The 106627-nt window shown below is 44.2% G+C and overlaps 3 protein-coding genes across 5 annotated transcripts; 1 reads left to right on the top strand and 2 right to left on the bottom strand.

Annotated features, from left to right (window-relative positions):
- Nucleotides 1–3077: 3077 nt before the first annotated feature.
- On the bottom strand, nt 3078–33465 carry LOC119460744 (N-acetyl-D-glucosamine kinase-like). Of its 3 annotated transcripts, none has more exons than XM_049666824.1 (10): nt 33307–33465; nt 32411–32594; nt 31270–31411; nt 30241–30351; nt 26302–26414; nt 19513–19600; nt 15173–15270; nt 10283–10361; nt 9292–9470; nt 3078–3440 (listed from the first exon to the last, which is right to left on the bottom strand). In XM_049666824.1, exons 1-9 carry the CDS (start codon nt 33330–33332, stop codon nt 9292–9294), a joined length of 1020 nt encoding a protein of 339 aa, XP_049522781.1. In that variant the 5' UTR covers nt 33333–33465; the 3' UTR covers nt 3078–3440. The 3 variants fall into 3 exon arrangements, with proteins under 3 accessions (XP_049522781.1, XP_037577750.1, XP_037577757.1); XM_037721822.2 differs by lacking the exon at nt 3078–3440 and adding an exon at nt 6012–6808 and having other exon boundaries at nt 9279–9470; nt 33307–33464; XM_037721829.2 differs by lacking the exons at nt 3078–3440; nt 33307–33465 and adding an exon at nt 32875–33083 and having other exon boundaries at nt 6012–9470.
- Nucleotides 33466–33613: 148 nt separating this feature from the next.
- Nucleotides 33614–54815, top strand: LOC119460709 (epsilon-sarcoglycan-like). The gene is made up of 10 exons (XM_037721775.2): nt 33614–34662; nt 34757–34849; nt 34948–35090; nt 35174–35246; nt 35433–35631; nt 38958–39138; nt 44990–45204; nt 45565–45579; nt 45649–45792; nt 48172–54815. The coding sequence occupies exons 1-10, from the start codon at nt 34605–34607 to the stop codon at nt 48242–48244; spliced, it is 1194 nt and encodes a 397-aa protein (XP_037577703.1). The 5' UTR covers nt 33614–34604; the 3' UTR covers nt 48245–54815.
- A 2838-nt stretch (nt 54816–57653) lies between these two features.
- Nucleotides 57654–90615, bottom strand: LOC119460697 (astakine). The gene is made up of 4 exons (XM_037721756.2): nt 90430–90615; nt 72287–72360; nt 69679–69760; nt 57654–58768 (listed from the first exon to the last, which is right to left on the bottom strand). Exons 2-4 carry the CDS (start codon nt 72329–72331, stop codon nt 58512–58514), a joined length of 384 nt encoding a protein of 127 aa, XP_037577684.1. The 5' UTR covers nt 72332–72360; nt 90430–90615; the 3' UTR covers nt 57654–58511.
- Nucleotides 90616–106627: the final 16012 nt, after the last annotated feature.

Raw genomic sequence — 106627 nt, 5'->3', positions numbered from 1 at the left:
TAAAACATTCCCTCCGACAGAAAATACTCATACTATCATGCCCTGCTATTCAATTCATTTCAAATGTTAAAGAGATGTTGGACATGAATCCAAAGGTCGTAAAATGCAACCGATAAAGAGCACCGATAAAGAGCACCATTAAAGTGGCATCCAGAAAGGGGAACCTCTTGAATGTCAGTGACTCTAAATGACTGCCTACACAAATGTTTCCACTGAAAACGTTTACATGTGCACAAGTACGACTGAAGTACATTACTTTTGTACTTGTGGCCTAGTTAGCATCAACTTGTATTAAAGTGATAACCAAGTTCAAGTTCTCTCTTTGAGCAGTTTGATTGCATGCAACTTCATTCCTCACACATTTGCATACCACAACTATAAGGCACCATAAGAACAGAGCACCATAGGCACAAGCTCAATGGACACTGTTTTGTTGTAAGCACTGCATCAGTGACACACATGACAGACATTTGTTATCTGTTATTGACTGAACAGGTTAGTGAAAAGCATCGATGGACGTCGTAGGCTGTATGTGTTCAATTCCATGATTAACCTCCCCATCTCAAACGATCCTCGACTCGAAGCTCTTCCTTCACTTCAAGTTGAGCACAGCGTCACCCTTTGACTGAAGACGCTGCACTTCTCAAGAGGTGGTGCTGCTATCTACATTGAAGGTATAGATGACGATTTCGTGGAGCTGCTGAGGGACACATATAGAGACAACTGAGTGCAAATTGTATGGGAAGGTTCGAAAATGTAATGAAGTGGTGGAAATTCACCAAGGACTGAAGCAAGGATGTCCTCTGTCTCCACTGTTGTTCACGCTTTATGTAAAGGGCATAGAAAGACGACTGGAAAACAGTGAATTAGGGTTTGATTTATCATGCATGTGTAATGGACAAATGGTGCAACAGAAGTTCCCCAGAGTGATGTATGTGGCCCACATAGTACTACTAGCGGACAATGCAAGAGATTTACAGACACTTGCAAATATGTGTGGCAATGCAACGACAAATCTAGGCCTTATGTTTAGCACAGAGAAATTGGTAATTATGGTATTTAATGAAGAGACAAGTAATTACGTGGTGTCAGTTCAACAGCAAGTCATACCCATAGTCAAGCAATATAAATACCTCAGTGTATACGTAAACGAAGAAATGACTTACTCAAGCACCCACCAAGATAATCTCAAAATAAAGCAGAAGTCGAATGTACCAATAATGAAACAGCACTTGGGGGCCACAATAAATATGAGGTGGTGCGTGGAATCTGGAAAGGAGTAATGGTGCCAGCGCTAACATTCGCAAATGCCATTCTGTGCTTAAAATCGAATATCTTGTCGGGGTTGGAAGTCAACCAAAGATCGGTAGGTCGGTTGGCATTGGGAGCCCACGGTAAAACCACAAATGAGGCAGTGCAGGATGACATGGGTCGGGCCTCGTTTGAAGTCGGAGAAGTGCGGAGCAAAATTAGTTTTGAAGAAAGACTTGGGAACATGGATCAAAATAAATGGGCGGCTAAAGTGCACAAGCATCTGTACCTGAAAAACGTGGACACACAATGGAGGAAGAGGTCAAAAAAGTTGGCTACCAAGTACAGGGTAATTTAAAGTGTAAATAGTCAACCAGGGAGTCATCAGAAAGAAAGTGAGAGAAACACAGACAGGTGAATTGGATGTAAAAAATGGAAACAAAAAAGACCATGGAAATTTACAAGATTGAGAAAAAAGAAATTAGAAGAGGAAATATGAATGATAACACGAAGGGAAGTGCCTTGCTATTTGAGGATTGAGCTGGTTGCCTAGGAACAAGAACACACCGGAGCAAATATTCGCTACAAGATGAGGCATTTTTATGCTGCAGGGAAAATCTGGAGACCACTCGGCACATCCTTATGGAATGCGAAGGGATTCACCCAGTGAGACCCCTAGATAACATACACCTTCCAGAGGTACTTGGATCTAAAGTGGACAAAAGCATCAACCGGTCAGCAGTCGAGATAAGTAAGAGACGTTTAGACTATAGGTGAAAAAAAAAAGCAGGGAAGAGACTGATACTACCGGATCCGTTACAGGCATAGGTAGTGGTGCAAGGTAGATAGGTTTTGAGGAAGAGAAAAAAGATTAGAGAGATGTACACAAAAACGCTAGAATGAAAAGCATGTATAGCATACCTGAGTAACTCAAGCAGGCTGGGTGACTATTTGTCACCGCCCCGTTTCAAATGGGATGCCAATAAATCATCAAGTCGAGCTGGAGTGTTGATTGGAGAAACATTCTAATACAGTCCTGAGTTGACATGAAATGCCAGCTTCAAAATAGAAAACACACAAACGTATAGGCCATTTGTTCAAAAACAAATATAAAAAGGGAACCAAGGAATTTAAATGGATATGTTGGGCAAGTTTGTTGATATTAACGATTTTGAAGCAGCACAGAAAAAACGACTAGGAAAGGAAACATGCACTTAGCCCTCATGTGTGCTTCCTTTCTCCATCAATTTTTTCTCTCTCTGTTTTCTTTTTTGTGCTGCCTTTATATCACATACCATCAAAAATGCTGCGTGCCTCAGCGCACAATTTTCTGCACTCGTAAACAAGAAGCAAGCAGCCTACTGTGATGTGATGAGCATAGATCTTATTATAAGAAAATAATCATGTAGGAAATTACCCATAACTTGACATTTTTGAGTGCATGTAGAAGTATCAAGCAAGCACACACAGTTTGGAGTATTTTGCAAGGTTTAAGGGCTGGAATAAGACAACTTTATTGTGCAATAAAATCAATTATTGCAAATTATCAGTGTCAACAACCAGCACCTCTAGTGGCTGTGGCCTCCATAAAAAAACAATTTCTTTTTTGTTCATTTTTAAGTGAAAACTAAGTGCACAGTCAATGAAATAGAAGTTGCCAGGAAAAAGGTTTCCTACATGTTGAGCTGCAGGTCAAACATTCAACAATTGAAGCACAAAATGGTGTTAGCTTTAAGGCCAACTTCCTCTTCCATTAATAGCACGTGCAGTTCTAAGCATGGAAGTCTGCAAAAAATCACCCAAAACTGGGGCCATATCTTCCCGTTAAAACTAATGCATGATTAAAATTTGCCAGCAGCTGCACATACAGCCTTCGTTTTCAGCTCATTAAAACAGAGCATCCCTAGAATACATGGAAATGTGTCAACATTGCAGTTTTTAAAGGATAGTTTAACGAAAGTACCGGTATAAATCTGTCCAAGTGATGGTTCAGTGATTTTGATCACTGCACATCGGATAACATTTAAATCAGTGCAAGTTTGCTAGCATGATAGCAGCTGTTACTTAGTTTGCCAACTGGCTAATTTAAGCCATGTTCATCGTGGAATTTAGAAAACAGAACACAAAATGCTAGTGAAACAGGCAAACCATACCAGATGTCCATAATTCTTGGGTGTGGTTTGAAAGGACTGAAAAAACAATAGAATGTGACCTGGTCACTATGAGCTGCTCACATGAAGGTGGCCATATATAATGTTCTAGCCTGGACAGTCAAATTTTGTGGCTTCTATCCAGCTCTACATCTTTTTCAGTCAACAGTATCAAATTTACACAAAAATTCCAGCTTGCAAATCTTCTTTTGCATTTCATCTGTGTCATTGAACATGTTTCATATATGATGGTTCTGACATAGTTGCCGAAAGGTGCCAAGCTAAAGGACCAAAGTCATGGCTTGTGATGTACGCAGCAGATTTAAAGGGCCACTGCCTACTACCAAAGTTTCAGCCAAATTTTGGGGGACTGCTGCTCTTTCGAAGGCAGTAACTGCAACCAAGCAAACGCTTTTATGCAGCTTCTAATTTGCGTCTCAATGCCTTCTAGCTTGCCTAAAGAGGAAGCTTTAGCTCAGGCCCAACTCCAATGCCGCCTATTCAAATACATGTAAAATGCAGAAACGTTTTTCTGAGATAACCACTTCGCCGATTGTAATTTGTTGCATGTGAAAGAGAAAGTTACATTCTAGCAACTGTTAATTGGAAGCAAAATTTCGATTGAGGGCCTTCATTTTTTAAAGGCAATTTTCAAAAATAGAAGCACGAAGTTTACAAATTTCTTCTTCTTTCTGTGGTTTTACATGCCAAAACCAGTTCTGATTATGAGGCATGCCATAATGGAGAGCTCCGGATGAATTTCGACCACCTGGGGTTCTTTAACGTGCACTACAACGCAAGCACACGGGTGTTCTTGCATTTCGCCTCCATCGAAATGCGGCCGCCGCGGCTGGGATTCGATCCCGCGACCTCATGCTCAGCAGCGCAACACCTTAGCTGACTGAGCCACCCCGGCGGGTGTTTACAAATTTGTAGCTCTGCATTAAGAACAGATATCGCAGTTCTGTGAACTGTATCCGTAGGAGCATCCAAAGCGGGCAAATTTGATATCTCAATTTATATCTTACGTGAATTTGGTACATTGTTCACAAGGGTATTGCAAAAGTCCTACTCGCATATTAGTTGTCTAATTGAAAGCCATATAATGCATCAATTTTGTCTGATTTACATGTACTATTAGATGCAATTTACAGAATTGTGATATCTTTTTTCATTCCCGAGTTACAGAGTTGTAAACTTCATAGTTTCGTTTTCTGAAAGTTTGCAATGTTCCACAATTTTTTATAAAATATTGACGACCTAAATAAAAATTTCGCTACCAACAGTCACTAGATTTTAGCGTTTTCTTTTAAGTGCAACGAAGTTCATCAAATTTGATGCAGTGGCTGCCGAGAAAAACAATTTCTCCTTTCCCACTTAATTAGATAGGTTACCCCGAGCTAAAGCTTTCTCTTAAGGCGGTGGTCCCACTCCGGCGGCACGAGCCCCCCGTTTTCAGTACATTTGGAGTAACCGTGGCGGCTCTTTTACTTAGGATATAAAGTTGTGGTATATACCATAAAAAGCTTAATTCTTGTAGATTCCAACTATATATAATATAAGGAAATTGATTAATGTGATTTGGAAATGAATGTTCAAGAACAAGCATGAGATACATGGCTTTGCGAACTGTGTCTCAGTTGTGACCATATTTAGAAGTAACTACCGCATTTACTACATTGCGGCTTGCTCTGTAGCTTTAGGACATATTTATCTAGTTCCTAGACGTAGCGAAATAATTTTGAATTTTTACTTTTTGGATATCTTGCTTTTGAAAATTGCCAAATATCGCAATCTTCTGTTGTACACAGCCCGGCAACTACATGCTCAAGGAAGCCACACTTTGGATAAAGTAGAGTTCAAGGAATTTCCATTTCGGACACAAAATTTCATTCATGTAACTTTATTAGTTTTAAAGCGGAGATTCGTAGCTTTATTACCTTCGCGAAAAAATGGGCAAAAATAAAACCAGAATTCTAAATATTGCTTATTTTCGGCCGCATTATTAGGAAAACTAATAAAGTTACATGAATGAAATTTTGCGTCCTAAATGTAAATTCTTTGAACTCTACTTTATCCAAAATGTAGCTTCCTTGAGCATGTAGTTGCCGGGCTGTTTAAAACAGAAGATTGCAATATTTGGCAATTTTCAAAAGCAAATTATCCAAAAAGTAAAAATTCAAAATTATTTTGCTACGCCTAGGAACTAGATAAATATGTCCTAAAGCTACAGAGCAAGCCGCAATGCAGTAGTAAGTGCGGTAGTTTTTTCTAAATATGGTCACAACTGAGACACAGTTCGCAAAACCCATGTATCTCATGCTTGTTCTTGAACGTTTATTTCTAAATCACAATAATCAATTTCCTTATATTATATATAGTTGGAATCTACAAGAATTGAGCTTCTTATGGTTTATACGACAACTTCATATCCTAAGTAGAAGAGCCGCCACGGTTGCTCCAAAAGTACCGAAAACGGGGGGCTCGTGCCGCCAGAGTGGGACCGCCACCTTAATGAACATCACAGTGCCAAAGTTATTTCAATGAACAACTGCAGCAAAAGTATCATTGAGACAAATGTCTCCTGTGAAGTCCATGAGAAACTGCAAGGAAGAACAACTGGCTTTAATCAGTACATATTGTTACAGGACTGTTATAATAAAAGCACTAACTATATGACAAAAATTCTAGGTCACCTCCTTTCCTTTATACACCCGAAATTTCCACTCTTAATATTGAGAGGTTTTCTCTTGAAGGAGCTAAATCTCCTCCAAACAATTTTGTTCATGCAGAGTGGAGCTAATCAATGTTTGTATTTTATTTAATACCCCCGACTACTTAGTAGTCACAACAAAGATTAACTAAGTGGTGGGGGGGGGGGTTAAGGTGACAGACATGCTTTGCAAAAATTTCAAGAAATGCATGATCATAAACAACTAGACATACTTGCCATGCTGACAGAGGTTAGTATTCCATGGTACAAAATGAATATGAGGGTGTGACAATAACACGTGTTGAACAAGTTGCATACAAGCAGGGTAAGAGTGACCAGTGCTTTTCATTGCCTTTGTACGAGATACAAAGTAAGAAAATCACCTGCAACATAACAGGCACTTTCAACAGTTTCATCAATATACAAAGCAGCATTCTTTTTGGGCATTACACATTTATTATGCCTCATTCACACTAGGCACTTTTAGGCATCAGATCAGGATCAAATTTCTCAATTGTGATTGGTTCTTTTGTGCAAGCTGTGGAAAGGAGAAGATTCTGATTGAGATATTTGATACCAGTGAGGCTCAATCGCAATCAAAAATGCCTCATGCGGGCGGGGTATTAATAAAAGGAAATATGGCCATTGCATGGATCACAACTATTTCAGTAGTGCCATTGGTCAGCTGAGTCAGCTGAATTCAGTGCTAAGGAAATTGCCTCAAAAAGTTATAAATTAGCTAGCGTACAATTACATTTATCATTTGCACGTGGCATTTCCCAACTAATATAAAGGAAGGCCTTTCACTTTTTCTGGATTTACATTAACAATGTATGTGAATGACATCATAAGCAAGTCAGCTCAGCTAAGATTGTTTGCAGACGCCTGCATTTTATTCAGGGAATTTGCTAGTCAACATTACCATATGTTATGCTAATCCTGGCCTTGATAAGATTTTTCTGTGGTGTTAGAAATCGATCATAAATCTTAATGTTAACATAACTGTTTTCATGAGAGTAACCAACCAGCAAAATAAGGTTAAATTCTATGTTACTTAATGTTTTAGTTCTGTACTGTGTGAACTGAATGAGACAATAATGTGTTGATGCGAATACTGTCCCTTCCACTGAGGCCATTTTTATGATTCATGATACAATGTGCAAGTGTGACCGAACAAGGACATGTATAGAAGTAGACACAAACACAGCGCTTGCACATTGCTTGCAGACGACTCGTCTGATCACACTTGCACACTAAATCATGAATCCAAAGCAACTAGCCCGGCAATGTGTTTTAGGCATTTTTAGGTTCTACAATAAACTGTAAAACACAACAAGTTTCTGCCATGTCCTAAATTCAATAAAATTCATTTCAGGTCAGGTGTCATATCTTAACAATTACTCTCCCAAAATGTCCACCAAGCCAAACGCAAAATGTGCAAGCTGTTCAAATGAACAAAGCGGCTGTTGCTGATGAATGAGTTCAACTAAAATTAGAGAACATTTTCTTGTATGTAAGGCAGAGTTCTGACATTATAAATCTCAGTGCAGCATAGTGCTGGGCTGCGATGTGTACTTTGTCTTCAGTGAATCCTCTGCACAGAAGCAAAGGCTGGATTGAAACCAGATGTACCAGACTACAACCGTCGAGTAATGGTTAACAAGTTTTCAGAGACATTGCTGTAGTCCTGCATGCTTTTCTTATATATATTTTTTTTCTCATTACGCAACACAGCAAATCCTACGAAGAAAAAGAGAAGACGCACTTCGAAGATAAAAAAGAAGGAAACTTTGCCTAAGCACATTGTAGGAAGGGGAGAAGGATCTCGTGGCTTTAATGTCCAAAAACATGCACCTTCCTTCCAAATCTGACAAAAGCTTTTCAAAAGGCTCAAGCAAAAATGCAAATCTAAGATCCAAGTCCGATGTTACGTCCACATGCTCTTTTTCTGGCACATTTAAAGTTTCAAAAACTAGTATTTTCCTAAATAGATATCTCATCCAGGTGTTTCGTTTGGCCTGCCTCTAGGGCCAGCACTCAGAGCAAAGTTTCAGTGCAGAGATACCTTTCAATGGACTGAAAAGCTTCACTCACCTGTGTGTTCTCAACAAACAAAAGGTAATGTGTCATGACTGTGTTGTTCCTCAAAACTTGTCTGCCCTTATGTTCATCAAGCATGTCAGAACACCTAAGGTTCTGCTTCCATGAGCTACTTTGTGATGAGGCAAAGAGTATTTAAAAAATGTTCAATCTGCTTCTGATGACCCCCTCCACTGAATCTGTGACCCTTCTTGGGGTCATTACTTATATATTGAGAAGCACAGGCTCACTGCATTCAAAAATGTGCTGATACATTAAGGTGTAGATTTTCTTATTATAGCCATGTATAAAAGCAGAGGAAACCATTGCTGCCTCAAGTGACCAAGGAGTGTATTGATGATCAGTGGTCAAACAAGGAATGTCACTGGAGCCAATGCTTCTACAAGCCCTTTCAACAATGTTGACTCCAGCGACATTCCTTGTTGGACCAGTGCTCATCACTTCGAGCCTCCATCTTCCTGTGAACTTCTGTCTTGCAAGGAGTATATTGTATCTCACATGCACTGTAGCATGCTCAAAGTAAATCAGAATTGGTAAACTTTCTTCTTCTTCTTCCTGGGGTTTTACGTGCCAAAACCAGTTCTGATTATGAGGCACGCCATAGTGAAGGGAACCGAATTAATTTTGACCACCTGAGGTTCCTTAACGTGCACTACAACGCAAGCACACGGGCAATTGGTAAACTTTGAACAGGCACTCTGTGGGCATAAAAAAGGTACAGACAGCACCACAATATGTAGATAATGAAAGATGAGCCTGTTACAGCACAGGCTTGATTTAACACTTAGTGAGGGTAGGCTCACAGAAAGAAAACAAAACTAGAATATTGACGTTCAAGATTTAAAGAAATAAAGAAAGCATAAGGCAAGGATATTCAAAAAATTATTGTTATCACTAAAAAAATGTCATTTGTTACTAAATACACATAATGGCACTGCTCACGGCAGCTTGGCTACCAAAAGCTGGTATGCTATGCCTTCTAATGTGTAGCTCATGCCTCTTCTAGGCTATACCCAAAGCTTGATTTTCTATCGCATGTTACTGTTATGCGCACAAAAAGATACATCGAGTCCAGACCTAGTTCTGCTTGCTGCCCTGTTTGAAATGGTATAGCCGTCTGGAATTTTCTTTGAAATTGATAGGCAGCTTGCAGTCAAGCAATGAAGCCCCATAGAGTGCGGCTCCCAGTGCAGCTGATACAGTTGGCTGGAGGAGAGTGAACTCAGAAACTTTGGGGCAGAGCACTTCTTCAAAACCTGGAAAAAGAAATATAAATTCACATCACGTTTCAGACATTAGCTGGCATCAGGCCTTGGTTAAACACTGCCACAACATCAATATTACAACTTAGGTTTTTCGCAGGTTCCCAGTGGGCACTAAAGAGAAAAACTTACTAATCAGTTTCGACTGACAAAGAATTCTTTCAAAACTTTATTTTTGTTAATTTCATGGTAATAGGTTAACCATTAAAAGAGAAAAATGAAGGTCAAAGTGTTTTTTATTTTATTTCGTGCCGATACCCCAACACCGGTACATCAGTGCGACATCACAAATTGTAAAATAGTTTTCATAACTGGGCCATTGTGGCTCATTAAAATTTCTTTAAACTTTGTAAGTTCAGTCTTTGGCTCTTCTAGAATACAATGCATTCAATCTTTACTGGTGCCGAGCAAACGCCATCAAAATCCATGACATCATGGCGAGCTGGTGTGGGTACTTCAAGCCACCAATATTTTTTTTTTTTTGTCTTATAAATCCTCCTTTCATGGTAATTGTGGCTTTAATGTATTGCAGAAGTGTAGTTTACTAATACAGACCACATAGTTTTTCTCTTTAGTGTCCCTTTAAACCTCAAAATGAGGAACTGTGATCAAATATAGTGTAATTGCAGCTACTAGGCTGCTCATCATCATAACTGCAGACTGATTCAATGGACACACGTTTAGTTTGCTGTCTTTCAAATTCTCTCAAGATTTAATGGCTTAGTTACTGCCATTGCAGAACTGCTAAATGTGAACCAACTGAGCATTAGTAAGTAAAAGCTAACTCTCGCTAGGTTACAGCTTACCTTTTTGCAAGAGGTCCCAGCTTTTGAAAATTGATCCCACACAGACTATGGGAAGGCCACCTTCACCTTCCAAAAGACTCTGCAAGGCAATGTTGCAAGATTAGGTTGAAACTTTTCCACATGCGCCCTCCCGAAAATCAAGTGATTTCCAAACAGCAGGACAAAGCAAAATGACACACCATTCCTCAGCTGTTCAATGGACATACACCTTGAGGGCAAGAAAAGTATTAAGGTAAGTAAGACAACTGCAGTTTTCTTTCTTTGCATATGTGCAGGATCTGGAGCACAGTGGCACTCCACCATGAATAAAACTGATATCACTCTTCTGGAAAAGTACACTGAAAGTTAGGGATAAAACAGAATGCACTGAAACAGCGTCTAGGAAACCTGTGTTGAAGCTGTTCCTGCCGACAGCCACACATGACACCACAATACACGACTTAGCGAGCTAAGAAAGTGGTTCTGGGTGATTGTGCAACGGCATGTGAATGCCTACATCTTGCTAAAGGTACCACTGCATCTTCCCTACATGACTAAACACAGCAACAGTTAAATGCAGAAGTTATGAGCAAGTGGGAGCACAACGACACTGAAGTGCAAGCATCAAGTGGAAAGGCTGGATGCAGTAAGCGCAGGTGAGCAATGAAACAAATCAATGTGTCTTGTCATTTATAATGTCAATTCGGAGCCTGTGAGACTGCTGCCAGTAGCTTCAATGAATGTGTCACAGCACTGTCTAGCCAGCACAAGATATTTGTAGTAGCTCAAGTGCACTACCTGCCCCACCTGGAGCTGCACTTGAGTTTTATTGCGATAGCAATTATATGGACATTCCAAGCGGATTTCTGCCGTCAGCATCGCCGTGAGGTTCCGTATAAAGTCCAAGGGCGATAAAATCATTGCTACGCGCCATATGCTGTATGTGCGAGTTAAAGAGCGCGAGGGACATGCGCTTTCACGGAGAGCAAACGCACGGCAGAGAGCAAACATGTTGTCTTCTGTCGTGCGAAAGGCCGTGGGGGGATGGAAGGGAGGGAGGGAGGGAGGGGAGGCGATGTTTCGCTACGGCACCAAACGCGTATCTTGCGACCTGGCAACTCAATATCCAATGCGAAAGGAGGAAAGCGGGAAGAAAGCGCGGGAGGGAGGGGGTGGGGCTTCTACTCTGCCAGCAACTGCGTACTTGTACTTTGCACAGCAGCGGGCTGTCGAGCGCACCGTATCTTGACAGCGATCCCCGCACAGCTCTTGGATTTGTATGTGCTGTGCTTTTGCCGCTCAGTTTCCATTGAAGCGATAGACCGCACGAACCTTCGCTCGCTGCTGCTGCCAGGCTTGCTCATGCCAGCGTTTTGACAGTGGTTGTGTGCGGTCATCGAGTGTGATCTATTCATGTTTGCTTGTGCGTGCTGACACCATGCTTGCTAATTCAGTTAGTAAGCAAATGTGTCCAACTTTATGCAGCCAATAAAGCTACTATCCTTACTCCGTATAAATCTCTACTAATTTGCTATCACATTGGATGCTTCGCCTTTCGGGCGAAACTGCGACTTTTTTAGTTTCAGCTCTGTGGCACTCCTTGAGGCTTCACTCAATCACTTTGTCTGCAAAGTGACTTTACTCTGCCACTTGCAGCTAGATGTAGCCTCCATGAACACCCTGATCTTTCCTCATCAGTATGATTTTCAACTGCTACTGCAGTGCAGTTGACATTCGACAAAAGCTGCTGAGACACACATACCAACCCCCCCCCCTAAAGAAAAAGGAAAGACCAAGTCTCATTGTGTTTTTCAATGGGAGACAAATGGGCCTAAGTGTGTTGCCAAAACCTTGTTGTGCCCGACTGGTTACAATTGAGATCATTGTGGGTCCAGTTAGTGCTAGGAGAGGTCAGATTGGGCATTACTGTGTGCCCTATTAGCGCTTACTTTCAGGCATAGAGTCAATAGATTAGATCCATGTTAGTCAATTGGTTACTCATTCAAATATAAATATACCAACCGATTTTAACAGGATGATAAATTCCAGGTGGTTTTAATGGGACAAGATATGCTAATTGGTATTAATTGGAAGTCACATGGATGAGCAATGCCATGAAATAAAAGACTTAATAAATATAATATCTTAATCAACATTCAAGTACTCAAATAAGAGATCTCTGTAGTTTGGCATGACCAAAGGGAGTGCAGCCAGTGTGGCATCCAACTTTACTTTGAGTTATAAGATCTGCTATGATGCTTTAGCCATTTATTTTGAAGCAGGCACCACATGGTTACCAATTTTTTACAGGGATATTAGCATGCGAGTGAGATCACATTTAGCAAAAAATGGTGGGTACATATATAAAATAAATTGCTGTTGTGTGTTTGTACACAACTATGCTTCTTGAATTAAGTACTGCTGCAAATAGGTTTGAGGTATTGTGAATTCAGGAAAACTATGGAGAGCCGAAGGCCAGACTGTAAGAGCAGAGCGCGACTACATAGTCCAGGGGCCACCTCGAAACCTCGCAACAAGGACAGCAGGTAAATGTCGCAGGTGTCAACCATGGCGGCACGAGCAGAAATGAGCAAGAGAGGTCAGGGATACGCCAAGATGCAGTTATAACCCATATGCACGAGAGGGAACGGTCAGGGACGAGCCAAGTCGCTGGTCAGCTCCCGCCCAGAGCAAGGACTTCCCGTGCATGGTCCCCGTCCTCCTTTTTGTACCCTTTTTTCGTGGGTTGCACCAACCTTGCGAGGGATGGAGGCAATACCCTTGTAGGAGGGGGTTGCGAGGCTCGCGTGTATCGCTCTGTCGTGTAGTAACAACTGCTTTTATTTACTGTCTCTTAAAGAACATAGGTGGAGCACGCTATGTTACAGTACCAAGCACTTGTGTTCTATGACCCAGTTAACATCTTGAACGTCGAGGGTTCATCTTTCTTTGGTCTGACTGGTTGGTACCAATAGGACCTAATGAAGTCAGTGAGGCCAATTGTGTTTGAAGAATGGTTTCCAATGATTTTTCTTTTTTGAGGGGAAGGAGGGAGTAACTCCACAGGCGTCATAAAGTACCACCATCCCAGTACCCAGATCTTTAGGGTACTCATGCGAAAACCTACACAACTGCCCATCTAACATTCGTAAATTAGCTTTCGAAGCATTTGTCCATCTACAACTTGAGTACGCAGCTCCAATCTGGTCACCCTATCGTAATAATTCATTTAACCTTTTAGAATGTGGGTAGAATAGTTATGCTTATTTCGTCTTTCGAAATTATCGCTCTTGCATAAAAGAAATAAAGTGTGCTCTTTTACTACCATGCTTAAGCCTTCATCATGACATCATGCTTCTGTGTTTGTTTCACAAATATGTTTATTGTGCCAGGCTTTCTACTTTACATCTCACTGTCCTGTTTTGCACATTACTCAGATTACATAATCACCTCAGCTTAATGCGCATGTATGGCACGACGGTCGCCTTCAATTCATCAGCACACCCATGTGCCATCAGCCTGTGAAATGACCTCCAGGCCTCCAAATCCGATAGTAAAAAAACGTTCGACCAATCTAACCACACATACCACACATCATAAAATGACACTTCTTTTTGTCGTTTTTTTTTTTCGTTGTATCAGTTTTCATTGACCATTTGCATTTTTCCATATGAAATGGCCATGAGCATTCTACCTTAAACTTTCTTGATCTGTCTTTTATTCACTTAGTTCTCTTACTAGTCGTATCTATTTGAAAGTTCATGCATTTAACATGTGCCTTCAAATAGCTCTTCTAATACATTTTAAACTGAGATGTGTGGATTTATGCCTTTTTGCTGATGTCTGTGTTGTTGATAGGCATTCATAATTACTTTAGTTTTTTCTTTATGTTTTCAATTATCATTGCACTGGTATCATTACCAGTGCATTACCCTCTCTTTTACACAATGCTTCAAATAGAGGCCTGTAAGGTATTTTGAATGAATGGATGAATGAATGAATAAATAAATAAATAAATAAATAAATAACCATTCTATATTTCCTCTGTGCTCAACTATAGTTCTCTTTGTTTCAATGTTTGAAAATATTAAATAGCTAAACATCTTCAAAAGCAAAACACTCATCAAGAGGTTAGTCCTCTTGAGTTTGTTTACCCTGCAGGAGATGTGATAAGCCAGAGTTGATAACTGCTCGGCCACAGAACCAACTCCCAGAAAGCTCAGATGGCACAGTGGCGACTGCACAGCCCACAGCAAAATGAGGGTCAGCAATTGTTGCATGAACACGGTGAGCGATTATGTTTTTCGTCAGCAGTATGATATTTTGCCATTTCCAATCCATAGCCAATGAAATAACTTTTCATCACCTGATGATTGTTCAATTATAGCATCACCCTGCTTATCCTTACAACCAATATAATTGAAGCAAGTGCCCTTGCTTCAATCTTTGAAATTAAGAAACCACCAATCTTCTAAAGATAAAACAAATGTGCTCTTCATGGTGTATATGTGTGTGTGTGTGTGCGTGCACGTGCAGGCACGCACATTGTATTCAACACAGATTAAAATCAGCACTGTGTGACAACAGTAACGAAGCATACTTAACGAAGAAATTGAAGCTTATCACAGCATTGTTACCTTTAGTTACATTATTACATTTAGTTAGTTACATTCAAAACAAGGCAGTGAAAAAGATGCAAATGTATATTCTCTGCAGACATGCTAAGGCTGTGTCTTTGACTGTGCTATATTTAAAAATCTTTAAAAACTAATGCCTTAGGAGTATACAGTTCAGCGTTCTTCAAGTTATTTAGACTGGACAGAAATACAGCAAAGTTATCACATAGGTTGCTTTTGTTCAAATTCCCAAATAAGACTATAGAGCACAGTAAACAAAAGATGAAGTTAATACCTTTTCTGCATGAGGCAAGACTGCTGCAACATGGTCTGCCAGGTCTTTTCCTGCCATTTGAAACAGGTGCTGGCTTAGCTTGTCTCCTTCCCTGGCCACTAATGCAAAAGGGAAATCATCAGGGGTGTGCGCAGCAGATATATTTACATTTACACCAAGACAGAACATCTCACGGCAGATACGGCAAAAAGACTCCAGTTTCACAAGTTTAGCACTGACCATGCCCAACCACCACCTTTTTATTGGACCAGGAGAGTGCACCATTAACATGCACCTCCAGTGAAAATCTGACTGTGCAGAAGCATGCTTCAGCAAATGCCTTGGAATGGGACAAGAAGGAACAACAATTTAAACAATCATATCATAACCGAACACTTCTGCATGCACATGCATGTGTATTGAACAAAGCTGTGACATTACTCAAACAAATCTTCACATCACAATGCATTGGGAAAACATTTAAGACTATTTTTAAAACTGTTTCATTGTGTAAATAGTCTCAAAGTTATATAAAAAACTAAAAGTGGCAGTGACTAACGGACGAATGCCACACTGAACAGGTTTGCTTCGCTGTAATAAAGGTGGTGGACAGTCAGTGAAACCAAGGATGGCCAGTGAAGTGTGATTACTTTCACAGTGTAGGTCAAGTGAAGAGAAATGAGTCAAAAAAAAAAAAAAGAAATTGGCAGACAGCACTCCATGCCAGACATGAAAGACCAGACATTGAAGGCCTGCTGGCTTTTGTTTCACAATATTTTATTGTGTATGCAAATCAGCTAAAAAGAAAAAAAAAAAACATCCCAGTTTACTTTTGCCATGGTTTCACTCAATGTTAACCTGTACAGCCCAACATTCTTCTATCAGCAAGTGAGTCAAAAATTTGGAAGACTCTTAAGCTTCGCCTTTCAGAGTGGAACGTGATAGCATTCCAAGATCCCTGGCTGCTTATCAGGCTTTTGTCTCGGATATTCAAATTACAATCCGACGCTATCACGTCTGTAGGTTGTGGTTAAGTCGTACATTACAATTTTTTTGACGGATTATACTTTGATAAATTCAATTTTTGTTCACTAACGCCTTCACGTGAAGGGCCTGAGCGGTCGGGGTGGTTCTGGATGAATATTTCCGCCAATGACGCCGGCGCTTACGCCGACACCGAATTTTCTGCGACATGGGGCCCTTAACGTTATAATGTATATTCCAAACTTTAACCACATTCAATGCGGTGCCTCTGTTTGTTCGTGGTGTGGCCAAAGTGAAGTCAGCCTGATAAGATGTTCCACATCCACCACCATGGTCAGCAGTAGCACTCTCAATGCCAAGTTCAATGTTCATATATGTAGATGCCCATGCATTAACATGCTCAAAGGAAGGGAAGCAACCACCACAGCTTATTCAATAGCACACTGCCTACAGGCGCTGGTGATAGGTGTGGCTCCTACCAGTAACCAGTGCTGTCTCTTTTTTTCTCCCTGAGCTAACAACAACAAAAACAACTTATTTCCCATTTGCTTCCTTTCCTTAGTGCTCAATTCAGCTCCTGGACCTTTTCAGAAAGCCACATGCGCCCCTAGCAGCAGCCCACTGAGGATCTCAGATGAATGCATGCCAGCTCTGCTATCGTGTGTTACTGTCATGTCTTTGCATGGAAGTTGTGACTGGTGCAAGCAACATCCAAGCGTTTCCTTGCTGTTTTACATCAGCAATTGCGGTGCAAGCTTGCTGAATTTTTCCCATATATACAAACATTTGCTCATTGCGCTTTAAAGCTAGAAAAATCATGTAAGTCAGCGCTTGTTTACATTGTTTGTTACTGGGAGCACCGTCGCCAAGGGTCTTACATGGGGATGTGCGTTTTTCTTTTAAAATTGTAGAACAAACATTTTGCACTTACCACAGCTCTATTCTAGCTCAAATTTTGCAGAAGGATCACATTTTTTTCACCTGGATCATTCAAAGTCACACTTGGCATTGTTACTTACCTAGTTTGTCAGGAAAGAACTGCGAATTTGTGTTAATCAGCACCTCTCAGATGCACCCTCGAGCAATATTTGCAAGCGAATCTCGAATACTCTTTTCTGCTGCACTACAGACGGAAGAAAAATCTAGACAAAACTGGTAAGTAATCGCAGAAAGCTTTCTATGTCTAAATAATGCCTAAAACACGCCGGCTGTCACTTCCATCGTCTGCAATAGGGCAGAACATAGCCTTTGAGATTCACTTCCAATAATTGCTGGAGGGTGCATCTGAGAGGTGCAGACGACAAATTTGCAAGTTTTTTTTTTCTTACAAACTAGGCAAGTAACAACATCCTGTGTTACAATGAACGATCCAGGCTATAAAATGTGATCTTTATGCAACATTTTAGCAAGAACAGAGCTGTGGTAAGCTCAATAACTTTTTTCTACGATTGTATCTGTTCCATAATGGCTGATCTGAGCTTCACCTCAATACAGATATGTATTGTTGTGAGATCATTTAGCATGCAAAGATAAAAATAATACCGGCCAATGAAGGCCTCAGGACCTGAGATTAGGATAAAGCGGATGGCACAGGATCTCAGGTGCGGTATGTGGATTGGGGTTAAGCGTGCCGGGGGATATTTGCGTACAAGATCAGCTGTCCTCAATTCTCACTTTGCCCAACAATACACCATGTACGCTTTATTATATCGCATAACGGTGACGCGGTGAAGCTATATAAGCCCCTTACTGCAATGTCTCCTTTGTTAAGCTCTTGTTGTTGCCTACCGCACATTTTTCCGGGTACACAGCACCTTTGCCACCACCTTTGTTCCTTTTCTGCAGCATGCTTAACGTAGTAAAATCGTAAAATGCTTGCTGAAGGTTCCACAGTATACACACTAGCAGCTCGCAACCGACAACCACGAAAGCTAAGTCAAAACTTCGAAAAAAAAAAAAATTTGCACGAAGCCTTCACATTTGTATTAATGGCAGCTGCCTGATGCACCCTCTCACCAAAAGACGCCACCAGGGGAAAGGGCAGCGCTGCATATTTCTGAAAAATGCCCATTCAGCTCAGTTCAACTATATTTCATTTAATTAGCCTCACTCCCTTCACTTCTACGTCTTCTATGAGGATGCATTAATATGTTCACACAGACAGGCTGCGCAGTAGTTCCAGTGAGCTGCAGAGAAAAATAACAGCTGCAGCCAGCTGCAAGAGCACAGACAAGACAGCATGACGGATTGTTCATCTTCAGTGCTTGTCCATGGCAAGGAGCTATCTGTGACAGCACACTTCACAGTGCATATCAAGAGTAAAATACAAGAACACAACAATATTGGTAAAATGAACAGACATCAGAAATGACGCAGGTCAGCTGGTAAAAGTAAAAACATTAGAAAATCTCAAACAAAATTTAGTGTGAAAATGAACACAGAAGGCTGGCCAGTTGCAAGTGTGCCATAGGCCAAATGGGCTAAGCCTGAATTTAATGTAGGCCTGAACACACTGACATTTTCTCTGCTAACATAAACTCTGCACAAAAGTGATATTAGCTGAAAAAATTGACTCGCCATCCCGACCCTGCGAAAGTGGGCGTCCAGCGAAGCTGTTGACAACCACCACAACTGCTGAGGGGGGTATGCAATGCTTTATTGCTTTAGAGTAATGGGAGTAAGGGTAATTTTGACAGCACGCCGCCGCCGGTCGTACTGCCATTTCTTTTTCCCTTTGCCGCTCTGTGTTCACGCTGCTCCTTGGGAGTCCTAACTATGCATTGCCTACCCATAGCAGTGCTGCAACAACAATGAAATAAGTTGCTAGGCTGGTTATTTTATATACGAAAGGCTAGTGACGTCACTCCCCACGTTGCAAGCTGCCGTCGCCGCGGCAGCCTGCGCAAAAGTAATCTTTACCGGGAAACGTATGCGGGGAGCGCTACTCATCAGGAGCACCTTCTCATCAATTATCTGGTTCGGATGCTTGTTTTGTGCTTGTTCTTTATTGAAATGAATGCTGTTCTGTATGTTGTATGCGCGATTCCAAAGAATGTATGCACTTTTCACTTCACTTTGCTGAGTGCTTGGAGCCTGCTTCACTTCTCCCGCGGGTCGGCTCAGTATTGTACTACCTCTGGGATCGGCCCACATTTTTGCGCACAGACATGGACACAAAACAAGCTGGCCAACTAGACGCTAATAACTTCGCTGTAAAAACACTGCAGCACATAGCTCAGACCACATACTCTTCTTCAGCCACGTGTTATTTCTGCTTGTAGCAGGATCTGCTACATAAAGGTTGCTTGGCTGTGATTTACTTTGTGTTGATCAACAAATATATAAACAAAAGCTTAAAAGGATTGAGAATTGCTCACAATTTGCCACCTTCACACACATTGCCGCAATGAATTGCTTCTTGAAGTTGGTATAACAGAAAGGCAGAAGCTCCAGCATTTCCTTAACCTGTTGTAAAAAAAATATTTTTGATCACTAAATGCTCAAGCAGAGATTTTAGAAAATATGCTTAATATGCATAAACCAGAAGCAAAAATGAAACAATGCAAGAATTTTGCATGCTCTGTGTGAAAAAACTACAAGCATTGCTAATCATATTTAGGTTCAATCAATCGATCACATTTATTTTCCTTCTGAGAAAAGAGAGGCTGGGACTAAAAGCCGTGCTTAGGCTTGACTGAGGTCCCAACTCCCTGTTACATGGCAACATTGCAGCGTGGATATAATGCATACACTTTACAATGACCGTGTAGTACTGTATAAGAAAATTGTCAGAACAACTAATATTCATACTAAAAAAGTCATTCAAATGAAAAATGTGAAATATTAAAATGTTCACAGTGGTACAAACCTTTCAAAGCAGTTACAGTTTGCTCTGATAGAATGACTTGATTACAAAGTTACAGTTACGAAGAGGGTAAGTTTTATTTGGACAGATAATTTAATTGCATGGGTACAGGGTAACACAAGGAATATTTATTATAATACACCCAGGGAATAGGGACCTTCCTCGGCTCTTTATTGACCCTTTTCGCGGCGATCCCGAGGGTGCTGCCATGTTTGATCATGTGGTGATGCGTCCATTGCTTGCCTCAACTGCCTCCGTTGCGTCCGTGTTTACAATGAATGTGTATGATGCCCAATGCGGCTTAGTAAACCTCTGTTTCAAGAGATATCATAGACGGTGACTGGGTGAACGACACGAAGCTTTGGCCACAGCTTGAGAGAACATGCAAAAGCGCTTTCGAAGCTGATTAAGCTGTCCAAACAGCGTGAGCAGCGTATATGGTGCTTGTTCTAAAAGCGGGGCTAAATATGTATTCGAAGCTATCCAAAGTTTCCGCTCATGAATTGAATCAGGATTAGTGTGTTTGCTCTTCGTTTTTTATTAGGCAAATATTTTGAAGCAGCGGCTTGTCACGTTTCTGACTCAGTAAGGTTCCTCGGTGTGGTCACTATCTGATTATTTTCTGCCTAATCGCCCGCAGGTGCGCTCAGTTCCGATAGATTTGTTCTTGCTGCGCACAAGGCTTGAAACGTGGCTGTTCTGTACATTGTAATGCCTTGTAGCAAATATGTATTATCGCTTGTAGCTCGCTTACTCTTGTGGACCGTGACAAACCATTCAACTTCGACCATTCGGGCGCTACCGGTGTAGTCCGTCCCTTATTGTGCATATATAGTGTGCGCCCATTCACTTATTCTTGACATGTTGGCAATAGAGTGGGTGTAAGTTTCCCTGCCAGTTGGGGTAGATGTGTGTAGATACTGAGCACGAAACTTACTATATGACAGGAAGCTGAAACCCTTTATTTGAAGGTTAGCGATACAACGCTGGCGGATGAGCAAATTTTTGTATCCTCGAGGAAAGCCGTACATCTCGAAGTGCCGGTAACATGTACGAACAGTTGCAGCAGTGATCCGCGAACTTGACCACACAGATTAACTCCATTCTTTAATATGCCAGTCACTACTTTTGCAGCGAACTACTGCACACGTCTTCAATTCACATGATTCAATCCAGCATGATTGGAGCACAGTGCGTTAGCGAAAACTCAGTTGCATTTCCGACAGCTGATCGCACAGAATCAAGGTAGAAGCGGTAATGGTTTCATATTCGTGTGCTGTCGCTGAGGCCACGTGCGGTGCGCCGCCGAAAGTGCCATCTCGTTTCTCCAGAACGAACTGCTCCGCGAAAAGGGTCAATACCTAGTCACCCTTGTGCCCATATTTTCTGGCAGATCCGCCAAAAAAATAAGAATATTATTGTTGTATAGTAGTAGATTTGTAACACAAAATAAACTGGTAGTTGTACAAAGAAAATACTGGACCAATATCATACTCGGTAAAACGTTTTAAGTGTACGAAAGATTTGCTATAAAGCGGACGGCCTTCTTTTGAAGTAAGCGCAACTCACCGTATTTTCCGGTCTATAAGTCACATTTTTGTACAAGACGCAATCCCCTCAAAATGGCAGTTTTTCCGGAAAAATACATATATAAGTTGCACAGGTGTATAAGACGCACCTGTTCGTTTGGTAAGGGATTTAAAAAAAATTAGTGACATTTCACTTCGTGAATACGGGTCACACGCAAGCGTATGGGTGCCATATATTTCCTATATAACTGTGATAGCAATGATACGGACACTCCAGGTGCATTTCTGCCGTCATGGTTGCCGCGATGTTCTGTATAAAGTCGAAGGGCAATAACATCGTCCCCGCGCCCTGTATGTTGTATGTGCGAGTGAAAGCATGCGAGGGTGCACTGAATCGCACACAAGGGAGGAAAGCGGTAAGGCAGCACGGGAGGGAGGGGGGGCTTCGGCCGCTTGTACTCTGGTAGCAACTGCGTAGTTCACATCTTGAAAGCGATCTGCAGATGCGAGTTCTGGGTGGGTTGACTGGAGGTCAGCCTGCCGCTGCTTGCGTTGCTGCTCCATCCTTCTCGCATGGCGCTCGGGAACTCGATAGCGCCCGCAGAACCCCTAGCAATTAAGTCAACCCAGCGGGCTTCGCATAGCCATAACATCGAAATAGATTTTTATGGCAGTTTTTCAAAGAAAAAAGAAATGTACGTAAGTCGCACCGTTCTACAAGACGCACCGACGAAAAATTCAGAAAAAAATGTGTCTTATACACCGGAAAATACGATACTGAGATTTGTGATGCCTGTAGTGCACCACACAATGCTACAATACTGAAGGAGCAAGTACACTAGTGAATTGTACAGGATAACTTTGACAATGAGAGGGAGAATGTGACTTAGGCTCACAATTATACCGACAGAAAAAAGAAATTTTCCTTTAAAATAAATGCTCAGAAAATACCTATTATATTGAGTGTCTTCACAGAATTTACAAGCTCTATAGCTTCAGACCCTATATTTTTCCCTTCCAGCACATAAAAAACTGCTTTAGTTTTGCTCGAATTTACTGTTAAACAGTTACCCTTCAGCCTATCAATCTATATTTTGGTAATGTTAAGGTGTGGATCCGAAGTCAGAAAACTTAATTGGGACCTCCTGTACAAACTATGTGTTAGAATGTTAACATTGTAACCTAAATGCTGCAGCAGCAATATGAAGGGGTAAAAATGAGTAAATAAACTATTAGCTGATGACTGTAATAGTAAAACAACATGAATTAGAAGCAAATACGACATCAAACTTAAGACATCCAACAGACATTAATATGCTCAAGAGGAAATGCACTACAATACAGGAAACAAAAACAAATGCTTTGAAATTTTCCACACAAATGTGACATACAAGATGTCTTAAGTTTGATGTCGTATTTGCTTCTAATCCATGTTGTTTTACTATTACAGTCATCAGCTAATAGTTTATTTACTCTTTTTTACCCCTTCATATTGCTGCTGCAGAATTTAGGTTGCAGTGTTAACATTCTAACACATAGTTTGTACAGGAGGTCCCAATCAACTTTTTATTTTATTAGTACCCAAGTGTTTCTGCATAGGTCAGTGGCTACAATAAAAGCGATACTGGCCTTTTCTCAAGTTGTGCAGGGACCTAATAGACAGAAACAATGAATAAGGCACACATATGAAAGTGCAGCTAGCAACTGAACTTTAGTACGATTCACATGTTAATATAAGTGCATTCATTGCTAAGCCACTTAATGACATAATTATATGAAATAAAGTGAAATGCAATAGAGTTCCGCTGCTAGTGCCACTCCTGTTAATGTGGTTATCTGTTCCTTAGGCATTTGTGTGCACCCTTTAGTCATTCCTGCACAGTATGAATTGCCAACTTGCCCAAGAAACAGTACACTTTACTCAAGATTTCTATATAGATCTGCTAAGCAGTATGAACCAGTAAATGAACAACACACCGCTCAGCCACTTGAAAAATAACAAGGCTAATTCTTGACACTAATTGCTCGAAGGGCAAATAGTTAGTGGATTTAGAAAGTTTAGTGCTGCAGCACATTATCCACTGGCCAGTCATTGATTTACTGACAATGTCGGGAATGGTTCAGTTTTGTTGGCACAGATTGCAAGTGTTTGTCAAACACATAAGTAGTCGGAGAGGAATCCACTTATGAGGTGCTACCCAAAAGTTCCGGGAATTCAGTCGTAAAAAACATGTGTCCACCAAAACGCCTAATCAGCACAGTCTCCTTCAAAGTAGACCCCTTGAGCATGTATACACCGATCCGAGCGTTTCTGCCGCTATTACATGCATTCTTGGAACTCTCCAGGCAACAGTGTGTTCAGGACTGCCTGCGATTCCGACTGCATCTCTTCAACAGTGTGAAACTGACGTCCTTTCAGCTTCAACTTCAACTTTGGGAACAAGAAAAAGTCACAAGGGGCAAGGTCAGGTGAATAGGATGGGTGCGGAAGTACTGTGATTTGTTAGGAAGTCAAGAACTGTCGAACGAGTGATGTGTGAGCGGGTGTGTTGTCGTGATAAAGACACCAGTTGTTGTTCTTCCACTTCTCCGGACATTTGCGACGAATGCTCTCTCTTAAGCGCCTCAAAACGTCACAGTAAAGCTCGCTATACACGGTTTGTCCAGGAGGTACGAAATTTCATGTAGGTAAAAAAAAAACTATAAGCATGGACTTCACATTGCCACGAACTTGACGTGCCTTTGTTGACAGCGGGGAATTTGGCGACTTCAATTGTGACGACTGCTGTTTGGTTTCAGGATCGTAGCCATAAACCCATGCCTCATCCCCGGTTATTACACTGGAGAGGAATGTAGCATTGTCTCCGATTTGTTGCTTCAGTTCCATACAGACAGAAACACGATGCAGTTTCTGTTCGTCGCTGAGCAGTCCTGGCACGAATTCTGCAGAAATGCGCCTCATGTTCAAAACATGCGAAAAAATTCTCCGAACTGTGCTGTACGATTGTCCTACAATGCTGCGAACGTCCTTTAGAGTTAGCCTGTGATTTCCAAGGATAGCCCTTACGAACTTCCGCTATCGTTTCCGGGGTTGTGCTCGTTGACAGCGTCCATAACTTTCATCGTTGTCAACTCGCATTAGACCCTCTTTGAAGCGTTTATACCGTAAAAATGTCCTACTTTGGCTCATGACGTCGACTCCGAAAGCGTCCTCTAGAATACAATGAGTTTCTGCTGCAGTTTTGCCAAGTTTAAAACAAAACTTGATGCAAATCCTTTGCTCCTTGAAGTCTGTCATATGGGTTACTCAAAAATGTGCCAAATTAGTGAAACATTGCGTTGAAAAACAACACTTCGCAAAACAGTACTTCTCAGATGCAAGTCGTTCAGCACACCAATTCGCAAGGCATACTGCTAGCTACATCTAGCGGCGGAAATGTGTACCACACTCAGTTTGCCCATGCTTTTCAAGGTCCCGGAACTTTTGGGTAGCCCCTTGTATAACTTAAACATGCAGGAAATTGAACCACACCTCTAGTTGGTGCTTGCATCAAACTGACCATGAAATATGCACCCAACAATGTGAGCTCCTCATGATAATGCTTTATAAGTGGCCTGTGTGCTATGCTATGACCAGACATTCAGTTGCTGGCAATGACAATGTGAGCTGCATTAAACATGTTTGTTGGATTTAGGAACCATGGCCTCTTAGTTCACTCTCCAAAGCGTAGCAGCAATGTACACTTGCAGCATAACTGCACTCACATAAGCACTGAAAGTTCAATCAGTACAACGGGTCATACTTTTATCTGGAAACAGCCTTTTACTACCACCCAGTAATATTTATACATGCTTTTCCTTCCAAATGGAGCATAAAAGCAGCACAACATTTAAGGTAGCTCTGTCATATGGCAATCTGTACATGCCTAACTCCCGAGCTGAAAAAGCCATGTGGTGACTATTAAGCTGGGAAAAGTGAAACGCTGATTACAGTGCTTTAAACAACTAAATAAAATACTGTGTAAAATTTTAACCAAAATAAAAGGTCCTTCCAGTGAAAGGAGAGCATGATAATCGCATTGACAAAATCCAGTTGCTTCACCTAAATTGACAGCTGTCCAGCTGAACTGCTGGAAATTGTGCAACAAATCATGGGACTGTACTTAGATAACCATCTGTTATGACTCCTGCCCATATCAGCATTGTTTATTACAAAAAATTTTTTAAATACAGAGTTTAAATGTTCTAACCTATGTGTAATGATATTTGAATCACCACACATGACACAATGTGCTGCATAAAGTCAATGCAAAAGGTGTTATAGTACATCAAAGTGGACAATTATTGTACATATTATTAGTATATGTCCATAATATGTGAATTACTCGTACTTATATGACAAGAAGCACACTAGCAAACAATATTTCACAACCAATAAAGCTGCTCTGCAGAGAAACAAATTTATCACTCATACAGCCTTACTCAGTACCATATCAATTTCATTTGTACTATGGTAACTTAATACATGACCATGTTCACTGAGGGCAGAAATAAAAAAGCAAGTTGCGTACCACAAGTGTACCACAAGCAGCACCACTTCATGATGCAGGGATAAGAAAAACCGTGTCTCAATGATGGTGGAAAGTATATGAAAACATACCGAGAACATGCAAAAGGCTGACGAAAACAATGTGCTATTTCTGAAATAATTTTTTTTTATTATTATTAATAAGAATGTGTGTTTAAGTAATCACCACAAATTCAGTGCTTACCTGAAAGTGCTCCTTTATGAGTTCACGAATCTTTTGGGAACTCCACTGAGGAGCCCGAAAATTTTCATCTTCATGAAGAACCATTTTGATGGCTTGTATCGAGATAGTGAAACCTGATTTGTCAAGCGAAGCCAGAAAACACAGGGATGCGCATATAAATCAAATGAGCAGGCTTTGCAGGTAGGTTTTATCCGAGCAAAATTAAAAAATTAAAAGAAAGATAAATTATGCTTGTTTCTACAGGCTAAACTGTAATGACTAAAATAGCATGGCATTATACTTGTACAATGGGTCCAACGCCCCTTCACCCTTTCAGGCGCTGTGTACACAATTCTATACACCAAGATAGTGCACCAACAGCAAAAGCACTGATAAAAGTAATGATATTTAAAAAGTGTTGCATATATATTGAAACACCTATGATTGGAACTGTGCTACAATTTCGGATAACATGTGCAAAATGTTTTAGTAAAATGAGTGGGAAGGTAGACGGTGTCAGTATGTTGTTGTATGTAATGGGCTCACTTCTTTCATTGTTTTTCACAATGTCATGCACAAGGCATACTTTTCATGCTGCTGGATAAGTGCTTTTCAAGCTTTTCAATACACGAAATAGTTGACGTACTCATATTTGATGTTCCTTCATTGAGCTTTCGCGTGGAGTCCACATTCTATAAACTTGACAAAACTCACTAAAGAATTGAAAATTCTTCATCTTTCCTGCAGCTGTATGATTCTGAAGATTCAAGAAATGTGGTGAAAGTAAGTTTTCAATCAACATGATAAAGTGGCGTCTGAACGGGTTAATATAACCGTAATGAGGGACATCATTTTGAAACAAAATAGGCTCTAATTAGAGAATGCAAGAAAAGCCACAGACAAGTTGCTAGCCAAACCTCAGACAAAAATGGCAGCAAACAAAAGAAAAATCTTATACAAAGCAGTTTGTATTTTACAACAGTGCATAAAAGTGCAGCAAGAAAAGAGTGCCTCTCTATTAAGAAGACTATTGGCATGAAAGAAATACATGTTCAACACCATAGTAACTTATGTACAATTTTACATTCAGACTTGTATATGCCCCTTACTCCTCACATGTTGGTGGCTGGCAACAATTGACGCTATCAGTGCCAGGAGCCGCCAGTCTGTACGTGCAACAAAGTTAAACAATTTTTTTGTCCCACCTAGTCGCAATTTACAACAAGAAAGGTGCAGTAGAGTTGCCTGACTAACACAGCTACCAATACGGATAGAGGTACAGTGAATGGTTATGGCTTGCCTACAACAGAGGTAGAACCACGACAAAAACAAAACCGCCTTTATGTTTATGACAACGCAACAAAATACAAAAAATAAACATCTACAATTGAGTTGTCAGGCATAATAAAATTAAATCTGGTGTATTTATTGTTATCCAGTAAAAAATAATAATAATAAGGAAGAAAAAAATAATAATGTCGGGACATTTGGCCATCCTAACTGGGTCAAGTTGGGAGACGGGACATTTACTCAAGAGTCAGAACTGTTTCGTTAAGATTGGGACAGTTGGCAACCTTACTTATTACTGCAAGGGAACAAGCATGCACCTATGAGCATGATGCATGTACAGGGTGTCCCAACTACCATGCACCAAAATTTAAAAATCTTAAAAGTTAAACTTTAAAAGTTATTAAATAATTAAGACTAATTATGTAATTAAGTGGAATGCAAAAAATAACCCGAGTATCTCCAAGCAACGGCAAACAACATTACCTTGGTTCGGTCCAGCAACGTGGCATTTGCATATTTTTAAATCTCGGTGCATGATAGCTGGGACACCCTGTATATAACGGGTATTCCTGCAAAGACTTTAACCAATATTTAAAAATCACCTGTGGCAAATAGCACAATTCTAATCCTTGAGTTGGATTGCTCAAAGGAAGGCATATTATTTGGACGAAAAACTGAAATGCATAACTGACTAATTAACAAAAAGGCAATAAATATTTTAAACTAATTATCGACCGGTATTGACATCTACAAATTGTAGCCGGGGAGTTTGCAAGGGATCCACTTGGAATGAATTCTCAGGATGACACCAGTTTCGAGACATTAATTCCCAAACATTACAAAGAAATACATTGGCGTTCTAGTTATTTTTGTGCTTCAAAGCATAAATCAGCATTTTGTGAAAAAAGTAAGTGGAACGACAGTGTACTTTTGACGCAAGTTTGATGGCGTGTATCTCGAAAGTGGTGTCACCCACAAAAGTCTTTTCTTCAAGTGAATATGCCTTGCAGTCTCACCAGCTACAATTTGTAAATTGCAATGTGTGCCGTAAGGTAAATTATTCAATTCTGGGGTTTTACATGCCAAAACCATGATATGTTTATGAGGCACACTGTAGTGGGGGACCCTGAAATAAATTTGACCACCTGGGGTTCTTTAATGTGCGCCAAATGCATGGTACGCAGGCATTCTTGCATTTTGCCCCCATCAAAATATAGCCGCCACGACCGGGATTCGATCCCGCACCCTCGGGCTTAGCAACGCAACACCAAAGCCACTACAACCAGGTATGTGCTGTAAGGTAATGAGTTAAAATCTTAGTGAATTTTTGCTAATCAGTCAATTACACATTTGGATTTCTCATGCAAGTAATGTCCGCTTTTTCACGGGGAACTAGAACTAGAATTGCCACAGGTGATTTTTAAAAATTGCTTAAGCTCTTCACAGAAACACCTGGCATATATCCATCTCTAAACAACATTTCTATGTACAGTCAACCAAAAAAGTTTATGGACCACGGGATCTCAGAAAACGTCTAATTTTCAAGCAGCCTCACCAATGCAGCCTAGTATTCGCATTTACAGCTTCTACCAGTATACAGGGTGTTTCACTTAACTTGGGCCAAACTTTAAAAATATGCCGATGCTATGTAGCTGGACAGAACCAAGGTAATGTTGTTTGCCATCGCTTGGAAATATTCAGATTATTTTTTGCATTCTGCCTAATTAGATATGTCTTAATTGATTAATCAACTTCTCAAATATTATAATTAGATGAAAAGTGTCAATGAGAAAATTGTAGAGCAACATGAGAAGCTCCAGATACAGCTGTCTGTTGTTCAAGACATGCTACATAAAAGCGTTTTTTCAAGCATGAAAGAAGCCCGCGAATACACGCAATATTGGCATGCGACTGGCCGCTCGAGGTACTGTGCGTGTATTCGCGGGTATCTTTCGTGCTCAGAAAAACTTTTTGTGTAGCACGTATTGAGCAACAGAAAGCTGCATCGGGAGCTTGTCATGTTGCTCTACAATTTTCTCAATGAACTTTTTATCTAATTATAATAAGTTGATTATTGAATTAAGACTAATTATCTAATGAGGCGGAATGCAAGAAATAATCTGAGTATCTCCAAGCGACGGCAAACCACATTACCTTGGTTCTGTCCAGCTACGTAGCATTTGCATATTTTTTAAGTTTGGCCCAAGTGAAACACCCTGTGTGTGAACAACATTGTGATGTTCGGTTTTACTGACTACTATTGCAGGCTGCTTGGAAACAGACGTTTTCCGAGATCCCGTGGTCCGTAAACTTTTTTGGTTGACGGTACATTTCATTTGCAGGTGATGACTTTAAACTGTGGTGATAGTAGTAGTACTTATTTTATTTACAGAGGCCAAAAAAAGAAGGGAGGGGGAAAGGAAAGGCCACAGGCATCGTTCATAATGTACTGTCTCACTTTCCAGTGGACACCTGAACAATCTCCCAAACTTTGTAAAAAAAAATACTGGATAAAATAATATTTAAATAACCACACAAACTATCAAGTAGAGAAGCCGCTAGCCTTTATTTTTTCTTTTTCTTTCACCAGTCCCAACAAAACAAAATAACCTGCATTTTTGCACGGAGACACAAATAATAACAACAATTAAAAAAAGACTTGGGACTTACCAGAACCTTCATCCCCAAGAATATGTCCCCAGCCTCCACAGCGATGCATTGAATCATTAGGATTGACGAGCAAACAATTGGATCCTGTACCAGCTATCAGGACAACACCTCCTGCACGAGGTTTGTCTGCTTGTAAAACAGTTCTAACTTTGGCATCAAAAGTAACAGGCTTTTATTTTTTTTATTTTTTTCTTGAAAGCACGGATGTGAAAAGTTTGGCAATAGACTTAATGTAACAACTCTCACACGAAGATGCAAGCTGCAAAAGGTGCAGGGCTTTCATTTGTAGTGGAAATCACTACATTGATTCAGTGTAACTTGTGCCGCACACATGCACAACTATGAACAAGTAATGAAGTTCTTCAAAGCAAACAAACATTGAAAAAAAGAAAGAAAAAGAATAAAGGAAAGAACAGGCAGCCAATGACCTGCCGCTCACTTGTGGCAAAATAGTCAATGATATGCATGATTTTACATATTATCCAGCTGTAACAAAAAGTGAATAGAAATGGACAAACTGCAATGGACTTTATGAGTCCATGATATTACGTCAGTGAGTAATCATTTGCTAAGTATGCATGAATCTATATGTTGAACCCTGAATCACATCAGCTTCTCACAAGCTTTTATGTAAAATGTGGGAGTACTTGTTGTGGTTGCAATAATAGCAATAGCAGTGGTTGCAATAACAGAAATATCTGCCATTTACAACCGTTATTGAAAATTGTTTAACACTAACGTTTTCGATGTATCTGGCCTTTGTATTGCCACAATGGCTTTTGAATTTTAAGCAGGAAATTCATAGCATTATCAAGGGCTCCAATTTTTGCTCTTTACCAGATTATGTCATATGCTGTTTCATAACCGTAGTAGTTATGCTGAACTTGTGCTCTCCACACTGAAGGAAGTCACATCTGAATTATTAACTTGAGTGTTTTTTCATTAGACATTTGGATAAGTGTTGCTGTGACAGCAATTAATCTTCCGATAGAAAAACAGGCTTGTCTTCAGGCGATTGAGGGCACTAACCATTTGGTGCAACTGTCTTGAGTGCTCCAATGACATCGCTTTTTACCACTACTGATGATGCAATGTCAGGGTGCTCCTTCAAGATAAGTTCTTTTAGATCATTATTTGTTGTCTCTTGCTCACAGCCACTGAGACAAAGGCTCTGAAAAGTTCAATGGATCAGGATTCACAACACAAGTAGCATACCACACACTAGTAGGCAGAGACAGTGTTCCATTTCAATACTGATCTCAAACGAGTACATGTTCTTTACTGTTGCAAGCAGGTGTTGTAGCCTTCCGAATGCTTTCATGCAGGTCCTCATGTGCACTGGCGAATATTAGAACATGGATTACAGTGGCATCCAGGGAGGTCTTATGTCTACAACTGGTTACTGTTATATCTCGACACATCTTGGAACAGCCACTTATGGAAATTGCATGCTCATGTAAGCACAGCACATATTCTGATAATCTTGTTCTGAAAACAGCAGAGCCTTGACTATACACACAAACTCATTTTACAATGTTTAAGATATCTTAGGTATTGCATTGTCAAGTACAGAAAAGTGAAATGTTAAGCATTAAGGCAAAAAAAAAAAAAAAAAAAAAAAAGAAAGCATCTGTTTTAGCTGGATGTGAAGTAAGAAAAATCGCATTGTGTACAGCATCTTGTTTCTGCACATGTGCCAGCAGGTGTTTGGACCATATAAAACCTTAGGGCCAATTGCAGGGCCTGCAATCTATATCAACATTAATAGCTCAGTGGAATTTCAATAACGTGGAAAGTTGGGCGAGTTGGTGATTAATCATCATAGCGTATTGGTGAAGCAGTGCACTGACCAGGACAAAGTGGAGAGGGACAAGAATACACAACACTCGCAACTTTGTCCTGGTCAGTGCGCTGCTTCACCAATACAGTATGATGATGAAATTTCACTGTTCTGTTTCATAATGCCCAATTTTTCCACGAAAATATTTCTTATAAATCAGGATTTGACCATTGTACTCAATGTGTGAGAAAATTATATTGTTACATGCAGGTTATTTTTCGGATATTGTCAAAAGGTGATTATGCGAAACTGGGTAATCTTTAAAAGCAACATATAATCACACGTGGTATCATTATAAATGTACTGTACTAGACCAAAAATACAACTCACTAGTGATGCGAGGCTAACTTCTTGACTAAGACCAGCATTTTGCTTGGCAGCCAGAACAAGTTCATAGACACGTCTTTGGCATTCCTTCATTCCAACAAGCCAGTGGTTTACAGGGTGACCTTCCGACCATCCCAGAATTTGGCCGCTTTCGTCTAATACAACTGCTTTTGACAAAGTGGCTCCCCTGAAATGTCACGAGAGAGAAGACACACAACAATCGACGATACGTTTTCTGAAAGGTCACACGTTACACGACACATGCGCGAGAAGACGCCGCTGTATAATGCTCAGACAGGAGAAAAAAAAAAAAAAAAAAAAGGAGAAAAACACCTATGCCCTCAGCCAAGTCAACTGATTTGTGCCCAGACACAGGCTGCGTGCAAACTAATTTAAAGCGCACGTAAAACAAGTACATGTTGCTTGTTATTAAAGTGAGAAAGTAGAACACCTCGGCAAAAATGTACCTCGGCAATTTTAACTATTTTTCAGCTCTGAAAGTTCGACGTGACGTGGGTGACGCACTGAAGTTCCCGCGCTCGGGCTTCGCCGCATAGGATAAAGTGGGTGCAAACACACGTGCCTCTTGGCTTCTGTTGAAGTTCGTTATCTGCAAGATAACTGACGACCACGAAATATGGTCCCAGAACTCAAGAAGCGCCACCGAGGCACGTGCGTACGCGGCAGTTTGTAAAACGCGATTGTTATCTCGCCATGCGAAGTTGTGCATTCGCGCTCCCGATTGCTCACATTCCTGCATGCTGGAGCTACCTGGGAAGTTCATGCGTAAAAAAAAAAAAGAAAGAAAGAAGATAGGACTTCGACTTAACTTAAGTGCAGCTGTAAGAATTGTTGAGTTGCATATAACGAAATTAGTAATGAATCGGCAATCAACCTACCCCTCGACGCCGCCGAAAAGCTTCATCGTTCTTCGATGTAGTAAACAAAAATTGGCAACGTGCTACGTGTATCCACAGGTGTCACATCGACTGTGCGGCTTCAACACATATGGTATTTTATAAAACGAAACAAGAAAAAAAAAAAAAAGTGTGTCAGGAAAGAAAAGAGATCCAAATAGCTGGCTGCTCACTACAAAACCCGCCGCCTTATTTTTGGTGCAACGTGAGCCTTGCAAAGGGTGACATAAAAATGCGTATCTCGCGTAGCTACCCAGAGATATCAGAATAAAGAACCAGATATCATGCCGCGTCGTATAATCCATTGTGCTACGCGGTTCTTGGCATTGCAACTTTACCGGCGCTATGCATGGCGCAGTGCCAGGGGATGTATCAGATACTTTAAACGGTAAACCAAGCTGCAGCTGGTTTTCGTTGCAACAAAGTATTTGCAGGTATCATGGCACGTGCGCAAGACAACAAATCGGGTCCGATACAGCGCTGATGAATAATTGCCTTTGAAAAATTATTACGATTTTTTTTAATACTTATTCTCGTCGGGTTGAAATAAATCGTTGCACATTTTTACAGCATGCGAGCGTCATTCTTTTTCTAGAAGCCTGTTATGAAATTACACAAATATTAAGAAAACTGGGACTTCAGCGCGCCTGCTGCGCCTGCACTGTTATATAATATTAATATTCATCTATAAACTTCGTGCCCTCGTCCTATCGCTTGTGTAGCCATTCGCGACGCTCGATGCGTAAATCAAGAACTTGTGCTTCTGTGAGCTGCGGCCTGTGAAAAACCTCCGAGTGGACGATTGGTACGGACTAGAGTGTCTATGTTCTAGTACATTCTAGTACGGACTAGAATAGAGATGTAGACATTCAGTGGACCTTGCATCTTGCATTTAGTACGTACACACATGTAGTTTTTTTAGGGGGGTACGGGTAGACTGGACAGAAACCAACAAGGCGTTGATAGAAACGAAACTTTCTTCCGCTAATAGGTGGGCACTAGGGGCCGCTAGTGTAGCTAGGAGCCCGAGCAGCACGAGAGCAAGTTTGATGAGCGCTTGGTTTTGGATGTTTGACTGATCTTTCATTTTGGTATGTCTAATGTGTTTCTAGCCTATTGAACCTTAGTTCTGGCGTGCGAGAGCCTTGTTTTTTGGTACGAAGCTAATCGATTAGCCATCGGTACGCAAATCTGCATAGCTAAGTACGGCGGAGCTGCTCCCAAGCCTCCGCGCATCAGCAGTCCGTGTTACGGAGAGGAGAGGCGCAAGCTGTAGAACCATGTCGCTACTGAAGGTGCTTGTTTCAGCGACGTTCTTGCTTAGCTTCAGCTGCTTCGGTGAGTATTGCAACCTCCTAACTGCTTTACATGTTCTCCGCTTTACATCGCGTGAACCAAACGCTGCATTTCGCATTCGGCTTATGTTGTGCAGGTGCGAAACTCCAAGATTTCAGAAACCAAGTGCTGCAGACTACTGAAGTTTTTCATTTTTATATCGATAAAGGGATGTTTGACGCATCAATAGGTATGCAGTCGTCCTTCGTATGAAGAAGATGATTTAAAAAGCTCACTTGGTGCAACTAATGATCATGCGTACTACCTATCATCTTTATTATTCAACAGATAGCTATGGGCGTACAGAATTTAGAGCTGCCTTGTTAGGAAAGCCGGATCTACCAAAGTGGATGTTCCTACGGCAAACAGGCAATTCAAATAGGGCACTTTTGTACGGTTCGTATCAAGACAACGGAGAACTCAATATTGAGGTGAGTTGTGCGTTATTGTACTTGATTATTGTGACAATTAGTGGTTAAATGTTCTTCGTTTATTTCTTCCTGATAACTGTAAGGTCTTTGCCATCAACAAGTACAACTACAAAACATCTCTTCGTGTAATTAGTCTTCAAGTGGAAAAAAGGCCGAGTGAGTATCATATAACCTACTTCAAATGGCATACTGTACGGCATGCACTCTTATTTATCAGATGCAGTGCATTCGTTGAAGATTTCGCTTGAGGTATTGGACGATTTTGCTTATGGTGATCTGTGTTAGATTTTTAACATCATATTTTTCTCCCCCCCCCCCCCCCTCTTTTTATTTGATTTTCAGGAGAAGCACTCTACGAGGTAGAGATGAAGTTCTTAAATCTTAATATTGAAGACCTCTTTGAGGGTGACTGGTTGTCTGACTTGGAAGAAATTTTTCGAGATCACTTATGGAAAGAAAGCCCAGTAATCTATGTGACAAAAGTGGCTTCAGTGGTGGACATTGGTGGCCGGGTACCTGTAAATCCAAAGGACAAGGAAGGGTAAGTCTGCAGTGAATTTAGTGAAATCACCCATAAGTTATGTTTCTACAGTTAGGAAGAGCATTTGTAGTGGAATTTCTGAGCAGTGAGCCATGCATTCCCTTTTTTTTTAATGTATAGTGCTGCAATTCTAAGGTTTTGTCTGTTCAATTGGCATATTAACGAATATAACTTGAGAGAGTTGCGAGAGTTGGATTCCATTCATTGAGGCTAAAAAAGCACAACAGACAAATCAAGCAATAAAGAAACAGAAGTGATTCCTGCATTTTCTTCACTAGTTATCCTACTAAATAAAAGAACACAGGATAAGCACTGACTGCAGCAATTTATTCTTGGTAAAAGAAAATCACGTTATATGTTGCAAAAAAAAAAGTTCCAAAGATAATTTTTGTTGTCAGCCTTTCAAGAGGCTTTCGAATTTTTTTTTGTTGCAACATAGATATATACATGGTGCTTCAGCGAACACTCAAAAATTTTTAACGGTTGCCTGTGGCAGATAGCACAATTATAGTTCATGAGCTGGTCTACTTAAAGAGGCAGACATTACTTGCACAAAAAATTGAAATGATGCATAATTGACTAATTAGCAAAAATTCACTAATTAAGTTTCTAACTAATTACCTTATGGCCCATATTGGAATTTAGAAATTCTAGCCATGGTGTTCACAAGGCGATCACTTGGAACGAATCTCAGGATGGCACCAGTTTCGAAATATTAATTCCTGAACTTTGCAGAGAAATGCATTCTTGTTCCAGTTCCTTTCTTAACTAAACGTCGTTTTATGCATTGAAGCACAAAAGCAAGTGGAATGCCAATGCATTTTTCCGCAAAGTGCAGGAATTAATATCTTGAAACTGGTGTCATCCTGAGAATTTGTTCCAAGTGGATCCGCCTTGCGAACTCTACGGCTAGAATTAGTAAATTGCAATATGGACCATAAGGTAATTAGTTAAAAACTGAATTAGTGATTTTTTTGTTAATTAGTTGATTATGCATTTCAATTTTTTGTGCATGTCCGCCTCTTTGAGTAGACCAGCTCATGAACTAGAATTATGCTATTTGCCACCGGCAACCTTCAAAAGTTTTTGAAAGTGTTCGCTGAAATACCCGGTACTTCAATTTTCTGTGGAATAAATTGTTAAGAGTCAGCGTTTTACCTGTTTGTATAGTCCTTTGCTCTTTTTTCTGTTGTGTTGTTTAACCACAATAACCAGGAAATTGGATCCTGAATCGCTGAATTGAGCCTAAAATGTTTAAATTAGGCAGAATTGAGGCGATTGCATGGCGCAAAAAATTATGAGATTCCATGCAATGTGGAACTCGGTGTAGGCGAAGGTTTTATGAGCCAGTAAAGCAAAATGGCGCATTACAACAGGAGGCGCTGCAGATTTCAGTGATAAATGCATCCCTCAACCCCCATGGTGGAACTTGCTGAGAAAACAGAAGTTTTATTCGGCATTAAACATGTTGAAACTCAAGACACGACATGCTTGACCTTGCAGAAACACGCAGCGAATCTCGGCGATGAATGTGTCCCATAACATCTATCTTCATCATCAGCTAGAAGATGTGCGCGCTCACAAAGCACTGGCTTGCACAAGGGAAATTTGTAAAGGTGTTTGATTCCACCTTTTAGGCATATGGCCTTGGCTGTGGGGGGGGAACTGTGCTCTAAACCAACCATCGGAAATGTAATTTCTTCATATTCCTAGACAAGGTGTTTCTACGAAGACTTTAAGTAATATTTAAAAATAGGTGTTTTGAAGTAAAAGGACAATTCCTTCAAAGACATGCTTCAGGGGTGGCGACCATGAGGTTACAGGTGATACATGGTAATTAGTCGCTAATTAACAAAAATACAATAATTAACCTTCGAACTTTTAATTTCAGGGGGCTCATTGTAATGAGGAAAATAAAGCGAGCTCTTCATACAAGCCATATGAACTTTTGGATCTAGAAAAATGGGATTACCCGCAGAATTGTGTCACGATGAGATTTGGCTATCAGAGCGCTCAAAACGGAAACTGGGAGGCTGCATTGAGCGGAAAGCCGTGCCCCTTTAGGCAACGTTCAGCTTACGTCACCCAGCAGTGGGCAGCCAGCAAGCTGGGCTGGCTGCCCCCTTGGTTTTGCGTGCTCTGATAGACGAATGTCGTCGTGAGACAACTCTGCAGTTAATTGAATTTTTCTAGATCCATAAGTTGATATGGCTTGTATGGAGAGCTCGCTTCATTTTCCCACTTACGATGAGCCCACTAAAACTAAAAGCTTAAAAGTTAATAAAGGTTTTTATGTTAATTAGTCACTAACTACCATCTATCACTCGTCACATCATGGTCACCACCACTGACGGCATGTCTCTGAAGGAACCACATAGCTGGGGGACAGAACCGAGGTAATGTTTCACGCAGTGCTTTTTTGTATATTGCGGGCTTTCTTTCAGTCTTGAAAAAACTTTTATGTAGCATGTATTGAGCAACAGAAAGCTGGATCAGGAATTTTTCAGGATGGTCTACAATTTTATCATTGACACTATTGCTCTGATTATAATACTTGAGAAGTTCATTAATTAATAATAATTATGTAATTAGGCATAATACTAAAAAAAACCTGACTTGGTCCAAGTGACGGCAAACAACATTACCTTGGTTCTGTCCAGCTACGTGGCACATGCATATTTTTAAATTTTGGCGCATGTTGGACACATAGTGTGTGTGTGTGTGCATGCATGCATGCATGTCTCAAGGTCACCCTCAAGGTCGCATAATCTTGTATGATATAGGGGGTTATTAGGTTTAAACATTACACAGCTTACACATTATTAATAGACATTCTATTTGTAATAAAGCGATTAAAAATTTTGCGTGTATACAGCTACTTTGTCTCAAGAAAAGTAATAATCACTGATCTGTGAATATTTTGTAATATATTATGTAAAGCAGGATGAACAAAACATTTGATCCTGAGTTTGTGTGGGCTTTATTTGTGTTTGCTCCCTTTTGTGCAGAAACATTCCCTAAGCAGCCACTGCCAAGTTGCATGGCAATGAATCCTTCATTCCTCAGGCTTATGGATTAAATTGTTTACCCGTTGTTGATCATTCTGTTGAATACTTTTCTGCATGTTGCTAGTGCTTTAATCTAGGCACTGCTGTCGTGAAAAGTGGCAAAAAAAAAAAAAATATGTTAGGCAGCTTATCAGTAATTTGAGCTTCAGGATTACTGAATATTTTCTTCAAAAGTATCATTGATAAAACTGCTAATCTCTGAAAACAGAACATTATGAAAGAAGCATTCATGTGTCATGTAGGGCATGATTCTTTCAGCATAGTGGTACGCATTGGAGGGACAACCAACTTTTCTCAGGAGCTGCGCACTCTAGAAGTTGAAGCCAATCAACTGCGAAACAGGGTCTCTTGTCCACGTGACTACAAACGAACATCTGCTGAGTACCGTTTCCGGAGTAGGAGCTTTCTGCCTGACTGGTGTGGATTCCGACTAATCACGGTGAGTGATTTTTACATAGCTTTATGAGTGTCCCACTGAGCACGTGCATTTAGAGCCTACGAAAGATCTTGGAGATGATGTAACTGTCTCCACAGGGTGCGAATTGGGGAAAAAAAGAAAATTAGATTAGAAAACATCAGCAGAGCATTTTTTAAACTTAAAATTTCTTCTTCCTCTCCCCACCACTTTTAATAGTTAACGAAGTTGCACTTTAATCTTTTGTGGTGGCTTAGTGGCTGTGGCTTTCTGCTGCTGAGCACATGAGCGTCATGCATCGTGGGGCGACTTTTACCTGCCATCCACGTTTCAAAATCAAGTAAGGGGGTTGGGGAGAAGATAGGGTGTAGAGGGAGTGGCATTGCTCCCTCTAGGTCTAATTTTTCCTGCTGCTATTTTCTTGCTGTAACTCCTTCATAGAAGGCCATTGCCTTGCTGTTGCCCGCTCATAGAGCGCATGCTCTCACTACTAAGCTCAGTACTACTTTCTAATCCAGACATTAGTCTGCTGGAATGTGATGGCGAGAGCTTTGCTTGTACGCTGTCTTGCACATCCACCAAACCTTGGGTTACAAGATCTATGCATGAAGATTCGCTTCTGTCTGGAGTTAACTCCTTCACGGACTTAGTAAGCTTCACAAAACCTCTCCTCAGCTGGTTCAGGCAATTTTAAAAGGAAGGAAATCTTGCCCTCATGCAATTCTGTAGAGTCAGATGCACACTGAATGGATTCTCACTCCAGTCCTTATCCAGTAACTGTTCCGAAATAGGGCTATTCTGCTTTATACTTTTATTTCATAAAAACAGTGACCCAGGAGCAAAGGTGAATGGGTATGGAATGACACTACAGAAATTGAATTGAAATTGAATTGAAGGCTTTAAAGCAGTGTCACTGACTCTGCCATGATTCTTGTTTTTGAAGCGATGTGACAACTAAAACAAAAGAAATAATTGAGGTTGGATATCCAAGCATCGTGAAAAGGGAGGTGAAACAGCGCAACGAAAAAAATTTGCGTTGACGTGAGTTCCATGCACTGGAGCATTTCTACTGTCAGTGCTGTTGTCAACTTATAAACATGGTGCACATTTTGCCTATGCAATGTGCTTTCCACAAATACTCTAGGATAGCATGACATGAGTGACGTTATTGGCAGGTACGGATGACAGCACCTATGCGTGAATTCTATAAAGGGGATCTCAGTGCAAGTTGTCTCCAGCTTCACAGGGATATGTTAATTGATGCGTGGAGAAATCTGATATGTGCCTCTGCTACATTTTGTGGGGTCTCACATGTGCTCTTGGGACAAAGGAACGACAACGCAGTAGTGCAGACAATCAAAAGGGCATTTATTGCACGTTTCATACACTAATACATACTAGCCGAATTACAACCAATAGAACATTCACACGGGCGCGCGACAAATCAAGGAAGTCCGACTCACCGCGACCCGCTAGCGAGCGAATACGTTCGCCCCCTGCTATGACACCATCGCCTAGTCGTTCGCGTGTACAGTCACGCGAACGGTGGCGCGCTCGAACGATCCGTGTTCGTCCATACCGGTGTCCTGCTCTTAGCCTCGCGCGACGGTCGCGCGAAGCGGGCCGGCGCACGCGCGAAGCGTCCGTGCGTGTTCGTCGCCGATCCCAAGCCCAAGAGAGACCCCCTCCGACCTTTTTCTCCCAAGTGACCCCGGCGTTTCGGTGGCGTTAGCATCGCGACACTAGCGCCATCTCTCGCAACGCGCCGCAACCACCGCCGGTAGCCACGCAGAGAAGCCGGACTACAGGAGACATGCGGGGAAAACAACATCAGGGGACGCGTGAGAGTCGCGCGTTCCCACATCCCCCCAACCTTAAATCACTACACATACGCCGGCGAAACATGTCACAAGGCCTATCAACGCGCGCGTCGCGAACAAAAGTTAGTACATGCGACAGTGGCGCCGCCGAGTAAATGTCCACGCATTATCCACAACGTGCGAGCCGACATTGACTCTGGGGTTCACCGCTGGCATCTGTTGGTCACAGCACCACGTCTGCAGATTCGATGGCACGACTCCAGCCCAGGACTCCGGAAACGGCGACGCAGAAGTCGGCACGAGCAAGCGTCGCTCGCGCCCTGCTGACTAGAGCCGCAGTAGCCGTTGGTGACTGCCGGCTTTTTTCCCAGCCGCCGAGGGTTGCGAGCCGGACATTGGCGGCCGCCGAAGTCGCTGCGCCGACATTGACCACAGGCATCTCCAAAGCCTGGGGTAGCTCGATTGTAGTCCGGGGCAGCAGCGCTGACGATGTGCAGGTGACAGCAAACCAGGGGTGACTCCGCTCACGCTGCGTACACTCAACGCACTCGACAAACACTAAAGTAGTGCAAGGGAGAGGAATTCGGCATACGCATCGCCCACGTGGTACGATGTTCAATTCGGCTAGCAAAATTTCGGGCGGCATAGCAGATGCTAAGTTCACGTGGACAAAGCTTACTTTCTTGAGTCGAACGAGAATTTCAATTCGTGCTAGGCGAACTAATGAGGGAAGCAATGTGCGACACCTCAACACCACGGTCCACCAGGTTGTGTCCCTCAACGTGCGACAGGCGGCTTTGTCAAGCCTTAGGCCTAATGCGTCGCTACTTTGACAACAACCGGCATCCCCCCCCCCCCCCCCAAAAAAAAAAAAAAAAAAAAAACGCCCAAAATGGGCACAAGAACAGGCAGCCGCGAGGAGACGTTAGCTCTGTGAGGTGGTCCTACTCCGCTCGGTGCACACAGCATCCGAGTTGACGGCGCCCACCGTCCCAGACGGTGTCGGAGCGCCCGGTGCCAGGCCGCAATACCAGTCAGCCCGTAGCGGCACCCGTGGCCCGCGGCCACCCGGCTCCCTGAGCCTCGACTTCCGAAGTCAAAGATATAGAAGAAGCTATTTACATAAAAAATTCGGACCACCCACGAGGCTTCCGTACTCACTCGCTTCAGGCTTGCCAATGCTCCGCGGGCGCTAGGCCTCGCTCTCCCAGGATGCAGACCACGTGGCTTTCGTACCGACGAGTGTACTTCAAAACACTCGCGAAAAGGCTTAGCATGTTGAAAAGTTCAAACACGCTACAGCAACCGTCGCCTCGCTCAAGAAAGCGCACCGCCGACACTAGCGATCAAAATCTACGCTAGGACTACGCTTCGGTTGAAACATCTCGAACCGAGCAAAACTGTTAAAATTATCGTCCGATGCCCCAAGAGGTCCACGTTGGGCAGCCAGATGTGGGGTCTCACATGTGCTCTTGGGACAAAGGAACGACAACGCAGTAGTGCAGACAATCAAAAGGGCATTTATTGCACCTTTCATACACTAATACATACTAGCCGAATTACAACCAATAGAACATTCACACGGGCGCGCGACAAATCAAGGAAGTCCGACTCACCGCGACCCGCTAGCGAGCGAATACGTTCGCCCCCTGCTATGACACCATCGCCTAGTCGTTCGCGTGTACAGTCACGCGAACGGTGGCGCGCTCGAACGATCCGTGTTCGTCCATACCGGTGTCCTGCTCTTAGCCTCGCGCGACGGTCGCGCGAAGCGGGCCGGCGCACGCGCGAAGCGTCCGTGCGTGTTCGTCGCCGATCCCAAGCCCAAGAGAGACCCCCTCCGACCTTTTTCTCCCAAGTGACCCCGGCGTTTCGGTGGCGTTAGCATCGCGACACTAGCGCCATCTCTCGCAACGCGCCGCAACCACCGCCGGTAGCCACGCAGAGAAGCCGGACTACAGGAGACATGCGGGGAAAACAACATCAGGGGACGCGTGAGAGTCGCGCGTTCCCACAATTTTAAGATGTGAGAGACAGTTTTTCAGAAAAAAAATGTTACCCCTTAAGGGCGCTCCTACCAATGGTTGTTAAGCTTCTTCGAATATCACTGCATGAAGATCCTGGCAACTTTCTTCACATCGGAAAGGAATTTTTCATGCCTTCAGAAGGTTAAGACTTACCCGTGTTCTACAATGAGGCAGGCAAGTCTAAACCATACTACCTTACTTAACTGTCACAGAAAGCTGGCATAGCAAGTTGACCTATATACTATGTTGTAGCAAGTGAGTTCATTAGCGAACTAACAGTTCATAGAAAAAATGTGTTTCATAGAACAAGTTATCAAGGATTGTGCTTTGTATGTCAGTGTGTATGGATTGCGGTGTTTGAAGTTTGCCTAAGTTGCTTTCCTGTAAAACTGCTTAGTTCGAGTGAATTTTTCACAGCAGACCCCCTTTTTTATTAAGAATATAATTCATGGGCGATGTCGGTACGATTACACATGCATTCCTTGCTAAAGTTTTTGATCAGGGTGCCACATTTGTTTTTAATGGACATGCCGTCGTCTGTATAAGATATTAAAAATAAATTAGCTTCTGTACTCTGCTGCAAGAGGAGTCATTGCAACTCCTAGCCTAAGGCTGCTTAGCTTTGGTGATCTCGCGACAACTGGCACATTTATACAGCATTGCACTGCCGATGGCCACTGTACTGAAAGCTAGAAATGAGAATCAGGATTTGTATATGTTTTGCAAGTGCCACAGAAAAAAAAAAAAAAAAACATAATAAACTACAGTAATTATATGGAAAAGAAAAAGAAGTCTGTGTGCACCTTCAGCACACTTGTGCAGCACATCTATTACCACCCCTCCTGCAAAATGAATTGACTACGCTGCTTATGGCTGAGCACAAGGTTGTTGAGGTTTGATTTCTGGGAGTTTCTCCATTCTTGTGGGGACATATTACAAGAGTGCCTGCACAGCAAGTTCCTCATGCACATTGGAGAACTCTCCACTAATGTACAGCATCTCTCGTAGCTCAGGTGTATCTGAGGGCTAAATTAGTCTGGCAGATTAATGTTTCAAAATTTCATGTATATTTCTTGCTGTTTTGGTCTATGTGGTTGATTATTTTCAAAGAAAATGAAACCCAGGCTTCCCCTTTTTGAAATTCCGCTACCACGGACTCGAGCTTGTAAAGTCTGTGTGAAGTCATGCATTTCACAGCAATTTTACAAATATATTTTTGTGCGCAAGTCCACAAAAGTGTTTGTTTACTTTCAAATCCAATGTAGCTGTTTTAAGTAGGCTTTATACAATTGTTTTTATTGATAAACAATTATATGAAGGCCTACAGTTTCTTTGGCACCTATGTGCTGCCAATATCACTGCAGTTCACCCTCTTGATAATTTGTGGTGGCATTGTGCTAGAGGCAAAAGGTCCTTTTCTCTGCTCCTTTCAAGGATATGAAGTAAGCCAGAACCTAAGTGTGCAGCATTGAAAGGTCTTATTGGAGACGTGCTGTGGTACTGAAATGTAACTAGCAGACAGAGCAAACACCTCTCCTCCAAATTAAAGTGCCAGCACCTTTGTAGAGAGTTGCAGATTCTGTGGAGTAGCAGTAAAAGAACATGACAGCTAACTCTTCGATATAGAGAAGGAACACTTTTGTGGTTGCAAATCAACTCTATGCAACTCCGGCTGCTACCCTCCATGGTAGCCCAGGGGTTATAGCATTGTGCTGCTCAGCTCGAGGTCGTGTACTTGATCCTGGCCGCAGCAGCCGAATTTCAATGGAGATGAAATGTACAAATGCTTATGTACTTAGGTTTAGGTGCGTGTTAATGAACTCCAGGTGGTCGAAAATAATTCGAAGTTCCTCACTACGGCGTGCCTCATAATCAGGTTGTGGTTGTGGCTTGTAAAACAACAGAATTTAATTTTTTTTTTTAGAACTCCAGTAGCTATGTGAGTCAGCAAACTTGTGTCACTCTTGCCTCGGCTCCTTTTGGCACCAAGACCTCTTAGCATTGTTTGCCACTTCATCCTTGGTGCAGCTGCCCGAGCAGCTAGATGGTGAAGGAATGATGCAGCACCAAGACGCTGCCTTCTCACCCATCCCACTGGAAGAGGACAGCTATAATCCACCCGACATGGGCCACCTGCCCCGGAGGGACTTGCTGGCAGACTTTCTGCTCTCTCTACTGCTACCAGGTTTTGTCACAGCCATGCTGCTCAGCACACTCACCTGCTTCATGTGCTGCCAGCACGAGTGAGTGTATGTTCTTATCTGCAGTAAGGATGGTGTGACAGGCGTATCGTTTGGTCACAAGTATGACTGATCTGCCACGGTTGTATCTTGATGGGGAAACAATACAAAAACACTCGTGTACTGAGCTTCGGATGCTTGTTAAGGAGCCCCAGATGGCCAAAATTATTCTGCAGTTCTCCTCTATAGCGTGTCTCATTGCCTCTGTGTTTATTTGGCACATTGAACCCAATCAACCAATAATCAATCACAAACAATCATTGACAGATGTACAGCTTGCATGTGAAACCTAGGAAGGCAAAATATGCCACTTCACAATTGGTTCTCTGCCTTGACCACCTTTTTTCTTGCTCTTAATTTCAGAGAGGACGTCCCAAGGTGAGGAAGCTGCTACTTCTACATGACTGTTGTGTTGTCCCTTCCTTCTGTGGCTGACATCCTGTGCAGTACGCAGGTGGAACAGCACAGCTCAATTGAGCGCGCCACCAACGCCTTGCGCCAAATGGCCACGAAGCGCAATCTCTCATCAGCAGCCTCATCTCGAGTCCATTCCCGTGCTGGCAGCCCCCTCGATGCTTCACTTCCTCGGCCGTGCGTATCCCCTAGCTCTTCCAAGTATTTTAGGTACCATTCTGGCATATTAGGGTTGGGAATTTGATTGATGAACACTTATTCATCTGCAATTGGCTTTTTATTGATTAATCAGGACTTGCCGCAAGGAAAGGAATTACAACGTGACATTTGGGCAGCTCTATCTGCTGCAGTGGCTATGGCGTTCTGCTGCTGAGGCATGGAGTTGGTTTCCAACTGTGGTGGCCCCATTCCTATGGATGAGGAATACAATAGTGCTTGTACACTGAGCTTCTGGTTCACATTCAAGAATTCCCCAGGTGGTAAAATTAATCCAGGAGCCTTCACCCCCATGGCATTCCTCATGGACAAGGTGTGCCCACGAAGGACGCCATGGGAGAAGAGGTTCACAGTGTCTGAGCATTGTGAGTAAAAGCACAGTCTGAGCACAGTGTGTAAAAGAAGGGTGCATTCGTTATTTTTGTAATAGTGAGTCTACACATAAACAGTGCCCTCTGGAATGGCTAGCAAAGTATTGAGTGTACAAAATATAATACAGCTATGCCACTTCTGAATTGGCAAAGATTTCTTTCAAAAGTCCTCAAGTTCTTTGCGCCTCGCCACATAATTGGCTTCAACAATGTACGCCACGACAGCTACGGTTTCAGTTTATGGCCACCTGCCTTAGCGCTAAAAAAAAAAAAAAAAGAGAGAGAGAGAGAGAGAGAGCATTGAATATGGCAGGAGCTAACAATCTCTTCATGATTTCTGAACTTTATATAGGAAAACCACTTAAAGTAGGAGGGTAGTCGGTGCCTCTGTAATACTTTGGAGCATCACTTTTTAGTTTAAGCATTTTTCCTACATGCTTGATTGAATTTTAAAAGCCTAAAAAAAAAGTGTAACATAATTCAATGGAGAGAAACTCTATTGGAACATTGCTGACATGCTCTGGTTTTTGACGGATAGTCCGAGGTGCCATAAATCATGTCAACTTTCGTTACAGCAGTGTTGAAAGCTGTCACTGTGTGGTGATGCATTCAGCACCAGTGTCTTATGTACACTGGTGCTGACCAGTGTCTTGATTTCTTGGGCAAATTAAAATAATAAATGCTTCAATATCAGTGCTGCAGCAAGCACTGAAAGCATCTGCAGCCACCACTCTGTACATCTGACAGAAGGAAAGCAGTAGCCTAATTTCTATTGGAGGGCACCTTTAAAGCAATCATCAACTCGGAAATGTTGGTGACAGTTAGTGACAATAAAGGTCAGCAATTTTGACAATCAGCGACAATGTTGGATGCAGTTAAATATTGACTCGGTAAACTGAGCTAATCGCAGTATACAAGATCAGTAGTGGGTAGGACTCCCAGCTCGGGTGCACGGTTCAATATCTTCACCAGTTTGTAAAATGGGTACAAGCGGCCCCCCAGCCAGGCGTCCGGCTTTCTAGGGGTGCATTTCTTATGAGATGTTTGCACAGACCGTTTTGCTTGCTGTTTACAAAACACCAACCAACTCAAAAGGAGCTTTGGCCCGCTTCCATGGTGCCCATTTCACATGTGGCGTCCCAATACACCTATTAGGTGGAGACGCGCTCGGGTTGGGAACAGCCCTTTCCAAGCTTTAAGGCCCCATAATGGTCAAGGACCTGGCCGGGAGCATGCTTGTACCAGTAGGTACCTGGCGGTAGCTTTAGTTTGCCTCTCCTAGCCATGGCAGATGCTTTTCAACAAGGCCGTCTGTGGCTGGACAAGGGGTTCCCAGTGACCACGCACATAATCTCTATACGGCCCCCTTTCGAGATGCAAACCTGCACAAGTAGTGGAGCACTTGGCCAGGGGACACCTCTACCCATTAGAAAAACAGGGGGGTTTCTGGCGCCACCGGGATTTTAACCCAGTACCTCCCCCATACGAGGTGGATGCTGTACCCTTAGGCCATTGCTACGGGTTAGGAGGTCCCCCTACAGCCCCGAGCTTTGGGACCTCTTCCTGTATATTTTGTTACTATGTATATTTCCATGAGTGAATGAATAAATGCTTCTTAGCGTGGAAGTATGCACCAAGTTGCCCAGTTGAAAATATTGAAATGCAGTGCTATCACTTCAAGGCAAGGAGGAAATCCAATATGCACTGTAGAAATGGTTATCAAATATTTAGCCAGGATTTAGAACAAGGTGTACAAAAACTTACCTTTTTTTATTGTGATAAAAATAGAGTTGTTGCCACTTGCTGTTTCTTCTGTAGGATCTTTTCTTTGTGCAAGTGTGACCAACCTTTGGACTAAGGTCCTCCATTGAGAAGCTTCATTGCATCTTAATATCATTCAGAAGATAGCAGAATGAGCTTTATACTTCTGTTTGTCTGAAATTACATTTTTTCTGGCTTGTTCGTGTAGGTCTCGGCAAGGAACACTCAAGCTTCGGGCACTCCCACCGCCACCATACTCTGCTGCCCAGAATGACGCCTGATTCTGGAGATGAGCATGGTAGGAACCTAAGACAACCTGGTTCATACTCATCCCCAGCTTGTCTTCTTTAGCCAAAGCCATTAGCACACTTTTGAAGTTGATCTTAGTTTTGACTCCACATAGCTGTGTCTGTGGTACAAGTCCTTCATTTGCCGTTTACACCTTGTGAGCTTCCATGGCAAGAGGTAAATACATAGGTATGTCCCATTTCTTACCACTCCAACCTTTCTTGTGCTGAGTGTGTGTCACCTTTAGCATACTGGTCCTTAAAGCTATGTCATAGCTTTTGTATTTCTTTTATCTGGCAATTTAAGCCAACTGTTCATTTTGTTTAATGAATGATTTCCTTTTGGGAAAACGGTTGTGAAGTCATGTGGGCCACAAAACCTGTATGTTGTAAAATCTGGCTTTTTGTGAAAGTATGGGCATTATATATATTTGTTGAAACCTGGGCTTAGTACTGAGCATTGTTTAATTACTGTGAACTCATAGTGAGCGTCAATATTATTTATGGATAAAGCCAGTTTCTCATTATGTCACTTGTTCACAATTATGTTAGCCCACACATGATAAAAAAAGGCTACTTTAATGAAAACTTTCCTATACTAAATTTGAGTTTTTGTTTAATTGAATAAAAATGATGTACAAATTACTGCAATATATTTAGCACTTCACAGAAAGGAAACTGTGGAGCTGTCAGGATAGTATATTTATTGTGTACAGGCATGACCGACGCACAGAACTCTCCATGTGCTCCATGTGTGTTTGTTGTCATCAGCCTTGTAATGTTAGTGTAGGGAGTGGACATCGAAGTCACTAAGCAATATTTCAGTCCTCATCGATGGGACTCGCACTGTATAGTTGTGAGAAAAAGAAAAGGAAGCTTGCTCTTTAGCTATGGCCGCCACCACTCTTGAATGACCATTATCAAGTTAATAATGTGGCAAATGCCATAAGAAGACCCCCTTCCCTCTCTCTATCTCGCCCTTTTGTTTTCTGCTGCCCTTTGCTTCTGACACAAACAGCAAGACCATTTAATTGTTTGAAAACCTTTGTTCATCCCTTGCACACAAAGGTAAAACATCTGGCAGAACTCGGATAACCTCCTAGTCAGTCAGTACCAAAACATGGCAGATCTTTTAGCCGGTAACAGCTGGAAATTCACTGACATTGCATTCTGTTAAATTCTAGAGCTGTGAAATTGTGTGTCGGCCAGTGTCCTGCAGTTTCAGCTGGTTATCATTTATTTATTTATTTATTTATTTATTTATTTATTTATTTATTTATTTATTTATTTATTCATTCATTTTATCTGTACATGTGTGAAACGTATGTTGGTATGGTTGTTCCTTAATTTTGTTCCTCATTATGTGTTTGGATTGGTCTCTCAGCACACTATGACTTCAGTAGGTGGGCAGTAAAAAATGTTGACTATAAATGGTAGTGTTATCATTTAATTTATTTAGGCAACAAAGGCACACAGCTTATATTACTTACTTTGTGGTGCTCTTGGTGGTAATTTTCTTTCTGAAATGCTGAGATAACAAATTTCATATAAAATTAATACAGTCGAGTCCCGCTACAACGAAATCCACGGGACATGTGAAAAATTTCATTGTGGCGGAACTTAGTTGACGCGAAATTAGTATGTATATACATACTGACGGCAAAGCCGCGAACGAAACCGAAACCATCATCCGGGAAATCTTCGCGATGGCGCGGAGGCAAAGATTGAGATGAGACATACCGAAGGTGGTTAATAAAGTGTCAACTTCACGAGAGAATGCATTTCGTGCGTCTGTTACAGCTTGTTTCGTAGATTGCGGCCGACGGCTAACCCAACGCACATACTCGGCTGATCGCGAAACACTCATTTTGCAGCACATGCACCGCCGTAATGAAGCCGTTTGAATTATCACAATTTCACTGCATATTTATGACAAAGTCAGTAAGCTTGGCAATCTTACGCTTAGCGAAACTTTTATTTCCAGAAGTCGGTCACCCTGGATTTCTTATGCTTCACGGCAAACAAACGCGTTACGTGAGTCTTACAGTCCGTTAAAAGAGCCATCACAATGTCATTGTCGTAGGCTCTGATAACTTTTTTGAGGAGGTCAAAAGGATCCATTACTTTCAAAGCAGTCGCCGGAGTCAGTGCACTGTCTTGCGGATTGTCATTTACGAGACGTTGCCATCATGTTGACAACAGCGGCTGCTGCCTGCAGCTTAGCCGCGCGGGTGCCATATCTTGAAAGCGATCGTGACGTGCACAAAATGCGCGCCCGCGCAGGCCTCATCTTCAAAGTGATCTGCGATGTGGGCAAAGCGCAACTAGTGCCGGTAATTGTATGCGCTGTGCTTTCAACATTCAGCTCGCATTGAAGTGAGAGACGGCACGCAGATCAATTCGCTCGCTGCTATTGCCGCGCCTCCTCACTCCAGCGTGTTGACAGAGTTTCCGCGGTCATCGAGCGAGATGTGTTCATGTTTACCTGTGCGTGCGTGACATCATGCTTGGTAATAAAGTAGGCGAATGTTTACAAGATTATACGGCCGATAAAACTACTATCCTTAGTTCGTATAGCTGTCTACTAATCTGCTATCGCAATCGATGCTTCGCCTTTCGGGCGAAGCTGGAAAATTTTTTTCCTTCTGCTTTCTGCCTCGGCGATCATATGTGTCTCCTCCCTCGAGAGAAATTTATGCTTCTTCGTTGGCGTAGCCATTTCGACCGGACACACACCACAGAGAAAATGGCAGCGAGTGTGGTGATCCCGTGCAGTCTCGCACAGGCGCGTGATAACCACGCGTGGCTATGGATTGCAGTGGCTCAAATCAGTACTTTGACTTTGATTGTGTTCGCGAAAACCTAATTCAAGTGGACATACGATCGTCACAGCTTTGGAAGGGCCTTCTAATTTGACTACTCGGCAGTTCCAATTTCAGTTTATTCCCAGTTTCGTTATCGAAAAGTTTGTTGAAGCGGAAATACCGAATAAAACGCCTTCGTTATGAAGATACTTTTTTTTGGCATGCTATGGGCAGCTGACGGGAAATCGGAAAATCTTCGTTGTGGCAAAAATTTCATTGTAGCGGCATTTGTTGTAGGGAGATTCGACTGTATATAACTAGGGTTGCCAACCATCCAGGATTTTGTGGGGCTGTCTCAGCTCTTATTCAGCAGTCCCTCGTCCTAACTTGACCTCGCCAGGACAGCCAGTTGTGTTGGTAATACTCGAGTTGAATAATCTTGGACAGGTAGGGTGCACTACATGCCCCTTGTGTGGCATTCATGTTGCTTGTAACTGCACAAACATTGTAAGCTGTGCAGAGCCTTTTCAATCTATCTATCCTTGCCAGCAGTCCTTTAGTGGAGAGAGTATTCATCATTAAATGTTTCCTGGAGATGATAAAAATACATGCTGAAAGGGAATGTTGTATGGCTTAGCCTAAGTTTCCTCCCACATGGTCATGGCCAAAACCACATCGAGGGGCTTCCATTTTCTTCACACAATGCTAACCCATGCGACATACAATGAAAACAATGGAAATTAAATGTTGGAGTGGCTTTTAGCTGTGGCTTGGCATGCTCATGGTAGTACATGTGAGCAAGTGATGCACATAACGTTAGTATTTTACCTAGCACTTCCCAACTTTGTAGCACTCCATCAAAGCCTGCAAGTGCAATGGTTTTGCATGGCTTCGAAGATCGAAGTACACTGCTGTGAGAGCCGTCTGCACTATGCTTGATGCAACACAATCATGGAGTCCATGAGTGGTGTATTGCAGTCGTTAGTGGAAGATCTTGTTCAACTGGATTGCAAAAGCAGGGTTTGTTCTGCTGCATAAAATTTTCAGCATCAAATTTGTGGCTTGAGTAAACACTAGATCACTCATTGGCACTTGCATATAGAGGCCATGATATGTGCACTACAGCACCGGAAACTCCCAAGAGGCCGTTCACGTTTAATGATGCCGTGCATGGGAACCAGCTATTGCACAATTACATTAAGAAGGATTGTATATTGAAGTATCATGACCAGTAAGTAGCCAAGACAAGTACCACTTCAAACAAAAAACACCAAAAACAAGTTTATTAAAGTGCAAATTTTACCAGCTTATTTTTCATGCATTCTCGTCCCAAGTTCTTTCCGAGGAGAGTTGGCAGTCCTATGCATAAGCGATATATATATTATGCAGTTGCTTGTCCCCTGCAGGTGCTTCTGGTGAGAAATATGCAATCTGAAAATGCATTTGCACGTGGAGAGACAGAAAGGCTCCAACTGTTGCATACAACTTGCCAGAGGATGTCAACAAAGTAGGTGTGCCGATGCTAGTCACAATTAAATTGTGTACTACGACTGTGTTTCATTGGTTTCATGCTTGATTCAAGAATTTGTTGCTCAAAGTTGTTAAGCAGTTTGCTCACTGCATGACCTTACTACGATTACTGGGACCTGAAAGGAGCAGAAACCCACGAAATTTGTTGCTGTCAGCTGGCCGCCCCAAGTCAGGCGAGCACTCAGCTATTCCTGCAGTTCCTCTTCCAAGTTTGAGATGTCCTGCTGCAGCAGGCATCAGTGGGGCACTGAGGGAGCCATCACTGAATGAGCTTGGAACAGCTCAGTGGAAGAAGATAAGGAGATTTCTACGTTTCTCGTCGTAAACTTGCTGTGACATTAGGGTGCCTCATTTTGCTGTTGCCTGTGGATTTGTTACAGTGATCAATGTGGTAGTGCTTTTCTTTTGCTGGATCGCGATAAGATGCATAGCATTGTAAAGTCTTAAATCAATAGTCTTCAAGTGATATTAGCAGTCATTTTCAATCTTTCACGAAATGTTACCAACAGTACTTTCTAAATATATATATATATATATATATATATATATATATATATATATATATATATATACACAGACCGGTTGTTTCAGCGAACACTTTCAAAAATTCTTAGAGGTAGCCTGTGGCAGATAGCACAATTCTAGTTCATGAGCTGGTCTACTCGAAGAGGCGGACATTACTTGCACAAGAAATTGAAATGCATAATTGACACAAATTCACTAATTAAGTTTTTAACTAATTACCTGATGGCCCATATTGCAATTTACAAATTGTAGCCATGGAGTCCGCAAGGCGGATCACTTGGAACGAATTCTTGGGATGACATTTGTTCTTCAATGCATAAAGTGACGTTTTGTTAAGCAAGTAACTGGAACGCCAATGCATTTCTCCGCAAAGTGCGGGAATTAATATCTCGAAACTGGTGTCATCCTGATAATTCGTTCCAAGTGGATTTGCCTTAAGAACTCCACGGCTACAATTTGTAAATTGCAATATGGGCCATTAGGTAATTAGTTAAAAACTTAATTAGTCACTTTTTGTTAACTAGTCCATTAGGCATTACAATTTTTGTGCATGTCCGCCTCTTCGGGTAGACCAGCACATTAACCAGAAATGTGCTATCTGCCGCAGGCAACCTTTAAAAAATTTTGAAAGTGTTCGCTGAAACACCCTGTATATATAGTAGTTGTGTTCAATTTTCTTATGTTGTTGCCACCATCACGATTGTCTGAATTACAACTGCCTTTTTATCATTGTGCATTTGCATGGCATTTCAGTCCATTTTATTTGATTTTGTCATTGCCTTGCAGTGAGTGAGAAGCAAAGCATTGATATAGCATTTGAACATAGTTTTCCCCATGTGCATTAAGAATGCCAGGATGCATTCATTTTATGCACTGTCCATCCTCTGGCTTTCAGTGTTACTGATGTGCTCGGTCCTTGCCAGGCTGCAAAAGAAAAGTGTGATGTTCTAGATGATATTGACTCCTTTGCCTTTCGTGTTGAGCTCCTATGGTGCACGGCAAACATTTTCCTAAACTGAGCTTTACAGGAGTATCTTTGCAGCACACTTGCTGTAAGATCCGTGACCAAAGTGAACCCAGACTTTGTTCTGTGAAGGACTGAAGGAAAGCTAGTTTCCCGTGAATTAGCTGTAGCAAGTTTCAGTGGAAATAAGTTAGTTTTATAGGTTAGTAGATGATGTCTGGTGCAATAGTCTGTGTGTGTCACCAGTACAGTAGCTAAACAGGAATGGAAATGATACAGGACTTGCTTTAAAACTGTGTGGTTTCTTGCAACTTTTTTGAAGCTAGTATGTCATTACAACTTAATTATATTGCAGCAAGTAATTTCAGTTAGCCTCTTTGTGCTGTACCACACAGTTTACAGGAAAGTAATCCTTTAAAATATTCAAAATTATTTACCCATGCTGTGTGTTGTCTGAATATTGTCTAAATTTAACAGCACATACACTGTGAAGTTTTATGGTTCATTTATATGTTAATAAAGAATTAGCCATGGACGCTAAAGATGTCACTGTTCAAAAAAAAAAAAAATGAAATGTTAAAAGAGGCAGGCATACAGCATGGCTGATGCTTGCCTCCACTCCTAGAAGCTAAAGGGCCACCTCTGGTTGAACATGTAAGAATTCAGGGGTTAGCAAGAAACTGTATGCAGCACTTTGTACTGTTCTGGTTGTCATGTATCTTTTTTTTTTTTTTTTTACTTTGTGCAGCCTGTCATCAGCACGAAGTATAAAGTAACAGCACAGTGTAAATTTCACACAGCATTGTGAAATTGTTTCGTTTCTGTACATGGCATTCAACAAGGCCAGGGGACAAGTATTGAAAGTATTTCCTTTTGTAATTTGCCGTCAATGAGTAGGTATCATGAAGCACTGCAATGTGCGTTCTTGTAGCACACACAGAAATTTGGGACAAGTTCATCCATGGTAAGAATGTTCACAAGAAGATGTTTGCAAGTTTGCTAAAATAAAGGTCTCTTACCCTTTGTTACAAGTGGTACATAAATGTTTATTGCAGAGGAACAGCATACACATTTGAACACTAGGCACCAGTTATTTTGACCAGTGTTCTAAAAGTGCTTTACAGCAGTATTCAGTACTAGTTGGAAATAGTGTGATGCATTTTTTTTTTTTGGGGGGGGGGGGGGGGGGGAAGGAGAAGGGTGCGGTGGACTGTGTGTCGAAGTGATCCACATGAACCTCTTCTGCACCCAGGCAATTTTCTTTAAGGGTCCAGCCTGGTTTTACCCTGAAAATGCCACTATCCTAAAATCATGCACTCTTTGGACGCACATCAAATAAATATAAAGACATGGACATGGCTATGTACAAACATTCATGAGATAAACATGTAAAGAACCGCAGTTTTGTTTTGTGCCTACACAAATTGCGAGTGCTGTTTCAGATTTGAAATAGGCAGCACACCCAATATAACATTGAGAATGGTCGTTCTGAAACACAGTTGAAAAGTACTAATCACGTTCCAAGCATGCTACATGAGAATGTCTTGATGTGGAATGCGTAACCTTGCCTTTGCATGACTTATCTCTTGTCATAAATGGGAAGTACAAAAAATGGAAGGTCTTGCAAAGTAAAGTATGCCCTGGTAGCCAGTTATGCTTTACAGGAGCTTGAAGAATAATATTGGCTAGAGAAAACTGCACAGCTCACAGCTGGCCTTTCTCACCTACAGCAGAGCTTGTAATAGAAATATCACAGCAGCAGTCATCAGAAAGCAACTGTCAAAACATACCACAGTGTGTACAGTTGAACATCAATATGAAATTACAAAATGAAAAATCTAAAATATGTTTGGTTATGCTTTATTTCAAAGAGTATTCTACTGCTATGATGAAACCTAAAATGTAAGATCCGAGACAATATGAGTTACAGCGAAATTAGTAACTGTTCACTCGCAGCTCTTAATATGTGTTCTGGTTGCAAAAATGTCAAATACTTGGCTAGAGCAACTGTTTCCAGTTGCTCAGTTAAGGCATATTCTGAACACGTGCACATCTTGGCCAGAGGCTTGGCTGCCCCGTAGTCGGCAAGCCAACATGTCAATCCCGCACAATGACACCGATTCCATGGTTGGTTGTAACAGCCATGCAAAGGACGCGTTTGTAATTTTGTCGCCAACGGGCTATTAAAATCATTCTTTAGGAAGCATCAGGTTTGAGTTTCTATTGTGTAGACTTGATTGCAATTTGATTGCTATAAATGTTATACATTTACAAATACATTTACAAATATTGGATATAAAAAAAGGTGTTCTTGTGTTCGTTATAGTGAGGTTCGACTGTATTGCCTTTTTGGTTATGTGAACTTTTGTATATGGAAACCTGACTTAGCTGATCCATGCTGCCAAGATGAAACTCTTGCCTATGCATGTTTTGTAAACATGCATGGTTTTGCCCCTAAATACATTTTGTGCACAATGTGCATATTAAAGTGGGTTGCAGCATAGAAATGTGTTGCTCTGTATAATTGACATACTAGAAAAAATTAACAGTGATTTGTTTTGTTTTTTAACATTGGAATGCCAAGATTAAATGTGCTGTCCTGCAGCACATGGTGACAAGGCCAGAGTACGACATTACGTTCTACTACCTGTCTCAAATTGTATAAAAAACATTATTGCGGATATCCAAAATGCATAGTGATCTGGAAAAGCTAGCCAAGTCCGCCATTTTTCCCTATAGTGAGGCGGCTGTATGGTGGGAGACTCGGCGATTGGAAATTCCAAAGGAAAGTACGAAAAATGAACGCACAGAAGATGCAACGGCACGTTGCGTGGTTAAGCAGTGGCAGCTTTGGGATAGAGCACACAGGCCTTGTTTATCTTATACAGCTGGTGCGCTGCTGTATAGATGCGCAGTAGCAATTTGTTTCAATGTCCTAACAGTTTATTTTTTTGCAAGATCTTTTGATGAACTTTGCCAAGGTGCCTTAACTTCAGTGAATAAATTGCAATAACTGTTCAATCTGTATGCTTATGCTAACACTTCAGAGCACATTTTGTGTCTGAGTATGAGCCAAAGTGCACTTTTGTGAACACAGCCTTCTGTTCTCAGAGTTATCTTCATATTTATCCTTTAAAAAATTGTCAAATGTATGCTTCATCAACCAGCTAAATGTTTTCTTCGATCCACTCGCAAAACATTCTATTGTACCGCTAAAAAAAAAAAAAAAATTGAAGATCTTTATGCTTTTTCAAATGATTAAAAAAGATCAAACTGAAGTGTTCTAGAAGATTAGCATCTTCATACTTAAAAAAAAAAGATTGCAGCTGTAAGCTTAACAATATTTTAAAAAAATTTTCATACAGAAGCTAGTGTTGCCCTAGAGCTCAAATTTAAACGAAGCTCACGTGGCGAGACATAATACAGTAGAAATGCTTCGTGGAACTATTATACATGACACATTAAACCAGACATGAGTGCAAGAGGTCTGATGTTGAATTTAACTTCTGTGTGCTAACAACAGCGCCTGGTATGCAACAACTGTGTGAGCCACTGTACTGTATGCAAATTTTCTTTATTTGCTCATTTTATTGTGCTCATTGCTGAAAAAACTGTCCTAGCAAGCTGCCAGCGTTGCCACAAATCCCTTGCTTCGCTCATAGCAGCACACAGCAATGGGAAGACACCGCCGATCAAAGATGACAGCAGCAACTATGCGGTCTAGCAAACAGTTTCGCTTTGCCGTACCGTAGGCAAGATGGTGGATGGCGCTTACTGCAGAGTTAATAGATTGCACTTGATATTTATCCCCTGTTGGGTGCATATTAATTACAGTGAAGCTACCCTGTCCTCAGTCAGACAGAGTATGGGATGCAATGGTATTACAGCATCTGTTCGGTGCGCAGCATCCTGGTGACATTCAGTACGCACAACCTCCATTACAATGAAAACAGACAGGCATATCACAGCTAAAGCGCTTGCCATGTGCCAGCAAAGTTTTGGGAAGCCAGTACATTGTCAATAAGGCTCGTCTGCGTGTATACCTGTCATTTGACCAGGAGGAGGCTGCTGTTCCGGTATGTGTATGGCAGAGGCAGTTCAGCTCGGTCTATACATACCTAAGTGCAAATATTGAGATCATGCTGCGTTTAGCACTCAAGCAGGCGCCATGCTATCGCACTTTCCTTCAGAGAAGGTCTAATCAAAGTGAAACCCCATTACTGCTGATGATGTGCATGCATGTGTAGTGTGTGTGTGTCGCCTCTGGTGGTGGCAGGCCCGCACACTGGTATGTGGGGCTGTCAAACACATGAGGATGGGTGTTGTGCGGTTCATGCGGAACACAGCAACCTGTGCTGTGGACTGGAAGGACAAGACAAGGCAAAGAAAGGTTGAATGTGTAACAGTACAGGGATGGGGAGACAACAAAGCATGCCCATCACTGGTATTCGTCATAAATGCCAGCGAGGTCATTGTCGACCTGATCTCCCAGTGTACCTGGCTGGCACTGGGCCGCTGTGCAGTGCAACCCGCCAGCACATGGGCAGAGCAGCGTGTAGGTGGCCATGTTCTTCTGCTGGACACCTCCGTTGTATGGGTACCAGAGAGTGCGGTTCTCGGGCGCATTATACGGTCGGCATGTGTCGCCGATCTGGCCCAGCTTCTGGCATTGTGGCACACTGTAGCGCTGCATTCCTGCAAGTTGACACAAGCCTTGAGTCGGTATGTTTGCATGGGGCAGTGAAGGGGCAAATTCATGAGACAGTGCGGCATGATTAAATTGTCAACTCGCAAGAATTCTCCAATCCTCGAGTTCGTTGCCGTTTTTCGACTGTTGGAACTTTTAAACAAGTTCATTCATATATATTGGCTTGTGCAGAAATGAGTACATGTCAAAGATACAAGTTGGTTGTCACAGTAGTTGGGGGCACTTAAGGGGCCCTTCGCCAGGTTTGGGTATTGCAAACAAAAACGCGGCCCGTAGATCACGTGGTGGCAATCTGTGTATCCAAAGTATCGAACAGTGGCACGGCTGCAAGAACAGCTGAAATTTCAAACAGAAGACTGTGCGCCCTTCCTCACTAGACAGCCCCACTTCCAGCCCGAGTGTCGCGGTCACACACACAAATGCCTCTACTGTCTTGCCTGCAACGGCACCGGCAGTATGGCAATTAAGTTGGCGACTCGACATTTCCCCATCTCTTCTAATAATGAACCAATTTGAAAAATGCCTGCCACAAAACGCTCCCTGGACGCTGCCCTATAACTTCCAGTGTATATAATCAAAATTTGTGATGTGGCCTGGTGAGGGGCCCTTTAATACCTGGCTTGCGTACCCAGTTCAGAAAAAACTACATAATTCTCAACCATTGTACTCTACCTCCGGTTTACGAGCAGAAACCATATATGTGGTATTTTGGAAAGGTGCTCACAGCTAGTCCAGAACATTGGAAGTTTCGCCCGAAGGCAATTAAAGCATTGAAATATGGCATATATGGTTTAAGGTTACAAGGCTCGAGCTCCTTGGATGGTGTTCTCCTCTAGCATCACGCGAGACTGTAATGCTGCAGCTGCTGTTGCTGCTCAGAAGTGAAAAATTGATCGACGATTACAATACTTCCTATTGTGCAGTTTCAGCGCAGCACCAAACACATGTTCATTTCGCGATATATTGGCTGGCGCGGACTGTCTCGTGCGGCACATTGCAAACGGAGCGAAGTGTGGCGCGACTGCCTCGCTAATTGGGAGATCGCGAGAGGCAGCGTGTGGTGGTGGGCGCGATTCGAAGCAGCCGCCGCATACAGACCTCCGATCATGCAGTGCTTTGTTTCCATATATGGTATCGTTGGGCGCGCTCGCCGCATGCCATCGGTGGACAGACGACGGCGCGCAACTCTGGCGCCATCTCGTAGTGGTCGTCGCCCGTATTGCGCGGCACTACGCTTCTCACGCTTTCGCCATACCCCTCTTCCACTTTCCGCGTCATGGTTCCGCTGCACCCTCCTCCTCCGCTTTCCTCCTCGCGCTCTCTGCTATCGCCCGCTGCGTCCCTCCGCGTTCGCTCGCTGGCAACGCTGATGCTCAAGGCAGGAACGGGCGCGAGCTGCGCTCTAAAGCGCTTTGGCAGTCGATAACGTTGGCGTGATGGGTAACGCCGGCAGCGACGGCGTCGCACCACGATGGTGCTCGAGAGCGACGGAAAATCGTCGGCGTTTGTCAGCGTCAAATGAAAGCATTATATTTAGCTTGACGATTATTCCGTGGTGTATGCATGTACCATAGTGTAGCATGCACACAGCTGCCCAGCATGAGGTACGCTGATGTACTGTGTATATAGGGTGTTTCGCGTAACCTGAACTAAGGATTAAAAAAAAAAAAATCGGTTAACCACAGCTGGGCGAAACCAACGACATACTGACCCTTTTCGCGGAGCAGTTCTTGAGAAACGAGATGGCGCTTTCGGCGGCGCGGCGCACGTTGCCTCAGCTAAAGTGAGCTAAGCGAAATCGCAGGAATACGAAACCATTACCGCTTCTGCCCTGCTTCAGTGCGATCAGCTGTCGGAAATGCAACTGGGTTTTCGCTCACGCAACGTGCTACATTCATGCTGCAACATATGCAGTGGTCCATTGAAGACGCGTGTGCAGTATAGTTAGCTGCAGAACTAGTGACTGGCATATTAAGGAATGGAATGCATAGGCGGAAAGTTCATTTTTCCGGGGGGGGGGGGGGGGGGCGACCAGCTTTCCGAAACCTACCCATATATATATATATATATTGTACTGGAGATTATCGGTGCCGGCACGGTGAAGTGTTAAAAGAGGAAGTCGTCGAACTAGTAGTGCGCGCACGATCGGTGTCCAGCTGAGACTGCTCCGTCTTGTACTTCGGTCAGACGCCCTGTGTACTTACAAGAACATCCCGTGACATTTGGTGGAGGTGCTGGGTTAACGTCTTCCCCGACCTGGAGCTCCGCAGCCGTACGTTGCCATCTGCGGCCACAATGACCGATGACGCGGCCCTTCGCAATTATGGGGTTTTACGTGCCAAAACCGCGATCTGATTATGAGGCACGCGTAGTGGAGGAGTGAGTGAGAAAAACTTTATTTCGAATCAGAACGATTCGCGTCCGGCGAGTTAGTGGGTTTAGGCACCCGCCGAGGTTACGGCAAATAGTTCTTGTCTCATGGCGGCTCTGGAATAATTTAGACCACCTGGGGTTCTTTAACGTGCACCTAAATCTAAGTATACGGGTGTTCTAGCATTTCGCCCCCATCGAAATGCAGCCGCTGTGGCCATGATTCGATCCCGCGACCTCCTGCTTAGCAGTTCAACACCATAGCTATACTAAGCAACCACGGCGGGTAAGCATAAAATTAACTGGAACGCTAATGCATTTCTCCGCAATGTTCGGGAATTAATAGCTCGAAACCAGTGCCATACTGAGAATCAGTTCCTATATAGTGCATCCGCCTTGCGAACTCCATGGCTAGAATTTGTAAATTGCAACATGGGCCTAAGTTAATATGTTAAAGACCTAATTGGTGAATTTTTGTTTAGTAGCAGATTATGCATTTCAACTTTTTGTGCAAGTAATGTCCGCCTCTTCGAGTAGACCAGCTCATGAACTAGAATTGTGCTATCTGCCACATGCAACCTTTAAAAATTTTTTGAAAGTGTTTGCTGAAACACCCCGTATTTGTGGCATCTGCATGCAAGAGGCGATGTTTCCCTCCCTAATGCGTAAATGTTGTAAATAATTAGAAGAGCTTTTTTTTTATTTTATTTTGTTGCCAGTCGTTAGCATTGCCTACTGGAAAGAGAATCAATATTGAGACACATATCACTCCCATGCTTCTCACACTCCATTGATAGAAGGCTCTGCCGAAGGGGTCACTGAAGTCTGCAGGTTGTTTTCAGGGTCAAAAAAGTCGCAGTTCCACCGACAGGCGAAGCATCGATTGCGATAGCAAATTAGTAGATAGCTATACGAAGTAAGGATAGTAGTTCTATCGGATGTATAAAGTTGTAAATATTAGCTTATTAACTAAATAAATAAGCACGGTGTCACGCGCGCACAGGTAAACGTGAACACATCTCGCTCGATGACCGCGCGAGCTCGTCAAAACGCTGGAGTTAGAAAGCGCGCCAGCGGCAGCGAGCAAATTGACCTTCGCGCTGGCTCTCGCTTCAACGCGAACTAGACGTCGAAAGCGCAGCTCATACGAAGCTACCGGTACTCGGCGAATGCACTTTGACCCATCGCAGATCGCTTTGAAGATGAGGCCCCGCGAACGCACACTTCGGTCGCGTCGCAGATCGCTTTCAGGATAGCTCCGTGAGCAGCAGCCGCGGAAGCAGACCGCACCCCCCTCCCCCGTCCGTCGCCGTCGCCTCCTCCCTGTGCCTCGCGCGTAAACGAAGACCGTGCGCTTCCGGCCGCCTTCCTCTCTCGCGTGCGCGAGATTAGACAGTTTTAGTTTAGCGTTAGCGTAATAGCGGGGTTACGGGAAATAGCGTTACCGTTCCGCAAACGAACTTTGCAGAAAGAGAGTTTTAGTATAGCGTGATAGCGTAGTTTACGTGCGGGACGCTATTCCATTACGCTTTGAATTTCGCATACACAGGGCACCTAATTCTATGTGTGTGTGCGTCCGGAAAGTGCGATAGGCAGCGCAATGGAAGCCAGGAGCGCGTTGTATTTTTACTTCACATGTCCGTCGATCTGCAACGAAACAGACAAGCAGTACAAGCTGTCTACCATAGCCTCCGACATCCTCCGATCTCAGAGGCCATATGCCGTCGTCGCGCCTATCTTCCGACTTTAGCGACAGATGGCGCTCGCATCTCAAAAAAAATTTTCTCTCGTTAGGCTTAGGCGCGTTCGAAACGAGAAGCGATCTCGAAAATTCCTTAAGATTAGCCATAACACTCTCTCGGCGAAGCGGCATGAGACTAAGCAAAAGCCGTTTACGCAGTCATTTGCTACGAACGAAGTGAATTCTACAAAAACTACGCCAAATTCAGTTCGAAGCGGGCGACCGGGACCGCCGCCATGTTTTACGTACACTACCAACACCACGCTAACACGGTAACGTTAACTCTGAGAAATAGCGTGCGCACGGTAAACGGTATGGGTCGGTTAGCGTTCTGCGCATGCGCACTTCGATCCCGCTATTCCGGTACGCCCGCTATTCCGGTAACCACGCTAAACTAAAACTAGACAGTTTTAGTTTAGCGTTAGCGTAATAGCGGGGTTACGGGAAATAGCGTTACCGTTCCGCAAACGAACTTTGCAGAAAGAGAGTTTTAGTATAGCGTGATAGCGTAGTCTACGTTCGGGACGCTATTCCATTACGCTTTGAATTTCGCATACACAGGGCACCTAATTCTATGTGTGTGTGCGTCCGGAAAGTGCTATAGGCAGCGCAATGGAAGCCAGGAGCGCGTTGTATTTTTACTTCACATGTCCGTCGATCTGCAACGAAACAGACAAGCAGTACAAGCTGTCTACCATAGCCTCTGAAATCCTCCAATCTCAGAGGCCATATGCGGTCGTCGCGCCTATCTCCCAACTTTAGCGACAGATGGCGCTCGCATCTCAGAAAAAATTTATCTCGTTAGGCTTAGGCGCGTTCGAAACGAGAAGCAATCTCGAAAGCTCCTCAAGATTAGCCATAACACTCTCTCGGCGAAGCGGCATGAGACTAAGCAAAAGCCGTTTACGCAGTCATTTGCTACGAACGAAGTGAATTCTACAAAAACAACGCCAAATTCAGTTCGAAGCGGGCGACCGCGACCGCCGCCATGTTTTACGTACACTACGTACACCACGCTAACACGGTAACGTTAACTCTGAGAAATAGCGTGCGCACGGTAAACGGTATGGGTCGGTTAGCGTTCTGCGCATGCGCACTTCGATCCCGCTATGCCGGTACGCCCGCTATTCCGGTAACCACGCTAAACTAAAACTGTCTACTGTCTATTAAGTTGCGGTTGCCGGCTCACACTCGCACGCTTTCACTCGCACACAGCGTACGGCGCGCGGCGACGGTTTTATCGCCGTTGGACTTTATACGGAACCTCACGGCGACGACGACGGCAAAATGCGCTTGGAGTGTCCATATAATTGCTATCGTAATAAAAAGCACGCAAAGTAATTTGAAGTGAGGTAAACATAGATCAACATATTCATTCTCTAGGCATAGGCTATCCATTTAGTTGGCTACTTCCTTCTCTTCAAATATAACAAACCTTGTCCTGTGTATGTATTTAAATATACTGTGTCTGTGCATGGTGTTCTCAGCGGAAATAAGAAAAATGTTGAAGCGAGAAAACACGGATGAGGTAGCCGCCGCCGGTGCTTCTAATGCGCTTGTCCTCCTATTGTCAGGATTTGCCGGAATAAAGCGAAAGTATAAATTAAAGCCGTGCACGTCCGCGCCAACAATGGTGCCGCAGGCTTTTAGCCACAACCAAAGTGAAAAGGTAGAGGCAACGCAAAAGAATCCTCAAATTATGTGGGTAACCGAACTCCGGTAATGACACTTTAGGGGCGGGAGGGGGCTCGAGCCCCGGAGCCTAAGCTTAATGAGCTCAAAGCTTAATGAGCTCCGAAAGTGCTTTTACATGTCCTCTGAATTAAGCTGTGGCCAAAGCTTCGTGTCGTCCACCAAGTCATCAGCGTCTACGATATCTCCCCAAACAGGTTTCCTGAGCCGCACCGGGCGTCATGTACACCCATTGACTTCAAATGAACCGGTTCATTTCAGTGAGCTGAGCAGTTCCGAGCCGCTCACTGAAGTGAGCCGTTTTGCCCATCTCTACCCATTGTAAACTGAGGCAACGGAGGCAGCTGAGGCAAGCGATGGACGCGTCACCACGTGACCAAACATGGCCGCGCCCACGGGATCACCGCGGAAAGGGTCAATAGTTTCCCGTCATGTGGCGTTCCTCAGAACATTTTTTTAAATATTTGTCTCAATTATCACTCATATCAATGATTCAAAAATTTTAATACTCACTTTAGGGCCACGTGCGTTTCGTTATGTTGTAGAGGGGACTCAGAAACGAGCGATACAATTTTTTGTGGCAACGTAGTACATGCTGCGTGGTGATATTTTTTCGGCGTTTAAAGAAAGCCCGCGAAATATGAAATAAAGAATAAAGCCACGTGAGTGCGCTCATGCGCTAACGTATTACAGCGCTCTCGACCGTGGTTAGAGCATGCAGGAAGGAAAATAACTTCGAGCGAAAGAACCGTGCGCGCTGTCAGCCTATCGCTTATCAGGGACGACGGCGCTTCCTTTCCGTGAACCACCGTATTCTAGTACACTTTAATATGGACGCACTGTGAAGCCGATGCCTGGAGCCGCGGCCGCTCACTTCGCCACGGTTCACGGGCACGGTTGAGAGCGCTGCAATACGATGGCGCTTTAAAGTCCCTATACCTTCTGAAAAGTACCGTCATCCTTTGAACAACGCCGCTTATTCTCCTGTATCTCCGATTGGACGATGATAGCGATATATATTTTCCCCGCCTCAGAGCCATGTTGAAACACGGCCGGGCTCGACTGGCGCGCGCGAGCGAGCTCGACCGTGGTTGAAAGTCCCTCTGCGCAGCCGCCGTGCGCCCAGCCTGAAAGCTTCAACGGGGAACGGTGAACGGGGGCTTTCGAGGGGCGCCACGGTCGACTTGATTTCGCAAACAAAAAGTAAAGAAAAAAACAAGCGTTTTAGGAGAGGAGACGGCGGAGGATCGAGAGAGAGTGGATGGCGGTACTTTTACTATGTGGACTTTATGGCGCATGAGCCAACGTTTATAGATACTTTGCGCGTGAGTGCAGTCACGTGGTTTTATTTCATATTTCGCGGGCATTTTTTAAACGCCGAAAAAAAAAATCACCGCGCAGCATGTACGTTGCCACAAAAAATTGCATCGGTCGTTTCTGAATCCCCTCTACAAAGTAACTAAAAGCACTTGGCCCTAAAGTGAATATTAGTAGTTTAACATAATTGATGTTAACTAATTAGAAGGAATATAAAAAAAGTCTGTAACGCCACATCACGGCAAACTATATGCCGTTGGTTTCATTCAGCTGCGGTTAACAATTTTTTTTTTTAATGGCTTGTTCAAGTTGCGTGAAACATCCTGTACGTACGCACGACGCTCGATCAAGCCAGCAGGGGAAGGCAGAACGCTGACGGTGCGTCCACTTGGCTTCGCAGTTTCTGCAGCCAAATTCGCACTGCGCGCAAGGTCGATTCTACCTTGCTGCGCGTCTCTGGAAACCCGTCCTTCGCACGCGAGCCGCGCATGCGCCGTCGATACCGTGACCAACGTTTATAGATACTTTTTTTTAAATCTATAAACGTTGACTGTAACAGCACGACGGCGCGAACGTGCCTCGAGCGTAATACTGCCCGAGAAAAGTTACTGAGAAAATATCTCCAGACACTCGAAATGCAGGGTACGTTTACAGCTTTGTGTGACCTACCGTGTACACTGGCTGAATTACATTTAAGAGGAAGCTTTACCTCGGGAGCTTCTATCTAAAAGCACAGGAACGGAGACATCTTTTTCGGCATCCACTGCACTGCATTTGACGAGATTCACTGCATTTAAACGAAAAGTAAAAATCTACCGACTGCAGCGCGATTTTTTATTTGCACCATTTTTTCCCTTTCCTTACAGAAATTGCTGAAAGTCGTAAAGTTTAAGAAAACTGAAGCGTCAAGCTTATAAAATTCTCGAATAAAAAACAAAAACAAAAAAACCGACGTCACAATTCTGTAAACTGCACCTATTAAGGCATCTAAAGCAGACTGAATCGATGCATTATACACCGCCAAGATATATCTTTAATTTGCCAGTAGGATTTCGGCAAAGGCCTCGTAAACAATGAAAAAAATGCACGAAAGCTAGAAGCTCGTATATCGTATTTGTTCGCCCCAAATGCTCTAACAGATGCAATTTACAAAACTGCGATCTGTTTTTGGTGCACAGTTACGGATTTGCAAATATTGTGCTGCAGTCTTTCTTAAAACTTACCGAATTTCGTCAATTTCCGTAAATATTACCAGGTCATAAAAAAACCGCTTGCTCCCTATATGGTCGGTAGAATTCAGAGCTCTCTCCTAACATTCTCTCCTCTACGAATTTCATTCAAATTTGTGCAGCGGTTGTCTAATGAGAGCATTTCTGCGTTTCAGTTAGTCGGCTCGATCTCGGTAAATTCGACTCTTCGCTTAATTCGAACGCACTGCAAAGCCCCGGCGAAAAACCAATCATTGCTATTGAAGGAAAACTCGTTTAGCTCGAACTTGAAAACATGCCGCTCCGGTTAATTAGACCACGCAATTAATTCAGCAGACAGTGCTATTCACCTGAAGCTGTTTTATTTAAATTTATTTTTATCTTTTAGTGGCTGACGCTCCTACCGCCCGTGAAGCGGTCGTTCCCGCTTGTTTCGTGTCGTGTCACGCTGAGGCAGCGTTTAAAGATGGCGCTTTTCGCCTCACGGTGGTTTGAGTCGTTCTTCAAGAGCAAGAAAGAAAATGACATAACAGGCTATTCAAGCAATAAAAAAGGTTTGAAATTGTTAATTTCGCCGCTGTCAATTCGACCAGATCATGCGGTCCCGCAAGGGTCGAATTAACGGGCGTCGACTGTATTTGAGTATAACACATGAGCAATGAATTGACTTCTTTAGCTACATGATATGCATGCACTTGGCTTGAAATTGGAAAGTATTAAAATGCACGACGCACATGGAACGACGCAGCCGTTCGAGAGGTTGCAGTTGCTTCAAGATGGTCATGCAAGTTTCGCAGAATACATAGTGGAGGGAGAAAAAAAAAAAGAATTGTTCCGGACATCTTTTGTGGTCGCATGGTTAAGTGTGAGCTCTAAACGGAGTGAGGATACAAACGCACAAGCTGACAACGACACAGATTCTACTATCTCGCTTGTGTCGTAAGTTCACACAATATAGTCTTGGGTCTGCAAAACAGACTACTTGCCACAGTACTCTCACAAAAGTGCGCATAACCAAAGCGCGCGCCGAGAGGAGAGAGAGGGCGCGCGCCGAAGCACCCTCTCAGACCCTGACATATGCGGCGAGAGAGAGAAAGGAGTGCGACAGGCCAAGCGTGCGCCAACGGATGAGTCGCCACCCTCCTCGAAGACGTTTCAGCGGCCGCGGCCGAAAACGCGAGAAATGTCTAGAAAATTGCCATTGCATGCTATGTATATATGGGAGCCCGACTCCATCAGAAAGTTCGAGAAACGCAGGCGAAGGCGATAAAAGCGCCGTGCGGAAATCAGAGGGGTATTAGACCGCGCCGGTGAAGAGATGTGACGTGAAGACTGGCCGTCTGCGGAAGAAGTAGATTCCCCGGCAAGCTATCCAACGAGTTCCTCGAGCGTCTGCATTTCCGGAAGTTCCTTCTTCGAGATTTAATTGCCTCGAGCTACGCCGAGATCGTCTGGCTCAAGACCAGCACGGGTAAATACAATTGGACACTTGTTCGTATTCGTATTCATTCGGTACTGTACGTGTTGGACTCTTAGTGCATGTCGTTAATTATTTTCCACAATTTTTTTAACACCTATCTGAATTGCATTATGATGTGCCTAGTCGAAGTGTATATGTGTGTATGCAACTGCCTTGTTTGAAGAACATATTTTGTTGTGTTTTGACAACTCTGCTCTGACTCGTTCTTTGGACCACAACCGGCGTTCGCTGGCGCACCAGAAGGCCTCCTATTAATTGTCCGTGCTTTCGTTGGGTTATTTTCGGAAGCTGATAAGTCGGCTTTGGAATTTGGCCCGGCGTTGGCGCCTCGTTCAAAGGGTGTGTCACAGTACCTATATGAACTAGAAAAGAGGGCAGATCTTTAAGTAAGGATTGGCAAAAACATGACAAGAAAGCACGGGCTACATGAGCACTCGGGTCTGCCGTTTCTTGTGCCCCATCTGTTTCGGGCAGTCCTATACGCCGTGAACTGTTTCAACTATATGAACTTTTTTTTTCCTTCTATAGTTCAGAGAGCCATGAGATATTATGGATAGAAATCAATATTACTTGCGCAAGACAACTTTTGCACCACGTTTAGCCCTCTACGCACATTGAGACCTTTGTTTACACCGTATTGTGATACAGTATGCTGCCAGAGGCAACGTTGTCAGATTGAAGTTGCGTCTGTCAGCTTGCTGCAGCGCGACATCCGAGTTAGATGCGCGCCGTATTTGACATCTAATTAGAGTATAACGTTGGGCAGCGTCACAACCATGAGATGGGGATTTCGTGTCACGCCTGAGGCCCGTTCTGATGGCTTGCATCTTGCATAGAACGGGAAAGATACGAGGACGAAGAAAAGAACACGAGTCGGCACAGTCACGGGTTCTTTTTCTGTGTCCTTGCGTCTTTCACGCAAGCGTCTTGCGTCTTTCACGACATTTGGTTGGAGGCGGCGTACATGTAGTTACAGTCGCCCAGAATCGGCGTGGTTACGTTGACTCCTACAGGGAAGTTGCTGCGGTGTATTAACCATGGCGTACTCGTACATGTTGCGCGCACTAAGCACTCTGGCGTCGCACTCACCGACAACGCAGCATTCGTCATGGAGGCAGTCCTGTGGACCAGTGCAAGACTGCGGCAGCCGGAAGGTCCACGCGGTGCCAATCTGAAATCAGGGAGGGGAAATTATGAACATGCGAATATTTGAGGACAGCGTTCGCGGTCTCTCTTTTCATATTCGACAAAGAAATTGGATGGTATCCTTAGGATATTCCGCACTTGGTGTTCTATCTATCACCTTTCACGTGGTGGCAGTATGTGCACATGCACCGTTGTGGTGCAGGGTGTTCTTCCGCGTCCGCCAGACCTCAGCTGCTAGCTCTTGCTGAGGAAATGTCAAAGAGTTCTTTTTGGCCCTGTTCACGGGGTCATGAATTCCATTCAATGTCGTGTCATCCGTATTCTGACGGGCTGCGTTTCGTATACTGAAGCGAATACTACAATCCACATTGGTAGGAAAATTGTAGCACGAGATTTCTTCATTATTGCAAGTAAAAAAAAAAATAAGGAAGAAAAGGGGACGCGCGTATCTTATTCTAACTTATGGAAGCGCCTGACGAATCGTTCACAGTTACTTTGCCTGTACGGTTGAGACTATACATGTATACAGGTGCTCGGGACATCGGCCAAGCGTGACTGCGCGCCCCCGGAAGCCTGCCTTAAACCATTGTCTATAGGGGTTCTTCGCGAGAGTCGGAACTGATGAGGTGTAACAGCGACGCACGGTCTGCCGAGCTGCAAGGCGAAGAAACGTCAAAGCGGGAAAAAGAAACCTGCGCGGCGGCTGCCTGGTCTACCATGCGCACATTTTAGCACTAAGGGCGAAAAACAAAAGCAAAAGCTTCTTAGCGATAGCGTGGGACTGCCCGAGGTAGCGACCCTGCCCGAGCTGCCGACGCGTCGTCTCGCCGCACAAAGCATGCACTCGCTCGCCCACGTGCTTTGCCGCCGCGCTATCGGAGAAGCGCCTTTCGCGACTTCCTTCCATACGGCCGCGGGCTAACGGCGAGAGGACGAAACGTCGCGAATATATTCCCGGACCGAAGGTCCTGCCGTCGATTCCAGGAGGCAAGTTGGGGAAGAGGTTTGGCACGGTACCTATAGAGGCACTTCTACTGCTTTAGGAATGTTCCATGGCGCACATTTTTGTAGTGGCGGGGTTCTTCACGCCGCGTTCGGATGCACGGGCGTCGAGACAACTCCTATCGGGCACACACGGTCATATTGTGCATTCAAAAATTTCGACGGCAGTCATGCTTGTTCGGACTGCGCTACATATATAAAACTGGTCCGAACGCATATATCTCGCAAGATGAAAATGCACTGAGAAGTATACTGTTGAGCACGCTACGTGGAAGTCCCAAGACGTAGGGACACCTACTGTTTTCGGGTGGCGGTGTACTAATCGTGGCGTATTTAGACGCACAATGTAACATCTTGAGACACTTCGCGGCGTCAAAGAAACCTTGATGCGCGCAGCTCCGTATCATGCCTCGATCGTCGGAACGCGCGCGCGTTGTACGTGCGTGCAAGATGTATACCGTCGGTGGTAAAGTATGCCGCGTGTAACATTCCGCTGTTTCTCGCCGACAAACATGCGCCCCCGCGGGAAGGTCGCCGAGCTGTCGCAGCCAGAGAAAAGCGTCGCACGCACGCCACCGCACTTCACTGGGGCGCTCGATTGCAATCGCGCTCAACGACGCGAACGAAGTTGCGTCAGCACACTGTGCGCAGCTTACATGTACCACGCGGCTCGGCGACAGTAGCGAACGGGAAAAAAAAGCGAGGATCAGATGGGTGGGAAGGAAAAGGTCCCACTTTGTTCTTGTCTTACGCGGTGCCTTATCTACTGTAGAGCTGCTATACTGCAAGGCGCGAATTAGACGCAGCCCCCATCGGAATGCGGCCGCCGCGATCAGGAGTCGAACCGGCGACCTCGTGCTCAGCAGCAGAATGCTCCGAAGTCACCGAAGCCGCCGCGGCGCATTCGAGACCTCGTGGCCAACCGACTTCCAAGTGCGTTCTAATCGCACCCTGACGCAGAAACTTTGTTAACCGCGTGGCCTTTTCTTAACGTGAATCTCAAATAATTGACCGCCGATGCGGCTGCGTGTACTACGTAAAAACTATTTTGTACCCCCCCCCCCCCCTTTTTTTTTTTTTTCTTTGTTCTCCCGAGGCTGACGTGTGCAAAGTGTGCATGTACACAATCGTCTAGACGGTCTCGCAAGGAAACTCCGGCCTCGGGAGACATCGTATCGCCCATGGTGTTTTCCCGTAGTGCGGCCTGCCAGGTAGGTTTTTTTTGTTTATTGCAGCGCCTGGCTCAGCGAGCGAGTCTGGTGTCCCGATTGCAGGCGGTTCCCATTTGCGCGCTTCGTCCTTGTTTTGCGTTTTCATTTCTCCCGAGTCCGCAACGAGCTATATGTGTGATGAGGGCAGTATATACGTTTAGACGGTAAACAACTTCGTGCTGAGCGCAAGGCGCCAGGCGAAGAGTATAGCCCGGCAACGGTGGGCGTGGGAGTCTTGAACGCCCGTTATCGCCCGACTTCATCGGCACGTGCACACGCAATTATGCGCGGGGCTTCCTTATCCGCAGTCCATGCAACGCGTATATACAGGCACCTACCATGAGGCACACGCAGAGCACTCCCAAGGTCAGCGGCGATGTCATCTTCGAGCCTGGTTACGTACGGCGGCGACCTGCAGGGCAACGGGTGGGACCAATGTTAAAAGTGAAAACAGCACTTTTAATCAGAAAACAATGATATAGGGGCACCAGGTGTGCGTTTCTGTACAGTGTAAAATTTTGCCAGCTGTGTATTTTGAGCCAATTGGAGAAAACGCCCTGCCAACCGCCCTGCCAGCCTATCGGCGCTTCAGAGAGGTGCCGAATTTGACAATAGGAGTATGGCGGAATTCTGGAGTGTCGAGAACAGCAACCCAGAAGAAAGTACACGTCACATAATCGCCGACTTTGCATGCTGCTTAAGATGTGATTGCAATGTACTACCATCAAGCAAGCTCAGGTGAATCCCTTCGCTTTTCTTGAAATGACGTCTAAAGCAATATGCGCTACGGAATATTTTTGTTTAAGGTGTCATTTCTTAAATATAGGCTATTAGACAACGTTCAGTAGGTCGATGTTATTACTCGCGACGGCACGTGCGGGAAATTCAGTTGCGAGCCATGCTCAACTCTCCTCCATGCTATATTCGCAGGTCACCCGGTTTCAAGTGGTGGCACGCAATTTTGCTTGCTTAGGTCTCCACGTGTATGGATCACTCTTTGCTAGTCTCCCCGCCCCATCCTTCCGCCATCGTACCCATGCAAACACTGTTTATTAACGTTACGAGAGCATGGGAAAACATGTTGCCGAAAAGGTACCATTATAGACCCCCACACAGAGTTGAGCATGGCTCGCAACTGAATTTCACGCACACACAACACACACACACACACACACACACACACACACACACAGATGGAGAAGAAGAAATAAAAAAGAACAAAATAAGCGTAAAAAAAAAAACATCACACGGTCTCTTATGTTATCCCTAAGACGACTTGAAGGCGAAAGCCCAAGTGCCGACACATCCCTCTTAATTCGCTTAGTCGTTCTCCTTATTCGCTGTATCATCCATCTTGCTTGCTTACGGGTGTACGATGCTGACCCGCACACCATCACAACTGTTGCACATATATAGGGATTTGATGATGATAGTTTTTGTACCTTTCGTGTCGTCGACGCGTTTTCGCTCAAGGACTTTGAAGGTCGACTGAACGATGAGACATAAGGCTTTCGCCTTAATGTGCATAGAATCGTATAACAGGTAGCTCGCGCAAAGTGAACGAGCGTGCATGGTGCGCCATCCCAATTCTTATACGTATAAAAGTAGGCGTAGACTAGGCTTGGGACACCGAGTAATGAAAGAAACAGTTTGCAACAGGATATATTGAAGCAAGCGACTAACGCAAGTGCTGAGTAGCAACCGTAATGTTTATTGGTGGTGGTGAAAAGTCGAAATTATAAACGTGCATCAACGAACGAAAAAAAAAGAAAGAAAAAAAAAAAAAACAGTATCATTCAAGATACTCCAACTATTTTGTGAGTAACGATACGGAACGCTCATTGACGTCGGAATCGACACTTTTTTTTTTTTTTTTCCTTGTATCACGAAAGCTTGGGAAATCTCACGCGCTCGCTGTTGCGGATATCTTTTCAAGGTTATGCCGTTCCTCGAAAGCTGGGAATACATTCGCATATACGTGCGAACGTGGCTCGCCAGGCAACTACACTATACTATATCCGAGATTATATATATATTCAAGCTCGATTTCGAAACTCTCCTGTGAAAGATAGCACTGTAACGTCTATTTCCCTCTTATTATGTTATATGAAATTGCATATATACAAATGACAAAGTCATGTGGATTTCTGAGAGAGGCGGAAATAACCTGCATGAGAAATCACAATGTCCAGGTAGCTAATAAAATATTCACTATAATTAACTCTTTAATTATTCACCTTGGGGCAGATGTTGAAATTGCGCAGTTGAAAACAAGTAGTAGTGAAGTCGCGTCTGCTTCAAGCTGAGTTTATTCCAACAGGTTTCCAAAATTTAACGAGGGTTTTCTATTGGCAAAGTCACTTGTATTAGTGTAAATGCATGACTTGGAAACGAATTGAATCAGTTGTAATGTAATTTAGCTGTGTGCACAGTGTCGGAAAGCAAACTTATGGGCGCTGTGGGCAAGTTTACATGGTAAAAACGACGTACAGTGCGAAGTACAAGGACAGAGAGAGACGACAAACACTGCGCTTACATGCACTGCGCTTACATGCTCCAAAGCTGTAACGAGCGCTGTTTGCTGGTGCTTCTAAATTTCTTGCTTGCGAATAAACTGACAACTCAACGCGTTGAATGTGAAAGCAGCATCTTCTGCTTGCACCGCTAAACAAAAGCATGCTATGAAAACGATATGTCGCCTCGCGCCATAACATGTGTCATGATCTACATCAGACCTTCCGAGGTAGTTATTCCTGCTACCGTGCCTGCAGACAAAAGTACATAAGCGAAACTATTCCTTCTGCTTAAATCATCAGCAACACTAATGCTGGGATAGAGAACTATAAATTAAGAAAACCAAATAAAGCTTAAGCAAGCGTACAGCACTAATTTTACAGCGCCTGCCTAAACAAAGTACACTCCGCGATTTGAAATGCCAGCAAGATATTTGAAATAAAATATAATGATAAAGAAATGCACTGCTCGCTGGGAAGAAAAGTCGTCCTGAGTGAAGTGTTTCGAACCAAACCGGTATAGTATCAGTCACCTTTTCCCAATGCGGAAGTTTCTTATCAAAGTCGCTCGCCGATGCGCGTCGTCTGCTTTTTTCGGGAGGGGGGGGGGGGGTGATGAAATAACCATGGTCGTCTGACACGCATAATAGTATTCAACGAAAGTCTTTCGACATCCGTCTTTTTTTTTTTTTTTTTTTTTTTTTTTTATTTTCGGGCTGGTGCGCGGTGACATCGCGACGATTTGAGAACTATACGAGGCATTCAGCGCGTGACGTGATAGGAGACCCTCTTTCACTTCAAGCTTGAACCTGGATCGGCTTTTTCTCGGCGTGGCCGCTAGGTGACGAGCCTTTACTGGGAGTCGCGAATAGCATCACTTCAAAGACATCCGTCCCCGAAATTTGCTTAAATATGTAGCACAGTTCAATTAAGGACCGATTTTTCGAAAGTGCTGCTGCTGTTAGGATTTTTGCTAAGCAGACATGAACTCACGGCTGCTCGGCTTCAATTTAGCAATTTGAACATGTGTGATAATGTACATGATATAAAAAAGCTGATTTGTGAATATTTAATTAGCTACCTGGACATCGCGATTCCTCACGCAAATAATTTCCGCCTCTATAAATGCATTTCAAAAGTCAGCGCCAACTTTCACGGGCGATGTTGAACAGTGCTATAACAAGAGCCTCTTTATAAAAAAAATATTTCTAATTAAAAAAAATGAAAAAGAAATCAAACGGTATAATAGGTATATGCGGCTCCCTCAGATTTTCCGCGCGTTCCCGCTACCGAACGCAACGGCCAAGTCGACCAACGCATGTCACACATAGGACGGGCGTGCTTTCTTTGTCACCGGTTGTTTTTCGTTCACCTTTGTGTCGTGCACACCTATAGGAGTTTCGTATACCTCGCGCTTTGTTTGTCGATGCGTTTTCTCACAGAGCAGATCGTGCGGTATCGATTGTATCAAGGGGGCGGCCCTCACTCATTGTGAATGCCGTTGATTGCGAGAACGGATATGGTTGCCTCTCCAGAAGTCTTTGTCGCCGCGAGATCGACGACCCATGCCTGATTCACAAAGATCAAGTGGCGTCCGATTATCTGCAACATGTGTCCATTGAATATCACCGCCATTTCGTTTGATGATAACGATCCCCTCTATAATGGCGCACGATCGATAGGTTGGGCGAGTGGGCAAGAGGGTAACATTGGTAACATCAGTAACATGGTTGTTGCAGCGCGAAACGGCGCAGACGAATGCATACAGGCGAGACACACAGTTCCAACGCTGTCTCGTCCACGCGTTTGTGTATTTTCGCGCTGCAAAATGTACGTCAATGAGTATGTTACCTTACAAACTGGCCAAACTATATCGATCATGCGGCAATATATTTCTTGCACGCAGGGCTGTTTAGTGTGACTGCGTCAACCTTTCCAGTGAAGCGAACATCGCTACCTTGAGATATATGAATCAAAGAGGCACAGGAATAGCGCTGACGCTCGTCCTGCGTGTTTCGTATGCGTATTTTCTCACTGCAACAAGTATGTTACCCTCTATAATGCCTGCTGGTTCTGATGGTAAAATTAAACTCTGGGGTTTCACACACCAAAACTATAGGAGCGTTCTACTCCGGGCGGCACGGGCGACCGCTGTATTGTGAAAGCCCTTTGTGACGGGGACAGAGTCCGCCCTTCGCTGTGTTTTCGCGGCTTAGTTCGCGTTGATGTGAGCGGCTGCACGAAGGTCAATTCGCTCGCTGCTGCTGCCGCGTTTCCTCATACCTGCGCTTTGACAGCGAGTTTACCCGGTCATCGAGTGAAATGTGTTCATGTTTTCTTGTGCTCGCGTGACACCATGCTTGTCAATTTAGTTAATATGCCTATGTTTGCAAGTTTATACAGCCGATAAAACTCCTTACTTCGTATAGTTGTCCACTAATTTGCTATCGCAATCGATGCTTCGCCTTTCGGGCGAAACTGCGACTTTTATTGCGATAGCAATTATATGGACACTCCGAGCGCATTTCCGCCGTCGCCGTGAGGTTCCCTATAAAGTCCAACGGCGATATAATCGTCGCCGCGCGCCGTATGCTATATGTTCGAATGAAAGCGCGCGAGGGACGCGCGCTTTCACGGAGAGCGACCGCACGGCGGAGAGCAAACGCGAAGTCTTCCGTCGTGCCAAAGGCCGTGGGAGGATGGGAGGGAGGCGAGGCTACGTTCAGCTGCGGTACCAAATGCGCATCTTGCGACGCGCAAGTGGAACTGGCGACTCAATCTCCCACGCGAAAGGAGGAAAGCCGGGAGGCAGCGCGGGAGGGAGGGGGCGCGGCTTCTACTCTGCCACCAACTACGTACTTGTACTTTGCGCGGCGGCGGGCTGTCGCGCACACCGTATCTTGAAAGCGATCTCCACACGGGTCTTACCTTTGTATGCGCTGTACTTTCGCCGCTCAGTTTCCGCTGAAGCGATAGACCACATGAACCTTCGGTCGCTGCTACTGCAGCGCTTGCTCACGCCAGCGTTTTGACAGTGGTCATCTGCGGTCATCGAGTGTGAGCTATTCATGTTTGCTTGTGCGCGCTGACACCATGCTTGCTAATTCAGTTAGTAAGCGAATGGGTCCAAGTTTATGCAGACCATAAAACTACTATCCTTACTCCGTATACCTCTCTACTAATTTGCTGTCGCAACTGATGCTTTGCCTTTCGGGCGAAACTGCGACTTTTTTTTATTTAATTGCCGAGTGACAGCTGTAAACCTTTAGGTAATTACCTCTAGACCATCAACAGTTCATAGATTTTAATTTCATTGCAACGAACCTACTGAAAGCTACTTCAGTGGATGCCAGGCAAAACGATTTCGCCATTCTCGTGTAATTCGAATAATATAAGGTACAGTGTAGCGGAAACAGAACCCACAGGGCGCCAGAAATACGGGGATACGGTGCTATACTAAATGAGGGTTTTATTGTAATTGTACAAAAGAAAAAGAACACAAACAGTTCTTCCGTAAAGCTGCCGTTTAAAGGCCGCGTAGTACTTGCGCCTTTTCGTAGTCCTCGCATCACTAAACTTTGTGGGCAGGCGTACTTATTTTTAATGCGCTCTTACACAGAAATATTGTGCGAGTCGTACAGCAAGATGAGTAGGAGAGGGGAGAAGGAATATGACTCGCATGTCTACCATCCCGGTTTCCTCGGGCCGAATGTGGCCATTACGACCGGCAAAATCCGTCTGTTTTGGTGACACGTATAAGATCGTAGCGGGTGCTTCCCGCGAGTGAGGCGAACGGCTGTCATTACGGTGCAAACAATTGCTGTATGTGAGGCGAATGACACGCGGGTCTGCCTTCGGGTTCAGCTACACTGACACGACACGTGCCTGCACGGCATATGCGTCGGCAGCTGGCACGGAGAGCCGTGTCTCGGCGCAGACAGAACACCTGTCTTCGTTTCCCATGACAGTGAAACTAGAGGCAACGAATAACATGCCCAGTAGCCGCAACAACGAAATTCAGATTGTTGGCTTGGTCACAGCGCGGTCAGTCTGCAACAAGATTATGGGTACGCGCTATTTAGGAACCTATGGAAACGAAACCGCGCAAAAAACAGATGCATGAAAAAAGTAGGCGACCTATATCTTTGACTTAGGTGTCTCTTAGTGGCACTCGCACCCCGGCGTTGGTGTTATTTAGGTTAACGTTGTGTGTGAATGTTTTGACAGAACGACACAGACAGAGAACCATCGTCTGCAGGTCTTCTTGTGGGTAGGCTTGGCTCGGCGGCTTCCTCGTCGACCTCCATGGCGAACGCAACGCACGAACCGAACTCGGAGGAGCAAGCGAGCGAACGTCTTTCCCCTGGCACGATATGCGGGCGAGGAGGAAGCGCAGCGCGCCACCTGGCGGAGCGTACCCCCTTGCGAGCGGCGCACGAAGCGCACCTTACGCACTCTCTCCGGTGCTGACGTCAGAGCATGTAACGAGCGCGCGCGCGCAGCTGTTGCGAGCAAGCGAGCGAGCAGGGCCGGTATTTTGTAGCGATGCGTTATGCTTTATTCTATACTAGTCTTATCATCCACCGCTCACGGCCGGCTGATCCCGTTGATAACATGAGCGGACCGTCGCTCTGACCAATGACCAAGCGCGAAAAGGCATTAGCATCGGAAAGGCATCGCTACAAAATAGCGGCCCAGGTGCCCGCCGGAAGAGAAGCGCGAGAGGAGGGAGTGACGTCACATCCGCTCTGCTAGACATGTTCAGTCTATGCCAGCCAACTGTTTTCCCATTAATTAGCCGATTAAATATCATGCCACCTTCTTGTGTATGACATCATTAGTGACGCAATTCCGTTTTCTACTTCCGGGTTTCCAGGAATTTCGTTAAAGTCGTGCTCACGTGGCGAGTCTCTAAAGTCTACGATGCTGTGCTTTGGTGTGCGGCAATCAGTGATTTCTAATTAATTCTAATTATTCCAGACACTTCAGTAACTCAACTTGTAACTAAACTTATGCTCTGCTATCATATCTATAATGAAACCCATGAATTTTGTACTGTACTATTGTTTTTCTATTTTTTTTCTGAATTATTTTGCATTTCGTCCCCGGTCGTCTCAGGAGGTGAACCGGATTTGCGGCGCAAGAAACAAGAGTGTCACTCGATGCTCGTGCCACTAAAACACTGTCGCCGTCTGCAGAAGATGGATAACATCCTCCGTCCGATTTAACCGAGCACGTTGATCGTATACTCAGTGAGAGCAGCGCTTGATATGGCGTATACACTTGAATGGGGTAAATGTCGGCGGAAATTTAGGAGCGGGAGGGAGGGGGGGGGGGGGGTTGCGATGCATGAAAGGAAGAGTGTGTCCTTGGCCAATTAGGAGGCTCGCTCGCGAAGGGCGCGTTCCAGATCAGAAGAACGATTAGGGGGAAGTCCTGATGAGTGCAATCCATGGCGGCCGCCGAGCCCCGCAGGCGGAAGCGTGGTGGGCCGATAGCCGCGGAGCGCGCACCGAATAGCGCAACCAAGATGAGAGATTGGCTGTGGTGCGAACCATCCGACAGGAGAGCTTTTTTTTTTTTTTTCCGAGCTAGGAAAAGTTGAGATACGCATCTGGCCGTTTCGCCAGCGATGTAACCAAAGAAGGTTGGAAAAAGAAAGCGCTAGAGGAAAGCTCGGCTGCAACACTGCAGGCATAGATACATAAAAACACTATGCTGCAGGCGTCATGGGGTTCCGTTCTCCGCACCGGTTCACGGATGCCCGAACAGAGTCGTCGGCACAGCAGGCGCCAAGTAAAAAGGAAAGCGCAGTTTCGGTATATTTGACCAGTCGAAGAATGCAAGCTCCTGCCATTTATCCCTCTGTGCTACAAGAAATACTTTGCTTACAAATGCCACCGGCACGAAGAAGAGGAGCCCTACAGCAATAAAAAGCACGCCCTGGGCACGGACCGCACATACGAGCCGCCAAAACAGCCTAATGTGGGGACGGGTCGTTTGAAAACGGGGTTAGACGTATTTCACTGACCTTGTACACAAAAGTACCTCGTCGCCAACATCCCTCTTTATGTGTGGGTGCGCGCTACTGTCGAGATGTACCAGGAGAGGCTGAATTGATCACTTCACTGACCTATCGCTCACACTTCGCCCGAGTTGCACCAGCGTCAGAGGTAAGCGAAGGCGAGAAATGTGGACACAAGGATACGAAAGGAGAGGGGAGTAGAGACGATGTGATTCGCTGCTGGCGCATGCATACATGTCCGCTTTGAGGGACACTTGCCGCTGGGTTCCTGACCAGATTCGACCCCCATGTTCGCTTTAGCAAATAAATGCCGTTCTAAGGCATAGCCAGCTTTGAAGTAAGAAAAAAAAAAGTCCACCCCTTTTGCAACGGATTACTGAGCGCGCTAGCAGTTACGGATGCAGCAAAGAAGGGAGAACAGACCCCTTCCATCTCGAACGCAACGGGGCTCAGCGGCAGTTCTGGCTACGCAGACATTGGCCTGGAACTTGTGAAGAGAACTGTACACATGAATTAAAATGTGTTCATATACCAGAGTTTCGCATTGCAGCTATAAGTAAAATACATTAGCGTCGTCGACACCGGGGGCACTCAGAGTCAGTGGGGTAGGACGTTTTGCCGGCGTGTATAAGTGCTTGCCGGGCCGCGCACATGCGCAATTGGTTCACGGGCCGGCCAGTCACGGTCGACCCAGAGAGCAGCATCTGACAGCGCTGCGCGGGCAAGGACAGGCACGCCTGCCAATAACCGCGTTCTCAGCAGTAGCCTCTCGTGAAAGATGACCGCGCGTATACAAGCGCCGCCATGCATCCCTGGTCATTAATCTGCAGTCACTAAATGTTCGAGCAAACGCGTGGTGCCGTCCATGCGTCTGCTTTCGGTTCGTGGAAATACGCCTCGAGTTCGTTAGCTGCCGACCTCTTTCGTCGTTCTATCGTGCCAAAGCAGACTCTACGGTACCCGTCACACGTAGGTCCACTGCGTACATATGTGCGTGTGTCCTGTGGGGAAGGTAATGTGAGAACGGCAGGACCCACCGTACAAAAGTGGCTGGGCTCTAGTCGCCGTCTCTTCTACAAATGCGCAGCCGCCCTGGCTCGAAATGAAGCCGCCAACTACCCCATGATTGGTGGCGACATGGCCTATCCTGGCTATCCACCGGCGAATCCTTATACGATATGCAGCGTGCTTAAACGTTTTGCTTATATACAACTGCCTGATGACGGACATCTTTAATGATTGAGCAAGATACTCCAATCAAGCGTGACAGAATACCTCAGCCTTCCTAGCACTGCGTGCCCTTTGGTCAAGCGGACGTGCGCCGAAGGGTGTGAAAATGAGCCATGACGAGCGCATCTTGTCGCGCCGGGCCCAAATCGCGGTAGTGACACTGACGGCCCAGGGGCGAAGAGACGGCGGCGCTCATTTGCACAAGCGCGACCAAAGCGTGCCGCCGAGTCAAGGCCAGCCCGGAAAGGCCGCGGGAGGGAGACCTCAAGGCCAACGACCCTGGACGGACGCGCGACTGCCCACGGGAGGTCGACCGGCGCGCCCGCCGGGTCGAGCACCTCTCCCACCCTTTCACGGCAGCTGCCGCTGCGCAGGGCCCGGGCCCTGCTGATGGATGCCCCCCCCCTCCCCACCCGGGCTGACAGGCCTGACACACGGAATCGCCGCGCCTAGGCCGGCCCCAGAGTTTATGGGCCAAGCGCGGCGCCGTTCAACACGACGTGACCGGGCAGCCCCGTGTGTCCCGAAGTTGGTTGCATGCTTCGCGTCTCTATTCGCTGATCTCGTGCCGGATGCGCGAGCCGTAAAAGTGTTGCTTTCTCCTGTGACCGCCAAGTTGTGCTCACGGAGGCGAAGAGCGCGTGGCCCTTGCGTCAACCACGTTACAGTGGAGCTCGGGCAGAGCGCTCTGCAGCCGCACGGGTTCACAATTCAGTAGTTCAGGTCCTCGAGAACTCTTGCTTGGTGTCGCCAAAACAGAGCCCTTAGCTAATGATCATGCCGAGAGAGAGAGAGAGAGAGCTCACGGTATATGAACAGGCTGGTGTTGCTTGTGGCGTTGACAAGTTCTTCCTGCCATATTCGTACGTTACGGTCCTTCACGAGACTCGGTGGAATCGAGTCGTTGCCGACTTCTTTTTTAGCAATAACTAACGCAATATTTTGTTTGACCCTAGCTTTTAACCTTGCCAGCAAATTGTTCCCGCCTCGCGGCTGATGGTTTCCGAACGACCGTCCGGGCAAGCGCTTCCACGACGCTCCTGAGGCCAGCGTTACCGCTTTGGTGCCGGTGAGCTCATGCAGAGAAAACATTGACCTTTTTATTTTTTTGTTCCACACGTTTACAGTCGTACCATTTCGTTACGCCTACTGCTTGCAAAAGGCGCCAACGTCACCTTGGCTTGAGCGGTTTCTCGGAAGGCGCGTGAGTGAAATGAAGCGCGTGTTCTTGTAATGAATGCTCCGTTTCTCAAGCCATCGTGCCAGAAAAAAAGCACATCCGCGAATACCAAACGCCTGAGTCCAGGTAACATGCAGCTTTGACCGTAGCTTTATAAGCGTTCAGAAAGGCGACCTTGACAGGTGAGACCCGAAGCGTCTGAACAACGGCAGTGCATATATACTCTGGCAAGCGCACTCTTATTTTACTTCGATGGGGCAGCCTTAATGCGCATATATATTAGTACGAAGTCTGGCGCCCGGATTAAGTATAGTGGGGCTTCGGATGTTTTAACACCATGGGGTTTTCTAGAATTCAGCAGATGGCATAAACGGAACTACTACGTAAATGTTTATAGCGGTTACTTTTTGGTAAATATATGCATATCGTAAAAAAGAAAATACTGACGCATGTATAAAAAGCTGCTGCAAAGGTAAAAGTTAGAGAGGCCGGAAGGCCAAACCTTTTTGCCTCTACATAGTAAAATCTCACACGCTATTTCATTCGGACATGCACCCTAACCTGAAGGCCATCAATAAATTTTTAGTTTGAAAGTTGAGCATTGTGTACTGCTCTTCCTTTATGTATAGTCGTAAGCAATAAGAGCGGGAACACCGAAATTGAGTTCAAAAAAAAAAAAAAAAAAAAGAGTCGTGATGTGTGAATTCGAATGGTAGATCTCCCTCTAACATTTAGTGGTATTCAGCACTTTTGTGCTTGGAATGTGTGTTTAGCCAATACAGCGTTTTGAAGGCATTTTTTTTTTTTTTTTGGTTCCCTTTCATATTGCTCGAGGGGTATCACCCGCTCGCCATCAGCGCGGGCAGGACGCCGCCGTGCTCTCGGCCTGCCCTGCTACATTCTCCACAACAGGCTTTCGCTAGTGCTTCTCCTCTCCTCCAGGCTGCTATAGCACAAATATAGCGCGTCACGCGCCGTCGAAATTGGATATTGAACAGCCAGCTTGAGAAGCGGCTCTTACGAAGGTGGCCGCATAGCAGACAAGAGAAGAACGAAGCTGCGTTTCAGTCGGATCGCAAGAATGCGCCGTGCATTGCTCGGTTGTTTGATAAGTGCTTGCAAACTTAAATTGGTTACTTTCATTTGTTACCGACTTGTCTCGAGCGGTTGTCATGCTACGCAGTTGTAGCGGTACGCTGTATCGTTTCAGTCGTATAGTTTGTCTTCAGCTGGCGCAAGTTGATTTTTTGGTGGTTTGTTGAACTCGAAGACGATTTCTCGTCGCGCGTGTACTGGTTTTAGGTTGCCAAGCTTGTTCGATGATGGATTAGCGATGATCTGTTTCGTTCTCAGATGACGGCCGGTGCGGGCATGGTAAAGGAAACAAGAAAAATTCCTCTTCGTGCCCTCTACGATTAAAGGGCCCTTGTTCAGTGTATGGAACAAGGATGTTTAAGAACTGCTCCTATGTTCGAAGAACATAGCTGGAACAAAACGGAATGTAGATGAATATTTAGTTTCTGATCATAGCGCTTTTGTAGTCCCATTTCTTTTCTCCTTTGTGTGCTCTTTTCTGCAACGTTAACTATCCATACTTTCTTTCAAATAAACATTGTGCCATGATATGCATGCGCAAAATCCAGCAAAAGCCTATGATATCTCCGATGGTTCGTTTGCTACTAATATCGTGAACACTGAACAGACTCTGGGGTGGAGATAGTGAGGGCTTCGTGTGAATACTTTAGGGCGAAATGCCAAAGACACCCGTTTACAGTGCTTTGGGTGCAAGTTAAAGGACACTAGGTGGTCATAATTTACCCGGAGTCCCCCACTACGGCATGCCTCATAATCATATCGTGGTTTTGACACGTAAAACCCAAGAATTTAATTAAGAACATTTCTTCAAGGTTCGTTCCCTTTGTCCCTAGAGTGCCCTTTTGACACTTCACATACGCCATAACCTCTACTGGACCGATTTGTTTTGCGTTGCGCCACTATCGGAATGCCGCCGCTAGGACGGGAAGTAGAACCCGTAACTTCGTGCTGTGAAGCTGTCACGTGCTATTACAAGTGCGTTTTTGGTAACGGTCGGAGGCGTTTGCGCACGGAACTGCTGATGCCTGTAGTTTTATGCGCGATATCCGCAATGTGAAGGGTTTTTTTTTTTTTTTTTTTTTTTTTTTTTTTGTGGCAGGCGTCACACATTGTTCTTACATAGGCGCTAGTATAGCGTTCATGCGTGGGCCGGGATAATTCAGATTCTTCTCCAATTACATTCCTTCAGTGCTTTACCACAGGCCCGAGCAGCGCAGCTCTCGTTATCACCGGATCGGCCGGCCCGCTCGGAGTGGTAAGAATGGAATGAGAACTGAGAGAAAGTAATCGTGTCTCTTTTCTGTATCGCTGCAGGGGCAACTGCCCGAGTGCGGCGGAGATTGCGCGTGGCAGCTTCCGGGTTAAGAGGTTAGCGCGATGCTCCTCCCTGGAAAGCCTACATTGCGCAACGCCCTGCTCTCCACTTCAAGGTCGTGCTCTCGGCTTCGACTGAACGGGGACGACGCCGCCGCTGTCGTTATTGGAACAAAGCGTCCTGTTTTTTTTTTTTCCCCCTTGGGCGGCGCATTCGAAAGGATTGCGCCACCGGATGCAACTACGCCGAAAGGACGCCCCCTGCTTCGAGCGGCCTGCCTCACCAGCGCCGCAAAAAGACGTCCGAGCCACCGTCGTGGTCTGACGAGACTAACGCTGGCCGGGTCTACGTGTCTGTTACCTTTCGTGCTTTTGTAGTTGCACTTGCGGCGCGTAATGCCATGTCTTCGGATGACAGGTTGACGGTATACGACGTCGCTGTCTGTCGGCATATGCGTCCGCGCTCTCTGTAGGCATTAGTCCCTTTAGCTCTTTTAGATATTCAGTCGGGAATTGGGGAAAGACGTTTTGAGGGACACATTTATAGCCTGTGAGAGACTCCTAAGCGTTTAGGAAACCTACCGCCCTACGGGATGAAATGTATGAGCACCGGTGGTATCCAAACTGACAATTCGCGGATGTATATAATCAGAGGGCGAGAAAGCTTACAGCGCCGTGCTTACTACTGACCTATCATATTCAGCTTCCTCGCTCGACGTATATAGCAATAGAAGTGGTGCTGGTGCAGTGCCCGTTCTGTTGCTGTTTTGAGCAGTGAAGATGAGCAGCATGTACAGAGGGGTTATTCTGTAAGAATACATCTAGTGGACTGTCCATTTCGGCTATCGCTGATTGGCTGCAGCTGCACGGGCGAGGAGGAGACTGGCTGGCGACACCTGTATCCTGCTCACTCGTACAGCTGCAGCCAGTCAGCGGCGGCCGAAATGGACAGTCCACTAGGTGGACTCTTACAGAATAACCCCCCCCCCCCCCCCCCCCCCCCCCTGGCAGGTACGAGTGCTATGCATGCGCTGGCTCTCTTCCCTCTTACAGCGCGTGTAGTAAGTGGTTCGTTCGGAAAGGGAAAGGTTGGCGCTATCTTCTGCAGCCCTTGAGGGAGCACGGCTCAGCGCCATTACAGCGCGTGTTACACCTGTCATATCATGCTGAACACGCCGGTTATCAGTGTCCTCCTCCTCCCGTCTTCGTTTCCTGTCTCCTTGCTATCCTTCTCCCTTTCAGCTAGGCGGGCGTTGTGCCCGTTTCGGAGCCAGTTTCCAGCCTGTCTCATGTTTTCATTTCAAGTAGCAATAAGCACTGCTCGTGCGGTTGTTTTTCCGCGCCCTTCGTAATCTCTTCACGTGTAAACGTAAGTTGCAATGAAATAAGTTTTTCCGTCAAATCGGGCCTCTCAGTGCAGAAAAATGTTTCACACTTCGTAAAACCAACTAGCCCTAGTTAAAGACTTCCCCGTGTCGCGCCCCTGCATAGATTTGTTAAAAAATAAATTCTAGGAGGAGGAAACAACTTTATTTTGTCAATTCGGCTTAGTGAGGGATGGCTATCAGGTGATGCCTTACAGCCACCTCCTCAGCTCTTTCGATGGCCCGAAGTTGAACCTCCAGGCTCGGGTCCCGGAGTATTGCTTCCCACGCTTCAGGCGAGGGAGCGCCAGGAGGTCTAGTGGGGGGGGGTGTCTTCCCTGCAGTCCCCGAGAATATGATTTAAAGAGGCTATGGACCTACATAATGAGCAGTGTGGGTATGTCAAGTCAGGGTAAATGTGTGTGTGTATATTTGTGGGTTGGGAAAGGCGTGCGTTTGGAGTCGGCGCCAGGTGACTTCTCGTTCCTTGGTGAGCTTGGGATGAGGTGGGGTTTTTGTCAGTCTTGCGAGGCGGTATAGTGTTGTGCAGTATCGTGGTGAGTGGCTCGCTGACCAGGTCCCCCGGGTCAGAGACGGGACCCACCGCTCGGTTGACGAATCTCGAGCACATTGGTGGGCCACCTCGTTCCCCACGATTAGATTATGAGGCACGCAGTATAGTGAGGGACTCCGGATTAATTTGTTTCACCTGGGGTTCTTGAACGTGCATCAAATGCACGGTAGACGGGTATTTTGCATTTCACTCCCATCGAAATGCGACCGCCGCGGCCGGGATTCGATCTCGCGCCCTACCTACGCCACCTCGGCTGGTAGCATAAATTTGTTAAACGAATTCACGTGGGCCGCTGCGCATGTAGGCGTACCTGCCGTGGTTGCTTAGTGGATTTGGAGTTGCGCTGCTAAGCACGAGGTCTAAGCACGAGCGTGCACATCATGCTTTCACATGGGGTAGGAGGAGATTTTAATGGAGAAAGTAGGAGAGGTCGGCCTGGAGAGCGCATCTCTAGCCTGCTGTATACTCCTCACCGGGGTGAGGGCAAGTGGAAGATACAAGAGAGGGCTATATGTCAGGTGACTATGTTATAACTACAATGAGCTACTATACCAGGTGTTCAAAATTAAGCTTTACGGAATTTTTAAAAATCGCCTGTGGCAGGTAGCATAATACTCCTCGTTGAGCTGGGTTATTCGAAGAGGCGGACATGAGTAGCACGAGAAATAGAAACACATATTCAACTAATTAACAAAAATTGACTAATTAACTTCTTGGTTAATTACTTTACGACGCATATTGCAATTTACGAATTGTAGCCGGTGAGTTTGCAAGACGCATACACTTGAAATGAATTTCCAGGATGACACCAGTTTCGAGATATTATTTCCCAAAGTGTGGGACGAAATACATGGGCGTTCCAGTTACTTTTGTGCTTCAATGTATAAAACAGCATTTTGGTTTAAAAAAGAAGTAAGTGGAACAACAGAGCATTTTTACGGCGAGTTTGATGGCGCATATCTCCAAACTGGTGTTATCCTGGAAATGCATTCCAAGTGGATACGCCTGACAAGCTCACCGGCTTCAATTAGTAGATTTCAATATGCGTCGTAAAGTAATTAACTAAGAAGCTAATTAGTCAATTTTTGTTAATTAGTTGAATATGTGCTTCGATTTCTCGTGCTACTAATGTCCGCCTCTTCGAATAACCCAGCTCAACGATAAGTATTATGCTACCTGCCACAGGCGATTTAAAAAATTTCGTAAATTTGAACACTCTGTATACACGTTGTATCCGCCGTGGTGGCCCAGTGGCTTCGGCGTTGCGCTGCTATATAAGCCCGAGGGCGCGGGATCGAATCCCGGCCGCGGCGGCCGCATTTCGATGGGACGAAATGCAAAAACGCCCGTGTAGCATTGGTTAAAGAACCTCCGGCGGTCGAAATTAATCCGTACTCCCCCACAACGGCGTGCCTCAAAATCGGAACGTGTCTTTGGCACGTAAAACCCCAGAATTAAATGTTAAAATGCAGACGTCTGAGAGACGCCTCATGAGCCGCTTTCACTATAGAGTGAACTCTGGCGCTGCGATCGTTCAGCTATACAATGGGAATGACGGGTATAGAGTACACGGATTTCTGTAGCCTTCGTTCGTGGAGCTTCAGACGTTCTTGCGAGTTTAATATTCCGTTTTATCTACCTTTGTTGGACTAAATTTCCAAGCGATATTTTTTTTAACGCACAAAGACTAACTCTGCGCACATGCAAAACCATTGCAGATTGTTGCATTTTTTGCCGAGAACAACCAGTTTTCGAAGTGACAAAGTCGCGTGAAGCCACGGTGAATAAATTAGTCAAATCCACGTACTATACCCATCATTGCCACGCTGCTGAACCACCATGCTTGTAGCTCACAATCGTCCGCGACTCAGCGTTACATAGTCATACACTTTGCCTACAGCTCGAGTGTTCCAAGGCACGGGACTGTACTGGTACAGGGATGTGGACAGAAAGGAAATGCAATTTGGGGAAAAGGTGTGACGTAAGCAGCAGCAGTGTCTCTCTAGCTCTTTCCCGACAATCGGTAACTGCCAGTCACCTCCGCAGACGTCTCGCCGCTTCACCGAAAAAACAGCTGCTTCCGCGTCCAACATCTTGGAGCGAAATGCCGCGCCGGAAGGCCGGCGCCTAATATCGTCTCCGTGCACATTTGTATGATAATTGTGCGCTCTGAAGGCAGAGGAGAAAATGAGCACGGCAATACGTTCACCATGTCCGACGGCCGTTCAGGCATGGCGCAGCACTTGTACGTTACTTCATTTTTCGTTACCACTTGCATATCATGCTTTAAACCGGTGGTGCATGTATGTTCCGCGAATGAATCGTCAAAAGTGAACAGCGGCAATAAGGCTTCTATTTACACGCAACCACGCAACCTTATGTAATTTCGCCTAGATGCGAAATAGGCGACGAAGCCGCCTCATGAAAATGAGCCGAGCACAAACGGTACACTATAACAGAAACATATACCGCGCGGTTTATTGCGAGAGACCGTCATTCAAGAGTATCTGCCGTCTAGGCCGCATACCCGTACACCGGCCGCGAAGGCTTCCACTGAGTGCTGACATCTGACCGTCGTGACTCGGCGCCCGCGCGTGCGTGCGTGCCGGCTACGAGAAGCAACGGACACACACACGCGCGCGCAGCGCTAACGCAGCCTTGTCCTCAAAGCATGCAAATGAAAAGCGAGCATATCTCGCCCTCGCGCTCACTCGTATCTCCGCGGAAAAGTCGCAGTGGAAGGACGCATTTCTTTCATTGTGGCGATTAACTAACCGAAAGCAACGGACACGAGGTGGTGGGGGTCTTGGAGAGCCAAGGCCGCGCACTCTCCGCTGCGGACCGCCCATCATCCCGGAATTCCTGACCAACGGGAAGCGTCAAGTGCGCGACGGAGAGTGAGCGGCGAGGCGCCAGGCATCCTCGCGCAACGGCTTCCGATAAGCCACTAAAACACTGGCTGTCTGCGTCACTGCGGCCAAGGACGAATTCCTGGAGGGGTCAAGCTGGCCCGGAACCGGCGTCCAGAAGACAAACGCGACTTCGGGACCATGCGCGGGCCCTTCGCCGGTGCGCGCCCGCTCTCAATCAGTTAGCGAGCCGCTATCTGTTCGGATCTGGATGCTGCGCTACGATCGGAAGCCGCAGATGAGTTGTTAGGTTGGGTGCGCGAACCCCTGCACTCACCCTTCTCCTGTGAGACTTGCAGGCGGCTCCTGGGTGCGAGCTGCGGGTGCAACTGGTGCGTGACTGAGAGAGTGGTGCCTTGGGTGAGCAGGATGGCTCGAGCGGGGCTCGTCTGCAGACTGAACGTGCGCGCACCTTGAACGGCGGCGGAGAAGACGGACGAAGCTCGCGGGGGATGATGGCACGTGGGACGCGCAGCGCACGCTTTTATGCAGGCGAGGGGGGTAAGCGCATCGGCGATGGCGCTGCCGTCGGCTTTTGCACGCCGCCGCTTCGTCGGCGAGGAGGAGAAGACGCCGCAACCACGTGCTCGGCGGCGGCCACGCGTCAGCATCTGCATACTGGCGCCAAAACTGGCCGCTGCCGTGGGCAGGGCTGTCATCCGGCTCGCGACGAGCCGCCCGTTTTCCTGGGCCCCTTCCCCCTAGCCACAGGCTGCCGCTGAAAGAAGAAGGGGGGGGGGGGGGGGGGGTGCTCGTCTACGTCTACGTTTGGCTCCACCACTCTCGGGACGCCTCGAACTAATAGTTCACCATTAAATGTAGCCGATATATAATTTGCATTTACGACAGGTTGCCACAAGCGTGCCAGGGCAAAGCAAAATGCAGGGGCTCGCATATACGACGTACGACGCAGTACGCTTATAGTAGTGCCTGTGACGTATTCTGTGTGTCTCTTTGTGGTTATGCCCTTGCGCCTACATCGCTACATCAAGTCATTAAGCGAACACCAACTTGCCCAGCAACATGTCCTTCTGTAGTATGCTTAGCATGTCTCAAGACAGAGGAGGAGGAAGTAGCTATCTGGAGAGGGAAGCCAAAATGACGCTGAGGAAAAAAAAAAAAAAAAAAACCCGGACAAAAAAGGGGGAGGGGAGCCACCTCAGCGGAACCTCGACGTCACTCTAAGAGAAACAGTTCATTGTCCCCTTCATTTTTGCAACGATACGGTACGACATATGTCGCTATATTTCGCTTGTTTCTATGATAAGTAGCTAGAATCCAGGAGGGGAAGTAACTTCCGCTGTAGCGATAGCACCGAGGTTTTACCGCTTTACGACGGTGAACCCTATCGCGTCAAAAAGTTTTTACACCTTTCGGGGCTTATCTCGTCCACCAGTCGTCATCAATCCTGCGTACACTTTATTTACCGTTCTGCGCTCGCTACGTTCGTGTCAGTAACGTTGTCACGCTGATACGAGCGGGTTAACATGAATGTATTGGGCGCGTGGGCATTAAAAAAAAAAAAAAACTAAAGGCATGCAAGATAGATGATTATTGTTGGGAGTCAAGATAAGCTCTAAAGTCTGATTCACACTACGCCGACACGACAACGATCTTGGTATGCCGACTGATGACGACCGCAGTTTGTAACAGGACGGAAAACGTTGTGGCCAACGGTTTAAAAGGAGGAAAACGCTGTCGCCAACAGTCGGCAGACCAAAATCGGTGCCGTGTCGGCCCCGAAGCAGTGCAAGTGCTTTAGTGTCTATGTTACGCAGTGTTGGCGATACACTTATTCAACTTCCACGCAGGTGTACCCCGAAACAACCACGGAGGTCGCGCGAGTTGCGTAAAGTGGCTATAGTTTAGTGGTGCGATCCTATACATAACGGACACGTCGAGAGCTGAGAGAACAAGTGCTATATACTTCTGCGAAGGAAAGCCTTTAAGAGAAACGCTAAATCAGTCTATACTGATGAAGTATTCTATCTATACTCTATTCTCGTCAATTTCGCCGGAGAGAGGTTGAATGCTAGAAAACTGCAAGTGCATTGGCGTTCCAGTTACCTTTTTAAAGAAATCGCTGCTTTATGCATTCAGGGAAAACACGGGGAATGCACAAATGCCATTGAAGCACAACAGTAACTGGAATACCAATGCATTTCGTCGGACACATTGAAAATTATCTTGAAACTAACTGGTGCTGTCTAGAGAATTCGTTCCAAGTGGATACGTCTTGCGAACTCATCGACTACAATTCGTAGATTAAAACATGTGCCGTAAAATAATTAAATAAAACGTTCATTGTCGTATGTTAATTATTTAATTAACAATTTTGATTTCTCGTAGAAGTAATGGCCGCCTCATCGGGTAATTTAGACCGAGGGTTAGAATTGTGCTACTGCCACAGGCTATTTTTAAAAATTCGGTGCAGCTAAAAAAAAAAAAAAAAAAGAAAAAACGAAACTGAAAAAAAGCTCGCACGTCACGCACCCGATATTGAATGGTGGATGCAGACTGTAGTTTTCTTTTCCGGCGGATGCGTCTGCGATTACGCGGAGTCTGTCGTCGAAGATGTATCGACGACAGACGCCGCGAGAGTTGCGTGACGTACCCTCACCAGCCATAGCCGTTAAAAGACAGTTTGATAGTGCTAATGCTGGCCTCGATTTTCATCCGAGGGGGAGAGAGGAACTTTATTTCTGAACGACCCTCGTTGTCCGAGTCGTCGCTGTCGGAGTCCAGCTGGGTCCTGCGGTCGTGGTGCTGAGTCCATTGGCTCTGGACCCGTTGGCGCGTATTAAGTGGACCGCCAACAGTGCTCATTAGTGTAGGGCGTGTATATTTGTTCTTGCGGTGGAGCAGTCCGGTTCTCCCAGGTGTATAGGGAAGAAGGATGTGGATAGAACATGACCAACCACAACTGGCAGCTGTTGGGCAAAGTAAAGGAAAGGGCTAAACAAAAGGGGTGCATATATGCATGGCATATAGAAACGGCAAGATCTTGTTGCGCAAGACAGATGGCGTCCGTGCTATAACGATGCGAAGTGATACAGACCTTGTGTCTTAGCCTATCTCCTTGAATCAGTTTGACTGCAACAGCCTTTTTCTTTTCTTTTCTAAATGGCTAATACCCAAAATCATGGGCCGAATTCACAACAACGTTCTTACGCTAAAACTGTTCGTAGAAGCAGGTGTCAGCCAATCGTGGTGTTGGACATATCATTAGCGATGGCGGCTGGCCAATGGCTATAGCAGCAATTACGAACAAAAAGCTTTGTGAATTGGGTCCCATGTTTGTATTTATCCGCAAGACTTAAATTCCGTTGTCGTAGCTGAAAAGAAAACGTCGTTAAGATGTCTTCATTTTAATGTTCGTTCGCTCGGTAACGAAGAAACCGATGTAGTACATCTTTTTATATCTAGTTTCTCGTTCCTATTCGATGCTGTTATGATGACAGAAACGTGGTGCAAAGATGATGGCGCTGGCCTCAAAATAGCCTCTTATCAATGCCACCGCACAAATCGTCGCAGGGGCGGTGTCATGTCATTGTTAAAAGAAACTATACCATGTGAACAAATTTCTTCTTTCTGTGTAACCTGTGATGATATTGAAATGTTGACGTTGCGCTCTGGAAAATATGTATTTTCTGTGTGCTACAGGCCACCGAATGGTAACATTGGCAGTGTTCTTTTTTTGTCTTGTTTTTCTCTGAACAGGTCTTGCAGTTCGTTTCTGACAATCAATACTACCTCATATCTGCAGGAGACTTCAATATAGGCGTGTTAGCAAATTCTACGTCACAAAAAGCCTTAACAATGTTAATTGCTTCAGGTGGGTGTGAAAGCGTCATTGTTTTGCCAACTATATCATCACAGAACAGAATGATACATTGCTTGACCTATTCATAACGAATTTTGAAACTGGAAATGTTACTGCAAGGGTCTTATCACATGATATCGGTGACCACCTTCCAATTTACTCGATGGTGAAAAAAAAATTATTTCAAAAACAAGAAAGAACAGTGCATTTCCTTCCAGTCAGTTACTGAAACAAATTTAGATGCCTTAAAAAACGAGCTGCTTTTTTTGACCTGGAACTCATTCGATGGGTTACTAACGTTGAAGAAGCCTATAACACTTGCATGAATCTTATGACAAAATTATACAGACGTCACTTTCCTGATAAAAAAATAATATTGGTAAAAAAAAGGAGAAAAACTTGGATAACGCCCGACCTGTATAATACGAATATGCTTCAAAAATAAGTTATATCATGACTTTATTAAAAGTAGGGAATCTAACGTTCTAAAGCAATATAAGACGAACCGCGCAACAAACTAGACAAAGAAATCGGGGCGAGTAGGTCGTGATACATTCAGTTCGAACTTGAAGGTTGCTCGCGTAAAACCTATCTCTCGTGGAAGAAGTTGAATGCACTCTTAAACCGCAGTAAGTTATTTACGGGGATAGAAAAGATAGAGTTAAATGGATCGAAGTACCTGGCAATGCTCTTGCAAATTGTTTTTAACAATTATTTAGTTGGCAGTGCAGACACAAGTTCTTCTGATAATTTTTCGGAATTTATGCCTGGAAGAAACACTTTTTTCTTTGTTTTTACGGCCTGCTGTTGAGGAAGAAGTTCTCACTTGTTTTATTTCCTTTAAGAATAGCTGTCAGGGCGATGCTGACGGCATGCAAATACGTGAAAGTAAATATGTGCTAGATGTTTTGTCTCCGTACCTTACTCACATTTTTAATCTTTGCTTATATCATCGGGCGGTTTTCCGAGAACAATGCGGATTGCAAAAGTGCTTGTTGTCTTTAAAAAGGGAGATAAAAACGGCATGAGGAAGTATAGGCGGATTTTGGTATTGCCTATACTTTCCAAAGGACTCGAAAAACTTATGCACTGCCAAATAAATAGCTTTCTAGAAAAACATAATATGATTTCAACTGCGCAATACGGCTTTAGAAAGTTTAGGTCTACGGAACTTGCACTCCGGGAACAAAATGATTTTATTTTGTCACGGTTTTGTCACGCTTTGAAGAAAAACAATTAGTGCTCGGTATTTACGTGGATTTTAACAAGGTCTTTGATAACATTGACCATAATACACTGCTTAATAAACTTGAAAGTTATGGTATCAGAGGGCACGCGTTAATGTTAATCACGTCTTACTTAAACAACAGAAAACAGATTGTACAAATTCAAGCTTACCGCTCCAACTTGAAGCTTATTATGAAAGGCGTACCACAGGGTAGTATTCTCGAACCTCTTCTTTTTAGTGTATACATTGACGATTTCGTAAACACCCACACAAGCGAAATATGTATGTTCTATATGCGAATGATGTCTGAATATTTCTATTTGGTAAGGACTATACAACGAACTTCAAAATAAGGGAAGCTTGATTCTCTCCCAACTGCATGAATGGTCTGACGTAAATAATTTAGAAGATGACGAATTTTAATTTTAAACATGACGAAATGCATATTATACAGACCAAAAATAAACAAGTACATGGCGCTCTTAACTTATTATATGGAGAAACAGCTATAGAGTTGGTTAGTAGTATTGAAATATTGGGGGTAACTTTTTCGCAAAATATGACTTAAAATGACCACATCGATCATGTTTCCAAAAAATTGGCCCAAGTCGTTGGCATGACACGTCCGTGTAACCCATTATAATCCTATTCAGAATAACTCTTATTTACACTTTTCTATTATACTCGTACCTTCATTACTGCCTTCTAGTGTGACATTCACAAACATGTAAAAAACATTTCTCCTTCAAAAAAAAAAAAAAAAACGTTTATAAGAACACTGTTTAATGTTTCGAACGACAGTCATACATCTGACCCATTCCCACAGGCATATGTACAACAAATATTTGGCTTATACCAGCACAAGCTAACCGTTGCTTTCAAATGAGAATTTAGGGAAAATCGCAGATTTCTGAGCAACCTTGCCGGACTTGAACATAACGTGACGTCATGTGCCGCTCGACATAAATAAATTTGGAAGGTAGTAACTGCAAAAACGAATTACTCAAAAGAAAAATTGTCACGTACGCTGCCTACACTTTTGAATGGACACGATACAACTGGAATTGATATTTCAAGAACTCCACAACGAAACCATAAAATTCATTTTTTTCGTTACGTAAATAAATCATTTAATTTGAGTTACGAATCGCCACGTTACCTTTACTTCTTTCGATGCACGTAAGTTTTGGCGTCAATCTGCGCATTTTGTTAAGTTTTCCTTGCCATCTGATTGATAGGTGTTTCCACATTTAGTGAAGTGTCTCACGTTTCCTGCTATCGCCGATTGCAATGCACGGAGGGCCGGGCTGTGGGCCCCTGTCAAGCTGCTCTTAGGGCCAGCTTTTACCCATAGCCTCCTTCGTCTTTTTGATGGAAATAAAATTGTATTGTATTGCTTGGGGTGAGTTAAAGAGTCTGGAGAAAATGATGGAAAGAAAAAAAAAAAGAACGAACTTGTAATTGCGGTATGTTGCTTTGCACTGGTAATTTATTATTTTCAATGAAAAAATAAATAAAAAAAGGGAACACTCGCCACTGTCATTGGGGTGACTCTCCCACTGCCGGTAGCGGGCCGAGCTGTTTGCGATGCAGATGCGCGTGTCCGTGGCGTATACTGGTGCGTGGGTTTTGTTTTTTTTCCGCGAGTCTCGGAAATGATGTCTGCGAAGGGATGGGCAAACACCTCTGTGGGCGTTGTCTCTGCCCGTCCTTCCAGCGTCGTCTATACTTCGTTAGCTCGAGCCGCTTTCAAGGCATCGCACGTGATGACACGTGATCTTCGTGTCCTGAAGGCAACCGTTGAAAAATAATGACCGTGTACAGCAGGGGCATCAAGCATGCGGAACGCCCGCCTGTCGCGTTCAGTAGATTTCATCAACACCATCATCATAAAAAAAAAAGTCAGCGACAAGAAAGTTCGGTGACTGAGTGGCTATGGCGTTATGCCTGCGTAAGCACGAGGTCGGGAGTTCGAGTCCAGGCCAGGTGCGACACCTCCTGGCTACGCCACTGGCCGTGACCAAGTGGTAGGGCCTCAGCGGGGTCATCAAAAAGGCAGGGGGTAAGCTTTCTTCAGCACCCATTCATCCTTAACCATAGCGGCCACGCAGAGGAGGCACAAGAAAGCCACAACAATGGCGCCATCAATTGATATGAACTAAAACTGTAAAGTGACGTTGCACATACGCAGAACACAGACCGAGTGCTTGGGATATTTTCGGGAATACATTTTTAGTTGCCAGTAATCGCTAGTGCTGTTTTTATTGTCTTCTCCCTGTGGTCGTTTTTTTTTTCTCCTTGCGTTGTTGTTAAGAATAGGGGTCATCATATCGCGCACTTGTGCTGGGAACACCCCTGTTGGCAGGCTTGCGCTGTCTCGGGCTGAAAACGGCATATAGGCCATGAAATGATGAGCTAAGCCCGCCACGTTGTCGGTGGGCCACGCCGTACCGCTCTGCGGCGTCACCGTTTCATAAGAACATCTTGATTCAAGTTGAACACGCGTAAGTGGCGTTTAAATTGACGATGACGAGCCGATCGAGTGTTCCTGTGATGAGCCATTTCACGAGTGAGGTCGTTGAAGTATAGCGACCAGGAAGTGGGACTGTTTACAGCTGACGGCGGAACGATAGGCGTATCTCGTCGTCCTAATCTTCCTGTTTCTTTAGCCTTCGCAAACCGACCAGTGCCCGACCAAACTGTTCTATACCTGCTGGAAACACCAAATTCGGTACTCCCAGGTCATATAGTCTACAGCGCAACAATGTCGATCAGCGCTTTCCGTCGCGATGCACGATAGAAGGAAATGTTGGCGCACAAATATACGGTGCGCCGGCGACTCCTTCTCTCTCTATTGAACAGATGGTACTGCTACGTATATAGCCTTGTGTACTTTTGCACAGTTTAGTAGGAGATAGAGCAGAGAGAGAGATTCTTTATTAGAAAAAAACAGATTTTTGCCGGCGTGTATACAACCACTGGCATGTTACTCTCTGTATAGGGATGGGGAATGGGATTAAAAGATTCCAGAGGAGAGTGGGAAAAAAAGAGAATAAAAATAAGTATGAAATGCGCAAGTGGACCTGATACTTACAGGTGAGATTGCGGGTAAATTTAGGCTTTTCTATATGAAATGGTGAATCTTTAAAGCTTTCCAATTAAATAAATTTCTGACAGGTATTTGAACAATAAATCCAAAACCCGCCGCTGTTTTGAAGGGCCGAGCATTAGACCTAAGATGCTGGGTAATGTTAACGGATCGTGGCAAATCATGTTCATTTGTTGCTCAAAAAATTGTTTCTCGTCGTGGTACGCGAGGCACTCTAGTAATATGTGCTCCATTGTCTCTAAGTTACCACAGTTATCACAGTAGATGTTAGTGGTACGTCCTATGCGGTACAGATAATTGTTCGTGTATGCCACGTCCAGTCGAAGACGATGGTACAATGTCTCAAAGTGTCGAGGAAGTGGTCGTGGAATTTTCGATCTCATTTCTGGGTCAATATAACGCAGAAAGTTTTCTTGGTGAAGCAGCAGATTCCAGAGGCGGTCTTTTTCTTGACTGGCATATATATATATATATATATATATATATATATATATATATATATATATATTTGCCATGTTTGAAGCGTCGGCTTTGGTAAAAAATGTTTTTCTGAAATTGTGGTATTGGAGTCTATTTCGGGCAGCTTCATCAGCTTTTTAATTTTCCGAAATACCGGCATGGACAGGTATCCATTGGAACTTGATGCAATGTCCAGCAATCTTAGCCCTGTGGTGAAGATTAGCAATGTCAAATGCTGCAGGTTGGTTATTATCTCGCTTGCGCTTGTTCCACATACTTTGTAGGGCTGCTTTTGAATCCGTGAAAATCACCCATGTCTTTGGCGGCTGCTGTCGAAGTAGAGCAGAATAACAGTTAATTCACACACAGCGAAGTCATATCACATACCAGTCAAAACAACACAGTGACATTACAAAGAAACTCTCAAAGCACCAGTGCGAACAATGATACCACATGTCATACACCATATCATACACCATATCGTACAATAGGAACTATATAGGTGGCCATAGATGACAAGGTGACCCGGTGACGACGGCACCAGCTGTGAGGCTCTTGCGCGTCTGTGCCGCCACTGCCGCCTCCGTCTCCTAGATGTTTACACTTCCTCACGGACGGGTAGTGATGTTCCTTCTACGTGGAAAGCTTCAAAAAGTATCCCAGAAATCAAGCCAGGTAAGCAGCCGACAAATATTTTTGCTTCTTTTCAACCTATAGCCTTCCTTAGCTGTGTCGGTAATGTAATGGAAAAAGTGATTCACAAAAGGATGACTTGGTTCATATAGAATCAAGAGACGTGTACCCGGAGGAAATGAACGGATTTCGGCAAAACAAATGGGCACTGGGCAACATTATTGGTTTTGTTTCAGCAGTAGGAAAATAAATAGCTTCGGGACGCGCTTCAATCGCAGTTTTTTATTATACATCAAAGTCGCCTTTGACTCTGCTCTATATACAGCAATCCTCGATGCCCTCGAGGCTGTTGGCCTTGGAGGATAGCTTTATTCATGGATTTCCCGTTATCTGAGAGGGCGGCAACTTTTCATGGATACACACGAAGGCCCAACTTCTTCCTATGCTGTCGAAAAAGGAGTCACTCAAGGAGCTGTCCTCAGCCCTATACTTTTCAACCTTATACATCTTAATAAGTCCTTAACAAAAAGTGTTAACAACGCGCTATACGCAAACGACATCTGTATTTGGAGTGCGTCGCGTTCTCGTCGAGCTACTCAAGAGCGACGTCAAAGAGTAATCGGAATATGTCGACGTATCTATAGCAGCTGTGTAGAAGACTGCAACCGTCACCCTTTCCCTCGCAAGTTGATGGATCGCTATCCGCTGATAGTTGGCGGTCGAGCCCGTCGCTACACCCAGACTCAAAGGTTTCTTGACATCATGATTGACCGGAATATCTTTATGGTAGATGCAAGAGGTTAAAAGATTACGCGAGCGGATTTGCGGCGTATCTCAGCTGATGAGCTATAGTATACATAGCTGGAAAGCGATGGGGTAGCGACTGCCGCTCCATGGTACAGGTCCACAATGCCCATGTCGACGGTACACTGCGCTATAGCCGTCCAGCTGTGCAGCGGCTATTCTCTACGAGCAAGAAAAACATGTAAGCGGCACGAAATAATTGCTTACGTATCTGCCTTGATCTTCCCTAAGACTCGTTTTGTGTGATAACTGGAGCGGAAGCTAAGTGCTTTCCTCTTGACCTACAACAAGTTCAAGAAACGACCCGTATTCATCTTATAATAGGCACATACTTCAAGTAATGAAGCCTCTTGTGAGCCGCATCGCAACAACAAAATGAAATTCAGGCTTTGGTGACACCGTTGGTTGCATTCAGCTTGCGATCTCCACGCAAGCACAAGAAATAATGCCACCACTCTGCCCTCCATGGACGATGTTGTCTCCACGTATACGACAGCTTTTCCGTGAGGCAGATTCTAAGAAAGCAAAGCCCCGGCCGCAAGAAGCTATGTGACAAACAGCATATCAGGGCGGAATACTCGAACACGGCACATATGTTAACTTCGTCTAGACAACTTATCGAAGCCAGAAGGCGTGAGCAGTGAAATATATCGAAGTGGCGCATTGTAGCAAATACATTTAGCACCTATTTCCAATCCGTTTTCACGCGCTCGCCAACCTCGAGTGCGCTTGTGGCAGTTGCTGACGCACGAAATTGTGATAACAGAGTCGAGAATTTTAAACGTGCTTTTGCAAATAGACACTAAGGAGGCGCCGGGCCCGATAATATATCGAATGTATTTTTGAAACGATACGCGCAGCAACTGTCTCCCTTGTTGCAGATTATATTTCCTGAATCGCTGGGTACAAGTGCACTTTTTACGGATTGGCTATGAGCCAAAGTAATCCCCATTCATAAAGAAGGCAATAAATTACACGTGCAGACATACATACCAATATCACTAACAAGTTGCTGCTGTAAATGAATGGGACACATAGTAAGTGAATCCGCCATGACGTACTTAGAAGAAAATAACGCATTATATCCTGTTCAACACGGTTTTACAAAAGGTTTGTCAACTATAACACAATTATGAAAGATAACACATGATTTCGCATCGATAATTAACTCCATATTCCAAGCTGATACCATTCTTATTGATTTTTCGAAGGCCTATGATCGTGTCGTGCAGTGTAAACTAATCGAGAAAATTGGCTCTATTGGAATTGCACACAATATAGTAGAATGGACAGCAGCCTATCTGTCAAACCGAACCCATTTTGTTGCCATAAATAGTTGTGACTCTGACTAACTCGAAGTTTATTCAGGGGGGCCACAGGGGTCCATATTGGGACCATTTTATTTCTTATGCCCTTTAATGACATCGCTGGTTGCGCAGAAAATGGAGTGAAATCGCGGCTCTTCACCGGTGACTTGGTAATTTACACTTGCGCGCGAGGAATCGATGACCAGCTTAGATTAAATACTACACTAAACAATATAACCCGTTGGAACGACATGTGGGGAATGGAAATTAATGTTAAGAAAACAAAATATATGACCATAAATCATCGAAAGAAGGTCTTTAAATTCAATGATATATAATGGGCTACATATTTTACTGACACAGTAAAATATGTAGGCGTAATCTTTACAAGTGCGTTGAAATGGAATACTCATTTTGATAACATAGTACGAAGGCCTACCGACCGCTCGGTTTCTTGCGAAGGAAATTAACTGCAGCACCATTCTATGCGAAACTAACAGAATATAAAACTTTTGGAGGGCCGATTCTTGAGCATGGTAGCATAGTGTAGAACCCGTACCAGAAAGGACTTGCACAGAAATCAGAAAGTATCCAAAATCATGCGTTGAGATTTCTATACCCTAAATATTCTCGACACGAGAGCGTAAGCGCTCTTAGAAACCAAGCAGCACTGCCGGCCCTTGTTTTCCGGCGTCGTGTAGCTGTTATCAAGTTTCTTTTATGCTATATCATGGCAATATTAATATAAATAAGCGAGATTACGTGCAGCCACCGCATCGACACTCCATCAGAACCTGTCATCATAAACACACTTCGACACCGTTAAAGCATTCATTTTTTTTTCCGTGGGCAATCGAAATCCGGAATGCGTTGCCAAATAAAATTGTTGAATGAAATTCTGTGGATGGCTTTGTTGCAAAATTAGAGCCATATTTTGGTTGCGCATGAGAGTACCTGAGCGCGTAGTTCACAATATAATGCGTTGGATGAATGCTTGGACAATGGTGCACATGCACTTTATGATTTGAGATGTAACTATTGCAATGTACTGAAGAGTTGTATTTTATATAACCCACGTAACTACAATGTCATACGATTAATATTTTAACTGGTGTGAGCCCCTTTTGTTATTCCTTCTTGATTCAAGGGAAACAAAGAAAGTTTCTTGTGTTGAATGCCATTGTTGTATGACAGTTTTTATTTTTCTTCCTTTTTTCCCTGTTATTCCCATGCTCATGGGAATTTTTACTACCCCATTTTCCTGTTTGGGCCTGTGCAGAAGGCTCACAGTATTGTTAAATAAATAAAATGAATATCTTCGCTGATGTCTCATCAATACTTCCAAGCTCATCTTGCGGATTGTTTATGCCCTCCACAGGAAAAAAACACTATCTTATCGCCTTTAAAGAACAACATCACCGAATTTAGCCAAGCTTTGTGCGATCAAAGAAGCGATCAGATACCTATTACCGCATCTTCAGCGACATTGAACGATCTTTACTGACTCGAAAGGAGCTTTACAATGTCTGCGCTTGAGAAAAACCAACTCGAACTACCACCTGGCTATTAACGACATAACATACTTACATCACTTAGCATCTAAAGCTGGTCACCTCGTAACCTCTCAGTGGATTCCATCGCACCACAGCCTATCAGGCAATGAAAAAGCAGATGAAGTGGCTCGTAAGGAATATACAAACTCATAAATTCATTTAATATACCTACTGAATAGTTGGCTAGTTGATGATTTTGGTGAAGCAGCACACTTGAAAAAATAAAAAAAAAGACGTTCACGCAAACATTAATGATGAGGACATACACGGGCGCTTTTTCCAAGTGCGTGCTGCTTCACCAAAATCATAAATTCACAGAAGATTTTTTTTTTTACAGGAACTGAGGCATCAGCATCAAAAAAGGAGTTTCTTCTTAAGGAGCGGAAAAAAAAAAAAAAACTCTGGTCCTCCTCCCTCGGATACTACGAATTTCTGTACTATATTGACTCTGAACTTGAATCAAGGGCTTCCAAGACGACTACCACGGGATTTAGAGACACTCTACCAGCGGCTGCGACTTGACGTGGCGTAAGAAAACAACCTCCTTTACTGCCTTGGTCAAACTGCAAGCCCCTGTTGAGGCAACTGTGGCTCAGTGGAATCGATCGAACATATTTTACTAGGCTGTAGAGCGTACAGGGATGAAGGGGTCATATGCGGGACAAACACTGCAACAATCTGTCCAAGTTCGTTAACACTACAGCGCATATTAGGTCCCTCGCACTCTCCATCAACGCAAGGTCGAGCACTCGACTTCTTGTTCGATTACTTACTTTATTAAATACTGCAAACCTTGTGCAGGTCCAAGCAGGGTGGGTAAAAAGATAAACAAAGCAAATATAAAGAAAGTTGATAAAGTTTCAAAACATCAAATTGTGGCGAAAGGCAATAAAGAATCATCCCGATTGGTTACAGTGCGAGGAAAAAATGAAAACTTGAATAAATCTGTTCGTACAAAGTACGGTGTCAGCGAATTAGGATGATGGTGGCGAGTATGCCTTGATTTTGGAGACGATAGATAGCGTGATGGGTTAATTGCTAGGTCCCGATTCCACAGCAAGAACAGAAATTGCAAACGTAAAGTTTTCCTACTTTGTTGGAAAACTAATGCTAATGCAATGCTAAAACTAATGCAATGCAATGCAATAAAACTAAAACTAATGCAATGCTAATGGCATTGAATGCCATTAGCCTGCATTATTTCAGAGGGTGAGTCATACGGAGAACATTTTTAGTAAATAAACCTTACAGCTTTCCTCTGTACCTTTTCGAGACGCGTAATATTGTGTTTAGGAAACGGGTTTCAAACAACGCATGCATGTTCATATGTTTTGGTCTAATTATTGAACTGTACGCAAGTAATTTTACACTCGGGGTGAATTTTTAAGCTTATGTCATAATTTACGGAACGCAGAAGCGCAAATTTTATCTATATGTAAATTCCAGGATAAAGTATTATTAAGTGTAACACCTAAGTACTTGTATTGAGTCTCTTCCCGCAGTGGTGCCGAACCTAGCGTGTACGTAAATAAGAGCGGAGCTTCTTGGCGAGAGAAGCGAAGAAACACGGTCTGATCAGTATTAAGCTTCATATCCCATGTTTCACACCATTCAAAAATGTTAGCAAGAGCGGGGTTCAATTGGTTCTGATCGTTAGTTGAAGTGATTTCTTGAAAAAGTACGCAATCATCTGCAAACAACCTGGGCCCGAATTCACAAAAACTTCTTACGCTAGAGTTTTTCGTAAGAAAAGATTTTAGCCAATCCGGATGCCGGACATATAATCAGCGAAGGCGGCTATCCAATGGCAAAGGGAACTTACGAAAGAAAATCTTTGTGAATCTGGCCCCTGATTTGCACGTTAGGGTCAATTACAGTGATTGTATTATTACACATTCAATCAATTGGCTTCATCTCGAAGATTCAGCTGTTATTCGGACTATTACGTCGTATAAAAAGCCGGCAGCCAGCGGCCGCATTTCACCCCCATCGAAATGCGGCCGCTGCGGCCGGGATTCGCTCCCGCGCCCTCGGGCTTTAACAGCGCAATGCCAAAGCCATTACGGCGGGTGGGAACACAAACGCGAAATGAAGATGTCAAGTGACAATACTTATATATATATATATATATATTTTTTCGCTTTCTTCCGCCATCCTCCTCCTATGGTCCTTTTCTCCCTTCACACCTTCCCTTGCTACGCTCCTATACGCCGGCAAACCTCTCTGCTTTTCAATAAAGAGCTCTCTCTCTCTTTTTCTCGTGTCGTATACACAGTCACAGTACAAATAAAGAACTATCTTATAAAGAAAACGTTTTTATACATGAGTTAATAACACCCAACAATGTCGCTGTCTTCGAGGATTTTTTTTTTTTTTTAATGCTGTCAAAACGCACTTTTGCATGACCCCTGTTGGTAAAACTTCGCGTCGAAATCGACGGTACCTGGCGATTGTTACGCTGAGCAAAGGCCGAACATATGTATGCAAACGATAAAGTGTATTTGCTTTCAATCAATGAAACCTTTCCATTTGCAATTGCAGGTGATCACTGATAGTTGGCTGCCTATGACGCTGTATATAGGAGAGGTGAGAAGGCGTTAAGAATGCATGCATACAGAAAACAATAACGTTTTTACTTCTCATGAAACTTCCTCCGTATTGCAATTTCCGCAAAGCTGATTTGTCGTAGTTCACTGTGTCGAATACTTCAGCGCATCCGTCGGGTCGGAAGCTTTGTCGTAATCATTCCTTGCGAACGAATTTTGTTTATTTAAATACATGTATAACAAAGAAGCTCGAGAACAAGTTAAGGACCACACAAAGAGCGATGGAACGAAAAATGCTAGGCCCAACGTTAAGAGACAGGAAGAGAGCGGTGTGTATCAGAGAACAAACAGGGATAGCCGATATTCTAGTTGACATTAAGCGGAAAAGGTGGAGCTGAGCAGGCCATGTAATGCGTAGGATGGATAACCGGTGGACCATTAGGGTTACAGAATGGATACCAAGAGAAGGGAAGCGCAGTCGAGGACGGCACAAAACTAGGTGGAGTGATGAAGTCAGCAAATTCGCAGGCGCAAGTTGGAATTAGCTAGCGCAAGACAGGGGTAATTGGAGATCGCAGGGAGAGGCCTTCGTCCTGCAGTGGACATAAATATAAGCTGGCGATGATGATGATGATGATGATGATGATGATGATGATGATTATAGTTATTAGTTAGGGCACTGAGCTTATATAGTAGTAACGTGTGGTATATGTTTGCCAAACACCTTTGAAATATCAAGGAATATACAGTCAGTAAGACATTCTGTGTCGAGATTATGGAATTCGTCGTTATAATAAAACACGGGAGAACATTTTGCGAGAACCGTGTTCGCGGAGAAAAAAGAAGTTAGATTCGAGAAATCTTATAATTTGAGAGTAAACAACGTGCTTCATTGTTTTACAGAAAACTGACGTCTGAGATGGGCCCTTAATTAGAACAGTCACGAGTATCACCAGATTTTTGAACTTGTTGTTTATGAAATGATGAGATCGCCGCATACGATTTATCAATTG

Source organism: Dermacentor silvarum, chromosome 1 (genome assembly GCF_013339745.2).
Source record: "Dermacentor silvarum isolate Dsil-2018 chromosome 1, BIME_Dsil_1.4, whole genome shotgun sequence".
NCBI classification, from domain to species: domain Eukaryota; kingdom Metazoa; phylum Arthropoda; class Arachnida; order Ixodida; family Ixodidae; genus Dermacentor; species Dermacentor silvarum.
This window is presented reverse-complemented; position numbering and strand designations above follow the sequence as displayed.

Excerpts from the sequence above, each read along its gene's own strand:
- LOC119460744 (XM_049666824.1), bottom strand. The coding sequence starts at position 33,332 with ATGAAGCTTTTCGGCGGCGTCGAGGG. Across the intron at positions 26,415-30,240 it reads TCTTGGGGATGAAGGTTCTG|GTTTCACTATCTCGATACAA; the intron begins GTAAGTCCCAAG and ends TTGACAAATCAG. Across the intron at positions 15,271-19,512 it reads GTGTGTGAAGGTGGCAAATT|TGGCCAGGGAAGGAGACAAG; the intron begins GTGAGCAATTCT and ends CTTTTGCATTAG.
- LOC119460709 (XM_037721775.2), top strand. The coding sequence starts at position 34,605 with ATGTCGCTACTGAAGGTGCTTGTTTCAGCGACGTTCTTGCTTAGCTTC. Across the intron at positions 34,663-34,756 it reads GCTTAGCTTCAGCTGCTTCG|GTGCGAAACTCCAAGATTTC; the intron begins GTGAGTATTGCA and ends TATGTTGTGCAG. Across the intron at positions 35,247-35,432 it reads TCAAGTGGAAAAAAGGCCGA|GAGAAGCACTCTACGAGGTA; the intron begins GTGAGTATCATA and ends TTTGATTTTCAG.
- LOC119460697 (XM_037721756.2), bottom strand. The coding sequence starts at position 72,331 with ATGACATCGCCGCTGACCTTGGGAGTGCTCTGCGTGTGCCTCATG. Across the intron at positions 69,761-72,286 it reads TGCTCTGCGTGTGCCTCATG|ATTGGCACCGCGTGGACCTT; the intron begins GTAGGTGCCTGT and ends CCCTGATTTCAG. Across the intron at positions 58,769-69,678 it reads TGACGAATGCTGCGTTGTCG|GAATGCAGCGCTACAGTGTG; the intron begins GTGAGTGCGACG and ends GTCAACTTGCAG.